This window comes from Uloborus diversus, chromosome 3 (genome assembly GCF_026930045.1).
Source record: "Uloborus diversus isolate 005 chromosome 3, Udiv.v.3.1, whole genome shotgun sequence".
In the NCBI taxonomy this organism is placed as follows: Eukaryota; Metazoa; Arthropoda; class Arachnida; order Araneae; family Uloboridae; genus Uloborus; species Uloborus diversus.
Genome location: NC_072733.1, coordinates 151,794,471 through 151,938,649, shown reverse-complemented (window position 1 = coordinate 151,938,649; position 144,179 = coordinate 151,794,471). Strand labels below are relative to the sequence as shown.

The 144,179-nt window shown below is 33.0% G+C and overlaps 1 protein-coding gene across 1 annotated transcript; it reads left to right on the top strand.

Annotated features, from left to right (window-relative positions):
* Positions 1–43,445: 43,445 nt before the first annotated feature.
* Positions 43,446–125,990, top strand: LOC129218997 (uncharacterized). The gene is made up of 10 exons (XM_054853315.1): positions 43,446–43,692; positions 71,543–71,653; positions 73,045–73,172; positions 78,290–78,419; positions 83,767–83,975; positions 91,989–92,072; positions 107,982–108,750; positions 117,120–117,398; positions 118,217–119,228; positions 124,634–125,990. Exons 1-10 carry the CDS (start codon positions 43,446–43,448, stop codon positions 125,988–125,990), a joined length of 4,326 nt encoding a protein of 1,441 aa, XP_054709290.1.
* Positions 125,991–144,179: the final 18,189 nt, after the last annotated feature.

Genomic DNA, 144,179 nt, shown 5'->3' with positions numbered 1-144,179 from the left:
GCACGAACGTATTTTACGTGCTCCAGTCACCCTCTACGAACATGGAGGATCTTCGACCAATAGTCATCGAACCCCAAATCCTTTAATTACGAGTTCGATGCCTTACCGATCAGGTGCACACGGCCTCTAATTCTAATTATTTTTTACGCATATGAGATTTTTAGAATGCTTTGATTTTTAAAAATGATATCTTACTTATGAAATTTGATGAAGTAGCGTGGAAGTTATGGCCAACCCCCCAAAAACACCCTTAAAAGTAATATATTTGATACTGTGATTTGGGTACATAATCCTACCCCCAATAAATTAAGATTATATATTCATGGAAATTTAGATCAGAAGTTAGCTGAGGAAAATTACTCATTCAAAATTTCTATTTCTGGCCCATGGGAACATAAAATCTATGATCTTTCCGTTATTAAACTGACGCTTTACCAAGTGAGATAATAAGCCTCGAGCTTGGGATGCTATACAATAGAGCAATGCGTACTAAAGTTGCAAAATAAACTGAAATCGATGCATCTATTTTGTGAAAATGTATTTAAAAAGTAATAATGTGATTTATGGTGCTAAAATTAATGTCTTATTTCCTAAATTTAACAACAGAGGTATAGCTCGGAATCCTTCTATGAATTTAGATCCTATGTTCATAGACATTTGAATCAGAATTCTGCAGAAGAAAATAAGTCTTTAAAAATATATTTTTTGACCACTCGGGATTAAAACTAAGAACCTTCGCATAATTAACATGTCGTTTTAGCTAACTGAGCCATTGGGTCTCTACTTTAGGATGTATAGAATGAAGCAATGCGTAATAAAACGAATAAATTAGTTTTTTTCGAAAAAACAACCAAAAATTATGAACCGTCTGTTTGTTTTCGCCGAACACTGATAAAAATATTGAAAAGGATGTCTAACCTATGAAGTTTGATAAAGTATTTAATAATTCATGGAGTTCTCACAAAAAAAAGAAAGATTTGAAAAATAATAATAAGGTAAACATACCAGTAGTGGCCAGTGTTTCAGTAGTGACCACTTCTGCTTAAATTTTCTGTACAATGAAGTCAGACAAACTGATTATTTGGCGTTATAAAATTGCTCATTTTCCTAATTCTCAAGCTTGAAAAAATAGTAAATGCCGTTTTCTTTTGCAATTTTTATGCACCTCTGCGGATGAAATTATTAGTAATTTTTAAGTTTAGTTGGAGTCAAGTTTGGTTGGTATTTTGCCAGTGCTTTTAGACATGACCTTTACAAAAAATTTCTTTCATTTTTAAATGATTTAAAAAAAAAAACGGATCGATGATATATTGTAATTTTATGACCTACTGAGCTGTTCATTATATTAGAGACATCCACTGAACACATACAATCAATTCCATTTTTTTGTCATAATTACAAACTCGTAAATTGATTTTATGAAGTACGGAATAGTAGTAAGAGTACCTTTCTTAATTGAAACGAAAAACATTGCTTAATTGTTACTGATGCATTAAATAAAGCATTAGTTTCGGTTTTCATTTCCATAGTAATAAACATAAAATACGTTCTGAATATACAAAAAAGAATTTACATTCTGAATTCAAAGAGGACAGGATATAGTAAAAACTTAATTAAAATGTACACAGGAGAGAAACAAGTACGCGAGGCAGCAAGTTAAGAAATTGCCAAGTATAGCTTTTTATCTCCTTCACTAATCTGATGCAGATTTGCTATTTTTTTTTATCAAAAAAAGCAAAAAGCAAGAAATAAAAATATAAACATCGTTCTTGATTCAAAAACCATCATGAAAACCATTGAAATTCATACATCTAACTCTGATACTCTGTTCCAATTTTTAAAATAACTTTAAAACATCTCCGCGATTCAATCAATGCGTCTCGTTTTCTGTTTCTACATTCAGCACAATTTGCACAATCGACTGCATAAGATTGAAAATTTAACGTTGAGGTTTTTCCTTTTTTGTCAAGAAAAGTAGAAGTTCAAATATACAATAATTTTTGGAAAGAGAAAAAGCTTTTGTAGAAAAAAATATACGTTTAGTTAATCGAAACCGGTATCCATTTCGTAAAATATATATTATACTATTAAGTCTTCAGTGGAGTATACTTATGGCAATAGCTCGAGGGCAGTAGTGATACGCTTCAAAAGCGAATCTAGTTGCACACTTAAATCCTTTCAGACCCATCATTTGACTTCCGCATTTAGCCCTTGTCAGAATAACTAGGAGAAATGAAGGCAAATGAAAGCGAATGTTTCTTTAAAATTGAAAGTAGATGACGTATATGATGTAAATAATATTATTATACAGTTTTCGAAAAGTCCACGTATGATATTAATATTACATAGTTTCACAATTATTCTGAAATAAAGTATCATTAACCAGTTTCACTTTTATGAGCAATGTGTCTCAAGTAAATTCTTTCTCTATTCCAGAGACACTACTAATTTTAACTCAACTAATTTGCAAGCTACTTAGTTTGTGAGTATTGACCGGTTGATATCAAATTCATGTTTGGTTTACTATTCATGTTTTTTTTTTCTCCAACAACTAAATGAACAATCTTTCCTAAAACCACACCAAATTCTATATATTTACCTCGCGTCTTCATGCCAAGAAAATGAATGGAAAAAACCTAAACTTTAAGATGCTTTTCTTTTATTTTGTTTATTCAACTATACAAGGTGTACCGTTTTAACCTGCAAGACCTTTATTTTCGCAACCGTTATTCCTAGATGTATTCTTCCAATTGCAAAAATGTTCAAAATCAAATACAGGGTTAAGATATTGAAAGTTTGAAGTGAAAATAAAAATATGTCAAAAAATACAAAATTTAACTTTTTATACAGACCTCAGGTCCCCTAACTTATGTTTAGGGAAATTATCTCCATTGAAAATTATTACTGATACAAATAACTTGAGATTTGTGCGATCAAAACTCAGGGATATATTCCATTTCAAAGTTTTAAGGAACCCCACAGAAGATGAAATTGGAACCTTCGCCCTTTCAGAAGAATGACAGGTCGTCAAAGTAAGAAAGACAAGGTATTTATATTTTTCATTGCTATTCAAAAATAAATGCAAATGTTACGCCGTGATACGCAAAAATATGCTACGAAACCTCGAACAATTTGAGAAACCACACTCTATGCAACATATCATTTTAAACACTTGTTAACCGCTATATTTTCCCCCAAAAAGTATTAAAAGGGGGAGAAGGGACAAACTGCAGTGGGTTAAAAAAAAAAAAGAAGAAAATTTGAATTCTGAAATTTTGAATTCAAATTATGTTTTTCGCAATCACGAACTGAGACAAGACTCTACTCATTGGAGTTATTGTTTCTAGAAACGGCTCCTGCCCCCCCCCCCCCCCAAGCCTGCCTCTCCTCCTGGGCGGTTACGTGTGCATAGTTGTGTGTGTGCGTAGACCTGTGTGAAGTCGTGTGTGTGTATGTGTGTGAATGTGCGTGTGTGCAGGACATGGACGCCTCCGATCAGGAGAAGAGGATAGCTCAAAACCGGAGCAGCCGCGCCGCGCCGCCAGCAGAGGACGGTGGGCGGTGGTGCTGCAGAAGCGTCTGGTCCAAGTTGAAAAAGGCACGGACGCCAAAAACGGTCAAATGAGAACAATAAGCAATCGTGATTGCTCAAAAAAACTACTTTTTTGATATACCAGCAAAAACCTAAACTTGTATTAATACATATGTGTTTTGAGCGCCTTTGCTGGGCCAATAGTTAAAAATGGATGAATCTTCTTTTTTTGGGTAAAATAAATATTTAAAGTGATGGAAACTCTCTTAAACCAAATTGACTGTTTTAAAGCCAGGTAACTTTGATAATAACATTCACTGCATCAATTGTCTACTTTCCTTGATTTGCAGACATTTTGGTGCAATGCATCGTAATGCAGGGATTTAAATATGTTAAAATTGCGATCTATGCTCAGTTTTGATGCAATATTAACATGTTTTTACAATTTACGGATCACTTTTTGAAAAATTTAAGGATGAGCATAAAGGAGAGGGGAATAGTTATTAGATAAGTCATTTTATTGTCATGTTTATAATTAACCTTGTATGACAATATAACCTTGTATTATACAAGGTTAATTATAAACATGACAATAAAATGTGCTTTGTATCAACTTTGAATCAACTTTGTATATAGCAGTAAGTTACCACCCTTAAGCCAGGGCTAAGACAGAGATAAATTCACTTCATCTACCAGAAGATTTTTGAAACCGTATTAATGCTAAGCGAGACCATAATCGGTCAAACCAATATATTATAATTTATTTCCAAATATGTATATAAATCATAGATGAAAATTACTGAAATTTTTACAGCTAAGAAGTGCAATTTCTGAGTTCTAACGCCCTTAGAATCATCTTTTGCCATAAACTAGAGCTACAATGTTGGTATTCACATTTTAAAAAAAATCCTTTAAGCATGACGATAGTCTGTTCCCCTATATGTTGCCTTTTATAATTTACTGTGTATAGTTTTGCGAACTTGTTTTCAAAAATAAAGAGTAGAAACGTATTTAACAAATTCGCCAGCAAACTGTAGCACTGAGCCTTCGGATATCTTTTTTTAAATTTGAACATAGTAAAACATTTGAAGTGACGCAAAATTAACCGGACCATAAGTTTTATAGTGTAGCATGAAACAGCTTGCAACGTAGCCATTATTTAATCCTACGAACAATTCTCCCGTTTTCAAATCTTACAGCAAAATAATGTATTATTTAACTGTATGTTGTAATTATTTTGAGGAGAGGCAGTGACGAAGCGGAGGGGGGCAAGAGGGGGGGGGGGGTAAAAACACCCCCACTGGTATTGGTTTTAACATAAATGCGTATTCTAATACAATAGTTTAAACATATAAAAAGACTGTTTTGTCAAAAAAACCCTTCCAGAAGGTTTTTCTGGCTGCGCTAGTGAGGAGAGGAGTTGCACAAGTTAAATATTTATGTAGTCTGTGCAATATCTTCTCAAAAGTCATTTTTCGAGATATTTTATAGATTATTATTTTTTTCCATAATTCGACACTTCATGCTACAATTCAACTTCTAGCTGAGCTTAGCAATTTTTAGCACCATTCAACCTCTAAGGTCTTTCCACTGGTCCTGTATTTAGTAAAAGCTAAGAAGTGAGCATGAGTAATTCATCCTTCTTCCTCGTTGCAGTGAAGTTCAAGTGCATATCAACGAAGGATTGGAAAACTGAAAAGGTCAATGAGAACCTATTTTGCACTTCCATAAATCGAGACAGGAAGTGAATTTTCAGTTTCCTGCTCGAAAAATTCAGTAAATGGAGCAATATTTATGACTTAGTTTTGATGAGCCTTCAAGTTGAAAAGAAACATATTTAAATGTATTGAACAAACTAGCTTCCTTTACGAAGCGTATTCAACAAAGATTATCATTCGTTCCTCTGAATAGAGAAGGATATAATTATAACTTGTTTCTCCTTTCAAGATTTTCCGCGTCTGTTAAAACATTATTTTTTTAATTTAAATCAGCAGATAATAATAATAATAACTTTTCCCCCGAATTTGAGAATGAAAAAAAAAATGTTCCTATTCATCAAATTTTTAAATTCCAAAAATTTTAAACGTTGAAACATTATTTTTTTTCTTCACTTTCATGGAGTACTTTCTTATACATCATAATTTATTATGTATTTTTTGTTTTTATTAATTTATTTTTCAATGTTATTTTCCTCAAAGTTTCAATATGCACGGGAAGTACGCAGCGGCCCTGTTAAGTAAATTCGTCACAGATTTTTTATTTTTCTTAACATAAAGCTACAGAAACCGTTAATTGATGCTTTGAGTAAGATTTTTCAACCATATGCCCAATAACTATTTTATTATTTTTTTTTACCTATCCTTTATGTTTCAAAATTTTTATTGCTTATCTATGTACTTTTTGCTCTAATTTTTTCTACATTTATTCTTCCAAAATGCTAAGTTTTCCACTTTTGATCCAATGATTGATCTGAAGTTTTTCCATCAATTGTTCACATTTTAATATTAATTACCAACAAACCAACTAATAATTGAGATTAGGGTTCCAGTTTTCACAGGGAGGGGAAATAGCCATTAAAACTATAAATAACTGTCAAAACTTTTGTTTTTGACGAAACATCTTAAAGCATTAAATCTATACCAAAAGTAAATATAAAATCAAAGACGTTTTTTATAATTTAAGACTTATTTGTGAGTTATCAGTGATGGAGTACCTTAACTCGCTATGAGTTAGATTTCTTATTTCCGTACCCCAATAGCTTCTAAACTTTCTTGAGCTTATTGACCAGTACCTAGATATCACAGAAGAGCCATATAAAAAAACTTACTAAGGCAATTTTTAAATTGTTAGCTATACTTTGGTACATTTCATTCGAGGCTGAAAGAGTAAAACTCCCGTTTTTCTTTAACCGCAACCATTAGAGGTGCTCGGGTAAATTAACTTATTAACTAGGACCTTATCTTTACTAATTTGGAAATTTAATATAATCTAATTTAATATAATTTAATTTTAATATAATCTAATAACTAATTTTTTCATTCTAATTTAAGCTCTGAGTATTTTAGTAGCTGTTCTTTATTCTAAAATACTCAGAAATTAACATGCCGCTTCGTAAGGGAGTGAATTCTAGTAAACATTGCTGCTTTTATAAAACCATCCTTACTGCTAGATTTGATTTCGACTTTTTCTTTTTTTGCTTTTCTGTTCAATGCCTCTTCTTTGACTATGTGATTATATTTTTCTTATAATTTTCTTCTGTCTTTTGTAACACATATTTCAAGGAAAGCTTTTCAGGCGAAGCAAGATTTAATCTCTTATACTTCATTTTGATTACTACCTTGTGTTCCTTTTACAAAGAGAGTTAGGCAGTGCTCTGGTTAAACTCTCTAGAAAATAATCGCAAACAAAATTTTACCTGAAACGATTATTTTAAGTGCTTGAACTCTTTTTAAAAGCATGAAATCAGTACCAAAAATAAGTAGGAAATCAAAGATGATGTTTTAATTTAAGTCTTGTTTGTGGAGTTACCAGTGATGGAATATCTTAACTTGCTATGAGTTATATTTCTTATTTCCGTCATATATTCTTGCCGCAAATATTTTAAACTGAGAACCTTTGCGCTGAGTTTGTTTCTCTGGTATATGAATTTATTTATATTTCCACATTATTTATTTTTTGCCTAGACTTTTTATTTAAAATTTCTATTTCTTTTTACTTGTTCAGGAATCACTACAGTTTCAATTATTATTTTTGCCTATTTTCATGATTACTAGAGTTATCACTTAAAAAAACATTTTTGAGCCTGTAGTAGAAATTAGTGAACTTTTTTATGAATAATTAGAAAGCGACAGTTATTTTGTTTATTCCAAAAACAAGTTTCCTCGGCGGTGACATTGAAAATTCTTAAAATTTAATATTTCCAGCAGAGTCAAAATATACTATTTGTAACAAACTTCAGATTCAAATTTTTGTTTTAATTTCTGGTACCAATTCTGTCGTTAATTTCACCCCCTACGCGCAAATACTCGTCCTTAATTAATCGACCCGTGTTGGACAATGCAAGTTAAAAGTAGTTCATGGATACCAAGCATTTTTATGACAGAATTTCATCTATCTAAACCATGCCCCTGTCATGTATTTGAAATGAAAACAGTACTTACAGATATACTTTTGTTATACTGTTGCAAAATAATTTTTATGCACCAATTTTTTGAAGGAAATCGAATGCTGTGCATGACTCGTACAGAAATACAAAATCACCTCCCCAGTAACATCTCTCATAACATTCATAATAATATTAGAATATATGAACAACCATTGTTTATATATTCAGTAAGTTACCGCCCTATAGCCAGGGCTAAGGCAGAATATACCTGCCTTGCCTTCAATAATCGAGTTGAAGCGAACCATTGCTTCGGTCACTCGTCTGGTCAATGCCAATTCTGTATTGGCTACCAGTTTGTTTGGCACTCTTGGCTATCTTAAGAGGTTTTCCACCTTTGGCTCAGTCACTCCGATGCCGCGCTGATGAGTGCTAATAAGCACAAAACTGGCAGTTCTCGGCTGGAATTGATTTTTGAAAAAATCTTTATATATTCCTGAATATCAGTAAGACTCACTGAAATCTATAAAATTATTGTACGTAGCAAGCAAACTTATTAATTATCTAACACTATGCTGAAATTTACAGCTTATGCCCAGCTATTTACGATGAAGGACAGTCAAAAAACATTTTTGGTTTCTTAAATCTGTTGCAGTCCCCCTAAATACATGGTTGACTTAATTTTTATTGAAATATGTGAGGGCAAGTATACCTTTTATGAGACAGAATTTACAGAACAATTATTCTTATTTCTTGAGAAATTATCTAAATTGAATTTCTTTTGTCAGGTTTTGTATTTCAGTATATTATATATATATATATATATATATATATATATATATATATATATATATATATATATATATATATATATATATATATATATAATATATAAACAATTTTTACATTTAATTTCAATTAAAAGGGATGGGATCACTGGATGCTATTGTGTAGAATGAAAAGTTTTTATTACAACGCAATACAAGGAAGTATAAGAGGAAATGGATCATAATAATGTAAAGTTTGAACGCATGTATGTTGAAATTGCCCTAAGCAGGCAGTAAATCTTCCAGCTCATCAGTGGTTCTTATGTTGTCGCTACAAAGAGCTGTTGAAAGCTTGAAAAGATTGGCCCCACTAAGACTTCGTTTATAGAAAAAGAAAAACAATCGGAGCTTTGATTTTATTCCTTTATTCACCTAAAATTTCTTTAAAATCCTATTTACGACTGAAGTTCAGAAATGTACGTCTTCCTAATGTTAAAAACAAGAAAATCGCCGGACAAGATATGACAGGTGAAAATTGCTTCTACATTTGAACGAAGCAATTGCCTGTTTGGTGATATTTTGAGAGTGCCTAATCAGGAAAGATGACAATGCCACTTTGATATGACAAGAAAACTAAATATACTGAGAAAATTATTCATATTAGTATCTCATACAAGAACTTGTAAAATGGACCATAAAAAGAGTACGGTTTTGTTTTCGTTTAAAGTGCTCAGAAATTAAAAAAAAAAGGAACTTTTAATATTTTGAGAACAAGTTTTTTATAACTGTATGCTAAGCCGTATCCAGAAACTAATTTGTTTCGAAATAAATTATTTTGTTCAAAAATTTTTTCCTAAATATTGCTTACGGAATTTTCCATGCTTCAAGGTTGCTAATATTTTGGAAACAATTTGAGGAGCATCTGTGGTGATTTCGAGGAGCGTTTCGAACTTTTGTGGAGCAACTCGGTATTTTGCATAAAATTCAATACGAAAAAAAAACTAAATCCACCTATCTAAAATTGTTTTTAAAGTTTAATAATCATTTTAAGCATTTGCACAAAAAAAACCAGCTTTAAACACTATGTCATGTTTGTAATCGCTCGCTCAGCCGGGAAATACGGAGCAAAATAATTTTTTTGCGGAGCTGCGGAGTTTCGCTATTTTTGCGGAGCAACTCTGCAAGATGCGGAGCAGTTGGAAACCTTGTAATATTAGTAGTCTACTGATATCAGAATTACATTTGTTATTCTTTAAACAAAATTAGTCCTTAATGAGTGTTGAGTGCTAACAGTGCTCAGTGCGGAAAGTTCTAGATAATTTTAAACTAACTCTTGCATACCAAAATGTCTCATGATAAAGGAACTGAATGAAAAATACCTCAAAATTTCCCACCAACTACTTTAGTTGCACCTTCGTGACAAATGATGACGAATGACCCAATGCGTAAATATTGCATATTTGAGCTTCATTACAGAGCATATTACTTATCTGCATTATGAAAAGTTGAAGAAACTGCAACACGAAAAATATTGCTTCTACATTCGAACGAAGCAATTGTCTGTTTGGTGATATTTTGAAAGTTGAAATTTTGACCCTAACTCCAGTGGAATAACCCTAAACTACAGAAAAATAGCGTTCATTGTTGACCACTTTTTCATTTCTTCATTCCCCTGAAATGACACAGTCTTACCAGTAAAACAGTTAAGTTACCGGATCCAGTTCAGCCTTGTCACAATCAAGCCTTTCTCTGCATGTTAAACATTACTAAAACATTTTATCAAATTATCATGTCGTGGCGAGAGTTTTATTGTTGATAACATCCGGAGCGTTACTCGATCATTGGCTGTTATATTCATGAGGATAGTCCAAACATTTACTTAAAATGCCTTATAGCAGAGTTCCATGAACACGCCACTGAAAAATTCGCAGTTCTTTTTTCACATATTTATTACCGGTTGAGTGCAATTGAAAAACATAAAACTTTCTTTGAAATTAGCTTGTTCATAGTATTTACATGAAAACTTATTTTTCCTAAAACATTCGAGCATGTCAACTTAAACTTCACCCATAGTAATAATACAATTATATCTAAATCGCTCTCAGCTTGGTTTAGCTGTAAAAGCATCAGATGTTCTATGAAAGTAAAACTCAATACAATGACTGCAAAAATATATGTTCATATGCTGGCTTCAAAAGATGATTCATAGTTTCAATATTCTTAGCGCTAAATACGCCATAAAAGCTGCTGATATCGCACTCCAAATGGTTGAGCAACTGTTGACACCATGGCTAATATTTTTGACTTTGTGCTCCAATTTATTGCGGGAGCAGTACGAATTTGGAGCTCATATCATCTAAAGATCGGTGCAATTGCACCATTGCACAGTGTTTCGATTAGTACAAACTAGGTGAACAAAAGTCATGTTCCAAATTTTTAACTTTGGTATTGGGATAATGTAAACAATAAACCAAAACCTGATACTTCATTATTTGTTAATGTCTAACTCCCTTCCAGGCATCATTTCATCATGCAAAATTAAAGTGTTCCTAATTTCATACGATTTTATTGTTCAAGATGGATATTATTTATACTAGTAAGCGTTTTTTTCCTAATTTAATTAATCGATCTGATAGTTAAACAATTTAATTTTTTTTTTAACTTGAACGAAGGATTTTTTTTACCCGTTTCAAAACTTTCAAGTGATGAGAATGACTTGTACGCATTTGTACCCGGGCTAAATTTTTTGTATATAGTAGCTGCAGCTTTCCCAGGATTACTAAGACGTATTACAGTTAGTTATTCGAGTAAAACTTTTTTTTTTTAACCCAAAGCTTTGGGTGCTTCATTCCTTCTTCAAAGAAATCCGTACTCGAAAGAAAGTATTCCAGAGAAGAAAAAAAAGGACTCGAGTATGCTGACTATAATACGCCTTATTAATAATGAAAAAAGTGCAGCTATTATATACAGAAAATTTAGCCCCGGGTACAAAAGGTAATAATCATTACCATTACTTGAAAGGTTTTAAACAAGAAAAACTCCTTCGTTCATATCTAAGTTTTTTTTTTAATATTGTTTAATTATCAGATAGAGTAATTAAACTTAGGAAAAAAAGCACTTATTAGTATAAGTAATATCCATCTTGAACAATTAAATCACGTGAATTTAGGAATTCTTTAATTTTGTTTGATGAAATGATGAATTTTAAACTTGTCACATGTCCACCAACTTGTATTAATCGAAACACTGTGCATTGGGGTAAAATTGCGGTGAAAGCATACGCTTAACCATAGGGATTATTTTACATGGGAGCTCACAGGAGGAAAAATGAGGTGAAAAAGGAAGTCTTCGAGTTAATTTCGATAAAATTGTATATGTGCAAAATATACTTTCAAAATGATTTTGCAGCCTCTCGATTAACAAAAATTTCCAAAGAGAAAATTCAAAAGACAATTAATTTGAAACAAAAAATGTTAAGGAAAAAGATGCGTTTTCACCAGTTGTAGGTAAGAGTGATCACATTTATAAAACACAAATATGAAGAAAAAAGTGCATGAGCGATTTCTGGGACCGATTTCTCTTCATTCACGGCACAGGAAAGAATTTTTCTTTTGTGAACGCTGTACTTATTAACACTCAAAAAGAACATGTATGCAACTTTCTGCTCAAACATGATCCTTACATACACTGCAAATAATCGGTACACATTTGAAACACTTTAAGTGTTCCAGTTGCCTGAATATGTGCTAAAATGTATTTCGAATGCGTTATGTGCAAAGAAATGAAGCTGAAATGTTTTACTAATTCCGTTCCGTTATAAAGAAAACGTTCCAAAAGTGCACCAAGTGTGTTTTGCTGGGAATCTCTATTCAGCCGAAGTTTGGGAATACACTTGAGAACGCATCGCGCGCAGATTTAAGAGTGCTTGTGAAATCACTGCTTTCTTTGCTACGCCATGTTTGTAAACAATCTGGATCGGCCGCAATCATTTTCGTGATATTTTTGAATGATCAAAAGGTACGCCACGTTCCTTTTTTATGTTCTTTACAGATAATTTTTGTATTTGTACATTTACTGAGTTTCATACTTTTGTTTTAAATAAAACTAATAATTTACCATACCGCTTAAGTTTCGAAATAAAATGAAATCCTGTGTTTTAAAACTGTGTGGTTACGTTAAGACTAACGTGTTACGATTCTAATTTTGAAACTTGACGATTGATTTAGGGTTCCTGTCCTTATCTTTAGATTTAGAATTTTTTAAGAACATCGGAATTAGAGGTTTAACCAAGGGCTCCTAAACTACAGGTTATGACCCAAAAACATTTCAAATGAAGGTCAAAGGGCATTTCTTACGCTGTTCAATTTCAATCTTAAAAAAAAAAGCATCTCTTTCATCTAAATGTTTTTTATAAGTTCTGTCATCTACTTTTTGTTTTTACAAATAGTTCAGGTGATTTTATTTTTCTGGTTAGCAATTTTTTGATACGTTAGTATTTTTGCTTGTAAACATCCCATAAGATCGATCATCTTGTGCACAACTTTTTGGTTTAACAAACCGAAAAAGAATGAATCGCTGGAGGTTCTGCGGCTTAAATTAGGTTAAACTTGAATATGATCAAAATCTACCGCAATAGTATGAATGAGATTCGAACTTAGGTCCAGAGATAAAGATTCTTCTAAGTAATGATGTTTGAGAAAATATATTGTCTAATTTTTCATATCAATCAATTTTATCTTGAATTTTGAGGATAAAATATTGCGTACCATTTAGCATCTTATTTATGGATAATTAATTTTATTATCTGTTGCAGTTAAAAAAATCATGAAATTTGAATTTCATGATCAATGTTTTGCAGAAATGCCTAGAAAGGTATTGTTCGAATGAATAATCTGAGTTTAAAACATTAGCTAAAAATCTTATTAAGTATCTTAGTCAAATTTTTGAAATCATTAAAGCAATTGAAGCAAACAGGGTGTCTTATATAAATGTGTGTTTTGAGTACGTGCAATACATGTATCGGGTCTCGTGTTCTTAAAAATGGGGTCATGACACAAAAATAGTAAAAACCGCTAGTTCAGAAAGAAATGCTTAATAGTTTTTTCTTTAATCCCACTTTTTAATTTGCCGTGTGATAAAAAACATGTGAATAAAAAATTTCACCCTTTATTTTTTTGAAAACAGGTACAACCTGATAACGTAAACACAAAAACTTTTTTTTTTTTTTTTTGAACCATGAAAAGTTCCATGAAAGACTTAGTAAAAATTGTTGGATAACTAAACGTGATGTCTGTTGCAGTGTAAAAACTATTTCAATTGTAATTTAGTTGTTATATGTTCTATCACATTGAGAGATAGATTAAGGGTGACCCCAGACTGAGGACACAGGAAATATCAGACCTTTTTCTGAGAAAAATGCCGAATTCAATATTTTTAACGCAAGTTTAAGCCATTTTTACAGTTCTGGAAAGGGCGTAGGGAAATCTCCCACGGAGATTTATATAGTCTTAAATATGTTTAAGCTGTCTTTGATTATGTAAAGATGGGGAAAAGTATGGAGAGGGGGGAAGCATACCTCTAGGAAAAAATGTAAGAATGCAGTTTTAAAACTGTACATTTAGGGCATTTTTAAGGAACTTTGGGTTTTATGTTCCGGGGTTTATTTCAGCTGAAAATATTTTGAAGCTAAAGTGTTAAAAACATTTTTGTAAGGTAACTTGAGGAATAAGTGTATTATTAACCACAATATTTTGAAAATGTTTTTTTTTTTTTTAAGTATAGGTCAAAGTTATCTTTGGTGATGTTAGAAGAAGGAAACTCTGGTTGGAGGGGGGGGGGGTTATTCTCCGGAAAATTGTAAAAACTGATGAGTCTAAAACATTTTAGCTATCTTTGATGATGTAAAGAGAAAAGGAGGAAGACAGGTATATAAGGGCTTTTTTCGGAAAAAATATTATTATAGAAAAAATAGTAGGGGAATGTGGGGTAAAGTGAAATTGCTAAGCTGGCTAAGTTTTTTTTTTTTTTTTTAAATGAACAAATTGAAAATTTCTTTTGAAAATTACACTTTACAAAGGAAGAACATTGTAAAAAAAAAAAGTGGAAATTTTTCCTTTTATTTTTTTATACAAAGAGCGAAAAATAAAATATTTTTCTGAATGAAAAATGTTCTATTCACTCATAAAAAATGTATTTGTTCAAATGAATGAGTAAAAGAAGGGTAAAATGAATAATAAAAAGATAATGAAACAATGAACGAATACTTAAATAAATAAAATACTTAATACATAAAGAAAAATAAATGACCGTATAAAATAGTGAATGAATAAGAAAATGGGTGAAGGCATGAATAAATAAGTGAATTAATGAATAACGGAATGTAAATAAATTAATAAATGAATCCGTAAGTGATTCTGTAAATAACACTGAGCGGCAAAAAAAAAAAAAAAAACCCTTCAAAATGCTTCTGACATTTCATCGGCTGATTCTTATGTAGAATGACCCCCTGAATCTGAATATGACCTCCGTTTTTCTCCTATACGTACCAATTTTTTTTTAAAGGACCCCCAAGTTTTTTCAATTTTCTTCAGTTTTAGAGCAATTATTATTATTATTTTTTTTTTTTTTTTGGAGGTGAAAGGAGCTTTATATTAACTGCTAACATTGTTTTGGTGGGAAACGAGAGGTTCAAAGTTCAAGATCATGAACTCTGATCGCAAAAAGTGGAACTTGGGGGGGGGGGGAGTATAACCTATCAAAATAAAAGAAAAATCACGAAAAAAACAATCTATTTATTCTGTTTTTTTTTAAAAAGATGTTTGTAAAAAAAATTTTCGGAGCAGAATGAGAGTATAAGATTTGCTTATATGACTCCTATGTCCAAAATAATTTTCGCGACGTAAAAAAAAAAAATGTGAATGTCGCACGTTGCATACGAGTTGAATCGCAGGGCTTCATTCAAAAAGGCATTCCTCTGGCTGATTTCTATGTAAAATGACCCCTATGACCCCTTGTTTCCAAATACGACCATCTTTCTCCCTATCACGCCCCCTTTTTAGAACCTCCCCCCCCCCTCCTCTCCCCCGCCATTTTTTTATTTGAAGGGGGAAAAGAGCATTACAATAACCGTAAACATAATTCTGAATGATTAGAGATGTGCAAATCTCAAAATCTTATGCATATATAGCAAAAAAGAGAAACAGGGGAGGGGGCATCCCTCCAAACACACTGTGCAGCAAAAATTACTCTCAAATGCTTCTGAGGCCATTCCGCCTGATTCTTCTGCAAATTCACCCCCTGAATCCAAATATGATCTCCTTTTTCCTCCTACATGTACCAATTTTTGTACAACTCCCCCCTCCCTTTTTATTCGAGAGAGGCAAGTTTTTTTTTTTTTTTTTTTGCTAAATATGCACAAGATTCAGAACTTTGCATATCTCTAGTCATTCAGAATAATGTTTACGGTTATTGTAATGCTCATTTTCCCCTACAAATTTAAAACAATAAATGGCTCTGAATCAGGGGAGGGGGGAGGTTCTAAAAAGGGAGCCTGATGAGGGGAAAAGTGGTCGTATTTGGAAACAAGGAGTCATTTTATATACTAATCAGCCAGAAGAATATCTATTTGAATGAAGACCTGCGATTCAACTCGTATGCAACGTGCGACATTCACATGATATTTTTTTTTTTTTTACGTCGCGAAAATTTTTTTGCACATAGGAGTCTTAGAATGGAGTCTTATACTCTCATTCTACACCGAAATGTTTTTTACAAACATCTTTTTTTTTTAAAAAAAAGCAGAATAAAAAGATCGTTTTTCGTGATTTTTCTAATATTGGGAGGGGGGGTATACCCCCCAAATCCCCCTTTTTTGCAATGGGTGTCCATGATCTTGGACTTTGAACCTGTCTTGCTCACCAAAACTATGTTAGCAGTTAATATAAAGCTCCTTTCACCTCCAAAAAAAAAAAGAAAAAACCTCTAAAACTAAGGAAAATTGAAAAAAAACTTGGGGGCCTTTAAAAAAAATGGTACGTATAGGGAGAAAACGGAGGTCTTATTCGGATTCAGGGGGTCATTTAACATAAGAATCAGCAGATGAAATGTCAGAAAATTTTGAAGGTTTTTTTTTTTTTTTTTTGCCGAACAGTGTAATTGAGTGAGTAAATGGAATAAACTTTATGACTTGATAGCTCATAAAAAACGCAGAATTTCAACAAAAGTTTTAAGTTTCTTTTTTTTTTTTTTTTTTTTTGCAGCTCTTGCCTTACAAGAAATACAAGAAGTCAGATTAGTACAAGAATATTTACTAAATTCCGAAAAACACCATATACATTACAATCTACAATAAACCAATACACTTTTGAGCTAACCCACTTTCGAAAAGGCTACCAGCAATGATCAACTTTTATCCATGACTGGAGAATTTTAAAAGTGCCGTTAAAAAGTACTTCAATTAGGCTGACTTGTTAACAGGGTTGCCGTTAGAATTTTTTGTAAAATCCAAGATTGAGCTCATAAAATTTCCAAGATCGAGTCAAGAAAATCCAAGATCATGTCACTAATGCGTTATATTCACGTTTTCGCAATTGCTACTATTGTAATTGGTGAATTATCAATCTCAAAAATGATAACTTGAAAATATGGAATAATAAATACTAAAGTTATTCTCTCAATAATTATTTCTTTGGAACAATTTCTTTTAAAACGGTGTATAAAAAATTTTAAAAAAAAATGTCTGCTGCTGCAAAAAAAGAAGAAAAAGTGGTTAATGTCCTGTCTTGTTATAAATATATAAATAAAACAATAAAGGCGGGATATATTTAGAACGTGAAGAAAAAAATAACATCCAGGGCTGGAGCGGAGTTTTTTTTTTTTTTTTTTTTGTTTTTGTTTCTTCCTGAAGGAATTTTTTTTATATCGTATGTACGTTCTAGATTGCTTTTCCCAAAAATTATATTTCAGTTAAAATATTATTTTCTGTCGATAAAATATTGAATAAATGTTCAAGATATCTTTTGAAAACCCAAGATCTGGGGGGGGGGGGGGGGGAAAGCTCCAGCATTCTAACTTGTTGATAGACCTTCTGTATAAAGACACCAGGGAAAACCCTTTTTAATTACCCTTACCCCCTTTCTCCTCTTCGTGTGATAATTGCTTAGAGAGTACAAAAACATCAAGTTTAAAGGCAGTCCATCGCTTTTTTTATTCGAAGTAATTTCGCTATACCCGAAACGCATCTCTACAAAATCAAGGATAACCTTAAGCATTATGTAAGGTCCTAAGCAATAAAAGAAAAAAAAAGAGTACTATATATTCTTATATTTTTATGGTTTCAGGTATGCGTAACCAACACATTTTTCCGATTAAATTTCCATATAATTTAAGTCTGTAGAACTAATTCATTAAAAAATAATAATAACAAAACTAAAAAAAAAAGGAAGGAAAATTTTTTATTGGAAAACTTTTAATCAGCAGCCATTATAAATTTAAAAAAAACATGTTTTGTGCATTGAAGCAATAGAAATACCGTCAAATTTGTGTTGTGAAAGACTGACTGATCGGCACCACCATTGCTCTTGCAAAGCGTCTTCAAATTTTGCGACATGAAGGACTGATCGGCACCACTATTGCTCTTGCAAAGCGTCCTCAAATTTTGCGACATGAAAGACTGATCGGACGACCATTGCTCTTCCAATGCGTCCTCAAGTTTACCAAAAGATTTAAACGTTATCATTTGAAAACCACACTACTCAATTAAAATAAATAGTCGCATTTAAATTTCGATGGTAACTCTTTTTATCATAAATATTCTTCATTTATTACCATCTTCCACATAAACTGATCAGAAACCTTACTTGATCGCATGTGATTCATACATTCAAATTCCGCACCAGTAGAGCACTTGAATCTCATGAATCGATTTGTGTGCACCATGTTGCGGAAAAAATTTACTTATCAAGATTCACATGTTACAGTAACTTTCCCGAGGGTAAGTATTCATCAGACTACTCCACAGGCATTTAATCCGTTCTTGTAATGCTTGAGTTCTTTAAATATTTCTATTTCCCGTCGTTCTGTGTTTCTAGAAATCAAAATCACGTGAGGAGTTGTCGACAATAAACGCTTTTTCTTTTATACCTTAAGGGGAAACGAAAATTTTCTGGATTCGCGGATTACACACAAACGCCCGAGTAAATTGAATAAAAATTAAGCACATGAGCAGCACCGGCTGATAAATGTTTTCTAAAAGGTCATTTTTATTGCTAAGCATTTTTCAATCAGATGGTACAAGCATTACAAAGATGATTTATATTCTTCTCCTGATCGTCATCTTTCCTTCAGTGAAATACGTGTTTTGAATATAATCGACAAGTAATGAAAAAGCTAACGTTTAAGTAGGGTTGGTTGGAATAAGTAGGACCCCTTTTGAGAACAATTCGTTTTCAAAACTTTGTATAAATGTTTTGAAGCAAAAAAAATCACTTAAGTGGTAAGTGGGCCATCCACCTTTTCTTTAAATTGAAATCAAGCATATTTAAGAAAGGGGTAAGGCGGTTTTACTTGATAAAGTATGTAACTTTTTTGTATGAATTATTTTTTTGTAAACACATCTACTTACGAAATATTTATTATCTTTTATTTACGAGATATTCATCTGTATGACTGAACATTTTTAAACAAAAAACAAAACAATTATATCTGTGAAATCTATTGAAAGCCTATAGGTACATATTTTACTTTTACCATATAAAGGTGTGTTGAACAAACGTAATACAGTTAATTAAGGTCAATTTCGGTAAATTAGCCAAAACTATAAGCTGAAAAAGAAATTGGAAACACTAAATGACTGTGACTGTTTAAATTATGCTAAGGGAGAAATATCATCATACTAGACTTCATCCTCAAAGAATAAGTCCAACATCCTCTGCACCAGGCCAATAAAAACTCACCATTTCTATTCGTTCTTGCAAATTCAACAGTATTGCTTTTAATGTATAATATCCACTTCCAACATTAGACCTGCGTGATACTTTATGGTTTATTTTGATGTAAGTTTCCCAAATACATTATCATTAGCTTTAGAAGTTTTTGTAGCTGAACTATCAATTCCTACTAGGTCGTCATACTTATGTTGTATTTCACTAATACAAATATTTAATCCGAGTTGCCTTTGATTTTAAAATCATCATTATTACAGGGGGACCCACTTATCCCATAGTGACGGGACCCACTGACCCCTTAAAGGGAAAATTTACGGGGTAAGTGGGACCCCTCCTCTTAAACACTTATTAATAATAATTCACAACAAAATTCTTGTAGCAGTATGAACTTTAAGTTAAACTATACATGAAAAATAAATGATCATAAAAAAAATAATGGAAACTAACCTGGAAACACTTTTTTGAAAAGTGTTGCTTGAACTCGCAAAAAAATACTTTTCAGAATTTCTTTTTGACTAAGTGCTGTGACCTAAAACAAAATTACGCTAAACCCCAAATATATGCAAAACCAATCACTGTAATGAAATTTAACACCATGAGTGTGCAAAAAATGGTAAACCTTAGCTATATTTTAGTTTTAAGGGGGGGGGGGACCCACTTCCCCCAACCAACCCTATTTCAGAATTTACAAGCTTCAGCAAAATTAAATGTGTATGTGTCGAACTTTAGCATACTGTACAAATATGTAATCATGAGAGAAAGTTATGGATAGTGTTCGAAAAGTCCTTGACACATTTTAAAAATTCATAGAAAAGCAACAAACTGTCGTATGAACATGCGATTTGCGCCATAATATTTCATTGGTTCAAGATTTTTTTTTTTTTTTTTTTTTTTTTTTTTTGACATGGTAAAGAAATGAAACGGAAAAAAAGAACAAAAAAAACTGTAATTATGAGTAATCGTTGTACCGTCAAATTTCAAAAAACAAACGTCACTTGAGGTATATGATCATCTTATTAAAACAGAAAGCAATCCTTTCCTTACCAGGATTCAATGTGTGCATTGTATGTTGCTCGAACCACATCTAATAGGCACTCAAGTTCTTTCCATGCCCACAAACGATAAACATTGATCTCTAGTATTGAAAGGTATTGCTCTCTGTTAATAAATGATTAAAGACGTCACATGACTTCTTTTTCTAAATGACAATACTGCGATTTCGTATAATTACGCCTTTTTCTTTCTTTCTTTCTTTTTCTTTATTTTTTTTATTTTTTTTTTTATTATGTAATTTTTAAAAAAATCTTGAACCTCTGAAGCATTATGGCCCAAAAAACATATTCATACGACAATTTGTTGCTTTTCTACGAATTTTTAAAATGTGTCACGGACTCTTCAGACACCCTGTATGTTTCTAAAACTTTTCAAGTAAGAGTTAGAGATTGATTGCATATATCATTTGAAAAAAAGTTATTTCAAAAAAGGGTATGAAAGGGTGTGCTAGTGAAAAGTTTGGAATTTTTTTAAAGTAATATCATTGAGATATAGTTAAAGGCAGACTTGAATGCAATTTTCAAAAAATAGAATGCTTTTGGAGGGTTGAAATATTTTTACTCAAAAGCGTAATCTTAGTAAAGATTTCTCCATTATCAAATGGTGACATTACTGCAAACCTTGGTGGCAAAAATGCCACTAATGAATTCATTTCGAAAGTTTAATTCTCTTGTTTTTAAAAGACTAATGCTTCAAACAGTTTAAGGAAAATGAAATCTATATTCTATTCAGAGAATTCAAAAAATTGAATTATGTACAAAATATCAAAACGATTTTTTGTTATTATTTCAGAAGTATTTGGTTACAATTCCATAAAAAAGTTTTTTCCAAATTTCGCAAAATTTCAAATTTTAAAATCATTGAACTGTTATGTGCTCAAATAAAGTAGTGTTTTTTTTTTTCAGACTTTTCCCCCCAGCTCTGTATATGCACTTACATTAAAACACTCTTTGAGACACTCATATTCCAGTGCGCTATAAGAACTATATGATACACTAAATCCGTTTTGAGACATCCTTCCGGCTCTTTATATGAATTATCGACACTTCTTCCAACACACTAAGGAATTTAATGCACTTAAAACACGGTTTGAGACGATTTTCCAGCTATATATGTGAACTAGATCAAGTAAGGTGGGGCATGTGAGTACCCGAATATTCAAAGATCACATTCATAAATATTGCGCTCTGTCAAAAAATCTTTTACAGTTACCAAATTCTAAAGTTTCATTTTCATATCTATAGTACTAATAATATAAAGCTGAAGAATTTTTTGTTTGAACGCGCTAATCGCAGGAGCTACAGGTTCAAATTGAAAAATTATTTTTCTGCTGAATAGTCCATTTATTGAAGAAGGCTGTATAACATCACACTAAATGACTAACAGGTGTGGAGCAGCAATAAATTGAAACTAAATCAATAATAATAATAATGATACTTTTTTGTTGTATCAATAACTCGATGTGTTGTTGCCCGAATGGCTCAGTTAGTAAAGCGATGGGCCAGCAACAGCAGTACCTCGGGTTAGAACCCGGCTGCGGGCGGGATGATTGTCAGCATTTATTACCCGGCTCATTCATTTATTAATTAATTTATAAATCAAGGGTTTTCTATTATTTTTTATTGATTTTTTTTTTTCGATTTTCTTATTAAACGGAACAATTGATGTGGATGAGGGTATGCATTTTTTTTACTATATTATGTATCATATATATAGGGGAAGGTTGCCGTCAATGAAGCACATAACACTTTTAAACTTTTTAAAGAAGTAGTTCAGATTCAAACTTTAGATTGACGATAGGAATAATTACTCAGTATATTTCTCCTTTAATAAAAATATTCGCTTTTATGTAAACTGTATTCAATAAAGAATAAAAATTAAAAAGAAATATTTTAGCGTGTGATCCACTCATGGGAAACAGTTGCTATGGATGGACCATTGAGTTTCCATCGTTGGGCCACATTCTCAAATAAGAAAATCAAACTGTAAAATATAAATAGTTATAACAGGAGATAAACAAAAACTACAAATAATAGTAAGTTATTCAAAAAGAGAAAATTTTTTTTGGTTATTTTTTTACACAGGAGAAATATAAAACCCCTCAGGACTCACACAACACAGCTGTTTTCAACAGTCCTCACTCACCGCTTGATATTTTCTAAGATGTGACTTACTCTTCTTAGCTAAAATTTCAAAGGGCCTCTTTTGAAGGGCGTCTTTAGGAGTCCTGGTTCATCTAAGTTCAAAAATTTTGATCCACAAAGATTTTACTTGACGACAAGGATTTCGCTATAGCACGTTGCATGCCCTCAGTTACCCACTGGCTTTATTTCACTTATTTTGGTATTATCTTGAACAACAAACGGACTTGAAAATATATAAATTTACTTTAACAAATACTGAATCGTTAACATACAAGTCTTTCAGTTTAAAATATAAAAACTGAGGGGAGTTTCCAAAACTTATTTTTAAAATATTTATTTATCATTATCACACTTATTTATAAGGAATAATTATTTAAGATAATTGAGCATAATTTTTAATGATATTTGTAAGATTCCGTGAATGAACCACTTTGTTAGCAGGTTCATTCATAGAAACACCTAGCGGTTCAATGATAGCAACTGCGTCATTTTGAATGTTCTTATAGTTGTCACTGATGTGACGATTCATGATGAAACTTTAAATTTGGGACATTGTAGTTGAAAATGCACTCTTTCAAGTCAATGTTCCCATTTAGTTGTTCAGTAATATTCAAAGCATGGAAAAAAGGAAATGTAAATGTCAATCATTAGTAAGTGAACAGTAGAAATCTTATTTGGACGTTTAAAAATAAAGATGTATTGATTCAAGCTCCTTGACGATTCTGCATTGGACTGTTTTGAAACAGAAGACACTAAAACTGATTTCGTGCCTGAGAAAACTCTGGTGGGGAAAATATCCTCGCGGTATAGTCATGGAACCGGTGTATTGGCAGCAACCTTCCCCTGTCATAGCGTGATGTACTTAAAATTGTTTTTTAATACATTGTTGTGTTATTAACGCGGGTGAAACCGCGGGGCACAGATAAAACAAATAAAGGAAAGTATAAATTGCTTCTCAATATTATTACTGACCCAGGCAATGCTGGCTATGTTTTCAAAAAAATAATGTATCGTTTGAACCAAAAGCAAAATTTTTGGTCTTATAAAATCCAATTGGTATAGTTTTCGTTTAAAAATTGTGATCCTACACTGCAAATAATCGGTACACATTTTAAACTCTTTAAGTGTTCCAGTTGCCTGAATATGTGCTAAAATGTATTTCAAACAGTGGTTGGAAGTAGCGCGCTACAAGTAGCGACGCTACTGTAGTAACTACATTTTTCAGTAGTTTGTAGTGTAGCGCACTACTTTTAAAAAAAAGTAGTGTAGCGAGTAGTTCGATACAAAAAAAAAGTAGTTTGTAGCGATTTCTGGAAACTACTTTTAAATAAAGTTGGTAAAAAAAAAAAGAAACAAGATTCAAACGAATCTGTCTGGTGCAAAGTGCAAATCTACCGCGACTGCATCAGCGGGCGCAATGAAAAATAAGACTCAAAAAAATAAAAATAAAATTAAAATCGAGCTGACATCAGACATATCATTTTGGCACCACATGTTCTACCTCCTTGACGCCAGTGGTTTCTTTGGCATCTTAATTTTCATAATTCGCCAATATTCGTGTTGAATGGAGCGTGGATTAGAAAGAAAAGTACATATGAATTAAGCGATAACTGCCAATTTAGTACCCCGTTTCTGTCTTCTGGCAGCCGAGAGTGTCCCGTAGACGAGCATTTTAGATTCCAATGGCATAATTGTTCATCTTTTCACCAAATATGGAAGCGACTGTTCATGTAATAGAAGATGACGAAGATGTAGTACTGCCCTGGCCGGCTTACAACAATTATTATAATGTAATAGAAAAATATGAAAACGGAAATTTTTCAGTTGAGTGCAAACTTTGCCCGCTAAACAAAAAGCTTTCGGTGTCTAAGTCATCTGCATACAATTTAAAATTGCATATTGAAGTAAGTTAAGCATTCTTAGTTTTCTTTTACATTTCGGATTGCTTATTTATTAATATTTAATTATGAATACTAGTACCATTTGAGACGTTTTCCATGTCTGTTGTTTTTTTTTAGTCATTGAGTGTTGATATATTAACATAGTAAAAGTCCTTCTAAGTTTTTGAAATTATTTGGTACGATGGAAAAAACATTATTTTATTTTATTAATGGCGTAGAAAAGAGGGTGGTACCTAGGTCTGGACCTCTCTCTTAAGGTTCAAAATTACTTTCCTTTAATGAAAATTAAAGTTTCTCTTTTCTGTTTAAAAAATGTTTTTCATCTTCAAATCTATTTTATAAATATATGTATGTTTACGAAAAATTAAATTCAAATTATAACTGTTTCTATTTTTATTTCCAAGTAACCCAGGTTGACTATTTTAAAGATAGACACCATCTTGAAGATTTTTTTTTCCGCCTCTGCATGTAATCGATTGATTGCAAAGTCTAATATATTGTTACTGTCTTATTTTCATTCATATTTCTTGTTTTAAATTTTCTTTACGGCTGGCACAAGATCACCGAGAGCTAATTGGGACCCATGTCAGTGTTATTGTTGCTCCCCATCTCACAACCTTACCCTCTATAGTCAACGCAATTCGTATTTCGAGATCCTCACCCCCCTCTACAAGGCCTCGACCCTGTCCCCAAGGCCGCTCGTAATATATATATATATATATATATGACGTTTTTAGACAGTCTTTTCTGGTTTTAATCTTGCTGTACAAATCTTCACAAGCTAATACGGTATTGATTTTACAAATCAATGTTACAAATGATAAAGTAATTACCCTAAATAATCCTTCACAGTTTAATATTTTTAGACCTTTTTGGTCAATTGTAATCAAATTTGTCTTTTCCGGGACGTGAAGTAAGCCGGCCGGGACACAGGGATTTTGTCTGAAAAATGGGATTGTCCCGGTCAAACCGGGAAGCCTGGCAAGCCTATCCAATCAGGATCGCTCCGAAATGAATTTTTTAGGAAAAAAAAGGGGGGGGGGATCCTTAATTTGCCGAATGGATCTCTCACGCTTTAAGGAGAGGGGCGACTCGAAATTGTGCCTATTTGTAATCAGGGGGACGGAACAAGAAGTGTGACACCATGTATTTTTTTACAGGAGCATGTTTATTAAAAATAGGGTGACATGTGACAAAGGGGAGGGAGGTTTAAGATGAAGTGTGACGCTTGTGTAAAACGAGAGGAGGGAGGTCAAAAACGTTGAAAAAAATATGATTTAATTTATATGAACAGCCCCTAGTGAAGAGGATATCCGGGTGTTTTAAAATGACAATATTGTGATTATGACTCCAAATTTGGCCGAACCGTCAGACAAAATTGGCCGAGTAAGAACATTTTTGGAAGTCACAGTAGGGGGGGGGGACACTTGCTGGCGCGGGCCGGATCCCGAAGGAAGCCCGAGATTTTTAAAATGTGGGGTGAAATATATGTAGGGACGTAGTGATAAACAATATTGAGGGGGAGGGCGTAAAAGTAATTTGTGACGGGCCTTAAAATTTCTGTGCACACCCCTGGTCACAGTACCCTCCTGCGAGCTGCGATCACGGTGCTCCTGATAGCAATTATCAAGTTAATTGTTGATGAAGTTAATAAATTTATTTCAAGGCTGAATTAGGACTTAATTTTTAGTAAAGAAAGTAAAGGAGCCTCATAACCCTTAGATATTATATTTGCACGTAAAATGGGCGGATTTTCGTCTAATATGTTAAATTACATAACATTTAAAAAAAGGTCAGGAGCTCAGCTCCTGTGAGCTCCCATGCAAATTATGTCCTGCGCTTAACTTAGGTAAGAGTACAATTATGGCTAACCGACGTTTGAAATTAAAACTTCGAAAATGACACAGGTTTTCGTCTTTCTTCTATTCGCGTGATTAATTTAAAACAGCTTTGAAGGCTTATTTTCATTGGACACTTTTTTTAAAATAATTTTGTGCCGAGTTCGCCATTATGTGCCATGCCTATTTCACGCATCAAATTGAGTTTGGTTCCTCAAAAGTAGCACGATAAATTGAAATACCCCTCTTAGTTTACAAACTAATACCCTTTTGCTTTTAAACAAGAAATAGGATTTATCATATTCGAAAATCAGCCGTAGCGGGTGACTTTGTCGTTCCCATTTCATTGCAACTTCGAATTATTCTCAGGTTGAATTTAATGCATAGCAAGCATTTTTAATGAAGTTACACTATTTTAATATTTTTATCATTGCGTTGCATTCCTGTGAAGTGACACTGATTTTGTAGTAATCAGTTCCGTCTACGTACTTCAATGAAAGCGTTTCATTTCAACTCGCCTGCAATTCAATTTCGATTTTTATTTTTATTTATTTATTATTATTATTATTATTTTTTATTTATTTATTTATTTTTTTTTTTTGGCTCTTTCTTTCTGTTACGTGAAATATAACTCAATAATGAAATGTTACCTATGATTTTAAAAACATCTCCCATTTTGTTTTTACTCAAAACCACAGCGTTGTATGTCTGTAGAGTTCCAATAAGGAAAATAATAATAATAAGTTGTTTAAATGTTTGAATTAATAATTTGTTTTACAAAATGTTATCTCTTGTTAAGATAGTTTCTAAAAATTTTATTACTTTTCTGCGTGGAACATATTTTTTCCGTATATTACATGTTTTCAAGATTACGACCTTGTGATATAACTTTTGTTGTTGCAGTCAAACTGTACAAACAGAAGAGATTTTTTTTTAAAGAGCGTTTTACTTCATGGACTTTTTTTACGAAAAAGTTGCATTTGAAGGATTCGCATTTTCCAAAAATAAGTTCTCCATTTCAAACATACATATAATTACTCTTCGATAACAATGTCTAATTTTACAATCATTTTCTTTTCCAAATTCCTTTGTTAGTTTCACTTAGTGACAGCAAAACAGTTCTGTTTTACAGCAGTTCTCTGACATTTAAAAAACAAAGTTTACTGTAAAAAAAATCAAAATTAAAAGATTTGAAGCTCCGCCGAATAAAAGTTTTTAAATAAAACAGTGCTGAGAAGCAAGTTTTTCATTCACTAAAAATTAAAAAATGTAACCGCTACGCAACTACAAGAAATATGCTGTTCTTTTTTTCAAACTGTATTTAGTATTAACTAACATTTTTTTTTTTTCAAATTTCATACTATACGCTCTCAATTTACCAGCAACAACATTCTTCTACTTATGACGCCATTCGCCCTTCATGCAATTCGGCGACGAAAATTAATTGAGAAGAATATTAATGTAAAACCACTTATTTTCTTGAGCCTTAATTTTCGCAAAAATGAGGATATGCGTGATTTCGCGAGCAGAAAATTTCGTGAATTTTACATGTTCAGTATAAAAATTGGTAAAAATAAATTTGAAATATTTCGCTATTATTGAACTTTTACGATTACGACGGACTTGTGAAAATCGCGAAAACAAAAGCGCTTTTGCAGTATTAATTCAGATTTCCTTACAGCCGTATCATTGATCTTGCGAAAGGTTTTTATGGACTGTACATTTTGATTAATTGGATCTTTCTGGAGAATCCATAAACACACTCAAATTTACTCTGGCCAGACCAATGCGTGAAATAAAGTTTGTTTTCGATTGATCAATTTATTTATTATTCTTTTAATGTTTGTTTTCAGAGAAAGCACCGACATAAGCTATCAGAACTGGAGGGACATATTAAATCATTAAAAAGTAATAAAAGCCTAAAAACACAGGATTCATTGAAGCAGGTTACCTTGTTTGATAGAATCCCGCCAAAAGTATCAGCCCGGTGCTCCCAACAAGAAATTGACGATGCTCTGTTAAATTGGATCGTTGATGGTGCCCATGCTTTTTCTGAAGTGGAGAGGGACTCCTTTAAAGTTTTATGGGATAAGCTAAGCGCAAGTAAACTTATGTGCTCAAAAACTTTAGTGCAGCGCATGAGCTCGAAATATGAGCAGATGAAAAGTCAACTAATCTCTGAATTAGTTGATGTTCAGTATGTGTGTGCCACAGCAGATTGTTGGTCTTCCAACAACAAGGCTTTTTTAGGAGTCACTTGTCTTTACTTAGATAGATCGTTAGAAAGAAAATCAGCTACTTTAGCCTGTAGGAGGATTATTGGTAGACACACATATGATGTCTTAGCGAAAGAAATTTTTTCGATCCTTACTTCTTACATGATCCAGAACAAGACCCTGCTTATAATAACGGACAATGCAAGAAATTTCGTCAAAGCTTTTCGCCTGTTTTCAGAAGAATCAAGCGATGCAGATGATTTCCTGTTGACAAGCGTTCCGATATCACATATTTTCGACGAACAGAATGACAATTCTGAAAATGACGTGGTGTTGTTGCCGCCACATCACCACTGCTCTGCACACACACTCAATCTAGTGGCTGCGAAAGACAGCGAAGAGGCCCTCGAAGACATTGCCTTCAAAAAAGTTAGCAGAAGTGCATTTTCTAAGTGCCAAGCTCTGTGGAAAAAATCCAAAATGTCTGTTGTTTTGGCAGATAAGATTGCTTCCGAGTTAAGTGCCCGTCTTGTCGTGCCAAGCAAAACGCGATGGAACTCGATGCATTCTGCAGTTGCACGCATATGCAGATTCTTAAAAGAGAGTGAAGAAAAACTGCAGAAAATATTTGATGCTGCGGGCTTAGGGCGGCTATTGCCTCACGAAATTGAATTTTTGCATGAATATTGTACCGTAATGGATCCTCTTTCACGGGCATTAAATATTCTGCAAGGAGAAGCGAGTGTTTCCATGGGATACCTTGCTCCTACCATTCATCAACTATTGAGGACTCTTAAGTCCTGCACTGACCTGAGGTTTTGCTCTCCTTTGGTTCTAGCTGTGGTGTCTGGGATTGAAAAAAGATTTGGCCATTTGGTGTGGGACAGAGAAATTGTACTTTCAGCTTGTTTTCACCCCCGATTTAAACTGTTCTGGATTGAGGAGAAGGACAAACAATGTGAGGCTAAAAAATGGATGGAAGATTATCTACAGAACATGTTTCCTGGATCATCCGATACTTCTAGTGAAGTTGAAAGTTTGGACGACTTTTCAGGATTCTTTAATTTTTCGTCCAGTAACTCAGGAAATACTTACCAGGAAGAACTTAGGAGCTTCTTAGCTGAACCGATAAAATCAACCGCAACACTTATATCGTCTACCTATTTAAAACAAGCATTTATTAAAACAAATACTGGTGTGCCATCTAGCGCATCTGTGGAAAGATTGTTTTCTTTTGCTTCTGATATATTTTGTCCCAAGAGAGCATGTTTATCCGATAATAACTTTGAGATGCAACTTTTGTTAAAAATGAACAAACATGTTTAAAGTGATTATTTTTTACTTTTGTATCTTACTGCCATATTTCAGTTTTTATTTAACTGTAGTGAATATTGCTTCCCTTTGTTTTCGACACATTTTGTCCTAGGAGGCCTCATGCTTTATTTGATAACAATATTTATGATGCGACTTTTATCGTAAATAAGCGAACGTATTTTCTTATGAATGTTCTTTACTTATGTATTTTATAGTTTTTTTTCAAAGAAATATTTTGTTCCTTTACTTCCGATACATTTTTTCCTAATTGAGCTCATGTTTTACATATCACATGACAACTTTCAGATGCAACTTTATGAAAAATGAACAAGCGTGTTTTCAAATAAATGTTTTTACTTTCGGTTTTACTACCGTATTTTATAATTTTCCATTCTTTAGAGAAGATTCTTTTAATTTGTTGCCGATATATTTTGCCTTAAGAGATCATGCTTTATCTATTATCTGTCAATTTCATAGCTGCCAACTCTCCCGATTCGTATGAGACATATCAAATTTCAATGCCTTCTCCCTAAGGAAGTAAATACCTCCCGAATTTTCATTAAAACAATGAAATTTCCCAAAGAAGGGATTTTTTTTTCGTGATTAAAATCTCGGAAAATTCCCAATAGTAAAACAATTCTGATCGCAAAAAATTACGCCTTTTCATACACGAGTATGAAAATTGTATACATCCTATTAAAATACGTTTATTTCATTTTCCTTCTTTTTTAGAACCTTTTATTTCCCCCAAACATACAGTAAAACGTTACCTATTTCCCCCCGAACTTAATCCTTAATTTTGAAGCTTGTTGACCACAGAGAGACGGCGGATGAACTTGAAATATAAACAGAATACATCATTTTGTAATAAGTATGATCAGCGAGTTCGCGCCGTACAGTACAAACTTAACAGCTTGCGCATTCTGGCTGATCATACCAATTACCAAATAAAGTGTTCTGTTTTCGCTTCTAGTTCTTCGGTACCAATTACCAAATAAGGTGTTCTGTTTTCGCTTCTAATTCTTCGGTCATCTCACCGCCGTGATACAGCTATACCTGCTGCAAGCAATGTTTATTATCACTTATAAGAGAAAACAAATATATGTCTTTTTGGAGTACTTTTTTTTAAAATTCTAAATGTTATAGGTTTTTTGGAATTATTTTTTAAACTTATAAATTCCAATTATGAATAGTTAACTTTAAAAAAGTAATAAATGTAATCCTAATATCCGAAATGTGGGCCCTGCCAGGTTTTGCAAATGCCAAATTTCGGTTCTTTACTGGCTCAATGGAAGCGATCCCCATCTATATTTTAAAAATTTCTTTTACATTCCAATTTTTGTAATTAAAGTTAAAAGTCTCCCAAATTTTTATATTACAATGTTGGCAGCTAAATGCAACTTTGTTTATAACAAGCGAGTGTATTTTCAAATGAATATTGCTTATATTTGTGTTTTACGATCTTATGTTAAAGTTCATCTTTCCCGGAGAAAGATTATTTTTCTTTATTTCCGATACATCTTTCCCAAAAGAAATCATATTTTATCTGTTTACAATTTTACAATGAATCTTTTGCTGAAAATAAACGAAGCATATTTTCAGACGATATTTTTTGTTTTTCATTTTTTACTCTTGTCTCGTTTCATAGTTTTTAGAATGATCGCTAAACAATTTTACATTATGATGATTTCACCTGAAACTAATCAGAATGTAAACTGACCAATGTTCAGACTAGTAATTATGAATAATAGTTAATTAAAAAAAACCCTTTTTTCAGTCAAACCATGCTCCAATGCGAATGTAAGCTCAAGGTCCAAATCAATAAAATATGTGCATGTAATTGCAATTCATAGAAATGCATTTAGGTTTGTAACTGTCTATGTAGACTTCTTAGAGGAAATTAAAGAGCTTTAAATACTTAAGAAAATAATAAATATTTGATAAAGTTCTTGCATTTGAACCTGAAGTGAATATTCGTTGGCAAGAAAGGATTAAAATTTGAAGGTTGAATTCTTTCAACTTTTTAATCCTTCCTAGCAGGCGGTAAGGTCTACATTGAGAAATTGGCATTAAAAAAAAGAAATCAGCAGATAATTTTTAATAATTTTCCAGGTCCAAATGAACTAATTTATTAATCTAAACACTTTTCGATTTTTTTCGTTCAACCCTCAAATGGTGTGTGTGCTTCTGCTTTTTTAAATTAATTTTTCAAAAAGTAGCGAAGTAGCGACTACATTTTAAAAGTAGTTTGTAGCCGCTACATTTGAAAAAAAGTAGTTGTAGTTGTAGTTAACTACATTTGTAATAAAGTAGTTGTAGTTGTAGTTCGCTACAAAAAAAATGTAGTTTTTCCAACCACTGATTTCAAATGTGTTGTGTACGAAGAAATGAAGCTGAAATGTTTTACTAATCCGTTCCGTTTTAAAGAAAACGTTCCAAAAAGTGCACCGAATGTGTTTTGCTGGGAATCTCTATTTAGCCGAAGTTTGGGAATACACTTGAGAACACATAGCGCGCAGATTTTTTAGCGCGCTTGTGAAATCACTGCTTTCTTAGCTACGCCATGTTTGTAAACAATCTGGATCGGCCGCAATTATTTTCGGGATATTTTTGAATGCTCAAAAGGTACGCCACTTTCCTTTTTTATGTTCTTTACAGATAATTTTTGTATTTGTACATTTACTGAGCTTCATACTTTTCTTTTAAATAAACTAATAGTTTACCATACCGCTTAAGTTTTGAAATAAAATGAAATCCTGTGTTTTAAAACTGTGTGGTTACGTTAAGACTAACGTATTACGATTCTAATTTTGAAACTTGACGATTGATTTAGGCCTCCTGTCCTTATCTTTCGATTTAGAATTTTTTAAGAGCATCGGAATCAGAGGTTTAAACAAGGGCTCCTAAACTTCGGGTCAAGGTTTAAACAAGGGCTCCTAAACTACGGGTTATGACCCAAAAACATTTCTAATGAAGGTCGAAGAGCATTTCTTACGCTGTTCAATTTCAATCTTAAAAAAAGCATTTCTTTCATCTAAATTCTTTTTATAAGTTCTGTCACCTACTTTTTGTTTTTACAAATAGTTCAGGTGATTTTATTTTTCTGGTTAGCAATTTTTTGATACGTTGTATTTTTGCTTGTAAATATCCCATAAGATCGATCATCTTGTGCACAACTTTTTGGTTTAACAAACTGAAAAAGAATGAATCTCCGGAGGTTCTGCGGCTTAGATTAGGTTAAACTCGAATATGATCAAAATCTACCACAATAGTATGAATGAGATTCGAACCTAGGTCCAGAGATCAAGATTCTTCTAAGTAATGATGTTTGACAAAATATATTGTCTAATGTTTCATATCAATCAATTTTATCTTGAATTTTGAGGATAAAATATTGCGTACCATTTAGCATCTTATTTATGGATAATTAATATTATTATCTGTTGCAGTTTAAAAAATCATGAGTTTCATGATCGATGTTTTGCAGAAATGCCAAGCAAAGTATTGTTCGAATGAATAATCTGAGTTCAAAACATTAGCTAAAAATCTTATTAAGTATCTTAGTCAAATTTTTGAAATCATTAAAGCAATTAGAGCAAACAGGCAGCCTTATATAAATGTGTGTTTTAAGTACGTACAATACATGTATCGGGTCTCGTGTTCTTAAAAATGGGGTCATGACACAAAAATAGTTAAAACCGCTAGTTCAGAAAAAAATGCTTAATAGTTTTTTTCTTTAATCCCACTTTTTAATCTGCCGTGCGATAAAAAACATGTGAATAAAAAATTTCACCCTTTATTTCTTTGAAAAAAAAACTTTAGTTCTTTGTAAACAGGTACAACCTGATAACGTAAACACAAAAACATTTTTTTTTTTTTTTGAACCATGAAAAGTTCCATGAAAGACTTAGTAAAAATTGTTGGATAACTAAACGTGATATCTGTTGCAGTGTAAAAACTATTTCAATTGTAATTTAGTAGTTATATGTTCCATCACATTGAGAGATAGATTAAGGGTGACCACAGACTAAGGAAACAGGAACTATCAGACCTTTTTCTGAGAAAAATACCGAATTCAATATTAGTAACGCAAGTTTAAGCCATTTTTACAGTTCTGGAAATTGCGTAGGGAGATCTCCCTCGGAGATTTATCTAGTATAAAATATGTTTAAGCTGTCTTTGATTATGTAAAGATGGGGAAAAGTATGGAGAGGGGGGAAGGATACCTCTAGAAAAAATGTAAGAATGCAGTTTTAAAACTGTACATTTAGGGCATTTTTAAGGAACTTTGGGTTTTATGTTCCGGGGTTCATTTCAGCGGAAAATATTTTGAAGCTAAAGTGTTAAAAACATTTTTGTAAGGCAACTTGAGGAATAAGGGTATTATTAACTACAATATTTTGAATTTTTTTTTTTTTAAGTATAGTTCAAAACTATCTTTGGTGATGTTAGAGGAAGAAAACTCTGGTTGGAAAGGGGGGGGGGTGGTATCCGGAAAATTGTAAAACTGACGCGTAAAAAACTTTTTAGCTATCTTTGATGATGTAAAGAGAAAAGAAGGAAGACAGGTATATAGGGGCTTTTTTCGGAAAAATTATTATTATAGAAAAAATAGTAGGGGAACGTGGGGTAAAGTGAAATTGCTAAGCTGGCTAGATTTTTTTTACATGAACAAATTGGATTTTTTTTTTTTAAATTACACTTTACAAAGAAAGAACATTAAAAAAAATAGTGGAAATTTTTCCCTTTATTTTTTTCACAGAAAGAGTGAAAAATCAAATATTTTTCTGAAAAAAAAAATGTTCTATTCACTCATAAAAAAATGTATTTGTTCAAATGAATGATTAAAAGAAGGGTAGAATGAATAATAAAAAGATAATGAAACAATGAACGAATACTTAAATAAATAAAATACTTAATACATGAAGAAAAATAAATGACCGTATAAAATAGTGAATGAATAAGAAAATGGTTGAAGGCATGAATAAATAAGTGAATTAATGAATGAAGAAATGTAAATAAATTAATAAATGAATCCCTAAGTGATTTTGTAAATAACACTGCGCGACAAAAAAAAAAAAAAAAACCTTCAAAATGCTTCTGACATTTTGTCGGCTGATTTTTATGTAGAATGGCCCCTTGAATCCGAATATGACCTCCGTTTCCCCCCCCCTATACGTTCCAATTTTTTTTTAAGGACCCCCAAGTTTTTTTCAATTTTCTTTAGTTTTAGAGCAATTAATTTTTTTTGGAGGTGAAAGGAGCTTTATATTAACTGCTAACATTGTTTTGGTGGGCAAGAGAGGTTCAAATTTCAAGATCATGAACACCGATCGCAAAAAGGGGAACTTGGTGGGGGGGAGTATAACCTCTCAAAATAAAAGAAAAATCACGAAAAACGATCTTTTTATTCTGATTTTTTTAAAAAAGATGTTTGTAAAAAACATTTCCGAGCAGAATGAGAGTATAAGACTAAGCTTCTATGACTCCTATGTGCAAAAAAATTTTCGCGACGTAAAAAAAAAATATCATGTGAATGTCGCACGTTGCATACGAGTTGAATCGCAGGTCTTCATTCAAAAAGGCATTCCTCTGGCTGATTTCTATGTAAAATGACCCCTATGACCACTTGTTTCCAAATACGACCATCTTTCTCCCTATCACGTCCCCTTTTTAGAACCTCCCCCCCTCTTCTCCCCCGCCATTTTTTTATTTGAAGGGGGGAAAGAGCATTACAATAACCGTAAACATAATTCTGAATGATTAGATATGTGCAAAGCTCAAAATCGTATGCATATGTAGCAAAAAGGAAAGCGGGGGGAGGGCACCCCTCCAAACACACTGTGCAGCAAAAATTACTCTCAAATGCTTCTGAGGCTAATCCGCCTGATTCTTCTTCAAATTTACCCCCTGAATCCAAAAATGATCTCCGTTATCCTCCTACATGTACCGATTTCTGTACAACTCCCCCCTCCCTTTTTATTCGAGAGAGGCAAGTTTTTTTTTTTTGCTATATATGCACAAGATTTAGAACTTTGCACATCTCTAGTCATTCAGAATAATGTTTACGGTTACTGCAATGCTTATTTTCTCCTCAAAATTTAAAACAATAAATGGCTCTGAATCAGTGGAGGGGGGAGGTTCTAAAAAGTTGGCGTGATGGGGGAAAGATGGTCGTATTTGGAAACAAGGAGTCATTTTATATAAGAATCAGCCAGAAGAATATCTATTTGAATGAAGACCTGCGATTCAACTCGTATGCAACGTGCAACATTCATGAGACAGTTTTTTTTTTTTAATTTTTTTTACATCGCAAAATTTTTTTTGGACATAGGAGTCATAGAAGAGAGTCTTATACTCTCATTCTACGCCGAAATGTTTTTACAAACATCTTTTTTAAAAAAGTAGAATAAAAAGATTGTTTTTCGTGATTTTTCTAATATTGGGGGGGGGGGTATACACCCCAAGTCCCCCCTTTTTTGCGATGGGTGTCCATGATCTTAAACTTTGAACCTCTCTTGCCCACCAAAACTATGTTAGCAGATAATATAAAGCTCCTTTCACCTCCAAAAAAAAAAAAAAAACTCTAAAACTAAGGAAAATTGAAAAAAACTTGGGGGGGGGGGGCTTTAAAAAAAATTGGTACGTATAGGGAGAAAACGGAGGTCTTATTCGGATTCAGGGGGTCATTTAACATAAGAATCAGCCGACGAAATGTCAGAAACATTTTGAAGGTTTTTTTTTTTTCCGAACAGTGTAATTGAGTGAGTAAACGAAATAAACTATTTCACTTTGTTCCATTCACCTTGCCAATATTAGAAATACAAGTAAGCTTAAAATTAACTGCAAAAAGTAAAAAATACCGCATTAAATATTAGAAGGTCTCAATTAATATTTAAAATGTTAGTAACAATAATTTTATCATTTTATTCTTAAAAAAATAATTTTTGATTTACAACAAAATATTACAATATGAATGTCCTTTTTTGAAAATTGCCATTATTATCCTTAATTTTAAGCTTCAGATGTATTTTTTTCCTGACTGGAATAGAGTACATGTGCTACTATATAGTTAAAATATTACGAGATTGTTGGCAGTAAAAGTAATTATTTCACCATTTCACTTTGCCCCACATTCCCCTACAGCCTACAAATAAATGTATAACGTATTGCTTGTGTTCTCGTAATTAAGCGTATGTTTGTAGAAAAAAAAGGCTTTTTCTTATTTTTTTTTTTTTTAGGTAATGGTTTACCCGGTTGTAGAAAAATGATAGTTTCAAGCATTGTTATGTAATTTTTTTAATGTGTATCTATCTATAAAGTTAAATAAATTCATTTTAAACATATTGTGTTTAATGACTAGATAAGTTTGATAAACTCAGTTCAGTGTTATGTGCGTAAGTTTGAAACATAAATCCCATGCGTATTTTAAATTTAGCTGCATTAGTTAATGAACTTGATATTAACTGTCTGATTGAGTTAGACCTGAATGTATGGCATTTAGTTGCCATCTGGAGATTAAATGTCATACGATGGAAGCTAAAAAGAGCACTCAACCAGTCACGTCTTAAGAACCGAAACGGCCACACAATTTTTGCACCAATGAATTTTCATACACAAATCATTTCTATTTTGAAGCAATTAGTTTGCAATGTAACAACAATCCCAACCTTAGTATTACATGTTGCCTTTCAAATCAATAATAAAAGCCATTATTAATTTCAGGATCCAAACCGCACCCCTTTAAAACAAGCACAAACCTGGAAGCTTTTACAAAAGGTTTGTACTCACCTTTGGCGGGAGGGGGGGAGGGGATAGAAAAAAGGCAAATGAATGGAATTTCAGTTAGATCTCATACGGTAATACCTTTTCCGCAGCTCAAGTTTTAATGTAGTACATTTTTTCCTCATTCAAGAAATAAATAAATGTTTTGAATAAAGTGGCTACTAATGGTAGAAAAAGGGATACTAAACTGACAGTGTATGCCAGTCACTGACGACTAAGTAATTTTTTATTTATTTTGTTTTTCGCGAACACTTTTCTTCCTTATGAAAGGAGCTAAAACAAAAAATAATTAATTGATAATTGTCAGTGCCGGATATACGATTTTTCCGAGCTAGGGCAAATCTTGAAACTGATGCTCCTACTCATTATCCTTCAAGTTTAATATTGAGTTTCAACGAACCCCCCCCCCCCCCCCCCCACGGAAATAGAACAAATTTGTTGTCCCCCAAAAATTGTCTCACGGCGGCAAGGATCTCAACTCCCCCCATCGCCCCCAGATCCAGCACTCATCGTTTTAGTTAATATTCAAGGAAATAATTAGTCATTAAAGAATTCCATTGCACCTACATTTTTAAAAGAACACAACTAATATTTAAGGTCATTGATCACATACCAAGCAATAGATCACTGAATAGCAAAGTAGCACGAATTCAAACAATGAAGGCAAATTTATTTTGATCTTGAGAAATTAAAATTTTTGAAAATGAAATTTATGAAGCAATAAACTGAAGTTATGTGAGCTTTTGTTTGTACAACTTTTGATTAATTTTTACAGTATGGATTAGCTTTGAAAACTAAAATATGGAAATTAATATTCTAAATATATGCAGTTCCTGTACTAAGTAATATTGTGCACTACATTTTTCTGCAACCTTTTTATTGGTAAACATTGTTCGTGTGCAACTCTTCTGTAAGATAGTAAATTATCTTGGAAATATCATTGTGTTTTAAATTTTCATAGTAGCTATGCTGACTAATAATTAGATTCATCCAAAGCCTAAACCATCATCAATCTGCAGTCTCAAAATGAACACGAATTTAGTGCATATTTATAATTTCTAAAAGCTACTTTTATATTTGTGCGGTAGGTATCCTCGGATGATATTAGTGCGAAGAAATTGTTCTAAAACGCATTCTAGAAACTGCACCTGTATGTGTGCCACAAAATGTTCAATGAAGTGTTCAAAAACGTGTCTTTAACGCGATCCTATATGTGCTTCAAAAGTGCGCTAAAAAGAATGCTGAACTAAATTTATGTTCCGAACTGTGTTCCTAGAAGTGTTTTGGAAAATGACCCCCAAAAAGTGTTCTAAAAAAGGGGACAAGTGTACGTGTTTAAAAAATGTTTTAAAAAGTGATCTTACAACGGTTCTAATAAATGTTCCGAAATAAGTGTTCTAAAAAAGGAGACAAGTGTCCGTGTGAAAAAAGTGTTCAAAAAGTGTTTGATTATTTGCAGGGTACACTATTTAAATTAAACGAGAATAACAAATAAAATAAGGAGATGAACGAAAACACTAATGTAAGAAAAAAACTTTATTAAGTAAAATAGAAATGAAGAAGTAATAACATTGAAAAAGGTTTCGAAAAAATGAAAAAAATATACGAAGTAAAACCATGTCACTATGCAAAATTTTGAACGTAAAAAAATCGGATTCACTCTAACCCCGTGGACGTGCTTACCGCGCCTTAGCTAATACTTATATTGAAGTACGTTTTAAGACATTCTTCTAGTTCTCTATATAAATTATATAAACTGATATTGATGCATGTTTTGAGACATTCATCTATGAGCTATCTGTGTCTTATCCATGATAGACGGGGGAAAAAAACAATATACGAAAGAGATTATCTTTAAACTAGTGATGCTACAATGAACCATTCAGCTGTAATTTGGAACTTGTATTTACTCTTAATATAATTTTGCTCTGTTTTTTTACATATTTCCATTGGTTATTAAAATACGAGGAAAGCAAACAAGTATCTTTCTTAGCAATAGAGAATAGGTTGCTTCTCTTTTCCCAATCTAATTACGGAGAAATTTACGGTGTATATAAAAAGCAATAGAACTATGCCCATAAAAAACTTGCCCATTGACTAAATTGTCAGCTACCTATGAATTTAATGGTTATATCGGTCATAAAAGTGCGATTAATATTTTATTTCTAATTGCTTTTACATATTCAAAATGGAATATTAAAGACATTAAGGCCTGGAATATTACTATTTCCTAAATCATGATTAACTGACTTGTATTGTCATGCATCAAAAATGTAATTAAAGGAAGTGTATCTGTACTCATGTTTTGTGTTGCATATTTATGAGTGATAATTGCTAAAAGAAATGATAATGATCATTTATGTATCTTTTTAAATTGACTAAGTATTTTCATTGTATTATATAACTCATGTATTTATGTACTCGTAATTAGACCCAAACATATATTTTAGGTGTACAATAAATGAAAGTTTTTTTTATTCACTCAATATATATTAAAAAACACAATGGAAAGGGGATAAATGTAAACTATGTAACGTAAAGGTAAACACAGTAACGTACATTTATGAACAATTAATAATTCTGACAAAAGTTCCTTTGAACTTTTTTTTAATATCAAAAGTAATACATGTTTTACTTTTTATATTAAAAAAATAAAATTTTACGAAAAATTACATAAAATTTTTCAGCATAGCTTTTTTATTCAGATTAAAACAACTCGGAAAAACAACACGGAATGAAGAATTTCTTTTTTCAGTTTCTTGCGTAATTTACTGAATTTTAAGAAATTTTTAAAAACTTTTTCTCGAAAACTAAAGAAATAAAAACTTATTTCTGCATTCGAGGTTCTAACTGTTATGCACTTGAAAAAGTGTAAGGTAAAAATTTAAACATGCTTTCATCATAATAAAATAGAAATAAAAATGAATTTTCACCATTCCAACTATTTTCTTTTCGTAACGAACCCAAGGCAGGCTTGATTAGTAATTCATCAAAATTTCCACTATCGTCGTTTTTTTTTCTGTTCTTATTACATTTCTGCATTTAGTAGTAGATAACTGCAAAATTAAGGAAGGTATTCATTATTTTTTGCAATTTTAACCTTCTTTTTAATGACATTGATTAGTGGGACTACATTTTTTTCTCGTAGCTTAATTTTAATTTATGTTATTTTGATTTTAAAGTTATTAATAGACTTAGAGAAATTTATATTTCTTATGGCTAATGTCTTTTGATCATCTTTATCATATTCTTTTGCTTGAATTTTTTTATTATCATACAAAAGAATAATCATATCAATTTTTGTTGTCCTTAATATAACAATTAAATTAAGTTGCCACACAAAGAGAAACGTATAAAACAGAAATCTGCTTAAACTATCAATATCCTTTTCTAAACATTTTTCTTGTGTTAAAAATGCTTCTTGATTGAAACAAAACTGCGGAAAAAAGTTTTCTTACAATTATCGAGAGAGGCAATGTCCTTTTGGAAGAGCTTCAGACGAAGGGACAGGATTAGATATAGAACCCAAACCACACCTCAACTTCATAACCAGAATACAATACAACATTACCATACAACGGGACGATTTTCTGCCAAGAACTACTGAAAGAACATCGCTTTTAATTTTGCATTGCCACTAGCGGTACTTTAACAAGTTAAATGCCCCAATCTTCTGATTGCCTAAGATGATTATCGGGCAGGGACAGGACTTGATAGATAGCTTCGTGAAGATCGTTCGCCAATCTTGTTACTGTGACTTTCAACACTGATAAGGTAATCTGCATGCATTTCGAGAGCGTACGATTTCAAGCTATTTATTTTAAGAAAGCCTACACGTGTGCCCGCTGGAGAGTATCAATTACCATCCAGTAAATCTTGAAGCACTTCTTAAGCTCCGTTTTGTAAATTAATTTCTTAAACTACGTCCATTTATGTTTAACGACGCTCTATTTAACGACTTTCTCTATTTAAAGACGACTTTTCATGGTACCGGATGCACCCTTGTAGTTTTAGAAGCATTCTATTTAAGGACGCATTCCACTTAAGGAAGATTTTTTGTGGTCCCTTGAAAGTCGTTGGAGAGTCAATTGTATATGTTTCTTTTTATTTATATAATGAGCAACTCCGCGCTTACATATTCGTTTAGAAATTGATTGCAAAGGCTTTCTCAAATGGGAAACTTGATGAAATGCAACACTACTGAAAGACGCTCAGCCGATACAAAATAGGATTTAATTTGTGAAACAGGCTGCTTATACTCTTGAAATTAACGCATCAGCTGCGCAGTTTTAAGGAAATCCCGACCAGGGCCAAGCGCGCAGTGCGAAAGTATTGAAGGACAACCGTTTTATTGTATAAACTGTTTCAACAAAGGCCATACAATATTTTGATAAGTGATATTTAAGAACATTTGTGATAATATCCTAAAATTTCCAACCATGTTTGTTTTAGTTTCGAATTGTATTTTATGCCGTCAGTCACCAAGGTCTGAACATAAAGTTTAGTGTCAGTCACTGATGAGTGACGTGGTTTGAACGGAAAGTTCAGTCAATGACTGACGTGGCAGTAAACAAGTTAATATTAATAATAACTATCATAACATCACGAAAAATATAAAATTTTGATGTCTATGCTTTTACTGAGCCTCTTTTTGACATGTGAAACAAGCAATCATTTGCATGGAAAAAAAGCATTTCCTTCATTTTCAACAAATGTGTATTTAAACCAGCAAAATACTGAAATGTTGAAACTGAAAGGCAAGAGTTTCAAAATCATATATTCAGAGTCAAAGGGAACTCATCCCTCAGTAAACGCAAATGAAATAATGGACCAAATTAGCCATAATTATGGATTTTTCAGGCATTGCTCAATTTCCTCGTACTGAAGATGGACATGCTTCATATCTTAATTTTACATAACAAATTTGCCAAGAGCGCTGGATTTGTTTTGTGTGGATTCAACTACATTGGAAAATTGAACGTCAACTGAAATTTTTCAAAACCTCTACCCTTCTTTAATTTCAAAATCATGCGTTATTTAATAATTGATTTCATTTTGGAATTTTTAATAATTTTCAGTTAATTTTAAACAGTTTCTTTACTTTACTTTTTGATGATTTTGTAATTTAAGTTCAAATTCTCTTATTATATTTATTTTTGAATCACTGATAAATACTGCTAATATATCAAGAACAACTGATACATCTTGACTTTTTCTGACATTTTTTCTGAATTTTATTATTTTATTACTTTGAGGTAATTTTTGGTAAGTAGAGAAAAAAAAATCATGTACAGTATGAAATTCATTTAAAGCAGAACGTAGCGGGTTGTCTTTGTACAGGTTATAAGTTTAGGCTTCCTATTTAAAACATACAAGTCTTTGTAATTAAATTGTAAAATTTATGTACATTGCTTAATAAATAATTCAAAAATGCTTTTTTTTTTCTTTTTTTCTATAGAATCTGAGGGATACCGGCAGTGGATGTGTGTATGAATATATCGATGACCTAGACGTCACCTTAAAATGCAGGTTACGATTGTATAATGTTATTGCAAACCTCAACAACTTCGAACAAATTAACAACATGTTTTTCTTCCTTCCGGTTGCAGCTAATGTTCAAGGAAACGACTTACTGTCGTTTTCGTAGCTGCTGAATGACATTGTTGATTAACACCAAAAATGCTCCAAAATATGATAATAGTCTCCAAAACAATGGGAAACTTAAGTGATTCTAAGATGAATACATATTTTTTATTTCAACATTGAAGTCTAGTCACACGAAATGCAGCGTCTATATCCATCATCAACATACTTCTACATAAAGATTTAGTCTTAAATCACCAGTTTGACATGCATTTAACATATTTGATCGCTTGGACACTGTCAAACACTGCTTTGGTATTTGGGGAAGCTATTGGCCATGTGACTCGAGACTACTTTGGAGACATTTTCAGCTTAGAAGACTGTCAACCTGGAAGCTGTGATGACAATGGGAGGCGAGCAGCTCAAATTCCAGGAGAAAAATGCAGGTGTCAGTGTGCTCCGTCACATTATACATTCCGAGAAGACTTAAAGCAATGCATCAAAGATGTTGGAGGTAGTGTACATTTTATTTTTACTTTCTCAGTGAAATAATACATACCTTTTAAAAGTCATCAGACTAATTTCAAATATATTTTCGGCAAATTAAAGCTAATTCTCTGACGAAGATTAACTAAACGTAAAATGTGTGATGAGTATGTACGAAAAAATAAAAGCAGGAATTTCGTAATTTAAGAATTATAAGACATTGTAGATTTGATATCATGGGGAATGAAAAGGAAGTTTAAGAATAAGGTGAGAAGATAACAGATTGCTTTTTTACCTAAGGTCCCTGAACTTTACCTCTTGTAAATAGATTAGATTAATTTACGGACTACGGACAAACACAGTTTGTGTAAAAATGTATGAAGGGAAAATATTTATTAGTAGAGGAGACCGGATCCAGGTAATACAGGGTTAAGTTGATACAACGGTTTATATTTTCGTGTACAAGGGCTTTAGTTTTCCCTACGTTGCGTATTGTTGATAAATTTCGAAAAAAAATTTAAGATTTTATAATGTGAAAAAAGTGATGCTAACAAAGGTGGTAAAATCATTATTTGAAAGGAAAATCGTAAAGGTAATACTTGAAATTTTATTTTATAACCTAACATTAATGACAAAATTTTAAAAAGCAAATTGTTAAAATGCATATCAATCATACCCGGTCTCCTCTAATATTTGTATTTTTTTAAAAACTTTAAATAGTTTTGATTATAAATCCACGTAGTTACAGAAATAAATGCATAAATAAATGTGCAAAATACTTGAACATAAAATCGTATTATTAGTCTATTATGTTATAATGTACACATGAAATAGTGCATTAATTTATATCTTACACGAAATAAAACGAGCAACATAAATAAACTGTGTGTGTGATATTTTTGGAACTATAAAATAATCGGTTCAAGACAATAACAAGATTTTTGGGGATATTTTTAGGAAATTTAATACTTCAGTGTCAGTTGAAGTCAAGGAAATTTTTTTTCAAATGTTTCAACTTTAGATCCTTCCCTTTCTGTTGGATGCATTAAGACATAAAATGTTGTGCATTGTGTCTAAAACATCACTCTCTGAGCGTAACTGAGTATGAAAAACTTGACTTTTATGGCTGAAGCGAATGAAATCATGTTTCCTTTAAACCCAGTGTATTTCCTTTTACCCCAGGGACAAAGGAATACATGGAAAGTTTAATTTCACATGAAGTTTATGCAAGTAGATAATCGCACTATACACCATTTGTTTAGAAGCTTAATCTTCTCCTACATGAGGTTTATGCAAGTAGATATTCGCAATAATCTGTTTAGCAGCCTTACCTTCTCCTACATGAGGATTATTTAAGTAGAAAATCGTAATTATACAAAATCTGTTTAGAAGCTTAACCTTCTCCTACAATAATAAATCGGTAGCCCGTAGGTTGCATGCGGCTCGCTAAATATTCCAACTGTGATCTAAAATGATTTAAAAAAAAATATCACACAAAAAATTGAATTATGCGAGTTTATTATGCGAACATTCAAAAAAAAAATGAGAAGAATGAGAAACATAGTTGCTTCCATTAGCGGATTTTAGGGGGGGGGGCGGTCACCCCTCAAAAGGAAAAAAATAATTTAACTATTTTTTTTTTTTTTAAATTGACTTCTCTATAACGTGAAGAAATGTTTTACAGTTTTTTAAAAGAAGACAAAAGACACAACTCTTATAAAAGCATATTTGTTTGCTAAAAAAGTTATACTGGAGTCGGGGACCAGAGCGGCAAAAGACAATTAACTGATGAAAACTTGATTAACTTGATTAACAATTAGGCGTCCTATCGCACTTATTGGGGGTTGGCAGCCCTAGAATTATCAACTATTCATTAAGATCTGCAACAGAGAAAAGCCTAAGGAAATCTTGAAAAATAAACATTCCAATAATATATTCTAACAATAGCTAAAGCTGGGGCGTCCATTTGAAGGGAGGCATGAGGCTGACTATACCGCTGAAATAATAAAATCTGAAATTAAATGAATATTCAACTAAAAGTAACTTCGCTGAAGTCAGAGAAGTTATTTTTTAAAGGATTTTAGACTCTTTAATAAGAGAGACCGTTTTTTTTTTTGGGGGGGGGGGGATCGAACTCAAAGGAACGTAATACCGTGATTTTACCGTCTATTAATCCTTCTTTGATGGAATCAGTAATTGACTTTTTTTTATGTGTGGAGACGTGCCGAGAAATATCATTTCAATCCAGGAAGCTGTTAGTGAAAAAATAGATTTTTTAAAAAAAATTTCAGCTTATGAAAAATGAAAAATGAAATAAGTCACATGATAGTTTCTTGCCAAAATCATAGTATTAATGGAAACGGCATTTAGTGTTAAAATTTTTAAGAACAAATGAGCAAAACTGCTGCAAAGATGTAGCTTCTCCATTCTTCAATAAAACCTATAAATATAAAGCTATAATTTTCTTATTTGCATAATACTTCTTAGAAAAAAAATCATTTAAATAACTAAAATGAGGTATGGGTTCCTTGTCCTCTTGTCACAATCATTATGAAAATGTTCCTAATTAAAACCGCTCCTTTTACAGCATGTCGGTGAAATTATATTACGTTTAGTGTTTGATTGGCTTGAAATGTTTAAGATATTTTACATATACATTAAAAGTTGAAAAGTGCATAGTATTGATGTACTTGATGTTGATTAATTGACCTTAAGGGAGCCTGGGGAAAAAATGCTTGAAAATAAAGTCTTGAAAACTTAAAAATTGAAAATATTATTGAACTATTATATCTTGCCCCAAGACAGAGGCGAGGTTTACCTACTATTTGAACTGATTCTCTCCAAATTTTTTATTTCGGCACTTAAATCCCTTTGCTTATCACTGCCTCATTTGATAAACTCAAAACATTTTCGAAAAGTACATATTTACTTCAATGGAAAGGAGAAAGGTCAATCGTCACATTTGGGGCACTCACTGATAGGCAGTTCTTTCAGGTTTTTGAGTCACTCCTGCGCACAGTTGGAGCGCATTGATCACATATGCACATATGTAGCATTGTGCAGCACAGGATCATATCCTCCACCCGATCGCTCGGTGTCTGAACCCTGAAGTTTTAATAATGCCAATCATTGTTTTATTGAGCTATAGTCTACTTTTCTTGGGACATCAAATCACAGGAAAAAAATTACGGTACGCAACCGTAATTTTCTTTTGAATTCATCAATCACGTAAAATAGAAATTCTAGAACAGTTAATGATTTTTTTTTTTTTTGTAAACTACGATGAGCCATGAAGAAATAAAATTTACTATCAAACAAGATCAGGCATTTTTTGACACGATTTTTTGTAATACCTGTTACTACAGAATGAGTAAAAACTTTAAGGCCGATAAAAAAATTTGAGAAAAAAGGAAAACGGAATGAAAGAGATTTTTTTATTATTGTATTTTTAATTATTGATGTATATTGGTAAGAACAAAAGCAACAGACAGGATTTGTAAAGTATGCAATTACCTGAAAATCAGTGGTACATTCGAAGTTAGTATTTCAGCTTGAGTAAAAACTTTAAGGTCACCAGTATTTCATAAAAACTAAATGTACTTATACTGAAACAAATGTTACCACAGTTAACAAGATAGAGGAAACCCTTCAACTTATAGCTTTGTCATTAATTTCTTCGAAGTTTTGGTGCTCTTTGTAAAGATGTAGAAAGGTAAGAATTTAACTGATCATAAAAGTGGGCGGAATAAAGCTTTTTCTTAAACGAGGATGAGAAGGCGTACTATTGCAAACAAAATATGAAGATCAAAGACTGTAGTCAACAATTTTATAAAATTGAAAGGCAATTATGGTAAAAAAAGCGCCAGAGGGAGCCCTAAAGCTTTTTCCTCGCGTTATTAGAGATGAGATTGAAACTTGCATCAACTGAAAAATATTCAACCAGAAAATTTATCCAGACGACAGATTAAAATGATTGTCAAAAAGTGATTTGTAACACAACTTAAAGTTGTGGAAGTTTTATTTATGCTTAAAATTCAGCTAAGCCTCAGTTACTGAATAGGCCCAAAATAGAGCATTTGAACTGTATCCAAAAAGTCTTGACCTGAGATAAACAATGGGTACAAAAAAATTCTGATGAATAGAAGTGGTATTTGGAAGGACCAGACGCATGGAAGCACTATTGGTATGATTTACGAAAAGAAAAAGAAATATTCTTTAAGCGCCAATGAGGTGGACGCTCTGTCATGGCTTGGGAGTGCTGTGTTTACAATAGTATGGGCTCAGTTGTGTTCGTTTCAGGTAAAATGAATTCACAAGTATATCAAATATCTTATCAAGTCATCTTTTCTCTCTTTCTGAATTTATTTCTGGACAAAATTGAAAATATCATTAAGACATTGTACCTAACCATTCGAGTAACAGTGCAAAGGTTCCAAGTCAACAATGTCGAAACTATGAAATGGCCAGCTAAGTCTCCAGATCTCAACCCAATCGATAACTTATGGGATGGTTTAACAAGAAGAGTGTATGCAAATGGGAGTCATTTTCCTTCATTAATTGAGCGGAAATCTGCTTTCGAAGATTAATGGCATAAAACAGATCCCGAACTTTGTCAAAAGCTAGTTTCATCCATGAAAACAAGAATATTTAAAGAAATCCAAAGAAATAACTCCTTCACAAACTTCTAAATGTTTGTTTTCTTTGTTTCCTGTGTTTTTTCTATGTTGGTCTTAAAGATTTTACTCAGGATCAAATATTTATCTGTAATATTTTCTCATAATGAAATACTTACAAATGATTTTTTTTTTTTTTTTGTCTTTTTTAGTTGTATTTACGGTTAATAATTATTACTCAAATGAGTTTTTGATTCTCAGCTTAATGTATGTCGAATTTATCAAAAACGTTAACTGGCCTTAAAGTTTTTACTCACATTGTACACTTTCGCTTGTTGATAACAAACTGCTTATTGAAAAAAAAACATCATCAGTTAGGTTTTATGATGTCGACAAAATCGCAATCTAGCGAATTTTCGCTATCCTACATAGAAAAATGAGGGGATTAATGTTATTGGTCGACATGGTCTCATTTGCCCCACTCACCTAACAATTTTAGCTGTTTATTATGTTATCTATTCCATGCCATATTTCTACACATTACGGGGAGTGTGGGGTTGTGGGGTCTATATTTCTACAGTCAGAAAAGCCTTACGAGTCAAAAGCAATAACTCGGATTTGTACTCGTGTTTTTTTTTTTTTTTTTGCCAAATGCGTTGATACGTTGATTTTGCATTCTTTATTAATGAATTATTTTATGTTTAAATACTTTTTGAAAATTGTGGATATACCTAGGAAAAGATTCAATTATAAACTAAATCTTGCTTTGCGTTGAAATTTGTATGAATTTCATCAGCAAAAAAGAATATAAGCAAAACAATTCATCCAGTTAAATTTTATTTTTGAAATGCAGTAATTTTAACCTTGCCGAAACAAATGATTCACCATAGTATAATTGAAAATGAAAACAAATAGTTGCATTATTCCTACAAAAGGGGTGCGGGGGATAGAGAACGATTTGTCTACAAAACAAATGGATACATCACCCGAGCTTAACTTGAAAAAAAGTCAGATCATTTCTTTTAAACCAAACTTCAAGCATGTTTAGATTTGCTATTCTTTAACTAAACATCTTTTACTATTAAGCGCTATCTGCAACCTTTAAATAATAAATTAACCATCTGAAACACAGTATATAGTGTCAACAGAGGTAAGTTTTCCAAACAACTTCACAGAAAAAAATGTGTATATTCCAGAAGTCATTTGCAATTTTAGTATTAACAGAAGCGTAGCTTTCTCAGGTCAAGCAAATAAATGAACACCAAAGGTCACATCGCCCCATGAGGAAAAATTGCATTGGGATAGAGCTGCTACTGTAAGCAAGCTCACCGGAAATCAGCACCCGGAGGAAATTGGCTTTCATTTGGTTAAATTATTTCTGTTTATGATTTTTCTCTTCAATTGTCAAGTGTGCTCAGGCCTGAAACAATGATTAATTAATCATTTATGCGTTGTAAAATGTGAAGAAAGCGCTTTATAGGATGGACGAACCGTGACGATAACGTATTTATGGTTCTCATAATGAATAGTTGGAAATTAACAAAAATAGGGTTTACTGTTTTTGGGAGCATTCAATTCTTTTATTCTTAATAATGAGATAAAGTTGCATCCTTCAAAAACTCATACTTTTTGCAGTTTTGTAAATAATGAAAATGTATAATAAGTGTCTTAACATGCTAGATTAATTGTGTGTAGCCCAGTGACTTTTTACCTTTTCAATCTGCACTTAATCCAAGTCAACTTTCATTTGAAACTTTATTGATTCACAAGAAAATGTATGCGGCAAACTACACTATATAACCAAAAGTATATGAACACCTTCAAAAGCTAACATTTCTTCGAATTGTTTGAGAAATTCTAGACTTATTGTTCTATACCTTTTATCACAAAAAGAGTATACATCAGTTCACACTTTCCCGCTGAAAATTCAATCCCGCATAAATTTAGGGGACAAAAAATTGAGGAAACAAAAAAGTTTTTGGATCGTAGTGCATCGTAAATATCTGGAAATAAGCGGTTAATTTCAAATTAGTTTACTTACTATGTACAAATATTCTGTGGATTTTCATAAAAATGTCACTTATATTCTCGAGGTTATAAGCATTTTTTTTTAAATACCGAATTCCTTAGAAAGTTTCAGACTCAAAACAAGCGGAATATTTCGTTAAACATTATGAAACATTAACAAAACGTGACAGATATTAAGAGAATTATTACAGTAAAATTTAAAATAAAATTATTGAAAACTTGATCAAATATGGAGATTTAAAGCAGTTAATTCTTCACTACATAAGTGTGAATATTAAAAATTTATAATTTACAGAATTTTGCAACTAGGTGTAAGTGGCAGCTTGTAGTAAATTACAGTTGAGTACCTTAAAAATTTAGAGAGATATCAGCTATCTAATGAGTTGTATTTTAATGATTTTCGATTAAACAGTAGGGAGTGTTCACAAACATGTATTTTTATCACAAATAGACCAGGGCAAAAGCGCTCAAAAACAGCAAAAAGTGAAATAAATTAAATACAGGATTCTGACACCGTGAAAGGGTATTAAATCTTGTATAAATAAAGGGAAAAATTCGTGCTTAAGCGAATTCGTTGGGTAAGGGTGAAGGGGATGGATTTTAGGGGTTGAAAAAATTTTTTTCATTTACGGCAAAACTATTGGTTTTATCAAAAAAAGATAAGTGTAAAAACTGTAGATAATAAAAAAACCTAAAACTTTTACTGCTAAATTTATTTAAAAAAAATACGAACTTCACGGAGAAAAATTTTAAAAAAACGATTTTTCGGTTTTTGATTTTTTTTTCTATTACAAAAATAGTTCGAATAGCATGAAATTTGGTGGAAAGTTTGCTTTTAGGGTATTGAATAAACAGGAATATTTTTGAAAATAATATTAATTTTTTGATTTTATTTTAATTTTTAATCGAAAAACAGACGTAATATTCAATCAAATTTTTCTACGTTAAAACCTTAGTTAATTCAACTTTAGGAGTAGTCTTTTCATTTGTTGAAAGGTCAACTTTCATATGGTGAAAAAAAAATGTGTCTGTGGAAAAATTATTCTGAAAATGGAAAAAACCAAAATATGTCCTTTTTCGATTTTTATTTTTCCATTATTTTTTATATTTCCTTTTGCAAATCATACAGTATGTCAATATACAACACACAATCTATTTATAAACATTCTGCAAAGTATTAAGGATTAGTAAACTATATATTTTGATGTGTAATTTTCAGTAAAAATTTGTTTATTAAAAAAATAAATTATTCATAATAATTGATAAATATACAAAAATTGAATATTGTAAATGAGTTTAAAAAAATTAAGCATAAAACATTAAAAATTAATAAACATCGTCCAAATATTACCGTTCCATACATTACAAAATTGATACTACTGTTGCTAAATTAAAAAACATTATGAATTAATATTTGTCCTTCTTTTTGATGGATTTTTTTTCATAAGTTTCATCTTCACCTTCAATATTATTTTCAGTTTCTTTGAGATCACCAACCTCTTCATTTGCTTCCTCTTCATTTACTTCCTCTTCCTGCACTTCCTCTTGCTGTATATTGCTCACTGCTATATCTTCTATTAATTCTGATTCGAAATCCTCAAAAGACTTTTTCTAGATTATTGCAGTGCTCGTGACCATGACAATTTAAGCACAGATTTGTACATTTCAATCCGTGTTTCTTGCAGCCGCAATTACCTTTGTCGCAAAGGCCGTTGCAACTGCAAGAAATTGATTGCAATAGTTTCTCTGGAATTAACTCAACATCAGACAATTTTGGAATTCTGCCATTCTGATGGTTTTTCCAGCCCCAGTCAGTCGCTGTTAGTTTGTTACCGAGCCAAATTTGCAATTCATAGTAAGAAAGGTAGCAATGCTGCTTTCCTGCGTCTTCCGTCGGTGGCAATTTTTCCAATGAAAAAGATTTTTGTATGATAACCTCTTCATATTTAAAAAATCTTAATTCATTGAACGAATTATGTGTTTTTTTTTTTTTGGATTTGTATAAACTTCCTATTAACTCTAAGCCATTTTTTACCAATAATTAGCCGATCTCCACCCATTTTTGCTCGTAACGAACAAATCCTGTAATAATACAACAACAAAAAATTTCAACTTTTTACTCTAATTTCACGCGTTTTTTTTTTTTTAATTGAAAACATTAATTTCATTTAAATAATTTTTTTTACAAAGAATGAAAAATAAATTTAAAATGAATAGAACTGTAGAAAATTTGATTTCAATTACTTTGCAATATTTTTATTACTCTACTAATATAATTGTTAAAAAAATAATAATAAATAAATAAACAAAGCAATTGATGATTAAATCGCCAGTATTAACTTTCATTTTAATAACTCGTTTCAATTTGTTTTGGTTAGTTCGTTTAATACGACGATAGTTTAAAGTAAGTTATATTTCATTGCATAGATAAAATTTAATTGTTCAATGTTACCTTAATATAATTAAACGAAAAACAATCCGCACTTGCACAAACTTTATTCAGTAACCTTCAACACAATATTTTAAACGCCACGTGGTTTCCAAAATAAAATGATGCTACTCACAAGACTGTTCTTTTGAGACTGTTTAACGGTTTCGGCAGCTGCTCCGAAAAGAGTCGACTCCGCCCCTGACCGCCCCCCCCTCAGTCCTTTGTAGAAGTCTGCTTTGAGAAATGTGTACCTATTATACCTTTCAAAAAAACAGATTCTCGAGATTTTTGAAAATTTCCATTGAGAAGAAAAATTTTAAGTTAATAATCTTCAACTAAAAAAATAATGAAAAAATGAAAATCGAAAAAGGACATTATTTAGTTTTTTCCATTTTCTGAATAATTTTTCCACAGAAACATTTTTTTTCACCATAGGGAAAGTTCTTTCAACGAATAAAAAGACCACTACTAAAGTTGAATTAACTTAGGTTTTAACGTAGAAAATTTGATTGAATATTAGGTCTGTTTTTCGATTGAAAATTAAAATAAAATAAAAAAAATTAATATTTTTTTCAAAAAAATTTCGGTTTATTTAAGACACTAAAAGCAAACTTTTCACCAAATTTCATGCAATTCGAACAATTTTTGTAATAGAAAAAATCAAAATCCGAAAAATCTTTTTTTTTTCTGTGAAGTTCGTATTTTTCTAAATAAATTTAAATGTAAAAGTTTTAGGTTTTTTTATTATCTACAACTTTTACATTCAACTTTTTTTTTGATAAAACCAATAGTTTTGCCGTAAATGAAAAAAAAAACGACCCCTAAAATCCACCCCTTCACCCTTACCCAACGAATTCGCTTAAGCACGAATTTTTCCCTTTTTTATACAAGATTTAATACCCTTCACGGTGTCAGAATTCTGTATTTAATTTTTCTGTGATTTTAAATTATCTGCCCTGGTCTAAAATTACAGCGTGGCAACACTAAAGGTTGGAAGCTAGTGTTGCCAATTTTCAAATCGATAACTACTGAAATACAACTCATTAGACCGCCGATATCCTTTTAAGTACTTATAATATTCAACTGAATATACTTATTCATTTATTTATTTATTAGTTGCCATTTGTACTTGGCTGCGAAATTTTGAAAGTTATAAATTGCTATGTTTCGCGCATTACGCAGTGCAAATTTAATGTTTTCAATATTCATATTTTATCCAATTTTCAATATTGTTATTTTAAATTTCAATGTAACTTTTCTCTTGTACGCTATCATGTTTTCTGAAAGTTAGGTAAAGTTTGACAGAAAACTCGTGATGAGCGAGGGAAATTTATTTTTGAAAGAAATGCTTATATCTTCATGAATCTAACACTTTTACGAAAATTCATAGAAAAACAGTAGGGTAGATCGGGGCACGTTTACGCATTGGGTACGTTTACGCAGAGCCCTTTTTCAAAAACAAGTTATAACTGGAGAGCCAACAGTCATAGCAGATTGATGCTGCTGCCTAGCAAATATTCTCACAAGTTTTTGAGCATCAGTCGAGCTTTGGTTTAGCATGCGGACAGGAAAATTTGTTTTCTACCAAGCCGAGTAAATTTTATGATGAACGTTTTGAAGCGTACTGTGAATGAATAATACTTTGCTAAAAACAAATAAACACATAAAAATTGCAGAAATTTACACTATTTTGAGAATTGTATTTGTATGGACAGAAAAGTTATTAAATTTTTTTGCACAGAAAAAGAAAAATCCAAACTTGCCGACGGGACGCGTTTACGCATGTTCTTACTGTGTCTTACTATTGTCTTACTTCTAAACGGGCCTCGGAAGCTTTTTTCGCTCTGTACTGTTTCAAACCTTTAGTATTTTCAGGTTATTTAATTTTAAAAATAACCATTCATTTTTAATTAAGAAAAAGATTCGTATCTTACAGCTTGCAATCATAGAGTGATGTCTTCATACTTGTTCAGCTATAACTTTATACACTATTCAAATTCTGATACATTTTCTTTATTTTAAAGATGGTAAGACATTACGTTCAAATAGAACCACGTTAGATGTCAAAACGATGAAAAGGCTTATCAATAATCCAAGTACTTTTTTCAGTAAGCCTTCCACATCATTGCATATGGACTACCCCAACTGAGACCATTTGAAAAAGTAGGATCAACGCTTAGGACCAGGAAAAGAAAAAAAAGAGGATGCTCACATTCCTAACTGATACTCCGATTAAAGAAGTCCTCAAATACGAGCAGTTAGAAGCTACAAAGAAAAGTAACAAAATGGGCAGAACAAAACAAAAAGGAGAAATTACTTTAAAATTTACAAGTTTCTATTGAAGCAGAAATAGAATATATCAAAGAAAAGAGTATGAAACTGAAACCTGCGACAGGGAAACGTTGGTACACTCTGTAAAAAGGAAATTAATGAACGAGTCTGTTTACAAAATAGAGAATTGCGCTTGCATCTATTATTTGAAAGAACACAAACAATCGAAAAAAGGACAAGACATGGTTCAACGTCTTAGATTTCAAAACGCAGTCCCATGACAAGTATGCGAAAAGAAATACTTTATTTGTTTTAGTAAAATCTAACAGTGATGAAGAAGATGACTAAATAGTTTTTGTTTTTAATTAGCAATAAGTCCTATGATTTTAGTTTAGCCTATAAAATGATCCTTAATTAATTATTTGTGATTTTTCTTATTTTTAAAGTGTTTTATGATAAATAAAATATTTAAATTTGGTTAAATATCTATTTCACTTACTATTTGGTGTTATTTTTAATATGCGTGAACGTATCCTACTCGATGCACCGACTTGGACTCAAAAAAAAATTTTTTTAACGGTTAAAAACACAAGCTGGGCAATAACTAAATATACAAATTTTGACTTTATTAAATGCTTCATAAAACCACAATGTTTAAACTTTCCTAGGTTCAAACATAAAAATTAGAAAATTCATTGAAAAAAAATCCCTGTAAATGTGCCCCGGTCTACCCTGCATGGTAAATAAACTAATTTCTGAATTTTACAGTTTATTCCAGGCTATTTCCAGCCATTTACCAGGAAGATGGGTCAAAAACTTTTTCTAATTCTTCAATTTGTTTTTGGTTCCCTAAATCTCTGCGTGTCGGAGGCAAAGGTGGTTTCGGACACGTAATCCAGGGGGGAAATAGCGTTTAAAAATTATGTTTATTGAGTTGTTTGCAAAAATTAAACTAAAATGGGATTAAAAAATGAGTATCAAATAATTACTTTAATTAATTAATTAGTTCTTTAATGTTTGATAATTAATTTATATTACACCAGAATTATTCATCAGGGAAAAATGATATTTTTATATAAGATGTCTATCACTATCACATGACTATCCGACTCAACAAAATAAGAGGACTGCTTTCAATAATACGGTCTATAATATATCATACAGTGTTTATTACATGTTTACAATTACAAATGCATGCGATGGGGGTTTTTAGAATAATTTTCGGGGATAGAAGAAAAGAATCACAATTAATCTACAATAGCCACCTCAAAAAATAAATTGATATTCTTAAAGGCTACAAATGCATTAACTAGTTGGTAAAATATTTTGCACCAAAATATACAAAAACTTTATGCATTAATTTATGAAAAATCTACAAAAATCAAGCGTTTAATCAAAAGTATATTCGATTAAAAATGATAGTTTTAATCACGTAAATCAGTTACGTCTCTTATTTAAGTTTTAAAAATGTCTCTCTCTCTCTCTCTCTCCATTTTTTTGAAAATGTTATTCGTAATGAGGATCATCAACATTCCGCAATGGACCAAGATGTAAAAAAATTAGGACTTCTTTGGAAAAAAAATAAAAATTGATTTTAAAAAATTTTAATCAGATATCAGACATCCTTTATTTAGGTCGGATGTTTTTGATTTTTTAAAGAAGACTTAAAATAGCTGCTTTGATCCCCCACCCTTTTGATGTACCAGCCGTCTATGCAGGCGGTTTAAAAAATTTAAATTTTCAAGCTGATTAAGAGTATTTGATTGGATAAAAATGGTCAAGTGAGGATAAAAACGTATGGACAGAATAAAACGAATAGGATAAAAAAAGTATGGAAAATAAACTTTAGGAAGGAAGGTTTTACTGACTAATTAAATGGCAACATTATTGTGATTCGGAATCTAAAAAGTATGTGTCCAAACATTTTGCGAGAGGATTTGTCCCGACGGTTTCCACCCTGTCTACAGCCTTGCGTCTGCAGTTATCCTCGTATACTATATAATAGCGAATTATAGAGTGACACTCCTGACGTCATCAACAATGAAACTCGCTCCATGGCGTGATAATTTGATAATATTTTTTTTATAAAGTTTGGCATGCAGGGAAATGCTTTATTTTGACGGGGCTGAACTGGCTCCGGTATTATAACTTTTTACTGGTAAAACTGTCATTTTAGGAGAATGAAAAAGTGGTCAACAATGAATGCTGGCTATTACTGGAATTAAGGGTTGATACACTGGAGTTGAGGTTTAAATTTCAACTATCAAAATATCACCAAACCGGCAATTGCTTCCTTTAAATGTAGAAGCAATTTTCACCCGTCATACCTTGACGGGTGATTTTCTAGTTCATTAACAATACCTAAAGCCAAGGAGCATAATTTTATACGCGGCTAGTACATCGTGCTTAAAAAGTAAGTTCATTAACGTTTTTTAAGGGATCTGCCTGCCTTAAAATGACCATTTTTATCAAGAAATATTTTTTAAATATTTCTAGAGAATATATTTTTGGGACTGCAAAAATGTTTAAATTTTGTTTTTAAGATGATTAGAAACGAAGTTAGAGCTAATTAAGTACACCGTATAAGTAATATCGTAAGAACCGGAAATCGATCTTAAAAACCCCAAAGAATCAAAAACCAGGAAAAAAGAAAAGCTTTAAGAAAAGTATACATGTTGACAAATATAGTCAAAGAACTCATAAGCATACATTGAAAATTTTAGCCTCAAAAATTGTAAAAAACATTCGTATTTAAAATAAGAGAAATCTTTAAATGCGTTTTCTGTAAACTATTTTTTTCGATAATTTCATTTACGACAAATCTCATAACTTGAAGAGTTTTAATATGATTTTTTGAAATAATGTTTCTCAGATTGCTAGCTATGTTTTGAACTATAATCTAAGCTATATGTCAGTATTTTAAAATTTTACGGGCATTTAACCGTGAAATATTGTGGGGTTTTCGGAAGAAAATATGCAAATTTCAATAAAATTGCTATATTTTTCTTATTTTTGGGGCTGGTATGAACTTTTCAGTTCAGAACAAAGTTAAGTAATATAGCAACTTACATTAGAAAGGATCTTTAAATATATGGAGCTGAAATGAATTTAGAGTGGTTTGCATGAACTGCAAAAGTACCTTCATTTTCGCTCAAATTTTACATCTTTGAAAAAAAATTATGAAAAAATAATTTGTGTTTTTTTTTTTTTTTTTCCAACTTTGAATCAATTTTCCAATCTTCAGGTTTTATTCGGGTATATCTGGAGCCATTTTGAAGTCTTCTTTCGCAGTATCAAATTCTATAAAAGATTTTTATAAGTTATTTACTTTTGATCTTTCTGAAGTATTGTTTTCGGTTAGACTTATGTAGGGGAATGTGCGGCAAAGTGAAATAGTGAAATATTTAATCTGCTTATAGTTCCATCAATCTGGTAATATTTTAGTTATGTAGTGGCACATGTAGTCTATTCCAGTCAGGAAAAAAATTAAAGCGTATGACAACATAGGCTTCTTTCAAAAATTGAGACTCATATTGTAACATTTTGTTGTAAGTCAAAAATTATTTTGATGTTCTTCAATGATAAAGTTATTGTTATTAACATTTAAAATATTAATTGGGACCTTTTAACATTCAGTACAGTATCTAATTAGTTAACATTAAGCTGATTTGTATTTTGAATATTTTGTACAAATTTCATGCGAGGCAAAGTGAAATAGATTATTTCGTTTACTCACGCAATCATTTACTAAATCTCGCATATATTCATTCATTACGTAATTAATTTAGATTTCTTCATTTAGTAATTCACTAATGTATTCATTTGTTCTCTTATTTTCTATTTTTTCTTCATATATTAATTAATTAATTAAATTATTCATTTATTGATTCATTATCGCTTCATTTATTGATTTAACCGTTTATTTAATGATTTATTTGATCAAAAATGTTTTTTTTGTTATTTTTTATATTTTTATAGATATTTTATTTATCAATTAATTGAATAGAAATATAAAATATTTAATTTTTCACTTTGCCCCATAAAAAAAGTGAAAAGTTTCCTTTTTTTTTTTTTTTTTTTTTTTTAAGGCGCAAACATTAATTATTTTTGTAGACATTTGGACAAAAGGATTTTGCCATTTTTGTTAAATAATTTCTCACGTAAAAACTTGTAGCTTCGAAAAACGCATATACAACTATTATTCCTCATTTCGCGTTCACAACATTTACTATCTTCTCTCTAACACAACCATACTCAAAGCTTAGGCAAAATTAAAACTTTTGAAAAGCCACAAAGTGTTCAGCCTCATTTTAAATTATTTCTGAAAACAGAGAAATGATGAATGAAATGTAAATAATTGCATTTTCGCGGCCTATGCAAGCAAATGTACAGCTATTGCTAAAATTTGTGTCAAACGACAATGAATTCGTCAATGTGCAGCAAATGAGTGGTCTTAGACAATCCCGGCTCAGTGGCGCCACCAGAGGGGGGTCCAGATGTCCCCCCCCCCCAGAATGCTGAGTGGCACGTTTAGTGCTTTTCAAAGCCATTCCTTACTGTTAAAGAGAAAAAAAAGAACACGTCCTGGTAAAACAAATTTATTTTAAAAGGAAAAAATTATAATGTTGGAGGAAAACCTTAATTTCTTTTAAAAAGATGATCGCGTCCTATAAATTTCCCTAATTCCTGTAATCGCGTCTTTAAGGCTTCAATATTTAGAAATTTTTCCTTTCCTAGTACCTTTCCGCACAATACCTTCCGCTGTACCTCTTTTCCCCCAAAAATCAGCCAAGAAAGTCTAAAATTACGTTTTTAAAACTGCAAGTTTCAACAAATTTCCTCTCCCCCTGACCGCCCCCCCCCCTTCCTTCCTTGTCAGATCAAATTTTTTCTTTTTTTATGTGCCCCCTCCCCTCCCCTGCTTAGAACTTTTTTTCTGGTTGCGCCACATGGCTGGCTCTTGTAGTTTTGTCGGCCTAGGTAAAGTTGACCACTGTCGCCCCTTTTTAAATCATTGAGCAATCTAACAAGAAAATAAATCTAAGGAACAAATTTGAGTTTTATTTTTTATTTTTTTCTTTCTTTTGCCGCTTTAAATTTTGCCACCATGAAATTTGTCGTCTCTAAAATCTGCCGCCCTAGGTTGTTTGCACAGGTTGCCTATCACAGGAGCAGGAAAAGGGCTAGAAAATCAATCCTGCGTTTTTGTTATTTTCAAAGGAGTTCAAATTTTGCCTCGCTAAAAATAAAAGAACCTTGCATCAACCTTTCACTAGCCAAAAGTGATCAACGCCATCTGCATTCAGCTTTCGCAGTTAAAACGACACTTCATCGTCGTAATTATTCGCTTTCAGCTCGTAATTATTTTCGGATGAATATCTAAGCTCGAGTCCCTTTAACATAAGGTATAGGATTTTTTTTTCTTTTTCAAGTCTAATGTAATTATTTTATCCGAGATTCCAAACATTTTAAACTGTTATCCTTTAGCCACTCATTGCTCATCGATATCTTATATTCTCTAAAGAACTTGAATTGCTGAAAATTTGAAGCGTTAATGTTTTAAGTCGATAGTGAAATAAACTCTGTTCTTGAATAGGGTGATACACATTAATCAATTATAAATTTAAGAATAAAGCAAACAAAACTTCAAGGTTTATTGTTTTTTTTGCCTCCATCCTAAAAAATTATTTATCTTCGTTTTCTCATATTTTACCAAAATCTAACAACAACATAATTTGTCTACGAAAGCAGAAAACATTTAATCTCAGCACAAAAAATAAGTCAATGTTGCGATTTTTGTTTATGTTTTTTGGCTAAATATGAAAACAATTGAGTCTGTTGAAACACAGAAAAATCTTCAGTTCTTTGTAAAGCATTAGCCAGAAATATTTCTGGGTGCTACTTGTATCGAAAAATTATAAACTGAAGTAAGATTTTTTTTAATTTAAAATTAGTTTATTTTTATTTATTAATTTTGTTTTAAATTTTAAGTATTTTTATTTTGCATGCCCATGTTTATAGCACACAGACTAATAGTGAACATTCTAAAGAAGATAAAATCTCAGTTTAGAAAAATATGCTAATCGTCCGTTTAATCCAAAACAGCACTCATTGTAAAATTATTTTTAAAAAAATGAAAGTATGTAACTTCAAAAAAGTCACATTAGCTATAAAACTAGTGAATGAAAGTTTATTTTTATTATTGATACATGATTTGAATCTCATCTCCAACTCTATGATATTAAATAGCATTTTTTTAAAGTCAATATGTTATCCTAACTGCAGTATTTTTTTAGATTGAGCTGTCTAACATTTGGTATCCAAATGAATACTAAAAAGAATCAGTGAATAAAAGACATACCGAAATGCTCTTTTCAGAGGGAAGTTTAGAATCATGTCCTCCTTCAGCATAAAGTTCAACTTATTAGTTGATGACGATTGACGAATAAATACCTTTGTGCATCGTAACGTTGGTCATTCATTCATTCAACTATCAATAGATGATTCGAGTATCTAAAACTTAAAAATCATGTATCAGTGAATTTACACCGTGTAAAAAGTGAAGCGTAATTTGTATATTAAGTTTACATTTGCAGGAAGTCCTTTTATGAAAATATAGGAACAAATTATCAATTAACACTTTTTAATGCGCTTTTAAAAAATAATAATAAGCCATACAAAACGCTAGCAAAACTTCGATAAGCTTTGAATATTTCATAAACTCACTATAAATGTCGTTGCAAAAGTTTTTGTAGCGAAAATTAACAATCTTCGACAGAATTCAATCAACTCCGACTGCTGAATTGTTTAACATCTTGAAAAATTCCTGAAGATGCCCTTAAAGTGCTGTAATGATTAAACGAAAATACCAACAAAAAGCAAAACTTTTTTTCCCCGAGTTCAGAATTGCAGAAAAAAAAAATTAGGAAACATTTGATACATTTTTTATTAAAGACTAGCCGCCTGCGGCGACCAGCTGGTTCGCCTTCTTACGCCATTCGCCTTTTATGCAAGCAGCCACATACGGCGGGCTGTTTGGCTAACTTTACCTTTTTACTTAGCGTTTTGCCGCCTTCGGCGGCTGTGTAAATAAATTTGGCAGCAGTATTAATCAATCCATCTCTATCTTTTTTTGTGCAATTCACATTTTTATGCCAAGATTGCCGCCTTCGGCGGCTATCTACCTTGACGATCCACCTCTATTTATTTTAACCTGCCCGCCCATTTCATAATAAAAACAAAGATCACTCAAAAAAACCGCTTTTTTTTATTTAAGTTGAGCAAAAAAAAAAGTTTTCTCCAAAATTCCCCGTAGTGTGTAAAAAGTAGCGTTTGACAAAGAAAAAGAAAATCTCGCTATTTTTATTGAATTAAATGTGCACAACTATGAAATGTTTCTTTTTATAGATACAGCAAAAACGTCCAGCTTGGGGGTGGGGGGGATGGAAAAAGAAATAAATGCAATCCCTAAATAAAACAAAAAAAGGAAACAAAAAAAAAATCAAGCGCTGCCGGAAAAACACGTGGTCATCACGTCATAAAATGTAGAAGTAAGCTATATAGTAAAAAAAAAAAAAATAATAACTGTTTGCGATTAAGATTCTGTCGTAAATATCGAATCGAAATCCAAGTAGTGACGTCACAGGCATAATGGAATGAAGAACCTTTTTTCGACCGATGCGTGAAAAGACATGATGTGTTCAGCTTAAAAAAATTGTACAAAAAAAAACTATTGCTTATTCTTAAAAACTTTTTTCTTCTGAAGAGGGCGAACTGTTTTTTACTATAACCAACTTAAATTTTAGAAATGAGGCTTTGATACTTTTTGCAGGATGATATTAGAAAAAAAATAAAACCCGGGAAAAACTGCAAATTAAAGATTTTTTCAAAAATTCGTAAAAAATACAAAAATTGCTCTGTCTTCAAATTTTTTTCATTCATCATATTTAAAATTAAACTTCTTACATTACAGTACAAAAAATATTTGTGTGGTGCGATTGGTTTCGGGGTCTGTGAGGTAAAAAGTACTAAAAAGTGCAAAAAAACACATAAAACATTAAATAACTTTTTTTCTAATTAAAATATCAAAAATCGAAGCCCGAGGTGCACATCTTCGGCAAAAAACAACACCTGTATACCAAATTTCATCTTTCTAGGCCTTGCCGTTTTCCCGGGAAGCGCGCCACACACACACACACACACACACACATCTTTTTTTATTATATGTATAGATTGATATAAAAGTAACAAAAAACTTCCAAAGAAAACGTAAAATATTGTGCTACCTGATACATTAAATAATTTTCTCTCAAATTTTTCTAACATCAGAACTTTTAAGATTATAAGACAGCAGAATGGTATTTAATTGATTTTTTTGATATTTTTAACTGTGAAACAATGTCTCTTGTCGGAAAGAGAAAATTTATAACTGGAGAATCTTCTTTAGACACCTACAGTTGTGATTGGAAAAAAAGATTTGGAGAAAATTGGCTCACTTGTTGACAATTCTTATTCAATTTCAAAACTCACCGCATCTCTTGTTAAGATAAGACAGTTTTCTTTGTGTTTAGAAACTATTGTTCTTCTTCAAAGCCATGTTTGATTTTGTGACTTGTGCTCTTTTGATTACATGAGAGTGCTTTTCTAAAGAGTTTCAATAAGAAATGCAAAATCGTTAAAAGACTTTCACATTTCATGGAAAAATGATCAAAAAAAAAAAAGAGGTCCAAATGTTCGTCAAAAAAATCCGAACCCTTGAAAAAAATACCATAAACAAAGTTTTTAAAACTACCTAAAAAACATTCCAGAAATGCAAGTGCCATTAAAATCTCTTCCCTTTATATTACTCAAACACTTGATTCTAAAAAAAAAAAATAAATAAATAAATACACGCGTTTTAGTGGGAAAATTTGTTTTAACGGAAATGCGAAACCCTTTATTCTGCTATGTAAGTCGTATCAGCACTTTATATCAGTATTTCATCTTACGTGTATCCTTACCCTTAAGACAAAAAACTATTGTGACAAATACGTAGAAGTCACTTCAATGGTTTTATTTAGTAAGTGAATGAATAATTGAAGGGCAAGACCTAGAAGTGCAAAAATTGATAAATTGTTTGTATTCGTTACATATTTCCTGATATTGTTGTGTTTCACAAAGGATTTTCCCATTAAAAAAAGGGGGGGGGGGGACTTTTACATGATAATCAGGCTTCGTGGAATGAACGCCTTTCCGTTTAACCTTGGCCTTAAACGTTAATAATGTTAGACAAGAAAAACAACACCTTGGTCGAATTTGGAATTTATCTATGTGAAAAATAAACTTATGAACTGAACGTTTTTACACGTTTTGTTTTTCACTAAAACAATTTTTAACACCTAAGTTAACACCTAAGATCAAAAGAAAAGATAACGCAACTTGAAGCATTTTTTATTTACCACGTGACAAGGAAGCATGTTTGATTTTTTTTTTCTTTCATGATAATATAAAACAAAAGAGAACAAACACCACAGAAAAAAAAACTTTCCATTTGTAACCACATCGTTTCTTTTTCATGATTTAAGTGTCAGTAAGGGCTGTGAAAAATGCTATTGAGTAACTCAAAAGTTTTTAAGCTGAAACAATGGCTTGATGGAACTAGCAAAAATATCTACTTTCCGCTAAAGTCGCCGGAACCTGTTGTAAGGTGGTCGCGAAAGGGGGGGAAAATGTGTTGCGCTGATCGTTTATCATAACGACAATTTACTAGGACACTGTGTATTGCATTATTGATCTTATCAATCGGTTCAATGAACTGCAATTATGAACCACAAATCTCTAAGATTCTTTAAATACTCGGTATGCCATTAATTTAGGAAATAAATTAACTGGATTTCTCTGTGTTTTTCATGTACAGTCAATAAGTGATTCTTTGAGGGGGAAAAAAAGCATCAGCTTCAATGAAAGAAGAGGAAAATTAACGATTAGAACTGGTTTAATTAAATAATGCCTTGGAGTAAATATTAAAATGTCACTGCTTACTGGATGATAACGGGTAATATTGGAAAGTTTTAGCCAATCAATAATATGAAAATAAAGCAAAAATGACTGTTTTTCATTGTAAACGAACAAGTAATAATTATGAACTAACTTTCTCCAGCGTTTTCAATACTTTATCTGATCAATAAGTTCAGAAACTCATCGCATAATTACTTTAATGTAAGTCAATACTTTTATACGTCAGAACTCGACTATTTTAGCTAGAACAAGTTATTAGCCTAATTATACGAACTAAATTTAGCTAAAACCTTTAAAAAAAACAGTTTGATAATAATTCAGTGTTGCGTTAAAATAAATTAAATCAAAATGCTTTCGTTATTTCTACGGAAATACCGATAATATAAAGTATAATCAGTAAGAACAAAACCGAAGTTAAGTGCATGCAAAAGATCTTTCATGGATTTTTAAGTTTAGTTATAGTTCCGCTATAATTCAATAAAAGTAGAAAAGTAAAACAACAAAGACAAAATTTTATTACTTGTAAGGAAGCATACGCAGCAGTATTGCGGACGGTATAAAAAACGGGAAAAAAACTTTTAATCTTAGCTTAAAAAACAATGTGGCACATGTTGTAAAATAATAAATCAAGTGTAAAATGAAAAACGTTAAAATATGAATAAAAGTAAAGAGCAATATTTTTTTTTTTACTAACGTTGGCAAAAAAGAGCAAAGAAGCCTTAACCGTAACAATAACACAAAACGATATTTTTTATCTGCGAAAATAAATTATATTTCAGGGAATTAAAATATTGCAGAACTCATTTTTTTTACTCTTTTGATGCATTAAACACTGATTTCTTTGGCCTTCAATTTTATTCATAAAAAAACTAACGATATTAAATTATCCTTAAATGATTTGGCGAATTATTTTCTTCACTTCTTGTTTTACAGATTTCAACTTAGCAAAAAACAATCCAAGGATAATAAATTATTTAATTTTTAAGTGTGGAAATGAATACATAAAATCCAACACGAAAGAAAGCAATTTTTAGAATGAATCAGAAGTTTTAACTAAACTAAAAAAGGACTAAATTGATTAATTTAATCACCAAACTTAAACAGTCGATTTTCATGAAGCATAATTGTGCGTAAATATCTAGTGAAAACTCGAGAAACATTATCAACGAAAGTGCATTTTGTCAAAATCAATATGACTAGGTACGGTTAGTTGGGGTAAAGAGATGTAACGGATGCGCGGAGCTCAAAATGGTAATTTTTTAAAACAAATGTTTTCCTGAGTGAAGTCTAGGTAACATATAGAAGACATTTTTGAGCTCTGCGCGTTTTCAAACAATTGTGTATACGTCATCATCGTTTGAAGATAACACTAAAAAAAAGTTTTTTTTTTCAGGTTTTAGTAATTCTACTTTTTACTCCCTAGTAGGTCTACAAATGTGAAGTAACAGGCTTCAACTAATTCAACTTGTTATGTGGAAGATTACTGAAAAAAACATTTATTAATGAATTTCATCTACCCTATAAATATTGTACTCTGTCTCGTAACTTAATTTTTGTGTGATTTTTCTTTTTCCAATGATTTCAGATTACATTTAGAGATTCAGTGGGTCGCATGCGGCCTTGATGCCGCCGATTGACTTTTGTTGGTGTAGAACATCTTAAGCTTCTAAATTAATTCTGCCGTGCTAATCACAGATGTGGTGTCTGCACATTTTATCAAAATTTAGTTATTGTCACCGGGTAGTCATTCGTAATTTCGTTTACCCAAATCTCAAGTTTTTTGGCGATTTGTAAACGCGAAATATTAATGCTTTAGGGGAAAAAAGTGGTATCTGCACATTTTGCTTAGTTTTGCTACGGCATTTTGAACCCGTAAGTGACAAATACTAAGCCTTTAAAGTGGTATCTGCGCAGTTACCCGTTTTTTTCCTTGGTAATTATGTAGATACAACTTTTATACCTTAGTAAAGCAGCATATTTAATAACGTAGCAGTTTATTGTAACAGACCTACTTAAGTATAATTTACCTATTAACTGAGTATAGTTGATAAGGTCAATAATAAAAAACTAATACATACAACTTTCTACAGATGTCCAAGTAAATATTCAGCTTTTTCTATTTAAATTTTTATTCAAAATGCAAATTTTTAAAAATGAAATGCATGCAAAATATTCATATCTAATTTTTTTCTGCAAAAAGAAAAGCATTTTATTCTACGGCCAATTATATTTTTTGTTTAAGTATAGTCTGATGTCAAAATTATGTTCATGCTCGATAAAAATGAATCTAGAAAATAACACATTATAAATGATAGTATAAAAAATTCAACACATTCTTTGAATATAGAGAACAGAAATTTTGAAAATGGTTCTTTTTAGAAGGCAAATTCTGATAGATTTGTTTTAACAAAATAAAGCGACAGCTAAGTTCAAGTAAAGCAGATGTTTTTCAGTATCGTTTAATAATACATTGAGCACGTTTTTACTAAGCTATTTTGGTCGTATCTGTGCTGATACCCTTAAACATGACTAGTAATAGTCACTTACGGTGAAATTAACGTAGTAGATAAAAGCGTTATTGAAGAGAAAAATTGACTTAACTACATTCATTTTTTTTAAATAAAGACTTTTACGAAAAACACGCTCAAGTTTTTTCGAAACGACTACCACGAGTTGAATGTTTAATAAAGTGACCAATCAAAGAAACGAGTTGTAAAATATTAATCATCAATTTCTCTTTTTGAGCTCGACTGTAGATACCACATTTGTGCTTAGCACTGCAGAATTGTGTATTATGTACCTGCTTCAACCCTCAATCACTCTCATCTACAATCCCTCATGATGGGGGATTATTTAGAGCTTTTCCACTTACCGTCTAGTCTCTGGTAAAAGGAAACACTATTCCATTCCCTTACAAACAGTCATGCACTAAAAACAACAATTTCTAAAATGACGAAAAAGTACTGAAATTTAAACATATCGCAGAGTAAAAAATCGCTCCGACTATGTGGTATTCAAACTTGAAACATTCAAATACTCATTAAACACTCAAATCAGCATAAACTCATTTTTGAGTTATTTGTTCTCATTCTTGAATATGTAATAATTTCAAAATTGAGTATTGACCGAGATATGTACTCATTTTTGAGTAAGAAACAATTCAGAAACACTATTTGAAAACATGGGAAGTCATATTTAACGCAAAAGGTTTCAAGAAAACTTGAACGCATGAATATACTCATTTTTGAAAACTTCATTTTTCTTAAAAGCATAAAGTCAAGTTTTCCGTGACGTTACTCTGAGAGAGAAAGTAGTCTTTGACACAATGCAAAATATTGTACGTCTCAATTCAGCCAAAAGAAAGGGAAATGATTTGAAGTTGGAAACATTGAAATTCTGCTTTATTTTACTCCAACGACCCTAGCTCTCAGTAAACAACCAAGTTTTCATAAAAAATACTTTTGTAGTTCATACTACGTGGTACTTTCATGCAGTTTTACAACCCACTTTAATGGTTTAATGTGAAACGATCATTTTTGTATGCACGGTTTTCAATAATTAATCTCATTATGTAAGAAAAAATTAATGTATTTTATCCGTTTTAGCTTGCGTCATTTTTTGGCCTCATGTGGTACCAAAACAGGATTTTTGAGAACTACTGTCATTTCATATCAATATGCTGTCAACTTGAGCTAACTGCCTTTCTTTGTCTCTTTCGATTTCATTGCTTCTGTGTTACCGTCGAATTGAATGAGTTTGTGACAGCAGGGGTTTTTGTTTTGCCAAATAGATTGTGTTACAGCCATGTAACTACACTCCTGTTTGTGAAAATTGCAACACATGAAGGAAGCATCATATTTGAATGAAATTTAATACACAGTTGAGTGGTAATAGTACAAATAAATGATTACATTTTTCAAACTAAACAAACAATAAAAAAAATAGAAATTAGTATTTTGTGTTGCCACCACGCGCCGCAATAAGGGCTGCTACACGACTCGGCATGGACTGAAACAAAGTTTGAATATCTGCCTGCGGAAGAGTATTCCATATTGTTTGTATGCGCAACCAAAGTTCGTCTGTCGAAGCAACAGGGCGAGGATCACGAGCGAGACGCCGCCCAACGAAATCCCACACATTGTGATCGTCCATGATATGCTATGGCACCCCAGACCATAACTCCGGGTGTTCGTTCACTGTGGCGTTCGATAATGCACTCCGGAATGTGCCGTTCACCGGCATAGCACCTGTCACGAATTCGGCCATCATGATGCCACAAATTGAAGCGGGATTCGTCAGAAAAGACGACCTGCTGCCAATCAGCACGCCAGCTCCTATGCACATTGGCCCATTGTAGCGGCAGGCGGTGATGGTTTTGCATGAGAGGAATCCTGTATAAAGAAATCCTTGCGCTCAGCCCACGCTGCAGCAGACGTCTCCGAAGTGATGAAGCACACAATGACACACCTGTAGCTGTTGACCACTGTGCTTCCAATTGCCTAGCAGAAGCTGTGCGGTCCGTCAGTGCCATACGCACCAGGTGGTCTGTCATCGCGAGTTGACGTCACATTTCGGGGGTCCACTCCCAGATTTCCGAGCTATCCGACCCTCGTCCGTCCACTGCTTCCAAACACACATGATTGTGCTGCTGTTACGCTGCACACGAGCGACTATAGCACGATAAGATAATCCAGCTTTACGAATGCCGACGATTCTGCCCCGTTCAAACTCCGAAATTTGCTCAAATTTCGCTTTCTTTCGTCGAAGAGGCATAGTAAAGATTTCAGTTAACGTTTACTCTAGCATATAACCACCGATAATCATACACGCCTCGCTACAGCCGTCTATTTATATTCGGTTCGATCCGCCGTTCAGAGGGCGCTGCTCAGCATACGCATGCGCTACCAGTCTGCAATTCTAATCATTTGCATATCATGCTTTACTCTACATTTCCTGCAATTTTCAGCTCACTCGCGTAAGACCTTCGTGGTATTGCAATTTTCACAAACAGGAGTGTATAAGAGATGGGATGATGTTTTTATAACAAATAGTATGTTTGAATTGAGATCATTCGTGTAACTTAATTTAACCTGTAGTGGGCTCGGATCATTTGAGCTGTGACCTTGACAATGTTTACCTCTTTTTGGAGCAATAGGGAGTGTAATTGGCGCTGAGTTGGGATGGATTACTTTGTAGTAATTCTACAAGCGCATTCCAACTCAAATCCGCAACAATAACACGTCCCTTTTAAACTAAACTCCCCCAAAAAGGTAAATATTTTCGAGGTCATAGTTCAACTTACCAGAGCCGCACTATATTTGTATCGACATTGGCACAAATGATGTGACATAATCTCATCCCGGCTGTCACAAACTCACTCCATTCAACGGAATAAACTTCGTGTAATTTTTCTACGCCCACATAAGCTTTCAGGCATAAAGTAACAAAGCTTTGAAACTTCAGCTAGAACTTCTGCTTTAAATCGAATTTATTATGTGTAAAAATACAAACTAATTTCGAAAACACAATATTGATGAGTAAAACTAACTAGCTTTCAAAATTTCCGGAGAGCACATTTTAAACGCATTAAACTTGAGCTATGAAAAATGGATACCAGTAGCTTACTTAAGAGTGAACTAAATAAATACTTCCTTGAAGCTGTACGTATTTGTACGTTAATTGTAGGTTTAACTCTGAAAGAACAATAAACTTTGAGATTGAGTATGAGAATTTTCATACATAAAACTATTAAGTGGTGACGTAAAGTCAAATGTCCGTCAAGTTTTGTGAAAAGCGGTTCAGTAGTTTTTGTGTAAATGGATGAAGCATACGTACCTATATGGTTCATTTTAGATGCAAAACAGCGATAATTTTCCAAAATTTGGTTCATTTATTATTCAGCTAATTAATAATATAACTTATGTTTAATCTTCAATTTTAAAAAACTCTTGAATAAAAGTAACAGCATGACAGTATTATTGCGGTTTCTTCAGCCAATGTATTTCTTTTGTTTTAAAATAAATTACAATGTAATTTTAAGCAAATTTTTTCTTTTCTTATACTATTCAGATTGTGAATATCAATAATGTAAAAGTATTATAACTTCTAAATTATCTATACTCGATGGCCTATGAAATAAATTTTAACTTAGGCACACATATGTCTATCCTATCATTCCTATGGTCCATAAGGAGTAAAATACGCTTATGTTCATGCAATGTGTACTTGAAGGGGAAAATGACGTGAGAAGAAAAAGGGCAACAACTGCAAATTTTTCATTTTTTCGCATTTTTTGTCATCTATTGTACGTTAGCTTTATCATAAAAGTTTGCTTGTTTGACTTCTTCTGAAAATAAAGCATGAAAAAACGTCAATTTTCAACAGTTCCCAATTGTTAGTAGGGGTTTGCCTCCCCACGGCAGAATAAGTATTCATTCTTCATACGTATATTGCTCAAAGTTATACTTTATATACAGATAAATTTATAGACTGGATATATACCTACTAATGAATTTTAAATTTATTTTATATCGTTACAGAATGCCCCATAGCGATGTTTGTCAGGCCTTTTGCTGTAGAACGAATCCCTCTTGTTTTCCTGCCAATGACTGGACAACTGGTTTACCCTGGAGCCCATTTAACCGTATCTGGTAAATGCTTGATGTCTATCATTGTCATAAAAGTAGCTAGCAAGATTTGAACATAGAGTGCAAATTATTGAAATCATAGAAGAGTATTAAAAAATTAATGGCTGCTTCAGAAATCATATAACAAATATGAAAAGATCACTATCCTTCAGCGTGATTTGTGCTTCAGAGTTGTCCTGATTCGATTGCGACAGCCACTTTCTTGATTGCAACATTCTTATCTTTGCTCAATTTATACCAATAAAACGTTGAATGCTACAATAAGAAAGAAAAACCTGCCACGCTTGAGAACTTCTATGTTGATAGGTTTAAAGCTAACAGTGACGTTTACTGATATTTATTATTCTAGAACCTTTCCGAGCTATAAATTTCAGTTACTACCTAAATTCTTACTCTCTCGTTCAAAAAGTAAGAAACTTTTCCAAGAGAAAAAAAAAATGCATAAATATATATTCGATTTATCTTGGATTTTCTGAAAGTTTTTGTTATAACTGCATTCGCAAGGTCATTTAAATACTTTTCTGACAGTTCGAAATGAACTTTTAGTTCCTTATAACGTTCCAAAATGGTTGATTTAAATCAAAATCTGTTAAAATGTTCACGATATAGGGTATGCGAGAAGCTTTAAGCATAGTTCAATCGTAATATATTAATGACTACTACCCATTACATTAAACGGTAAAAAGTATTTAAATTATCGTTCCTTTAATTTTTCACCCAAAAGATACTCTTTTTTTTCATTTACCATTATTATTCAAATGTAAATTCTTAGTTTAAACTAGCTAACTTACATAATTCAGAGTTTAATCCTTTTGCATACTAGTCAATATCATTTTTATTTAGTCGTGTAATGCGGTCTAAGCTAATGTTGATGTACGTGAAACTCATAATATAAAACATTATTCTTCGCTATAAATGTAATATTACACAATTATTGCAAATGAGTGTTAGTGTTCGGACGTAAAACACATATAGTTATACTCATGGAAGTTATTTTTCACGTTATGAAATGTGTATCTACGTTCGGTAAGTTAACATTTTTTTCTTCTAATTTCAAATATTAGAAAAGATGAACGTGATAAACAAAGACCATACCAAGTGAGTGATTTTATCTTTCAACTAATATTATTTACAGTTCAATCAATTTAAATAATAAGCATAAGTAAGTATTTTACGACTTTATTGACTTCATGAATTTAAGAAGTACAGATAAAACATTCTGATTTTGTAATGATTTAATATTTTATATTATTGTTTTATTTGACTAAATACATTTAGTTAATTTATATTAACTATAGAAGCATTTATTGACATAGTATAAACTATTCAAATGAGTAATAATTTTGAACTCTAAATTACTAAGACTGAGTATTTTCCAGGAATCGCCAAAACAGCTCCCTCGAAGCATCTTACCTGCAACGTGAAAACATCTTTACTAATGACGACTCGCGGATGGCAGCCAATAAGAACTCCTTCTCACATATTTGGAGTTTATTACGATGGAAACAAAACTTTTCTCCAAGTGGGTCTCAAATTTCTCAAAGGAATTCAATGCAATAATATGAAATAACAGTTACAATTCAGGGTCTTAATTCTGCTTTTAACATCCTGAATAGTGCAGAACTTAAAAGTGGATTCACACCAATTGCGACAGCGACGAAAAGTTAATCGTAGATTGTCTGCATTGATTTATGCATTCAATGTTTTTTTTTTTTTTTTGAAATTTTATAGTAAAAAGTACTGTCATCGTTGTTGTCAGAACTTTTTACTGTAAACTGTTACTGTTAACTTTTACAGTAAGAAATGATAAATGGCTATCCTGCGCTGAATAAAGAGAGCGATATGCAAGAAGTGGGGTTCGAATGAATATTCTCTAGGGCCGTTTTCACAGACACTTTGGACTCCGGAAAAAACCTGCTTTTCAACGCATTCCGGTTATTTGCGGGGTATACGTGGAATATTTCTCCTCCTGCTTCCTTCTGGAGTAAAAGCGGAGTTTTACCCAGAATGCATTACGCGAAACAAGTTCGTCTACTAACCGCTAAGGATGCTGGGTAAAAACCGCTTTCTCTAGTACAATGGGAAACCTCTTTTTACATGGAAGCGGGGAATTTTTCAGTCGCTTTTTTGCGGAGCCGGAGCAGGGATTTACAGGGTCGAAAAAGGTGTTGCGAACGCGGCTTTTGTTCGGGCATAGGCGCCACTGTACTAGGCGCGTTTCCATGGACAGTTTCGACCCCGCAAATAACCTGCTTTTCACCGCTTTCCGGTTATTTGCCAGGGAAATGCGGATTTTTTTTCCCCTCCTGCTCCCTTCTGGAGTAATGCGGAGTTTTTATCCAGTATTCATTACCCGAAGCAAGTTTGTCTACTTGTTGAGTATAGCTAAGGATGCTGGGTAAAAACCGATTTCTCTAATAAAATAGATAACTTCTTTTAATATGTAAACGGGGAATTTTTCAACCGGTTTTTTTTTTCGGAGCCGGAGCGGTTATTTGCGAGGTACAAAAGTGTGTTGTGAACGCGGCTAATTAAGATTCGAGAGAAGAGAGGGGAAGGCGGAATAAAAGCTGCGCACGGTCAATCGCGTAGTATACCAAATGGCGCAGCAATACTATTTTTTCCTAGATTTCCGGTACAATTTACTGTATAATTTTCTGTGTTCTATGAATACCGCCTTTTACAATAAAATTACAATTAAAAAAATCCTGAAATTTTAACAATGTTGCATCTTAGTAGTTTAATTCGAATGCGTTCGTGTTGCCAATCGCTGACTTACTGGCGTATTTTACACCACAATTAAAATTTACTTTCACTTAGATGGCTGTGATTCATTGAGTGCGCTGTAAAGTCATTTAGGGCTGATTAAGCAAAAATGTTATTTTGAGATCCGAAGCAAAATTCGTTTACAGGAGAATTATTTCGTTGCTGTTGCAATAAGTGTAAATCCACTCTTATTTTATGAAATTGACTAAGACCATAATGTCGATCAGGGATAGAGATTTTTTAGAAAATGTACCCAGCACAAATAAATCACGCAATTCCCCACTCTTGAGGGTGATTAATCGTTAATTATTACCAAGTTATTTAAAGGGTATTCGAAACTAATGACAGTAGTGTTTCAAAACTCATTCAAAGCAATGAGTGTCATAGGCGTAAACTGGGTAAGGGGCACAAGGGAGATTTGTCTCATCCCTCTATTTTTAAAAACGCTGTATAATTTTAATAAAATTTAGATATGTTTTCCCCCTCCTTTTTACGACCAAAATATCATTTTTGTTGAATGCAATAGACAACTCAATGAATAAAATATTAGATTTTATTACATGATAACAGCGTATTAAAACTGAATGGCAAGTGATTATCTCTTCGTCAATGGATACGCTACTAAATGTAGCAAAATTTTGCAAAATTGACTCAAAGGTCAAGTGATATTAAAAATACATACATGTGTTTCATAGGTATTAGGAAATCTTTCTTCACAGCCTGTAGTATGTATGTGATCTTGCAGTGAAGAAAGGATACAGTTAACTTCAAAACATGTGTACGAAATTTAAAATGACGTACAGTTGGTGCTCGATTTTATGAACTATTTTTATGAAACTTAGATAAATTGTACTGTTATTGTTACTGTTATCAATGTGTTTGCGTTTTTCTAATTCGTAAAACGAATAGATGTGTCATAAGTGTTAAGTGGCTTTTTCTTGCTTTAAAGAAGAACATTTACCAACTTTTAAAAAGTTTACTTTTCATTTTTTTAAATTTATTTATTTATTTATTTATTTTTTACATTTTGAAAAAAAAAAAGTTTAAAAGTGGTGGTGCGAGTGTGGGGAGGGGGGGAGGGGTACCAATCTACAAATTCATGTCAGCTCATTTCAAGCATCATGACATGATCAATTACTACTTATTAGACCATCCCTAGTAAGAGAACCTTATATTTAACTAGTTAGAATCTGAAAAATGTCATTATTTCATAAGTAAAATTTTTTTAAAAAAATCATAAAAATATGATCTCATTGAGATCCCAACTTGAAACTTTGCAAAAATGAAGATAAAATACACATTTTTGAGAGTTTTTTTTTTTTTTTTTTTTTTTAATCATTATACGTTTTCTGAGAAATTTAGTTTTAAAATAAATTTATTTTTTTAGAAATGAAAATTTTTCAGAAATTATTCATGTTGCATATCCTATTAAACAGCAACTAATTTACTTTAAAATGCTTTTCACCAAATCTTTCTATCTATATTTGATGCTGAGTTATGCAAAAAGGTGAGGGAAAAATCTCCCAAATTTTGGATCACACACACACTTGACATGGAATAACCTAGAACTTATTTGACTTCAGCTTAGCTGCATGAAGCTGGAATGGTTGATACCTGGGTCCTTAAATTGGTTTTAGTTTGAGTTATGCATTATGCAGGCCCAAGCATGTGGGGATAGCATTTTAGGCTACAACATTCCCCAATGGTCTATTCCCAGTCTGATCTTTTAAAAATTTAAATATACTTTAACACAAAGTGCTTCTTTCTTTTCTTTCTTTCTTTTTTTTTATGCATTAGTGATGTCCAAATCTCTTGAACGTTCGAGAAAATTATGTGTCGTAAATCTGTAAACCATTGACTTGGAATGTTAGCTTGAAATTAAAATTGAACAGTGAAAAAAAAAAAAAAAATACTCATTTTTTTGACCAGGGAAACGAAAAGTGTAATACTGAAAAAATTCGAAGTAGGTATCAATCGAAGGAATGTATTGGGACATTATTTGACGCAAAATTTATTTGCCCTCATGCCCCCTTTATCGAGATGTAAAATATTGAAGTAATTTCAGAAAATCACAAAATTTAAAGACTTGGTGAGAAATTAAAGCTACCACGCAAATCCATTTTATACTTGTAGCAGGACGATTGCGAAGGAAGAACAAGTGAAGAGAGTAAAGCCTTGAAGCAAGGATCCCAAGTCGCGTAATATATTTGAAAGTAAAGTATTGGAAGAAATCCGGTTTCTTCCACTCGTTTCACGTAAAACGTGTCTCCCATTCGTCAAAGTTGAACCATGTGACTTGAGATCTTTGCCTCAGCATTTCCTAAGCCAATGATTGGACTTGCTCCCACCAGTTACTAATTCCTGCTGTAAGAGCAAGGCATCCATCTGCAGAGTGCGTGAAAGAAGTATTTCATTACTGACTGAAGCTCGCAAAATTTCAAGACTTTTCTTGAAATTTCGGCAGACTATAAGACCTTATATTTCGATGACAGGGACACGAGAGCAAATAATTTATGCATCAAGAACAGGTTTTACTATGCTCTTTTAATTTCTCTTAATTAAAAAAAAATCATGATTCTCACTATAGTACGGTTTCCTGGTGAGAAGTGATTCCCCAGTACAGAACTGGGATATTAATAGTAGTGGTTGCTACATCCCTGCAAGACCTCTTACTTGTTTTTAAATTATATTTACGACTCAGATCAGTCTTACAGTAGAGGGTTTAATTAGTACTTACAGATACAGAGGAAAATCAATAAGTTAATAATGTAAGAAAAATGTACCTCATGAAATACTTATGTACTTCAAATATTTTATGATATTAATACAAGTATATTTAGACAAGTAATAGGAGTGAAATCGTATCTATTCACTTTTGCGAAGGTTTAAAAACACAACAAATAAAGCCGAATGATGGAAACAAATATTAAGTTATGCAATAATTTTAATAACGTCTATGGATCTGATTAAATGTATCTGGGTTTTGGAGGGGGGGGGGCGAAGAGGATTTGATTCTCCGTTTTGTGCGAAAGAACACATTTTCTTATCATATGCATTTTACTTTACCCTTTGTTCATACAAGGTCTCTTACTATGAGAAAAAAATGCAAAGCATTTGAAATAATGTAAGCACTCATTTTTGGTGTTAGTTTTAACCAATTGCATTCTATTTATTTTGCAACACAAAAACTTGCAAGTCAAAAAATTATTTATCTTGCATTCCAGTTCCGCTTAGAATAAAATGTTGAATACTAATGTAGGGTAATGGCACCAGTGGATTTAAATAATAAGAATTTTAGGCGGGTAAAACTGACGTTGCTGCGATCCATGAATACGGTGCAACCATCTTTATTATCAGAAGTGAATTTTATGAGCCAGTTTGTATTTACAAACCAGTGGTATAAGGTTATGAACAGCCACCACGAGGTCTGCCGGTGTTTCATGTTCATTTGAATTTAATAAGGATTTAGATCTAAAAATAAAGAACTTTTGCACATTTTGAAGAGAAAAGGAGAATTCTGTCCATTACTCATCCTTTCCACATCCTATCGGTTACGGGTATCATCAGAGTTTTCGGTGTCGGTTACTGGGGGTCGGATCTTTTATCGAAATTGAACAAATAAAAATAGATTTAACTAATTTAGAGAACTACAAGCAGCCAAATGTTAGATGAGATGTAGCTGCATGAGAGAAAAATAGTTTTAAAAGTCTAAATACATTAAAAGGCTCAGAAAATTGAGCATTTCTGTTACTGGTGCCGTTACTCTAATCTCTTTTAAACATTTATTTGGAATAACTTGTAAAGAATATCTAATTCAGCTGCAACTTATCGATTCTAATCGAAATGATCAATCAAATATCTGGACATTTTCAGTGGCTAGGCGATGACGAAGATCGAAGGCGACTTCAACATCATTTGGTTTTAATTCGATTGATCTGTGAAGGAGAGTCTACTAATGGAACGTTTGAACCATGTGCTGCTCTACGAGTTGGATGGGCACCAGGTAAAATACTTGACACAATTATAGTAACTTTAAGGTAGGCGTTTCAAGATCAGCATCTAACCTCCTTTTTCGTAACACCCAATTAAATTTAACGAGCATTCAGGGGCGGATACAGAAATTGTTTTCGGAGGGACCGCGGGAAAGTAAAAAGTGCTTCCTCCAGTGGCGTCACTACAGGGGGGGGGGCAGTCCGTCTGCGGTGAAACCCAAAAAGGAGTTGCAAGTTTTTGAAAAATATGAAGCTAAAATACATTTTTAAGATTACAATTTTTCTAAAAATTTCGGGAGAGGGAGGGGACTCCACAAATTACCGCCCCAGGTATCACTATGCTAGGTACGCTACTGCTTCCTCTCATACAAATATTCATAAACAGAGTTCCAATGAGGTTCTTTATAAATGTTTTTTTTAGGATCCCCCTTAAAGCCAATTAAATAATAATCCCTATATAATGTGTCCCAAATGCTATAATAACGAGCAATATTCATTGTAAACAATTCCATGTTGATTATAATACGAGGTCATATTATTAAGCAGACCCATAATCTAAGGTAAAGCTTTAAAAATGTATCTACATTTCCCCCATGTTAGCGAGTGTTATAATATCTCTTCCCCTACTCGGTTGGACAAGGCATTGAATTTATTGAACAATGAAGTGTTACGCACTTAACTGATTTACAGCTTCAAAGTATACAGGGTGTATCAGTACAGCGTTTCCAGACTTTCAGGGCAGATAGAGTACACCTAGACGATGGGAAATCACATAGCAATGCATGGTCGGAAACGCTTTCCTGATGCGATAGTGACGTCACAAAGCACAAGAAAAACAAAACACGAATAAGAGGAGAAAACATGTTATTTATTTTTAATACAGCAAAAATACTGGTTTTGTCTGGTGTACACGATAGATGTTGTTACGTAAACCGAAGCATCAGATGACGGTGCATGCGCACACGCGGTTTTTGTTACACCAGGAACTCCGGTATTTACGTTAACGTTCGATATTCAATGCGCCGGAGATGTGAGGCACGCATCACGACCCGGGTTGGTTGTAATTTCAAACACATACTTTGATGACGATCGTTGGCTCCTTAATGATCTTTTTTTTAGTTTTTTGCTGTAATAAGGATAATAAACATGTTTTCTTCTCTTATTCGTGTCTTGTCTTTTTGGTGATTTGTGTTGACACTACCGCGGGGGGAGAGCCTTTCCGTTTCATCGCTATGTGATTTCTCATCGTTTAGGTGTAATCTATCTGCCCTGAAAGTTTGTAAACGCTGTACTGATACCCTGTATAGGTTTTGTTAAAGTGTTTAAAAATACGTTTTTGCGAATTTCGAAGAGGCAGTTGCTGTTTTGCTTGTAAAGCCATAATGCAGTTAATACTACATTTTAGAACTACATACCGTTACAATAAATATGATGGTTTTGCCAATTACGTACTACCAATGTGGCTTTTTAAAGACCATACTTTCACAAATAGATTCCTTGTTTCTAGGTACATTTACACACATTTTAAAAGTTAATTACGGATAGTATCAAAGAAGAATTAAAGAACGATTCGAGCTATTATATACGATTGAATTCAAACCCAGTGAATTAAGTGAGTTAAATTTATTCTTTTGTACTGATCTCCTACTCCAATATGACTCCTGTAACAAACAAGAGGGATTTATTCAAATATGCTTTGTGTGTGTGTGCTTTTTTTAAAAAAAAATCAATGGTCTAAACCAGCGGTTCCCAACCTTTTTCTCTTTGCGGACCCCTTGGAACAGGCAAAAAAGTTCGCGAACCCCCTGATGTTGAAATTAGTAACATGTAAGAAACAATAAAAAAACAGCATGTTTGCTTTCCATTTTTTGCAGCATTTGATTGCAATAAACAAAAATATAATTGTAAAATATCATTAAGTGCAAACATTAATAAAAAGTTAAAACTACATCTACAAGAAAAATTATAAACAAGAAGTTTTATAAACCAACTATTTTTTTAAGTATATTTTAAATTGGGGAAAAAATCCTTAATGCGATATTTGTGGCTGTTTGACGGAACAAAGAAACTGAAAGTTTGGTTCAATGTCTGACAGTTTGAGTCTTAAATCAGGGTCTGCATTCAATCTGCTTCGGTATTTATCTTTGAGATAAGTATAGGAGGAAAATCCTTTCTCGCACAGATATGTTGTACAAAATGGTAATAAAATTCGAATTGCTTTTTTGGACAAAACGGTATTGTCATTTCTTACACTGAGCCAGAAGTCAATTAATGAGAGCTCTTTAAAGGTAGTTTTCAATGAATTATCACAGGATAACTCGATGAGCATTTCCTTTTCAGGTAATGTCAGGGAAGCATGGATTTCCTTCAAAAGGATTGCGTATCCAGTTGTTTGAGAGAGTAACGTTACGCCTATTAGGAAAATACTCGTCAAAAGTTAGTTCAAGATGTTGCAGATGTTCACATACATTTCTTTTAACGCTTTCATCAAGTTTCATTGAGTTTTCTGATAAAAAACTACTAAGAGAAGTGAAACAAGAAAACTCACCCATTTCCAGGCATTGGATCCAGAAATTCAATTTTTTTACCATAGCTTCAATTTTATCATATACAACGAAAATATTAACAACTGCACCTTGCAAGGATAGATTTAATTCATTTAATTTTGAAAAGATGTCAGCTAAATATGCAAGCCTTTGCATCCAAAGAGGATCGAATATGCAAGTGGACAAGTGAAATGGATGATCAACAAAAAATGCTTGGACTTCTGACTTCAATTCAAATAAGCGTGTCAAAATTTTGCCACGGGAAAGCCATCTAACTTCTGGGTGAAGAAGTAAAGTAACATGAAGGCTTCTCAATTCCTCACAAAGCGCGTGAAATAGACGGCAGTTTGTGGCACGTGATTGTATAAAATTTACAATTTTTACCACATCATTCAAAGTAGCGGATAATTCTGCAGGAATACGCTTACATGCTAATGCTTGTCTATGAATGCAGCAATGAGTCCATTCAATTTTCTCGTTGATCTTCTTCACTCGCACCACAAAGCCAACGAATTTTCCTGTCATTGATTTTGCACCATCCGTGCCCACACCCACACACAAAGACCAATCTATTCAATTTTCTTCAAAGTAACTGTTGACCAGTTCAAAAATTGATTCTTCAGTTGTGTTGGTTTTCAAAGGTTTTGCAAATAGTACATCTTCTTTAATTGTATCGTTAAAAATATACCTAACATAGACAAGTAATATTGCAGCGTTTGCTACATCAGTCGACTCATCAAGCTGGATCGCAAAATTATTCTCTTTTATACTATTCACAAGTTCTTTCTCCACATTACTTGCCAAATCAGTAATTCTGCGTGATACTGTGTTGTTTGATAGCGGAACCAGGTCAATTTTTTTTGCTGACTTTTCTCTCAGCATACACTTAGCAATATCTTTAGCACACGGTCCAATTAAATTTTCTGCAATTGTATGTGGCTGTCCAGATCTTGCAATTCTATAACTGACTCGATATGAAGCTTCAAGGGCCATTTTACTATCTTCGTTGGATTCTAACAGGAACGTAGAGACGCTACACTTTTTATTATATTCCAATTTTCTTTTAAAATATTCGATAGGTTTGTCCTTGTGTGTCGGATGCTTTGTTTCGAGGTGTCTTCTCAGAAGTGACGGTTTCAAACTGCTGTTCGCTAGAACTTCGTTGCAGAGAAGACAAAGCGGTCTAGGTTCAGACTCTTCTCCAGTAAAATAAAGCCCATTTGTAAATAGTCACTGTCATATTTTCGCTTTTTTCCTTTTTTCTCCCCTAGTTCACTTTTCTGTTTAGTCGGGGGAGGCGGCAGTTCATTACAGCTATCTATTTCAATATCCTGTGTTGATTCGAAAGTTACTGCTGATGTTGAGGGTTGATCGATTGACTGCTTGTCCATTTGTCGCTCAACCAAACTACCAGTTTTCAACCATCGATCCATAACAGCAGAAAGTCATTAAATCATAAAAATTACCAACACGATTATAGCTTCACAAACAGAGTAGCAAGTTCACGTAGCAAAACCAATTGCAAACAAAATCACTTGTTTTCAAGCATCTCTAAAGTATCTCTAAATACGTCTGTTAACAACTATTTCCCCAGAACTATGAGCATGCTGATGTTATATATTTTTGAAAACGAACAGATGGGTAAAATCCAGAAATAAATTTTAAGTTTGGAGCCTTTTGCTGTCATGTCTGCTATTCGATGACTGAATTCGACGGAAATTCCCGAGTTATATTTCAACCAGATTAGAAATAATACCCCTATGATGCATTGTTTGAGAATTCTTTATTTTTTTTCGACATATGTATATTATGTACATTGTTTGATTGACTCCACGCGATGGCGCCTTTTTAAGGTCATCGTGATCCCCGCTACAGCTTAATACAACGTTTCTGCATGGCGCCTCGCAATAAAGAAGGAAGGATATCTCTTTTTGTTGGTCTATCGAAAAAAAAAATGAGAAAATTTCTTTTTAACCAAGATTATAAAACCGCGGAAAATTTTTTTTTTTTTTTTGAGCTTAATACAAGAGTCTGGCGCGTTTTCAAATTAAAAAAAAAAATTAGTAACTATGTGTGCAAATTGAATATTTTATAATTTTTTACCAAACTAGGAAAAATCCGCCATTGCACCGAAATTTTCGCGAACCCCCTTCCTGCACCTCGCGAACCCCTGGGGGTTCGCGAACCACCGGTTGGGAACCTCTGGTCTAAACAAGTGAATTTATGATTACGCTATGGAGAAATGAATTTAAAAATATTTAATGGGAGATTTAAATTAATTTTATTCCTTTGGGAGCGGCGCGCCCCCCTGTGCCTCCCCCTGCAGCCTTCCCTAAAATCTGCTACTTACAGAATTAGGGAAACTATAACATTTTTCCACTAAGTACAGTGTTTCACGCATCGGAATCTTTTTGAAAGTAGAACCTCAACAGAAGCAAAAAAATAATAATAATAAGATTTTACCGTATGTTTTCAAAATTATTATTTGAGATTGGTGGTTTAAAAATTTTCTTGATTCGACATTTCTGCGAAATTGAAATGATGCAAAAAAAAAAAAAAAGTGAAATTTTGTTATAACGAAGTTTAAGGGACAGCAAACTTTGTTCGTTGTAACGGGAATTTCGAAGTAATGGAATTCAAGCAGTTCGGAAATTTAATCGGAATTGAAAATATATTTCGTTAAAACGAATAGTTCGTTATATTGGTATTCACTGATATGGAATTTCACTGTGAGTTAATATTATGACCGGTGCTGATGGAGGAATAATTTAGGACTTGAATATCGATTAATTATTTTCATTAATTTTTCTAGGTCTTGAGCCAGAGTACGTCGAACAGACAACAAATAAGAACAATTTCATAATTATTGGTTTGTGTCTTGGGATCTTAGGCTTGATTTACGTGGGTGCAGTCCTCATATACATGAAAGTTAGAAAAAATAGAAGACAGGCAGCTAGACAAGGTTCAACACAATCTCGTAACACTATTGAATCAATAGAAGAAGATAGTAACTGCACTCAAGTAAGCTTCTTTTCTTTATTTGTATATTGTTTTCAAAAGGCAATGAGGAAACCGCTCATTGTTTCGGTTGAACGCTTTTGACACCCGTTTATTCTTCAGATTCAATTACCATGAAATCACTTTCTTCAAGTGTAGAATGTTCTATGTTTTATTATTGAATATGCTTTAGTGATTTAAGTTACAGTATTACTTATAAACTTTTTATTTGTTTTGAAGAGGAACTGAATAATATTATTTCAAAACTTTTCTTTATTGTTTTAATTTGCACATGCAATTACTTCGGTATACATATCGATCTTAGTTACACTAAAACCTGTTTTAGTGCGGGTTTTTTTTTTTTTTTTTTTTTTTTTTTTTTTTTGCGGTTTATAGAAATTTCAATCAAATTGGGACTCAATCGACTAACTTATCTTTACACGAGTGCTTAACAGGATAATTTTAAGCGATTTTTTTTTTTGATGCGGTTCCTATCCGTACAAAAACAGGTTTGAGTGCATGTCTTTTAAAAGAATGGTCTTTTATTGTTGGAGCTGCCATATTTGGACGGAACAGGACTTCTCCGCCGCAAGTTTTATCGCTCTTTTCCCCGCATGGGACATCTCCGCCGCTACTCTGATCTCCCCTTTGCCTTGCACAGGACAAATCCGCCGTGCCATTTTCAAGGGTGAAAAGGGGTTACTAGTTCAAAATTTTCATTCTTGGCAACACATCAGCCTTTGGCGACAAACAGCGAATCTAAATACACGAAATTAATTCACGGGCTACTTTGCGAAAGATCGCAGTTTTAGACCTAATATAGCGCATTAGAAACCTTGACAGAAGTTATTGTTAATCAGCTTGACAGTCTATTTAAAGTCAAAGTTCAGTATAAAACGTTTTCAAAAATATTTTGTGCACATTTATTTATTGTATACATTTTACTTGCTGTAGCTAGTTAGTTTAAATAGAATAATTGGAATGTTTAGCTGATTTTGTCCCCAAGATAAATATATTTCAACTGAAGAATATATTTAAATCATATAAATGTATCGATTGAATGTTGGTGAACGAAGACTAGTCCGTCTAATTCCGATAAATACTGGGTGCAAAATCTTTGACTAAATAAATAAATATATTTATTTTAATAGTTTTACTATATTTATTTATTTATTTATTTTTTATTTTTATTATTTTATTATTTTTTTTTTCTTTCAGAAATCTATATGATCAATCAAAATTGATTTCATTTCCACATTCTATTTTTTTTCTCTTGTAAAAATAGTTTATTTAAATAGAGATATATTTCTGCTTTCATTGAGCAAATACAGCAAATAATGACGTAAGTATTAAAAAAATATCTATATTTTGTGGACCCATATTACTTCTTTGTACGTCTAGTAAATAATGGATGTCTTTTCACTAACTCATAATAGGTGCATGAACCCATATGTGCTCATTAGGAGTAATACTTTTTAAATGCATATTTTTTTAGAAACTGAAATATTTTCAGTATGAGTATGGTACTTTCAAATTAAAAGAATTCGGATGTTTTTGTAGGTGTATGAGATATGAAATTGAGATAATAATAACAGTAATAATAATAACTATAATAATGACAATAACAACAAATCTAGTCATGCTCAGCAAAAAAAGAAAAAAGAAAGAAAGAAAGAAAAATTGCGATCTATGCTAGATTTAAGAAGTGGCTCCTTTTATTTGAAACAAGAATGAACGAGAATGAAGAATACAAGAGTGCCAAAAATGAACAATCGTGCTTTACTAAGATTTAGACTTTTTTCTGACTGTTCAGTATTTTAAAAAAACTTATCAAAGTCGCGGGGTTTCTGCAGTTAACGCAAGTATCTAGGACTTGCAGGGCTGTGGAGTCGGAGTCGAAGAGGCGGAGTCGGACTGATTTTGGGGTAAAGGAGTCGGAGTTGTTAGAAAACAGGCCGACTCCGACTCCGGGCTTATATTTTTCTTTCCTTTTCCCTGTCTCTCCTGGCATTTTTTAAAAACTGACTACCAATTGGTTCGATTACATGTATAAAAAGATACTAATGAGAAAATAATTGCCATTATGGCAATCAGCTAGCTTGAGTCTGAGTGCTTACCGAACTTTCTGTAGCCATCTCCTAGTTGGCTTGCTTTTTAACTGAACTAATAGCAACTGTCAGCAAACGGTTTTGTTGCCTAACATTTTCAAGTAATCACTTTCAAATAGAAATGGAAAAATAGTGTTTTGTTCGATCTCAGTTATAAAATAGTAAAAGGAACGTAACAAATTAGTAAGTCGTGGCCCGTAGCTAAGGTTGAAACGCTTAAAAGTGATCGGCAAATTCAAAGAAGTTCTGGCGCGAAAGCACGAATCCAAAAGATCCGATGAAATAATCTAAATGATTTTTTCTTTATTAAGACTATTTCTATAAGCTTGGTTCTCACTAAAAAGTTTGGAACAAAATAAGTGTAAAGCTTTCTTGATTACAACACTCAATAATCGCAGTTATCTTAAAATCTTCGTATTGAGGTTACTTCTAAAGCAGCCAATAAAATTTAAATTAAAAATCTAGCGAAGAAAAAATATAGGTATGGTAAGATCTATTCGTACAAATTTGTATACCACCGCATTTTGTGTAAAATTAGTTCCTGACTTATATGTGCCCTACTTTCGTTGAAATTTTATTGATAAAATATAATTTAAAATATAATCGCAAAATTTTTCAGAATTAAAATATTGATATTTTTTGTAAACTCTGAAATTAACTTTGAGTGTCATCTACCAGATGGGTGTCACCCGGGGCAAACCACCCCCTCTCAAGAACTTGGATTTAGAAAAAAAGCTTTTTTTCTCTCAAGTTACAGGTTTCAAAAATTGAAAGCTCACGATTGGATCAATATCTATTTGTTAAACATTAAAAGGGGGCAAATTACACATAATCCTTTTCAAATTTTTTAAAAGAGATTTTTAAGTCATCTCACTTTTTAACTCCTAACTATTAAAAAATTTGATTTTTGAATTGAATTTATAACGTTGTATGCGTTTTGGGTTTACAATAAAAAACAAAATGCGAAATTGTCATAAAAAGGAATTAATGTTTCAATCTCTGTTTAGAGGTTTTCCCCTTCTCCTGAAGGGAGAGAGGGAGTTGAAAAAATACAATTAAAAAAATAATTAAAAAAATATCCAGAGTCGGAGTTAGAGTCGGAGTCAGGTGTTTCAAAAATCTCGGAGTCAGGGTCGGAGTCGGCCATTTTCCTTCCGACTCCGCAGCCTTGGTCATTATGCATTCTATATGTACTATTCAATGCTCCCAACCCCTTTATTCTCTGAATAAACGTCCCTTCGCTACCGATTCCAGGAAATAGCTTAGGGACAAGAAGGTCAAATGTAGGAGAAAGTCAAAGGAGCATTCGCGATTGATTACACGTGATCACTATACGTGATAACTATTTTCAGTAAAATTGTATTTTGTAAGAGAATATCAAACACGAATAATCTTCTTTACTATAATAATAAAGTTGAAAGTCTGTGTCTCTTGATGTCTGTATTATGTGCATTTTGCTCCTTATACCGTTCGACCGAGTTTCGTGAAATTTGGTACAGAATTAGTTTGTGGCAATGGGGTGAGTACCTCGAAGCGATTTTTCGAAAGTTCGATTTTTTTCTTTTTCTAGTCCAATTTTAAGAACATTTTACCGAGCAAATTTTCATAAAGTGAAACCATAACATGGGCGAGCAAATTAACATAGGAAATCGGCGAGAAATTCATTATCCATTATTCATAAATATACAGGCGAACCAAATGACCAATTAATTTCCTACTACGGGCAAAACCGTGCGATTACCGCTAATATCTAATAAAGCAATGTTTTATATTGAGAAGTTATTGAATGTTAACATTAAAGTATACACATTTAATAATATATAAAATTTATTTATACACCTGATTCTAATGTAGTAACGTAGAAGTTGCAAATCTTGATTAAAAATTTTAACCAGCTTATATGACTTATTCTATTTTATTTATTATCAGTTTTTTAAAAGGATTTTTTAAATAATAGTAACTAAATTTTCCTACATATATAATATAATCGTGTGGGCAAATTAGTGTTCATAATATAGTGCCAGGCCCGTCGCCAAAAGAGGGGGGCTACACTCCCCCCCCCCCTCTTTTTAAGAAATGGGAGCCGCCAATTTCGTTTCAGTGATTATTTTACATCTTATTTAAAAGTAGTTCCAGAAATCGCTATAAACTACTTTTTTTTTTGCATCGAACCATTCACTGCACTACTTTTTTCAAAAAGTAGTGAGTTAGACTACAAACTACTAAAAAATACGCTACTACGCTACTACAGTAGTGTAGCTACTTAGTAGCGCGCTACTTTCAATATCACTGTCAAAACTCAATAACTTTCATTTTCAGACAGTAAAGTTACATTGCAAGGAAGGGAACTCATTTTATCTGTCAATAGTTACTATTATTTCAAGTTTCAAAGGCAGTTTAAAATGAAAAATGTAATTGTTATGATTTGACACCTTACCCAATATTATTGGTTGAACGTCGATTTGACTTATTTCTAGTATTAGACCAAGAAACCTCTCAATTATAAAACGAAAAAGGCTGTTTTTTTTTTAAACTAAACTTAACTTTTATGTGTATTTCTGTCAAGCAGAAAAAGATGAACTTTTTTTTGTATGTATGGAACCTAACCCCTATTTTAACACTACAAATAAGTCTTAATTTACGCGGTATTTCCGTGGGACGTAACCCCCGCGTAAAACGAGGGTCTACTGTATTGTAATGTATAGTCACACTAGAAGTTCTAAGTGTTGCAAGTTATAAAGCGAATATAAAACAAAGCTTTATAAAAAGTTTTACGATTCAGAATCCACAATATTTACAATAAAAATGCGGAAGAAAAGGACTTAAGGTATAACGGAAAATAAAAATCAAACCTAACTTTTTATTATGAAAAAAATAAAAGTCCTCAAATGGTTTTAGAAATGAATAATTGGGGGAGGCTTTTACACAATTTTTAGCAATATTTTAATTGAATAAAAGAAGATTGTTGGAATATTTTTGGATAAGTGATTCTTTTTTATGCATCATTGCTGGGAAAGTGACATAGTTGATTTGTCCTCACAAATTACAAATGCATAAATGATTCCTTATTCTAAAAAAAAAAAAAAAAACTCTGGAAGGTTTTTTTTTTTTTTTGCATGCAATGCATTATGAACATGGGAAATCCTTGACTTAAACATGGACTTCAAATTCTTTTAGAACGTATAAAAACGAAGTTAGAAAAACATAGGATGGAGCATAAATCAATTTAAAATTCGCCAATTTTTCTTCGCCAAATATTGCACCCAACCTGCTCAATCGGCGGAGTTGTCTTGTCCTAGGAAAACGGCGGGAAAATACGTGGCGGAGATGTCTCATGGAGGTAATGGTAGAGATAAACTTTGCAGCGGAGATGTCCTCCGCTGCGGCGGAGATGTCCCGTGCCCTATTCGGATACTCGCCAAATTTAACAATGCGAAAAATCTTCCGGTAGTCTTCTGTGTTTTTGATTTACTTTTCAATGCATGAAATAACAGTGAATATTAAACAGAAAAGAAATAAGCATTCTGAAAATTTCTAAAAAATCCTTGATATAAGGCAAACACACCAACAGTGGCCAGTGCTTCAGAAATGGTATCCACTTCAATGTTTACATTTGAAAAAATAGAATTCCAGGTCTCCTAATGGATTCAAAAGTGCAGGAGGTTCTACTTCCTGCACTTTTAAATCCGAAGGGAAAATTGGAATCTTTGTTTTTTTTTTTCCCCCAAGTATAAACCTTGAAGTGGCCACTATTGAAGCACTATTAATCACTGGCCACTACTGGTGCGTTTACTTAGTTGTTGAAAACATTTTGAAATTAGTTAGGCTAAAGGCTTAGGATATTGGCGCGCTTTTAAAAGAAAACATGAAGATTTGCACAAGTTTTTTTTTTTTTTTTTGATGAAGTTTTACTCCAAAGCAAGAGGAACAGTTTGCAATCAACTAACTTATGTGATTATAGAGCTTTTCTTTTTTCAACCATTTACTTATTTACGCCGTGGATTGAGTGGTAATGCCCGACAGGGGGGTAAAAATTGGGGTTGTAGCATTTAAGTGTGATAAAAGTCACAGGTGTAATTGTGTAGAATGTTCACATCAGTCCCCAAGGACCTCTCAGTACCTGTCAGTATTAGACTCATCCTTAATGAGGTAAGTGTGACCTGGGAACTTCACTGCATAAGGCTTTACCACTTTATACATATTGCGTAAGGATATGCGTTATGCCCAGATAATGTTTCGTTATCCATCCTAAACTTTTCATAAAAGCAGCAAATTTCTGTCACCACTTTCTACTCAATTAGAAGCATATCATCTAGGACATCATGATTACCATCACGCAGTTACGATTTATCAATATCTTCCTCTGAGTCGGTGTCATATCATTGTTAATTATATCTTGTTTTAAGGGATCTCTTTTTGACACAAGCTCAAGTGAGCGACATCACCCTTCGTTGCCACGTTGAATTTTAATGTTCTTATAGTTGGAGTAACAAGCACTTCAGAAATAAATAAATACTTGATCGTACAGCTACATGTACGTATACGGTTGGAAAACGTAACGAGTAAATTAACATTTGAAAATAAGAGTGTGAACTTAACCCAAGTTACGTGTTATAGCATTTTATAATAACACAAGTAAACTTATAACATGAGGACGCAAAAACACTTTCCTTCCGACAATGAATATATCCGTACTGGAGTTATATAGAGATATTCCCCAGACAGCAGCACCGATCACGCGTTTTCTATTGGATATAATTTATTCTATACAAGATATCGAGATATTTGAGTGAGAAGAACTGCCCTCTCAGCGTCGTTACCCAACTTTCTCCAAGAGCTTCTACTCTACTACTACACAATATTAAAACTCGAGACCTTGTTCTCTTTTTTTTTTTTTTTAGAAATTTCTAAAAATAGTGTTTGTTATTCACTTTATATTAGCGATTCAAGACTCGCTTCCTTTCAGAAATCAAGTATTTCTATTATTTATGCACAAATGCTGTTAATTCATTTCAAGTCTAAAGTTCTAATTAATGGTGAGTTACGAGCATCTTGCCTTATTATTTGCCCTGCATCTATTTCAAAGTATATTTTTAAAATTTTAAACGTACCGGGAAACCATCAGGGCCTGATTACCGCACAAGCCAACAGGGCCTGGGCCTGGGGCCCCATCTTCCTAGGGGGCCACAAATTATTTGAAGAATTATGCATAGCATTACAACTATACGAAAAGTACGTTTTAAAAAAAATAATAATAATGACTTAATGGGAAAAAAACACTTCCTTAATGGCGAACTTTTATGCATTCTGCCAGTAGTGAATTTACCATGCCAAAATTATGAGGGGCCCCGGGATTCATAAATGCACATAATAAATGATTTACATAGTTCTGTGATAGACAAAGAGGCCCCCCAAAGTTACATTCAGACGAGCCTCAAACTTGTAAATCAGTCACTGCATTACGCTTTAAAGTCCTCAGGGGCCTCCAAATTATTGTGGGCTTAGGGCCACAATTTTAGTTAGTCGGGCCGTGGAAACCATACAAAAGTGTTATAGTGAAAACAATCCGAACAAAAACCAATGAAAGAAGTATAGTAAAACATGTTTCTGGACGGATAAATTATTTGCCCTCGTGTCACCGTTATGAAGATATCAGCACGTGGTCATATTTTTTATTGCGTCAAAAATATCTCAATGTGATCTTTTAATCCTTTTTTTTTAATTGTTATAACACTTTTCGTGTGATTCCATGGTTAGTTTAAGTGAGCAAGCATATTCGAATAAGGTTTTGAAATTCTCTGGCACGAATCGCTGATATTTTCTGCTATAAATCTATGAGAAAATGTAAAATTAAATAACTTGGTTTTCTTTAGCTATTTGCATGACTTTTTTTCTTAGTAAGAATGTTTTGTTTCTTTTGTTTTTTCAGTTACGAAATGCATACATTAATAATTTAGTACAAGAAGCAGAATTCACATCGAAAAGTTCATCAAAGTCAAGGGAAATGAAAGAGGTATGACTTATATTTATTTTCCTACGCGCGTGTACTTGAACTACAAACGCAACGAGAACTGCCATGGGCTGGTAAAGGGCAGTAACTGCAAATTTTTCATTTTTCTATTTTTTGCATGTTTTCCATCTATTGCACATTATCCTTATTGTACAAGCTTGCTTATTTTGTTTCCGCTGAAAAAAAGCGTGAAAAAACGTCTAATTCCATTTCCCTATCGGTAGTATTGAATCCAAAATGCGTTTCATCAAATATCTCGAAAAAAAAACCTCATTTCTGCAGATACTGCCGTTTACCTGCTCACGGCAAAGAACTTCTGCTGGTGCTCATTCTTATTTGGTCATAAGCGTCTTAATATCCATACAAGTTGACATGCTAGGGTTGGTGATAGGCTTAAAACCAAAAATTCTTGGAGGTTTATTAGATTCAAGGTGATTTAAAACTGTAAGTCAAAAACATAAAGGCAGGTAGGGTTAACAATGCATAAATTTGGGCCTAAATAAGCATATTTCATAAGGGAATCTGTGAATAAGTGCTGTGTTGTACAGATATAAAGCGATTTAAATTCTGGGTTGTTTTCCGTTGGCTTTGAGCCAAAAGAAGCTGAAAGCTGTATGTACCAATAGTATTTATTGATTTATTTGTTTATTTATTTATTTATTTAGAAGCTAAACAGCTTCACATACATAGAGGACTGCGTGCCAAGTGCCTTGTCTCCGGACACACACAGGAAAAATTTACAACACAAGAGAAGGAAATAACAATCAGGGCGCAGGCGGAAATCGAACCCACGACCTCCGTACCAATAGTATTTTTCACATTTTAAAATTTAATAACTATAAATAGCTAATTTTTTACTCAAACAAAAAAAGAGAAAAAATCGATAAAAGACATTTTTTGAAAAACAGGAAATTGATAAAACATCTATGCATTTGAGGCAAATGAAGGAATTATACCATGCACTTGAATTTTTTATGGGAATTCAGTGATATTGTTGTCACCGTTTCCACTCTATTCACCATCAAGAATCGGGGGGGGGGGGGAGGAATCTTTGCAAATTTGGTAACAAGCACCAAGGAACAGGTGTCCGAAATTTCTAACCAGCTGCGGTAAGTCAAGACATTTTCTCACAAACTTAAATTTTTTACGCATCGAGTCTTTTTTTCCCTACCCACCATCGAAAATCGAAACAAAAAAAATGTTGACTGCTCTAAGTACAGTAATTTTTTAATAGTAGTTAATCAGTCGGATTATCGAACATCCGAGCTGCTGTTGGCCGCTTTTTTGAGCTGCTAATTAAAATCGATTCAAATTTCATCCTTGTTTTATTTCGAAGATTACGAAAATCACTAAAAACCATGGAAGATGATTGCGCAATGCTGTGGACGCCAAGCCTGATCGGCGCCGAGGTGCAAATGTCTTTTGAGCGCCTTTATGCAGTGGCGTCTGACGAAAATATAGTTAACACCTGGAATGAGGTTTTGTAGGCGAATATGACGTGGAAAAAATACGTTTGGCATTTAATTTATTCAAAAACAATGTGTATTTAATTTTGGTTTACTGTGTATGTTTTTACTTCATATCTCGAAGTAATTTCGAGTTCAGTAACTTCTCTGATATGCTAATGCGCTTTGGAAAAAGAAAATATTTCAAATATCAAAGTTAACGCCGCTCTAAAGATCTCTCAAATCTCTATTTGATGAATGATTAAACACTTTTATGCCTGTTAAAAATATGACATTACTAGCTGCACCCGATGCGCGTTGCTACGCCAACAAAAAAATACATCATTATACTGATTTTCATGATAATCGGTTGAACGGGGCAGAAGTTGCTACTCTGCAGTGCCACCTGGTGGCGAGTGTCTTCAATGAGCATATTATGCACCTTCTCCGTGGAAAAATACATATATATAGCAATTTTCATAATAATCGGTCCAGGTATCAAGTGAAGCCGTGACTATACTCAAATTTTGTACTCACGCAGTTTGCAAGATCAATCAATCGCTAAAAATATCAAATAGAAAAAGTTTTAAATCCCCCCGTTGCATGAAAAGCTATAAAACAATAAAGAAAGAATTTATTTGTTCAAACTCAAGAAAAATGGCAACAGCTAGCTTCTTATCAATGAGATCTTTCACGCGAATTAATTTCTGCAGCCGATAATTTTATTCGTATTTATCCAATGGATTGTGACTTAAATCGGAATAAAGAAGGAACTATCGATCGGATATTTTTCGAACTGGTCTATAAACATTCCCAGTACCAAAAATAACAAACGGTGAACGTTTCAGCCAAATCTGCCGGGTAGTTTTTGAGTTCATGGATGACATACAGACAAACATTCATTCTTATATATATATAGATGTTTCTAAAATAGAGGATATTCCACTTTAAAATCTGAAACTGAAATCCTTTCCGATAAAACCAATAATTCTAAAATACGGAATCATTAAAAAGGCATTGATTATGATATCTAAACTAATACATTGTCCATAGCTCTTTTGATATACAAACTATTAAAGTAAAAGGGCAAAAGGGGGGAGAGAATCGAGTAATTATGGTCTAGTCGTTACTTTTTGGAATTAAAATGTTACCCAAAATTGATGTCTACAATATACAAATATTACGCACAAGCAAAATATAATGCTAATGGGCTTACAGTATTTTTTTACGCATGATAACATGACATAGTCGAACTACCACGAGCAATAGTTAGCAATGAAAGAAGAACATTACAAGTTAAAATACAACATTATCACCTCAAGAACCAAAATGGGAAATAGAAAATTTCTTGCGCCTCATATGCTCAGCCTTGTGGACTATAAATATACCGAAATAGCATTCTCGGCTCCACATTAGGAGTAAAATTGCTAATGTAAGTAATAATTGGAATCATGTGTTTTCAGTGTAAAAAATTTGCGCTTTTGAATAGCATATTTAGGCACAACAAGCCACACACAATACTTTTTCTTTTTAGATAGGTAGTGAGAGGACTGCTTGTTTCAATAAGCAGTGTAATTTCACAGCCACTATTGGATATAATCAGGGCCTAATGAACGCACGGTCCGGTAGGTCCATTGATCTGGGCACCACAATTTTCGGGATTCCAAAATAGGGTAAATTTCTTCCTTTCTTTTGGAAACTTCCACATGAAAAATATGCAGGTTTTCTTGTGAGAGGGGCACCAAATTTTGCCAGGGCCTGGGCATCTCTTTGGCTTGATTGGACCCTGTATTTAATAAAAAGTTCAGTTATATTTTTTTATAAGTAAAAATTCTCCCTATTTGGATCATTTTTGATTGGTAGAGCTCGGCGCCTTTTTGACTATTGCGCCGTCGAGCGCCACACGACCTCGCATATAGGGATGTCGCAGCACTGGCTATAAATAAGTTTTCTGAATTGTTATGCAAAGATAATTATGTATCTCTCAAATAAAAACTTCTTTTTTAACGTTAAATTCTTTTATTTTACCAAAAACAAATCGGTAAACTAGCAACTAAACCTCCTACATTGTTTACAATAACAAAAGTTAATGAACAAACTTACAAAAACACTGTTGGAATAATTTGAAGTTCAAAACGCTATGATTTCTTATGCGGTGAATCCTTTTGTTCTTAAAATAAATAGATTTTATTGCAAAGAAAATTTAACCTTTAATCTTTGAAATTATACTAATTAACATGACTGAACTTTCTGAAGGTAAATCATCTTGAAATAGATAAAACAAAATTAAAATAATGAACAAATAAACGTGACAGCATATATTTGTTCACCTTACTTAGTTAGAAACTAATTCCTAATTTACTTGCAGTAGCTTACGTGAACATTGGCAACCTTCATTCAAAAACCTACTTTTGACTGCTAAATATAAATATGGAAGAGCGGGGCACAGTGGGACAGTTTTATTTTGATTTGTTGTAATTTCCTATATTCTTGTTTTAAATAAATTTCAATTTTCAGGACATGATTGCAGAGCTCTTCAGTTATCACTGTGATTTTTTCATAAGTTATCCTCATTCGTTTCTATTTGAAAAAATGATATTTCAAAAGGCTGTCAAAGTGTCCCACTGTACCCATGTGGGGGCACAATGGGACAAGGTTTGGGGTACAGTGGGACATCTAGAAATGTCCAATTAGAATCAGCTATTTTCTGAAAATATTTATTATTACTAAATTCACATTGAGATTACAGTACACAGAAAATATTACAGCAGATTTTAAGCGACAGGATTTTTAAACAAGTTATAATTATAAACCACATTTAAAATTTGAAATAATTTCCAAAATAATTTTTGAGGCAGTGAAAATACCGAAGGAACATTAAAAAAAAATATTAAAGGAAAACAAAATTGGAATGGTAGCATAACTCTTTACATAATTTCAAAATTATCTTATTATTCAATTAAAAATAACAATTTTATTACATGTTCGAACACGAAAAAAAATTTAAAAAATGAATAAAGATTGAAATTTATGTGAAACACTTAACAATATCAATATAACAGTAGCAGAAAATTATAGGCTGTTAGAAACAATTTTCAAAAGGATGTTTGAATGTCATTAAAGTTATTGTTTTTATGATAGCTCATTAAAACTAATGACCATTATTTATTTAATGTCAAATCTAGATGTTGAAAAATGTATTGACTCTGCATTTTCTGAAAACATGTTTACTTTACGGTGAATCATGTTGACGAGGCAGCAGTGGAACGCTGTCCCAGTGTACCTCCCCCATCGATGTGTTCCACTGTATTCCCAAAGCAGCATTTTTAAAATAACACTCAAAAACTAAACAAATTTTATTTCTAGAAAAAAAAACATAATTTATTTGATAAACTTGCAGCTATAAGTGAACGCAATGATATTCAACATTGAACAATAATTTACAACTGAAATTCAAAAATTAAAACAAATCTGATTCACATTAGTAGAAGTAAAAATAACAGCAACTTCCTCAAAAAATGAAATGTCCAAGTTGCCAGTTTCTACAGTGTTGTCATACAAGTTAACTAAATTGCGGAATATTTTCAGATTTGTAAGAATTTGCATAGTAAGAAAATATAATTTTTTCCACTGTGCCCCGTGTCCCACTGTAACCCGGTCTCCCCTATGTTATTATACCGGAAAGACATTTCTTAAAGGGGTTTTGCCTTACCTATTTCTATCTACTAGTTTAATTCCTAATTGCTACCCCCACGATAAACAGGCTTTATTCAGGCCCGAAGTTTGGGGAATCAGGTGTCAATTGCTCTCCCCTCCCCCTCCACCTCCTGGATTCAGAAACAGCTTGAAATCATGCATTTCTATAAGCATTGTTTTTTTTTTCTTCCTTTAACAAGAAAGGAGGTACTGTATTCGTGAAAAATTTTTCACTCAAAAATCGACCTTAATTTCCATTTTACCCACCCCCGAATGAATATTGTTTTTTTTTTTTTTTTTTTTTTTTTTTTCGCCTCGACCACACGTGGATAAGTGCCTAAGAACGTATAGACATGCGGAATATCCATAATGATGATTCCCGAGTTAATTACAACGGATTTTCTCGTGAAGTCTGTATGTAAGTACGTATGTGCGTATATACATATGTCGCATAACTCAAGAACGGTAAGTCCTAGAAAGTTGAAATTTGGTACGCAGACTCCTGGTGGGGTCTAGTTGTGCACCTATCCCTCCGGAAAACTATGAAATGACAGCCCTGGCTTTGTTATACTTGAGAAATAATGGACTTTCTGAAATATATGTAAACTCAATAAGGTAAAATTTTGCCCGTCGGTTAGCATTACCGCCTTTTTTCCGCTCGTTGAACACTTACCAACACTTTGAAGGGAAGAAAACACAAAACTGATTTATAATATTGTTTAAACATGGAACACATGGTCCTTGGTTTAGACCCTTCTTGGTTCCCAAAGTTTGGCAAAAGAATAACACATCAACCCTTTAACGCAATGGTATCCTGACTAAATAGCACTTATCAATTGTAGCACAGAAACTAACTTAAAACTAGATTTCTTTTCCTTTTCTGTGAATTTGATGCTTAAAGGAAGAAATTGAAAAAAAAAATAATTTGGAGCCGACGGAAAAAATATTGAATCCCAACACATTACTGATGCAAAAACATGGATTAAGTAGATTATATCTACCCTTATTTCAAATGATAATTAATAAATACAGTGATTTTTCTCACTGTTGTAAAATAGATTGTTTAGATCTTTCATTAAAACAAGAAAAAATATTCTTTTTTTTTTTTTTTTTTCCTTTCTCAAAATAAATTTCGCATTTTATTAGGATGCTATTGCACACGTTTCATACTTGAAAACTCCGAGCAAATATTTATGCGCAAGCATAGCTTTCAATTAACGGATCTTTTTATAACATTTGAATTTTGACTAGCTTAAATTTTCTAATGTGCTTCAATGGAATGATTAATTTCAGAAATCATTCAAACACCAAATTTTCTAATTTAAGGAAATAAAATTGTTAGTATCTCATATTGCTCGTAAAATTGTTCAAAAGAGATTACAACATTTCTTACTAAATTAAACATACCTAAATGTGTATCCTCTTCAGTTTAAGATTATCATCCATATTGAAAATTAATAATATGAAGGTAAAATGCTTTTACAGCATTTTAGATTTGTTGCTTGACAAATTTCTGAAGTAAATGGTTGAACTACAAACGTTATTTTCAAAATTTAAGGAAAATTCAAATCTGAATGTTTACTTTAATAATGACACAGCACTTTAAACAAATGGTTTAAAAGTCAAACTTTTATTTTCGAAGCCATTGCAAGAGTATCACTGTTAACCCAATCGAAAGAAAAGGGAGAATTGGTCAAAATTATGGCATAAATACGATACATATTCTACCAAAATTACTCTAATAAATTTTGAAGGAAAATTGTAGGTGCATTATGGTCAGCCTGTTTCTTAAGGCCAGCCACAGTGATCTAAGTTTCCATTGAGAATCGTATACTATCTAGTACAAAATCTAACATGACATATTTTCAAATTCACTATTACCTTTTAAGCGGACGCCAGTAAATTGAATCAGTGGTTATTTGAATCAACCGCTTTAATGAATCAAATTGTCAAAAAAAGAATAAAATCCGGCTTTATTGAATCAGTCGCTTTATTGAATCAGCCGCTTATGGAATCAAAACTGTTTAGAACAAATGCGATTCACATAAGCAGTGGCTACTGTATAGATTATATCGTAGGTATTTTATGTCATTGCGGAGGATTTCAGGATGCTGGCTGGCCACAGATGCATTTATCCTGTATGTAATGTTTATAATTTCATTGATCAGGTATATATTTATACATAAAAGTGCCAATACAACTGATTCTATTGTTTCAAAAGCACGTTTTAAGACTTTTTTTCATTGCTTGGCTACTAGTATTAGTATTTTTATTTTTAATCTCTTACCACACCATTACAAAATAATTAGTCAGACAATAAATCCTTTATTTAAAAAGAAACACTTTCATAAACAACGATAAACAGATTTAGTGTGCTTGTTGTAATTCTAAAATACCTTGGTTCAAATGAAATCACCTATAAAACGAATGCTTCCAGTAATCTTATAAATTATTAACAAGTCATAGTTAAACTGAGAATGCCCTTAGATGTAAAAAAAACGTCGAATTGAGAAATGATTGTACCATTGTGGTTCTAAGCAACATAGTTTTTAAATTATAAAATTACTTACTTTTAATTGCTGGAAGTTATTTTCTGGAATAAATTCATTTCCTTTTGTTGATTCTTCCCTTGACTTTCTAAGTCAAATATTAGGGTTTTAGACGTATTTCCACAAATGATTGTATGCACGAAAGACTTTCACTTGAAGTTTTGCCGTTGTTAGTGCCGATACTACCTGCTCTAGAACATCTGTTATTTTAGAGTACGTTTGTAAACATTCACCGGTGCCACCACATTCTTTCGGAAACGCAATCAGCTGATTTTTGGTGCCACCGACCAGCGCTCGGAAATGCTTGCGGTTACTCTGTAACGGTCGTACCGGTTGCAACCGCTATTACGGTATCGGGGCAGTTAGCAAGATCACATGACAGTTTTTGGTAAATCCACGAAGACTTCAACTACACGTGATATTTTGATTGTGAGAGCGTCTTCTACTAAACAAAAAATAACCGCGCGACAACCAGAAGCTTTCGGAAACTCGGTGTTTTACCGGACTCACTGAAAAAATTCCAGTGACGTCGTAACCGCGACCTGACAACTGCGCGGGGCAAACGCTGAGGTGTTTCCGAACAGAGCCTTATTTTATTTATACAAAAGCTAAACAGCTTGGGCCGTGGTAGCCCGATCGATAGAGTGTCGGATTCGGGGCCGGAGGATCCTGGGTTCGAACCTCGATGGTCGAAGATCCACCGTCGTCATTAAAGGGGACTGGGCGCAGAGCCGCCTTAGCAGATGCGGGGCCCGATTAAAGAAATCTGGCGGGGCCCTTTACAGAATGGTTGTACAAATTGGGAAAAGTGCCAACTGATTTTTCAGATTCAGCCAAGGATTCGAAACTGTCGCAATTATCGGTCTTCCTTAAAATTTCTTCTTTTGATTTTTACTTCTTTTTTTCTTCAGAAATGAATGAATGAATGACCCCAAAAGTAAGTGTAAAATTTAAGAACGTAAGAAAAGCAGCTCTGTGAATCTTTATGCCCAATCACATGCGGTTGGTGCACGAGAAAATTGTGGGGTCAAAAGAAGTGTGGGGTTAGGGAACGGCGCACCTGATGCTGATTTTTTCTTCCTTTTTTTTTTTTTTTTTTTTTTTTTGTAAAACTGGACGATATTATGGGATTTTAACATGACTGATTACCTCCAGAAAATGTAGAATATGGCCTCCAAAACCTGTCCAAATGACCACTGTAGACTTCCCTCTACCAATTTAAAGTTCAATTGACGTGAAATAACTTGAGAAAAGTCCATTTAGTTGGAATTTTTAGTTTTTATTTTCGTGGAATAAATCAACCCACCCAGAAAAAAAATCATTTTTTTATCGATCATTATTGTACAACTTTGAGAAGAGAGGGGCACGCCCCTTCACCGTTGTAAGTGAGTGAACGGTTGCCCCCCCCCCTCCCCCACCCATCTCGTACGAGCCACCTATGTGCGCAATTTATAGCTTAGACGGAAAAGGAAAATGCACCAACATTTATCAGTTCTAAAAAAGCAATTTTAGTCTACATGCAAAAAACCAGACGTATTTGGGATGTAAGAAGCTTAACGGAGTTGCAGGGAACGGAAGAGCTCTTCTTGAAAAATTTTTGAAATTGAAGTTTAAAAACGCAGTTTCGGTACGGAAATGAGGTTTTTTTTTCTTTTTGGGGAGGGGAGGATGTTATAGGTCAGATAAATCACCCAAGGTCCCCGGAAGAATCTTCAAAGCAGACGTCTAAAATCGTAAATTTGGACAATTTTGTGTAAAATGAAGGGAAATGGGAACAGTTGGAGTTTCCCTGCCTACTGAATTATTTTTAAAACTTAAGATAAGTTTAGATTAATTTTGGTAACGATAGGGAATTAGGGGCTCCTGTCAGAAATTTTGGTCTCAATTAGGTGATGTTTGATGAAAATGGAGAAGAAAAGAATTTGGTGATCTTCTGCGGAAAACTTTCAAACTCGAAGGCTTTAAGGCGCAATTTCAGATTATTAGTGTGACGTTACGGGATTCAGTGACTCTTCGAAAATTTTTAAAATTTGAAGTGTTAAAAACTCAATTTTCGGCTCTATTTGGTAACAATAGAGAAAAAGGGAGGAGATTCCTCCCGGAATTTTTTCGAAACTGAAATCAATTTTATGCTATCCATGGGAAGGAAGGGTTTGAGGGTTTTCTCGTGGCAGTATTTTCTAAAAGAGAAATTTTAAGCTATTGTGCTGATGCTACAGAAAGGGGTCATTAGTTAGAAAAAAGGTTTCAGAGGCCTTCCTCATGAAATATTCCAAAATTTAAATCTTAAAAACACTGTTTTAGGCTACCTTTGGAGACTTTAGATGAGAAGAAGGGGAGGAGGGTCGTGAAATTTATGAATCTTCCTCCCTTGGAAATTCTTTAAAATTGAAAACTGAATGATATAATTTTGATCAGTTTTTTGTGATAAAGTTGAGGTAAGAGTGGACGTTTGAGTAGCCTTCTCCTGACTTTTTTGAAATTGAAGTCTTCAAAACGCATCTTCAGTCACTTTAAGAGATATTTCAGGGTTTGATGGCTACCCCGAGAAATTTTTTGGCCTTGAAGATATAAAAACCAAATTCCAGGCTATGTGTATTTAAACGTTAGACGAAGAATGGCAATTTGCTTTCTTTAAAATTGTTATGGAGATGCTTTCGCTTATTAAACAATCAGTATTTGAAGTTTATCATTTATTTATTTATTTTTCAAAATTGTACCTACGTTAGTGTTAATTTTGTTTTAAAAAAATTGTCCTTGCTGCTGAGTTTCAAGATTTTTTATCTACAGAAATAAAGAAAGCAAGTCAATTATAAAAGTCAATATTTAAATGAAATAAATTAAAAAGATGGCTTTGGAAATTCCTGAAATTTCGGAGTTTCGGGTAAATCTCCGCATTTCCCATGTGATAGTAAGATCCTGGGATAGGGAGACTTTACCTTTACGTTATTGCGGACCGTATTAATTGCTGATAATCATTAAAAATTTATACTTTTGTTCCCTACTACTTAGTTGCATTCTCTTGACCAGAAGTTATAGGGTACTGCAGGTACGGCCTTAGATATGGATTTAAAAATGTTCAACTGGCTATATGTTTTTTTTTTTTTTTCTTCTGGAAATTTATTTGAAGTAGTTTTGGACATACATTTGTTAACTTTAATAGGGATGCTAAAAGCCTCAGGAAACTTCCCCTATTCCCTTAATCGCACTGAAAGTAGCTCCATACCAACAAATTAAATTTCAGTTAAGCATATGATAATTAATTTAAGTTCATTTTTCAACTTTTTATTTACTTTATTTTCCTATTTATTTTTAAGAAATTTTTTTTAGAGCGGGGCCCCATTTTTCTCTTTTGCTCTAATCGGCTTAAGGCCGGCTCTGACTGGGCGACGTTAAATATGCTCGTGGTCTCAATGTCCTCCAAGTGAAAGGATACCTCTGGGGGTGCTAGCACCAGGTAGCTATTAGCTCCTGGACTAGTTCTAAATTCTCATTAACTGTTCGATCCGGTGATGGTGCTGCCATCTATCGGTATATAAAATAATGGAGGCAAGGCACTTAGTATGCAGTCCTCGACATAAATACAGTTGTAGTCAGTTGTGACTCTGAATAGGAATAGGAATAGGAAGCTAAACAGCTTCAAATACATAGGTTGCGTTCAGAAACAATCCAATGGTTACACCGCGTAGTTAGTTCGAGTGCGGTAATGACGTCACTGGTATTTTTCTGGTGAGCCCAGTAGAACAACTGTGTTTCCGAACGCTCGTGGTTACAGCGCAGTAGTTCTAGTTCAGCAGCAAATGACGTTTCAACCAAAACGTGATTTTCAAGATGGGATAGTCACGTGGGTGGTATCACCGGTTCCAAGCAAGCGTTTTCAAACGCTTACAGTGTCACCGGTACGCCCGTTCCTTATTTCCCAACGTACCCTTAGAAAACTGTATACAAAGAGCCTTGCCTCCGGGGACACAGTTAAATCTTTACAATAAAAGAGAAGGAAAAACCACCAGTGGGAATCGAACCCACGACCTCCGGCTTCGAAGACGAAACTTCTATCACAGATTCACGGAAGCCCCTCAAGTTCATTTTTGATGAGGGCTACAATTTCACTACTTCACTTCCTTTGCATATGATAAACTTTATTCCATATCCTTTGGTTCCAGAACGCATGTAACCAATACAGGAAAGAATTTACGATACAAAAAAAGAAATCACATTCTCATCACGGGCAGAAGTGGAACTTGCCACCACAAGTGTATCAAGCTAATCGCTTATAGTCCGCTCGGCCACTGAGACCCTCGCTGCCGTTGTTTGACGATACTTTTCATTTGTTCGATGAGCTTGTACTCTTTTTTTTTTTTTGATAAACCACGAACTATGCATTTCGCTTCCCTTGTGTCTAGCAATATTATTTTATAGACGTAAACATATAGATGGTACATGACAAAATGGACGAACGTACAACATTCAGAAGTTGTTTGCAAGGCAGAAGTAGAGCCTGCCCCCTGATTGTGGCGCTCAGGCAGCTGCTAGAGCAAGGTGTAATGCCTTTAAACTGAGGAGACCCTTCGACGAAATTTTAAAGAAGAAAAAAAATCGTCATTTATTTCACTAGGGCGCCACACAAGTTGTGTAATAATGGGAAAATAAACACGTAACAATTGAAAGGGCATAATGAAACTTTTTTTTTTTTTTTTGAAAGCAAAAATTGTTAACTTTCGTCTCCCCGTTATCGAGGTATAAGGTCTTAAAGTCTGGAAACATTTTGAGAAAAGTCGTTAAATTTGGCAAGACTTGACGAGAAATTGAAAGCGAATTCGTCATCTGTTGGAGTCAGGACACCCATCAGCAAAGCGTGTGAAAAATATCTTCGATTCCTCATTGACACTCGCAAAATTTGGCGACTTCTTCCAACTTTAAGATCTCATATTTCGGTAACGGGGAGTCAAGGTCAAGTAATTTATGCATCTAAAAACATGTCTTTCTACGCTCTTTTAATTGCTACTTTTTAAGATATTTTTTAGATTAGTGTAGATTTATTACTACATTATCGTATGACTTCCTGATCAGTACTTCAAAAAGCAAAACCACTCATGCTGTTTTAAAAAAACATTTTAAAACTTTCTTTCGTGGGAAAAATAGCGTAAGAAATTTTATTAAACTTTTAAAATTAATGAAGACCTAATGCAATTTTTTTTAATTTAATTGTATCCATTGTTGCTACATTCTTACCAAAAATAACCATAGTATTTTCAAAATAAGAGTTTTTATAATTTCAGCGAATGTACGAGTAGTTCCTTAATATATCAGATACTAGAAAATCGCCAGTTATGGTGTGGCGGGTGAATATTGCTTCACATTTGAACGAAGCAATTGCCTGTTTGGTGATATTTTGATGATTGAAATGTTAAACCTGACTCCAGAGGATTAAACCCAAACTCCAGTGGATAGCGTTAATATTGTGGACCACTTTTTCGTTTCTTCGTTCTCCTAAAATGAGTCTTACCAGTAAAACAGATAAGTTACCGGAACCAGTTCAGCTTTGTCAAAATAAAGCATTTCCCAGCATGTCAAACATTACCAAAATATATTATCAAATTATCATGCTATGGCGTCAATTTCATTGTTGATGACGTCAGAGAGTTACTCGATCAGTAAATTCGCTACTATGTATGTATATGAGGATTATTATAACTAGCAATGCGAAGCTCTCAGTCACCATTGCTTTTTTTTAAGAGAAATTTAATAAACTATTTTGCCTAAACGGCAGTACACTGTTATAACGAGAGGTGCCAGCTGGGTGCGATTTTCCGTCGTAGGGTGCAAAGACGGAGCCACAGGGTGCCATACAGACTAGGAAATATTGTTCCGATATCTTTTAGCACCTCAGTGGATGAAAGAAGGTAATGAAGGGCCATCAGCCCACGCAGTAGCCAATAGCGTCTCTTTTCCTCCGCAAAGGTGCCTCGCTCGCACATGCGCTGAGCACTCCAGCATATAAGTTCAATTCAGCCACTTTAAGTGCGGACGACGAGGCTGCAACGTAGTTGTTGGTACATTAAATTTTCACATTGAATCGATTACGAAACTGGATTAAAATTACACATTTCTGAGACAAACCTTCAAAACCTTACGTAAGTACAGGCATTTAATCATGGTATAACATTTAAGGCTTTCCAACAGGCTTTTAGTGTTTTCAGAGTTGTGTTTCAACAAAGTAAACTGAAGACAGCTTATTGTTTATAGTTAACCGTTTTAACATAGTGATGTATGGCTTTTTTTATCACGTGTTCTAATATGTGGTGTTCATTGCTTGTCACGTCTGCGGTCTCACGGATTTTCCCCAAAATTGTTTATTGTTAGCAATACGAAATAATTAATAAGTAACCGGGATGAAAATTCAATGATGTAACTAACTGCTACAGCAGATAAACTAAATGTCTTTATCTTCTCAATAAAATAACTGCGTAGACGTAGCAAAGAAAAGAAAAAAAAGCTTTGAAAAGAACTCTCTCTGTGTGTTTCATGCCATGACTCATTACGTGAAAATATTTCGTTGGTGTTATTTCAAAAACCGAATGCAGTGTCTAGACGCGTTTATTTTCTCTCTCTCTCTCTAATTTCTGTTTCCAATGCTTTTCATTATGTATGATACTAAAAATTTGTTTTGATTTTTAATGTTAAAAAAGTTTCTATTTAACAAAGAAAAAAAAGTGCTTTTTTAGATTACTTATGTTCAAATAGGATATTCAAATGTCGAACTATATTATACGTATCAATATGTTACTCTTGATTAAAATATTTTGAACGTTTATGAAACGCCTGCATTTTATGAAACGATTTGATTTTTCCGTGATTGTAATATAACGGAATATTTTTGGCTGTGCTTGTAAATTATCCATAAATGCCTACACTCTTATTTTTTAGTATCATGCTATAGTAAATGTCAATATCATTTACTGAGCAATCCAAGGGTTTTTATGAGAGTTAGAACTCAGATAGAGGAATTGAAGTCATGAACGCTTCTATGTTATGTTGGAAAATCTGAAATGTGATCAAATGCCTTAAATGACAAGTTTTAATCCAAAATGAATTCAATGTGAAAAAAGTACCAAGACTTTGTCTATCATAAACCCAAACAATAAATAGAACACAATAATATTCAAAAACGCACACAATCGGGGGGAGGGGGAAGAGGATCTACTGTAGAACTCAGTGAGGGTGCCATTTTTCTCTCCGAAGGTTCTTTCTTTTCCCCCGCGCTGCCTGTCTTGCCCATGTCGGTGCCCATTTTTCGCCCTAGTAAGAGGTGCTATTCCGGCTCCGTATTGGGTGTCGCTGGTGAACGGTGTCGTCCAAATTCTTCCACACTTCTGGTGAACAAGCGTTTCAGCCCTGAAAGGTGCCAAACGCAACCTGTTGTTTTAACAGTGTAAAACTTAATCTATTTTGGATTCATTATCCAATTTGAAACAGATGCACAGGCATTGGAAAACAGAGCCTTGTACAGAGTAAAATTAAAGCACGTACATGATTTTTTGGTCTTGTACTTTGTTTTAAATTTTACTTTCTCAAGTGAAAGAAAAATCAGTTCAAATGTAACGAGCCTTGATCAAGCAAATTGGCTTTTAAATTATAATTTGTAAAGACTTTGATGTGCTTATGAGCACATCAAAAGATAGAAAAAAAAAACAACATGCAAACCTGTGCTCATTTTGCACATGCTCGAAACTATTTTTATTTTGGCCCTTCATGGAGTTAGAACTGTTTTATAATTAATTGCTCTTCGTATCGAGAGCTTAACAAATATACTTATTAAAAATGAGCTTAACACGTATTACGTATTTTCCCTTTCTAAAGATGCATTGTAGCAGCATCAAATATATAATATGCTTTTACAAATTCAATTGCCCAAATTATATCGTAATCAAGTTATTTGCACTGATCTAATTATCAAAGGAACGAAATTCCACTTCAAAATCTTTGACACTTAATCAAACATTGTTCACATAAACTTTTTCAATATTTCGCTCATAATCTTGGGGTTTTACAAAAAAGGGTACTTTTCGAATAGCAAAGTATAAGTAAATTAAAAACCTATAGCTATATTATTAATGAATAAATCGCCATATATATCCAACAAATAACTTTCCAATGCTAATTGTACTCCATTTAAAACATAATTATTATGTTCTTCAACTCTTTTTTTTTTTTTAATTTAGGTTGGATCAAACCATACTTCACCCGATCATAGAAGAAATGCATCTGATTCAAGTTATAGATTGCAAGAATCACAATCTCCGCATGATTCGAATCATATCTCTAGTAATGGAAATGCTATGCATATGGAAAACTGTTCGAGAAGATCTGATCATTCTGAGGATTCACTAGTCTCCCCACCTCAACCCCCACCACAGGAGTTCTTCGTACGTATCCGAGGAATGATTGCAGCAGCCAAAAACAGACTCAACAGCTTCCGCTATAAACCAACCCTGCTTGTGATACCTGAAGACGATTATTTCTATCAGGACTTTAAGGAACGAGATGAGGGTTCAAGCAGTCGCAAATCTTCATTTAAGAAATTCTCACGCAAAAGCAGCAATCCTGTCACAACGAAGATGGAATCGATTCATGGTTCAAACCTAGGAGCAGCCATGTTGGAAGCCAAATTAGCTCCTCCTCTTCCTCCTCCTAGAAATGGTTTAAAACCAAAGAACAAAAAACGAGCCCCTTCGCCTCCAGGTGATAGGATTCCATTGCCTGATTATTCCAGAGAAACTCCTTCCCCAGTGAGCTTAAAAGAATATGGAGGTAGTCTAGACAGAAAAAGTCGAAAATTATCAAAAACAAAGTCAGATAATTATTCCAAATTCGATCTGTTCCGGTTAGATCTATATGAGAAGATCAACCGCATGAGAGAAACCGGTAGCACAGAGAATGAAATAGCTGTTCTAGAGCTGACAGATGGTAAGAGGCCGAAAGGTGAGTTTTGTATATTTGTTAAATATTTTTGCTCTTGAGACGATGCATAAAACGTACACAACAATTTCTTTACCGCTTCTAAAAAAAAACGAGCTTTATACGTCACGTAATTATTGTACAATATAATCTATCAGTACGTTGAAATAAATCATCATCTCTACTGAGATTCCAAAAGAACTGGCAGTGAAATAAAGCCTAAAGGGCATGGAGATTCCCACCCTCCCGCTCCCGTGACTTAATGGGTTCTCAACAGTGACCGGTGAATAGCATTAATCAACCCCTACAATTAGTTTATTAGTTCACACTCTCTTTACAAATAATTGTTTTACTTGACTGTTTAATGACGTCCGCGTCCTTTGATTTTTGCCTCCGGGTCCTCTGCGAGCACCACCGTCTCAAAGTACTGCTCCTCTGGTTCTGAGACTAAACCAGCAGCACTATCCACCGGAATCCGCTCCTCCTGAGGGGTTGCGTCCATGTCCTACACACACGCACACCTACACACTCTCCTGCACACATAACACGCACACCTACACCACATGCCTACTCACACAAACGCACACCTACACCACATACCTACTCACACAAACTCACACACACGCTCAATCGCACCCACGTAGGTCTACACACTCACACGCAGGAGATTTTCTGAACATGCCGGCTTTTAACAATGAAAAGTATGAAAAATTCATCTCATTATTAGTTGACAGTTGTTAATTTTTTGATAAATACAAGACATTTAAGAACACAAATCAATGATCAGCAACGAAAAAAAGTCAAAATTTAAATTTAATGAGTTTTAAATAAAAATACATGGAAAAATGAAAAATTTCAGTAGTGTCTCTTAACTTATACATATCACTAGAAGACCCGACAGACGTTGTTCTGTTCAAACTTTGTAAATTGAAAAGTTAAAAAATTTCAATAAACTATCAAGTGCTTGAAATGTTTTGTGGAAAAAAATAAGTAAAAAGAAAATGTTTTAAGCTGCTTGGTGTCAGAATGGGTATATTTATTAAAACTTGATTTATCTAATGCCCACTGAGCAGTTGTTTTATTAACTATTTTTTCTCCCGTACTTGATGGTTTGTTTCTTCATCCGTACTCAAAGGATAAAAAGCGTCCTCAGATATTAGGTGTAAAAAACTAACTACCCGTCTAGAACAAGCGGGAAATCCCGCTGCAACATCTCCAATATGAATAAGAATAAAACAACCGAAAGGATATCGCTTAAAAAAAATATACAGGTAAAAACAGTTCTTTGAATAAGCGAAAATCACTCATCCACTCCCCCTTCCCCCTCCCTCCCGATGTAAAATAAACACATTCTTCAACTAAAATGACTAAACACTCCTTGAAAACGAAAAACAATTCTTTGCAATTTGAAATATTTCGCCAAATAAACAAAAAATACAATAAATTACATTAACAGCAGCTTTAAAATGTAAATATGTGATCACGCAACTCTATTGTTTATAGCCAAAGTCGCTAAGCCACCACATTACTGTAATCCAGCCGATCAGTGAGCGAAACTAACTCCGACCGATTAGCGGTCCAATCTTTTGAACGAAAACTTTTAAAGCTTCATATAGTGTCTTATTTGTTATTTCCACCAAAGATAAAGATCTTCCGCCGCACTGATCTTTTGTGTACAGAACTACCCTGTTGTAATTTATCTAGACGAAAATAAAATTTGTTTCGTCTTTAAATTCCATCATCTTTTCCTTTAATAATGTAAAGTTTGATAATATTAAAAGTATTCTTGACATTGGTGTCAAAACTCAGATGGATTTGTACCAAGAAACAAATGTTGCTAGGTACGGTACTTTCTGATCATTTGGTTAGGAAACCTAAAGCTCCGATCTGGTCACATAGTTCAATTACGACGGCAGAATACACGTTTTTGGGTGAACCTTCCAGTACTTTACTTTAAAATATATCATGGGACTTAAAATCGTTGCTTTCAAGAGAGAGAGAGAAAAATGATGGCTTCTCTCTCTCTCTCTACATTTTATCTATTCTCAATTAACATATCACAGTAGGCAATTTCATTTCAAAAAGCAGAGTTGACTTTCTTATTGCCCTTTGGCAACGGGTTAAATATTTATTTCAGTTCCCGCTCAACAATAGGTTAAAATAAATATTAATCATTTGGGATATATATCCATCCAATGTTCAAATTAATTAATTGACAAAAACGTTTCCAATTCGATCCATCGCGACCACGTTTGGATCAACTTAATTACACACAAAAAATTTGATCAAAATCGGTCCAGCCGTTTAAAAGCCTTATGACTACAAACGTCCGCACAGAAGAAATATAACAGGGTGTTCCATTTTAACCTGCAAGACCTTTATTTTCGCAGCAGTTAGCCCTAGATGTATACTTCCAATTGCAAAAATGTTCAAAATCAGATGCAGAGCTAAGATATTGAAAGTTTGAAGTAAACGTAAAAATAAGTCAAAAAATACAAAATTTAACTTTAGATATAGGCCTCAGGTCCCCTAACTAATATTTAGAGAAATAATCTCCATTGAAAACTATTACTGACACAAAAAACTTGACATTTGTGCGATTAAAACTCAAGGAGATATTCCATTTCAAAGATTTAAGAGACCATACAAAAGATGAGATTGGAACTTATCGCCCTTTCAGAAGAATGACAGGTCGTCAAAGTAATAAAATATAAAGTATATATATTTTTCATTACTATTCAAAAATAAATGCAAATGTTATGCCGTGATACGCAAAAACACACTACAAAACCTCGAACAATTTGAGAAACCACGCTCTATGCACACATATAACTTTAAACACATGTTAATCCTTATATTTTCCCCCAAAAGGTGTTATTGACGGCGAGTGAAAAGTGGTCTAAGTCACAAAACGCTGCGTTTCATATCTCAGTGAATATTGGTCGTACTAATTTCAAACGTTTTTTGTTGGAAATAATTTTCAATGGAGATTAACAGTTAAATTTTGTATTTTTCGACTTATTTTTATTTTCACTTCAAACTTTCAATATCGTAACCCTGCATCTGATTTTGAACATTTTTGCAATTGAAGGCATACATCTAGGACTAACGATTGCGAAAATAAAGGTCTTGCAGGTTATAACGGAACACCCTGTATATTAAGATATAGAAGACTCATGCAGTTTTTTTTTTTTTTAACGTTTATTTAATTAATTAATAATGAAAAAGAAAACAAAATACATCATTTGAAATAGTATTTCATAAAAGTTTTAAGAAATTTATTAAAAAAAAGCTATCCGGAATTTTTAATTTTTTACACATCAAACATTTAGGGGAGAAGGTCGGATAGTATTGGACACCTAAGCTATTTCAATCATAACACTTTTTGTTTTATTTGTAAAGAATTAGTTTTTACACTAAATTATGCTGTACTAAGTTGCCTAACATAAATTGTAAACTTTAGTTTAAAAAACATGGAGTCGTATTTTAAACAAGTTTTTGTCAAACTCTATTTTTGACCAATTTTAAATTTTGGAGTGTTGTATCGCACAAAACATTAAAATATTGAAATTAAAAAAAAATAGTTCAGAAATAACATTTTAATTGGCATAAAAATGAAACAAACTAAGTAGTTGGTTACTTAGGTTGGTTTACTTTTAAGTCTAAAAATGAAAATAAGTAATATTTTTTAAATAAAAGTTGAAAATATAGCCTATGGTTGGTTTAGGTGCCCCTAACTGAAACAAATTCATTTTAAACTTTGGAACACAAATCACATGTGTAGTAAAGACTGTCTAGTTGTAGCTTTTCATGTGCCCAACCCTTACACGTTTGGCATTGGATCCAATCTTCTTCAAATGTATCATTACAAATTATGCAGTGAGTCAGCTCTTCGTTGTCCTGCGACTCATCATCATACTTTAACTTTCTTTTAGTGTTTTCTTTGTTTTTCCTTTTTGGTTTAACTATTTTTTTGTTTATTTGGTTTGGGTTTACCCCCTTTCTCTCTCTCTCTTTTTTTTTTTTTTGGCGCATCTCTTCTCTCAATCTTTTTTTCCCCTCTGCTAAATTTTAAAACTTTTTCCAACAAGTCCAACTTTTTCAATGGATTCTTTTATATTTGTTTCTCTCATCCGATTTATGTCGTGATTTTTCCATTTCAACCTGTTGGACAGAGAAAAACACCGTCTGTATTTTATTTTGGTGCCAGTAACTTTGTCCGATACAACCCGAAATTGGTTTGTCCGATACAACCCGACTGTAAAGCTACAGTTGTTTAACCATCACTAGGTTATTACTTAAGCTAGACACTTTTATATCTCATAATACTTAGATTAATATACTATCAGTCTAAAGGTATAGCAATGAAACAATATAACTTACTCTATGTGTAAATATATGCCTCAGAAGTTAAGTTCGTGCACTGCAATTCTCTCAACAAACAAACAACTAGCTTTGCACACCAGAACTAAAGCCCTGGATCCTTCTCCTAAGTAGCGACACGGGGAGTTGTCGGCCATGTTGGGGCCAAACACCGGCTGTCTTCCTATGCCTGCTATGATGAAATAGTGGTTTCTTAGTAACTCCTTGTTAATAAATCTTCCTAGATTCTTCGAGATAACAAAAATTTGAATGCACATTAACTTTTTTTAAATTTTTACTTGGTAAGGAAACTAATTTTGATATTAAGGCATTTTAATGTGAAAAGATGTTTCACAATAATTCTCGACCATTTTGCGAAATATTTTTTTACGCTCGTCCCCGAAAGCATGGCAGTAGGATATTTATGTTGAAAGAATAGATATTATGATTGTATTGATTATCAGAATAGCATAAATAATTAATCATCCATTGATTAATCGCAGCAGATATACTTTATTAACCAAAAAGTAGATTTTTTTTATCGTACAGACACAAAATTAAGCTGTATGTTACAAGGGTTTCTTTGAATTTTGCAACTGATTCTTTGAATTTTAAAGTAACATAACCAATATATAAATATAATACTTGCAGTTCCAGTTTGTATAGAATATAAGATTTTATTATTAAACTGAAATGAAATTTCGAATTTAAAACAATGTAGCATTTGAAAATAAAGTGGCTTTCTTTTCATCCATAAAACTCATGGATTAAAACAAACTTTCGCTATTTATTTCAAGGATTGAATTCTTCTTTGAAAACTTATAATTATATTTAATCATTTACTTAAGATATAAACAATCGTCTTCAGCATTAAAGTTTCACTACACAAATTGGATTTAAATAAAACTTAGAATGAGTAACGTAATGAAATGCAAAGTAAGATTTTCTGCCTTTTAATAAAATAAAATAAATGTTGTCAAAGTAGCATGTTCATTAAAAATAACAGCAAGATACAGTGAGTGTTTCAAGTTTTATATTGCAAAATTGTTAAAATGTAAGATATTGCATTAGTATAAATGTTTTTATACAACATCAACTCTCTCAACAACATAATGTCCGTGAATAATCGATTGTTTTCTTTTTTAAATGTCAATGATAATGAATAAAAGGAGACATTTGTCATATTAACTCACAGAATCATAGCATAAAAGTAATAAATTAGCTTAAGATTTTAAACAAAAGTTTTAAAATACATATAAAGAGATGAATTAATTACTCGCGTTATTGATTTTGTACTGCACATTAATGCATGCTTACAATTTTGTTAAACATAAAAGTAATAGTTGCTTGTTTCAAAATGTTGCTTTCGTTTCACTGGCATTTTCCCCGAATTCACTAAACAAGCATTCAGATTACAGATCTGACAAAAATCATTGAGTTATACAGGGATACACACTGGGGAGGGGGGGGGGGGTAGATAAAAGAAGTTAAGTCATCTCTGCCGATTCAATGCACCCAGATTTTACGTTTTTCTTTATTTCGTTTCCCTCTAGGTAAACGATATATTTTGGTGACCGATCCTGCCTAATTAACGCACTTAACGGCACAGTAAGTAGATGCTCAAATGAACGAAGAAATAAATATCCAGATAAATAAATATGAGCAAGAATAGCGAGAACGCAATGTTATAAGACCGGTAAGCACTCAGATTTTGGCCCCAAGATGTCAAATGATGACCCACGTGATCGGTCACATCCAATAAGAATTGAAAGCGGCACCAGACAATGGGGGAAAACGATGTCGTTACTTCTTCTCCGTTCGAGGGCTTTAACCGGAACGAACGGTTGATTTGAACCAATATGGCATCTGTGGCTTTCTTCCCCAATACGGCACACTATGTTGACCCAGTACATGCTGCCCCTGGCGGAGGAATTAAGAACAGCCCTTGTCCGATACTACCCGCTGTCCGATACTAAACGACCTTCCCCTATGCATCACTTATGTTTTTAAATTACCTCAACTAGGGTCACGTTTTAAACTAAACACATAGTACTTTTACTATGGGGAGGGGCGGGGTGTTTTACTAAGTTCCTTGTATTTTACTTAGAAGTTACCATTTTGTAGACGCTTAAACCACACGAATCTTGCGACAGAGCATGTTCATCACTTCTGGAAGTGATCGATATAAATCATCAGCAGTTTTCTTCAAATAAAAACAAAGAACATAACAATACAATTCTATGAACACACTTTTCCAATTTATCATTCGTGCGGGTTTGACACTTGCTGATGACACAACAAAATGTCTCAGTATCAAATCTTTATAGAACGAACTGCGTAGGTAAGGCAGTTTTTGTTTGCTAGAAAACATCCGCTTTCATTCTGCTAGAAAACATACGATAGTATAAAAATGAAAATTATCTAAATAAGTAAAAATAAAAAGAGTACAGTAAAACGTGTTTTCTTTTCTTTTTTTCTTTTTTTTTTTTTTTTTTTTTTGAACGCATAAATTTTGTGCCCTTGCGTCCATTTATCAGTCTGTCGAAATTTTAGGAAAAGTTCCCGAATTTACGACTTTCGGTGCGTAATTCTTTCAGACACTTTGCAGATGGATATCCTGCCAAATGCAGACATTGAAGTACCGTGGTACCTTCACTTTCTCACCTAGTCTTTAACTTTGAGCAGTAATTTATCAAAAGGGAACATATCCACTTTTTAGAAAAATTCATTTTATGACATTTTCTAAATCTTTCGCGTGACCTTGATCAAATTGCTTACTTTCAAGAAGTCTGAACGTGGAAAATCCAATTTTATTTAAGGGTAAAGTGTGGCTTTTTGATCAAAAGGTAACAAATCCGTCTTCTGCACATTTTATTTAAAACAAAAGGGGACACATCCTGAAAGAATCTATAATACGAAGACGTTTAGATCCGAAAGAACACGTGTCCAAAATCCTCAAATTTTAATTCACTACTTTTAGGTTCATGTACTTCGATAAGAGAATATGAGAAGGTGAAATATTAGAGTTTTGATGAAATTGGAATTTTCAACATTCAGGTTTTCGTCCAAAAGGGCACATAACCAAAATTAAGATGGCGATATCTCCTTGTTTTTTTACACAAACTTTTCGTACTCTGGGCCATGATTTGCTGTGCTTTTGTGCTCAATTCTGTACCCAGAGAAGTTGATAAAACTATTTTGCTCTTACCCTAATTCGTTTTGCTCACCTCCTGAACATTTTTGGAAAATGGATATGTTCCTCTTTGATAAATTAGCCCTCTCATTTGGCACTTCTCAAGATCTAGATTCACTTTAAGACCTTATATCTTGCTAAGTGGGGGACGAGGGCAAATAATTTGAGTCAAAAATATATCTCAATATGTTCTTTTGATTGCTACAGTTTTATTTTTTTTCATCATTGCACTATTCGTGTGGTTCCCTGGTTAAAATTGCTACTCATTTTTGCGTAACACTTAAGTGCCAGCGTTGATAATTCATTTAACGAAATATCCTACTAAGCAAGAGTTAAAAAATTAATTCAAATCATTCAAATATAATTTCCACACTTATAAAGACTCCATTTGAAACCATTAAAATTGCAGCAGTGAAAAAATAGCTTAATTGCATGCTTTAATTAGAGTCATTGAGAGTATCTTTGAGCCAGGCTGGATACTTTTGCGCCATCTCATGTTTTTTTGTTCATTTGACTTAGAAAAACTACAAATAACAGTGATGAAATTCTTGCTGCTGAAGTCGGAAAATTAGATTTCTTTTCTATTTGATTTTAAAATGTGCAAAATATAAAAAATATATATGAGGTGGCGCAAAGCTATCCGGACTGGCGCACAGATACCCTCAATGGCTGCACACTTATTTTAGTAGATATAGTAACTTCTTAAATTTGATAAAGGATAGTTTACATTTAATGACCATATGTTATATTCTTTTAACGCTGAACGTTGGTTATATATATACGTGTTTATTATAAATAAATTCAGTTTTGATTAAACTGGAAATAATAACAATTTTACTTTTTCTAGATGATAGTTTCGAATTGGAGGATACAAGTCCCCATATCGAAGAAAGAAACGAAGCAGAAATGTCTGAAATTTATTGCTCTTCTTCTAAACGTGGGCAAAGTCATCCTGACAGCAAAATATCTCGCCGACAGTTGTTGTACAAGCTCCAAGAAACAGAAGCTGTTAGCGTGCTTCATGAGAACACTGTTGAACCCCCAAAACACAAAATGCATTCAAGTCACCCAATAAGCGAGAGATATGAAGATGACATTGATGAAGATTGGGCATCCTCTCAAGCAGGTAAACTATCTAGCAGGTTAAACTGCCTTTTCAATTTAGCAGTAAGTTACTGCCGCTAAGCCAGGGCTAAGGCAGAACTACATGCAATATACCAGACAACTAATGATCTGACACCAGTTTGGTTATTCACTAATCCAGAACGAAACTGCAGTCTCTAGATGTGATAATCGGGCTGTCTGGTATAGTGCATGTCTTTTCAATGTTTGAAAGCTTTATATTTTTAATTATTAAAAACCGCCAGTCAAGGTTTTTCGTTGTGTTCACATGAGGTAACTTAGTTGAATCAACTTTTCCTTTCGAAAGAAAAGGGTACATAAAAAAATAATTTCCTGTCTCACACCACTAGACTAAGCCGAATTCATTCGAGCAGCTGCTCCACAACACTTAAAAAAAAATTGAACTGAGTTGAGAGACATTCAACTAGTTTATTCGTATGCAGAGCCAACCTTGGTAATGTAGTTGATTCAACTCATCGGGATGAGAGTGGTAGCGGCACATGTTGGCTGGACGAGTTCACCTGTCATGTGAAAGATGTCGGGCGATGCTTTCATTTTTCTACCTGGTTATTGCGTCGTGGGAAGAAGGTGTTAAAAACAAGTAGTTTAAATCTTCAGGAGCAAAATCAACACTATGATGCTATTTCTTATTAAAACCTTTAAATCTTTAATTTATGGGGGTTTTCTTTAATAAATAAACTTTGAAGGGTTTTTTTTCCTTTTTTTTTTTTTTTTTGCTAAAAAGGTAACTAATTTACAAAACTACGGTAATTTTAACATTGTTGCATAGTTTAGTCTAAATGCGTTTTTTAATTTTTGCAGGTAGTGTTGTTGAGGAAAAAGGCACAGCAGAAAAAAATCCTATCTATGGTTCAAGACCTGGAACTGCAATGAGTAATTCATCTGCTAGAACTACAAGTAGCCAACCATCTACTATGAAAGAAAATAAAATTTTAGTACGAGATAATAGTCAAAAATATATAGAAGCGGGTGATGTAAGTGACTGCTCGGAAACATCGGAAGACTCTCTGTCGGGTGATTCGTTAAATTCAAGTTTTAGAAGACCAACAAAATCTCCTTTATCACTAAAGTCAAAACAATCTTTACACAGCACGGAAGATTTGTCTGTGATTTCTGGATCAAGTGTCATAACATCTTCAACTGCTATCAAAGAAATTGACGATTATGGAGATGATGACGATATAGATGAAGATCCTACCCAAGACGATGATAGTAGATTAAGTACGGATTTAGATCCTGATATATACAGCTTGGATGATAGCGAACATCCATCTTTGGAAGAATATCTGCAATTGTCATCCCAGGTTGCCAAGAAACTTTCCGAGCGAACAGTTCCCGTTTTCAACAGCGAATCACCCAAAGAAAAGAATGTTATCAGTCAATTTATGAAGGAATTCAAAACAACAATTGGAAGGTTAAAAACCACTGAAGATAATAAGCCGAGGTCATCACGAACCACGTCTCCAGGATCAGACAATTGGACTTTAAAAAGTGAAGAAAAAAGGGCAAAAGTGGCACGAAGAGTTAGCATTTTTAAACGTAATCCATTGAAAGGACGAAAGAACGAAGAACCTTTAGTACCTGAAGAAAATGGAAAAGATAGTTATTATGAAATCAATGTGGCGAGCGAGACAGAGGATGCGGAAAGTAGCATATCTTCTACTGCTTCATCGATTAGTGGGAAGAGAGGAAAACAAAAATATAAAAGCAAGACTCCAGAAATAATTCCAGCGGCTAAAGTTGTAGATACAGGAGAAAAAACAGTTATAGCAATAGTTAATGAGTCAGGGCAAAATGGAATCGTAGAAATAAGGTAAGATTTATGAAATATTTCGCAACAATTACTATAGAAAAAAAATGCAGTGCATGATTTAAACTTTTCTCATATTTGTCCAATTACTCGAATTTCATTCATACTTTTCGACTCGAAATATGCACACCATTCCACACGTGTGCAGTATTCATTGCAGTTAAAATTTGATAAGGATTATCGGCGTATTCTGCATTTGCATATCGGATAGGGGATTTTGTTTTAACCATTATTATTTTTATGTTGATCAAGCCTCTGATCACTGTTCTTCAGCTTTTGATCCTTTGAAGACCATAAGATCTGAAGTAGAATATTAATGTTTGCGTTGCTTTCAAAAAGAAAAACTACACGATACTTTTTTAACCGTAACTTTTTTTTTCCCCACTCTAATATTAAGATTCTGATGTCTTAACAATACGAGAAAATATGTAGTAAAATTTATAAAGTGCTTGTATTCTGTAATTTATAAAGCAAACTTGAACTTAGGGCGCACGTATGTCTCACAAAGGTACATGAATGATTAATTAGGCTCGTTCAGTCTTCTTATATCTGAAACCTAACTCATTAGCAGTGAACTTAAATAAAAGGGACATCCTATTGTAATTAGGATACTGAAATTCCCATCAGGGCCGATCCTAGGGTGTCGGCCGCCCGTGTGCAAAGACCTAATGTGCCGCCCCTCAAGAGCAATTCGCATATTTTGACTAATCTTTAACGTCTATATAAATCTTTCTTTAAATTTCTATGCCAAGTTCGAATTTAAAAAAGGGGGGGGGGACAGAAGAATGATCTTATAAAAAGGAAGAAATTTTTATAGTAAGAAACTCCTTAGGTACAATTTATATCTCTGAAGAAAGCAATAGATACCAAAATTTACTAGTCGTAAAAACGCATTTTATAGTAAGATAAATAAATACCTTTGTGCTGTTGTAAAGAAACGAAAAGTAACAACGTATAAAAAGCACAAATTTGGCAGATTACCATCTGCGAATTTGTGCTTTTTATACGTTGTTACTTTTCGCATTTTATAGTCTTTCTTCGGTGACATCAGAAAAGGGACGGAGGAAGGGGGAAGCGTGGGGGGAGGTGTCAGGGGTTCAGGGGAGGAGGATTGCTCCAAGAAAATTATCGAAATTGGCGTATGAAAAATATTTTTAGTTAATCTTTAGTTGTGTTTGGTTGCAAGGACAAAAGAGTCAAGTATATTCAAGGTGCGTGGAGAAATTTTCGAAATTGACGTCAAATATAGCAATTTTAGGAACTTTTTCGAGACTTTAGGTGAAAGTAATGTTGCAGTTCTTTCCTAAAATTCTTTCAAAATTGAAATCAATTTGAAACTATTTTTTTAAGACCGTAGCTTAGGAAGGATCGGCGTTCTTCCCGAAAAATCTCCGCAACTGAAATTTTAAACCCGCAATTTTGGGTTACCTTTGTTGACGTTGCAAGAGGGAGGGAGATTCAATCGTCTTCCATCGAAAGATTCCGAAATATAAGTTTAAAGCGCAAATTTATGCCGTCTTTGATGACGGTACGGGAGCTGGCGGCTATCCTCCGGTAATTTCTCGGCACTATTTTTTCAAAAACCCGTTTTTGGCAAGAGTTGAAAACAATAGGGGAAACGTAAAAATATTCCGAATCAAAATATTTTTCGAAACTGAAATCCATGATAGGCTATTTTTGGGAAGAAAGGATTTTGGAGCTCTTAAGCGGATATTTCTAAAATCGCAATTTTATATTATCTTTGGTGACGTTAACAAAATTGGGAAGCTTCTACGGATCTTTCGGATGTTTTTCAACATTAATATCTGAAAAATATAACTATAGAGTTTTGTCCACCTCACCTCGACGATTAATAGATATGCCCTAGCGCCGTAAAAAGTTACATAAGCCTGGCAGTTCTCCTCCGGAATTCTTTAGAAATATAAGTCCCAAAATCGTATTTTAAGCATTGTTTGATAACGATGGGACTAAGAGCGGGCGGGGGTTCAGTGTGCCCTCACGGACTGCGTTTTTGAAACTGAAGTCAATTTCAGGCTAGTTTTGGCAGGAAGCTGTGCTCCACGGAACCGTCTAAAAATGAAATTTTCTGGTATAATGATTGTGTTAGAGAAAAGGGGGATCCGGGGTCTTTCCCCAAAAGTTCTTGAAACTGATTTTGAAAAACGCAATTTTAGTTTGTTTTTCAATACGTTAAGTGAGAGGGGGTGGAATTAGGGGCTTCTCTAAAGACGCTAATTGAGACTGTCTTTTGTAGTAATGTTCGTGAATGGATTTCGGGGTCCTCCACTACAAAGATTTCGAAAAATGCCAAAGCAATTTTATATGACGTTTGATGGTAGGAAGGGCTGTCGTCTGGAAACACGTTTTGGATTTTGGAGCCAATCTTTTTAGGCTACATTTGATTAATTTATTGTGGAAGAGGTGAATCAGAGACTTAATTGGGTACTTAAGATCGATGGTTCAACCAGCGAAGTTTTCCGAAAGTAAAGTCCTAGAAACGCAATTTAAAGCCTTCTTTAGTTTCGTCAAGGAGGTCATGGCATCCTTTTGGATCTTCGTTTTGGAGCTACATTTAAATTTGCTTCCCGGGGCAAGGGTCCTGTCCTTCTACCTGATCTGAAACCGGGAAGTTTATTCAAGATTTTAGTCAGAAAAACTGTCGTAAAGGGGGAAAAGTACAACTTTTAGTTCGTCATTCATATATGTTACTCAAGGGAGTCGCAATTTTCCACTTTCTCTCCACGCATCCACGATTGTTAAACAGAGTTTATTACATAGTTTGTTGTTTGAAAGGCTTTTGCGAGAGTATCTAATCAGTATAGCTTTTTTTTAAATAAATAAAATATGTCTTCATTGTTTAGGTCTATAAAAGCTTGGGGGGGGGGGAACATTAGTGGCCACCCTCGGTGCTCCTTTTAGACGCCACCATTTCATGCTTCAGAAGGGGGCCTTTCCCCTCCCCTGTATCCGTGCCTGATTACCGGTTCTGTCACAAACTTTGCAACCAAACGAAGCATGTGTGTTAAGAGTAGATATTAATGGACAATGAACTAACACAATGTTCCCTAACATTCTATTTTTCTTAAACTATGCTATGCTGTCGGGAAATCGACATATATTTTGACAATTGAACATTTAAAAATCAGCATATTTATTCTACTTATTATAAGTTATCTTGTGAGAATATCTTGAGGAATTTTGCTTGATTATAAGAACTATATGATGCGGCCTGCGGCCGCCCCTTGCTTTGGCCGCCCTTGTGCGGCGCACACTCTGCACACCTGCTAGGATCGGCCCTGATTCCCATGTAATATTACATACTTTTTTGCTGCATGAACTATGCATTTGCTTCATATAATTAATAGAAGCAGTTTAGAATGAAGCAGTTCAGCAGTGGAAGGGATTTAATACCTTCGAAGTATTTATGTAAACCTCAGTGTCATAAATCGAAAATTTTGCACCTCAAGGACTATAAAAAAGGCATTTATTGAAACTGTACATCAAAGAACAGAAATTTGTTTTAATGTTCACTGAAAATGATGTTTTTGCGGTGAGAAATCGCAAACCACTAATAAGCAGATGAATTTCCGTGTCAAAGCTTTATTGAGCTCATCAGCAAGGCCTCTGTGAGCTCAACCATATTCTAAAGCTAAGTAGTAATAAACTGCCCCACACATACAAAATTTTCCATTATATGTTGATAAAAATATTTCTCCAAGTCTCTCCCTTTACAATGGCACGAAGTTCCTGTAGAAGAGGAACTCAGGTACATTGTCTCTGCTGCTCCTTTCTTCTTGGCAGCCCTGTTCATCAGGCAAATATTTAAAAGAAAGCTATTAAAAGAGTCTTAAACTGACAACAATTTATTTTCAAAATTTCCTGAAAAAGTAAAAACAGTAGTCAATTTATAATATTGATTTGAAGAGCAACGCATTTCAGCGTGGCGCACAACAAATTTTAATACTTCTTAATAAAAGGATAACTTTCCTTCACTAAATAGTAAGGTAACTAACAATAATAAATCCATGAATATTCATGTTTGTTAGTTTTATATCAATAAAAGCAAGAAAAACTCTGAAATACTGAAATGGCAGAAAGAAATTAGCATTGTGTGTGTGTGTGTGTGCTCATAAATTTCTTTCTAAATATTATATACAATCTTCTTACTCTTGCAGTCTTTTTTTTTTACAAAGATTTTTTTCACTTTTGAAACAAATACAGAAAATTTAATTTAAACCGTTCATGTTGCTACAGTATTTATTAACACTTAAAAAAATATTGAGTGCTTAAAATTTTTATCTTAAAACGTAAGTAACACAAACTTAACATTTTTGATATTAACTTAAATTGCATTTAAGCTTTTACCAGAGAGTACATTAAGCTTTTGCCTAAATTATATTAATCATTTAACTCATGTGAACAAAATAGTAATGACTTTTAGGAAACGATACATTTTCAACCAAATTTCATGAAACGAAAAAAATATTTTCTAAACCTACAAAAATTTCATGCATCCAAATATTTGCTTTTTTCTCCGTTATGCAGAACCTTCCTACACAATACAGAGACAGTAACAATTCTTGCTGACAGTGTCATATTCAGACATTGTGCGTTTGTAACTATTGTAATCTTCCATATTAAAAAAATTAATAAAAATTTCCAGTGAAACAAAATTTAGTAGTACTCAAAGATAAAGTTCGCAAGCATTTGAACAGTTGTGAATATTCTGTTTCCAGACAAGTGCCAGTAGAGCGAAACTACTTTTCCTGTAACTATTTTACCGCAAAGTACCATTTATATTATCCACAATAAATGCCATGCATTTTGTAGATTTTGAAAAAAATCACAAGATTTTTAACTCTGTATATAGTACAGAGGGTGGCCAAATTATTATGCTCAAACAAGCTTTTCTGTATTTCTATTGTTCTTTATTTTTTGTTACATAGTTTTATTATTTAGACATATTTTGAAGTTTATTTAAAAGTTTAAATTTTATCCCGGAAACACTTTACATTTTTTAAATTTTGTTTTAAATGAGACAGACGTCAGTGTCAGTTAAAATTTCAAATTACAAGCTTTTTCTTGTGAGCGTGATTTTTGGAAAAAAAGTAACGATCGTATATGTAATACTGGGTAACTCAAGTAGCCATATCATTCATTGAAAGCATGCCACGCCGCACCCAAGCCGTGATAGCAGCACAAAAGGTTACTAAATATTAACTTTATTTTTTTACCTATTTGTAGCATCGATCAGAGGGTACTTCAAGTTTAATATGTTTAATTCATACTTTAAATAACTTTAAAATGGGTTCAAATAATAAAATTATGTAACGATAATAAAAAACAATACAAATACAGACAAGTTAATAATTTTGTCACCCTCTGTAAAGTATATTTTCATTTTTTAGGGAAGACAGAAGGTATACTCCGTCTCCTGTGTCTAAAATGTCTGGGCCTAGAATTGGAAAGGCAGTAACTCCACCTCTACCTCCTCCAAAGCCTCAACTTGATCAAATCAAGCTGAAAGCAATGGCTACTCTGCGAAAATCTCACCAGGAAAAAACCGACAAAAGTCAGCCTGTGCAGCAAACTGCATGTCTTTCAAATGGAACAGCAGATGAAAGTAGTAAAACGACAACAGCTTTAAAAAATAAGATCAATAAGAATCATAAACCTCCTCGTTACATTAGAACACCATCTATTGAATCTGATTCCATATCCGTTGCAAATTCTGATATGACAGAAGATTCTTTAAATACTCCAATACCTGAGGAAGATAGCGAAGGTGAAAATCAGGAAGATTTAAGCGAAGAAGAAAACGGTCCTATCGATAGATGCTTAGCTCAGTTAGCTGATTCAGTAATACAACCTTCGGATGACTGCTCCTTAAATCGTTATCTAAGTCAACTTGGAACAGTATTAGCAGCAAGAGACGACAACCAATTGGATCAATGTTTAAATAAGTTGGCTGCTAACATGAATGCCAATCGTGCAACCAAAGGGTTTAATTTATCTCAACATTTACCTCTATGTACTTGGGAGCACGTTTGTGTAGATCGTGGAAGTGATCGCAGTACGCCTACATCTGACCGTTCCTCCACAACTTCCAGGGGATCGCGAGGATCTCAAGAAAATTTAAGGAAGAAAACCTTAACAAAAGCAAAACATCATCATCACCATCATCATCCTATAGAATGTAAACATACTAATGGAGATATTCAGGTATCAAACGCTTCCGAAAAAATAAATCATTTAGCAAATGGGTGTCTTCACGCCAATGGCCATGATTCTTTTGCAACTCGCATTCTTGTTGAAAGGGTGGCTCATAAAGGCACTTTTAGGGGGAAAAGTCGGATAGGAAGTACTTCTGAAGAAGACGATGGTGGAAGAGCGAGTTCTCTTGGCTCGACCAGAGAGTTAGAGATACCTGTTTCAGAAACAACATCAGATCCTGGATCAGCGGACCTAGAGCGTCCTCGCAAGAAACGGCCACTGTTAAGGAGAAGCAAAAAAGGTCTAAATGGAACTTGTCGGCAACATATTCAAAACAGTAAGTTCAATAAAAAAGAAAATGGCTCTGTAAGAAAAGAAGTGTTTAAACCCAGGAACTTAAGTACTCCGAGATCGAGTAGCAGTGATGTTACAGTAATTCAGCTTGAAGGAGGTGGTAGTGAACATGTAACAAATGTAGAAAGTTCTAACACGTTTGTGACTTTAATTAATGTTGATAGCTCAGACTGTTCTAATAGTGCTGATGAAAAGTAAGACCTTGTTTACTTTTCGCCAAACATTATAAAATTAAAATTGTGTGTTTTAAATATAACATGAACAATATGAAGACTTTTTACATAATGATGGCAGCTAACATAAAAAACAATTTATAAAGAATGTGATAAAGCATATATGTATTACCCATAACGTTCAAGATTAATTTTATGTCAATTTTCTTAGCGTTGGTGGAGAAAATGACAGCTCATTTTTCTCTTCACTGCTTTGAGAAAATGGAGGTCATTAACAGTCATGATATTTTCATATATTTTTAATGATCATAAGAGCTGTTTGCTGCAATTTTGCAAATCAGCTAAACAACGTAGAATCACACAAAAATTGTACTGAGAACTGCTCAATTTCAATGCCCCAGCAAGAAGTATGTAAAAATGCTCTGTATTTTACATTTTTAAAAAAAATTCAGATGCATATACATATATATAGGTGTGTTTATATTTAATAAATTACAAAAGAAATATATCAAGCTTGGTCAAGCATATAAAAAATCACTTGTAAATCAGCTTTGAACAAGGTGATTAAGCAGTTCCACTGTAAAACTGTATACGTATTGAAATAAAGAAAATATAGTTTGTTGAGCTTTGCTTCTATTTTTGACATTTTTGCTATAGGAAAGTTTTTTGAATTTATATATATACATACATATGGGGGGGGGGTAATTATCAGGGCTTTTGGATGTTGATGACAGATCGTTTTTGCATTTTCTACCTCTGTATTCCTTTAAAAAGCATTATTCATGATTTTGTAGGCCATTTTCCAACTGGTTTTGGATTTTTTGAATAGTTTTGCCTTTTTTTTTCCTCATTTTATAGAGGTTTTTTTCTTTCTGTTCTAGATTTTAAGAGAACTTTTTTTTTCTTTTTTATTTTGCTTGTAAAAGCAACTTGTTGACTTTCACATTTTCAAGAAAAAGCCGGGCATTTTAACTTAACACAAAACAAAATTTAAAATAGAAAAAGAAATTTTCGAAAAGGAATCTTGTTCATTTAAATGTGCTCAAATAACAAATGTTGATGTTCAGGATTAACAACTTAACGCATTTGCCTGTGTCTGACGCGGGCGAGAATTACTGGCAAACTTGAATGCCCTTGCCTCAGACGAGAGTTCTTAAACCTCGTTTTATTTTATTTCTTATGCCCTTTCTGATTTCCGTTCTGGTAAAAATTCATAGGCTAGATTTTTTTTTCAATTTATTTAACATAGACGGCATAACTAGGCAGCATTTTTCTTGTGTAAACTACGTTTTTTTTTTTTTTTTTTTTTTTTTTTTGTGATAAGTAGTTTTTTCGTATGGAAAAGGTTTTTTGCCCATTTTTCATTGCTAAACTGAATGTTTGGCATTTTTGTGCTTGTACACTAGGGTGGAGTGCAAAAAATAAATTTCAATACGCCTGGGGTCTCAAAAGTTTACTTTTAGCATCAATAGGGTACCCTTAAAATATTAGCCTCCTACAGTGTATTTTAAAATTCCCTCAGAAAACGGAAAATGTACTGGCAGCAGAGTTGCCGACAATTTTCCGTTTTTTTACAGAAGTGGTGTTTTCCGTTTTTATCACGGATGGTTTCCGTTTTTTCATACTGACACTTTCAGTTTTTATCACGGACACTTTCCGTTTTAAAACTGCTATTTTCTGATGTTTTCAGTTTTTAACGTAGATATTTTCCGTTTCATGAACTGATGTTTTCAGTTTATAATATAAATATTTTCCGTTTTATGCACGTATATTTTCAGTTTAAAAAACTATTATTTTGAAAATATAGCTGGGCAATTAAAGCATAATGAATTAACATTTGGAGATTTTAAAAGCCCATATATTTTTTTATTTTTTTGAAAAACAGCAAAAAAAAGAAGAAGAAAGAAAAAGAAAAGCAGTTTTATTAGAGCATTTGCACAAATTTCTTCCTTAAACTTTCAAAAATTGTGAAACTTCCTAAAAGTGAAGAAACACATTTTTATTATGCAGAAACTATGCATCTTTCTCTTTTGAAAGTACAGAGGGAAGATATAACAGCCATCTGGGAATGTATTTGCTTTGCATTTTATTGTATTAAAATCTTATATCAACAAACAATTGCAAAACATATGAAATAAACGCAAATCATACCAACTGTTTTTTTTTTTTTTCTTTTTTAAATCAGTCTTCACAAAAATACCCTCCTCTCCCCCTCCCCCCGACAAAAAAAAGTTCCTGTAATTAACTGTGCGATGTTTTATTTAACAATAACTGCCACAAAATTTAAATTTATCTAAATTATTGAAACTTATCAATTGCGCATAGTTAACATTGTTTTCAATAAAACAAAACATTTATTACAAGTACAAAATCATTTATTGCAGATCTTGTGCTACACAATTTTTAAAATTTTTTGCTTATGCCAATGTCGAATTAATAGTTTGCTTTGCTGTCATCATCAGTACCATTTTTATTTCTGCACTCATATATAGAGATTAAATAAGATTGATAGGTACAACTGGGCCATCTTTGGACGATTCCAATTTTTCACAATTAATGTCACAAACCTAAATTACAAGAATAAAAGTATTAATGCATGATATCAAAAATTTTTAACACATGAACATTTTATTGAATAAATTACCAAGTGTCATGTCATAAACATGCAGATGAAAACATCAATTACCTACGGTAAGATATTTGACATTATTTTTCTTGACAATGAGGTAATACGCTGACAGCAAGCAAAAAAAGTAGTCAACAGCACTGTCGAAATTTGGAGAGAAATTAGGCATCTTACTTCAGAAACAGTTAATTTGTAAACACCCATGCATTTTTTTTGCAACAATTTTTAAATTAATACTTTCAATTTTAAAAGTGGCAGTATGGAGTAGTTTATATGTTAGAATTGAACGTGCCAGCCAATAGCTCGAAAACAATTCTCGATCTCTTCTAATTCTCGCCTAGCTATAGTTGGGGCGAACCTAACCCTGCTGCCAAGTAATACTGAGCTTCGGATATGCTTAGCTTTCACAATGCTTCCAGGTTAGGTTTGCCCTAACTATAGTAAGTGTAACATTTTATTTGCTAACTCAATTTTTGTTCCGAACATCATTACTTGACTCTCAAGAAAGAAAACAAAACTTATATATGAAAAAATAATATTTTAGCAGGTTATAAGAATTGTTTCGAGAATATTATTCAAAAACTTCAAAAGAACTGTTAGGAAAGGAATCATGAATTTGTGAATCACAATAAATATCACGGAGTTATACCTGGATGTTTTTCTACTATATTCTCTCCCCCCCCCACAAAAAAATCATTATTTTTTTATGCTTATGATTTGTCCTTGTACTGTGCTTTCAATCTCCTTTTGCATTTATTTGGAAGGATGCAATAATGCACAATTCCACAAAATCGTATAAAATTGCAGCTGGTGCAGAATTAATTTTTTCAGTGTATATGTTATAGTTCAACTCAGGTCAACGAGAGCCAAGGTTACGCCTTCTTAGTTTGGTCTCCTTAACCCCTCCCCACATAAAACTGTAAAAATTATATTAATCCTATTCTGACTGATTATTATACACCTAAAAAACTTTTCATGGAAACTTTTTTTTTCATAAAAAATTTATTTTTAAAACAGTAAAATATTGTTAGGCTTTATTTCTCAGGGCCAATCGGGTTTTTAAACTTAAAAGTATATCCTTCCGCAAGCGGAAAGACTTCTGTTTAACATCAGTTACTCTTTAAATTATCATTGAATTTGGTTTACAGACATTCTGCATTTTAGAACAAATTGTGAAGTGTGTTGGGTTAGGATAGGCTGTCTGCTTTACTAGTTTTATTTGCTAAAGCAGCTATGTCGTTAAAACTAGATTACACTGCAATAATTAAAAATTACTTTTGTTAGACTTAAAGCAGAAAATTTTCATGTGTGTAAATTTTGTCGTCATAATTCATAGTAATCTAGTAACTGATAAACAGCCAACCATTTGTGCTGAGTAGGGCAATGTGGGGCAAAGTGAAATAGTTAAGATGACTGAGCTTTTTCAGAATGAAAAAATTAGAAATTTATTTTGAAAATTATAGTACGTAAAGAAAGAACATTCTATTTAAAATAAAACTAACATTAAAACTGTATTTTTTAATTTTGGCAGTAAATTTGCTGTTTCAAAAAAAAAAAAAAAAGTGGAAATTTTCAACTTTTTTTTATGGAGCAAAGTGGAAAATGAAATATTTTATTCAATTAATAGTGGTATTCGCACGGCTTTCCCCATTATAAAAAAATTAAAAAGGTCTTTTGGTTCGCCTGTTATATTTACAAATAATGTATAACGAATTTTCAACAACAACAGTCAACATGCAAGTCTAAGTTCCCTTCAAGCACTTTTAATAAATCAATGAATAAAAACACTGAAATATGATGTCGAAGAATATGATTGGCTTTGTATTGATATCCCGAGCGGTAAATGTGATATTTGGTTTTATTTGCTTCAAATGTAATTTTTAGTTACAATCAGAGGCCTCGCAAAATTCAGTTACCCACACCACTTGATGTAGCTATGCCACTGCTCCTCAGTATTGAAAATCTCAAAGTAACAGGTCAGGCACCAGATCTACAAATATACTGGATCCAACAGGTCACCGAGGTGACTAAAAAAAAGAAGAAAAAAATGTCGACAAGTTGTTTTAGAGCAAGACTCTTTCAGAAGCTAAGATTTTCCTAATTAACTCGGATATGTAATTTGTCGGTAACCTACAATTTCTTTTTACCTCTCAAGAGTTCACATTTTTTGTCGAACTCCTGCATATGCATACTATATTCATTATACTTGCATATTTATGTTTCCAAATAGGGCAGGGCATTGTAGGGATTTCTACATTGTGATGCATCGCCAACCTTACATCACGATGTTATGATGCATCAAAATGTACATTTTTTTTTCTTCATTTCACTTATAATTGATTGTTTAAATTTTAAAAAATACATATATTTTAAATGAAAAAATATAAATGCTACAAACACGTTCTAGCACCAGCAAAAAATTGTCAAAAATAAAAAAACTGTACAAGGTAGCAATAAATATTAGTCATCTGTTTTGAAACTACAATGAACCTATTTTTTCAATACAAACAGATGCAAGCTTGTGGAAGCACTATCATCTTGCATTTGGAAAGAGGTAACTCAAAGCAATAAAATTCGTGCATACAACCTTTGCTCCTACTTTGAGATTTCATTTTGCTTTGTTTTGTAGAGTTATTATCTGATCAACTTTGTTCATCAATATATTTTTTGCAAAAAGGTTTTTAAAAGCAATTGCATTTACTGCAAGTTTTGGGAAAAGTGAAAGTTGTTCGTTCACTTATGATACTTCTTTACAGATAACCCCGCTTTTAAATGTTCGGGAAGGGATGATTTTTTAATTTGCCGAGCGATACACTGAATTTTACCGAATGATAAAATACGAGCATGAACACAAACGTGCATCTAATGAGAAGAGACATTAAACATCACTATTTAAAAATTTCAAACAGTTTTGCAGTGAAGTGTCAAATTTACAGAATCATCAGAAAAAATTGTCGACGTAGAACACTTTTGGTAGTTCACAGTGACCTCCTATCAGGGTGCCGCTTCCAGTGGCGTTTTGAAACAATAAAGATATTACAACGGCAATAATAGTAAATCGGTGTCCGTACATTGGCGCTTCGATTCGTAGTCAGTGTGGAACCAATGCATTGGTTAAGAGAAAAATTAGAAACCGATTTAACAATGCAGGGTTTGCACTGGTTTTTGGCGATGTATCAATCCAACGCCCAGCCCTAATGCATATGTAAAACAACATGTTTTATACCTACAATTTACATATTCGCGGCAAACTTCCCTTTTCTGTTCAAGGAGTTCTGTTCGCTCAGTTGCACAGTTGAATCCGCATTCCATCAATAAATTCTCCGGCTCACTTTGGAAGGTTCCAGTGCTGAGAGGGTTCAAAGTGGACAGCATCTGGAATGTTAAAGTGCTTAGAATAATATAATTCAAAGTTCTCAAAATAATGCTTTTTTTAATGATTGATGCATTTTTTTTTATATTCATTTCCTTAAAAAATTATGTATTATATTCATTAATGTAGATAACAAGCATTTAAAAGTTTGAAAGAGAGGGGGTTGGGGAGAGAATTGAAAACCCAAGTAGTTAACTAAGACTAGATGCTTCAACTTGTTAATTGAAATCTAATCAATTGCAAGAAGCAAGTTTATACAGACATAGTTGTTATTCATAGAAATTAAAATAAATTAATAAAAAAAATTAAAAAAATAGTAGTATTTTAAGTAATAAGCAATATCTTTACATTAACCTTACATATAGGCAGAAAATATTCTTCATTAACAATAAAACAATCAAGACTCAATGGTGTCCCATCTAACAATTACCTAGTTATTCGAGACAATTTTGTAAAATATCCCCTTAGTAAACAAAAGTTTTTAATATTATTAGAAGTTTTTTAATTTTAAAAACTTGTCACGATGTTTTAATGTTTAAACAAAGATCTACGGGAAATTAAATGTTCAAACTAGATAAAAACTTAATTTTAAGCAGCAATCATCGTTAGAGAATTCAAAAAGTATTTATTTGTAGTAAAAATGGAAACACTTACCAGCAATCAATCCCGGATGAGAAGATACAAAAACTTCGTCTTCGGCGATAGCGATTTCTGACCGCTACGGCATCCGCCATTGCTGCAAGATAAACAAACTAACCATAGCCTACGAACAAACGCTCTAAGCGTTTCAGTTAATGCAGTAATCACTGCTGTTGTTCAAAACAATTTGATGTTGATGGAGAAGAGGAAAAAGTTCGAAAAATGTTCAGTATCAGCTATCTCCATGCACGAAATAAACAACGTGCTTCACCGCCATTACTCATTTGTTACTATCACTCAATACTTAAAAAATCTTCTACGCTGGAGATATTCCATTTTTTCACGGATAAAGGCTCCCTCTAACGATCGCATACAGACATGTTCTGTTAGTGCGCTAAAGTAAAAGAAAATTTCCAGTAATTCCATGAAAAGTTCCGTTATCAATCCAGAACGGAACTTTTCTATTTATAAGGGGAAATTGTACAGTAAATTTACGGAAAAGCATTAGTAAATTTAATGAAGCAATTTTACAGTGTAGGATACTATCTTTAGGTTCTAAAATCGCCACAAAAAAGTGCAAAATTGCAAAAAATCGATCTTTTTTGAACTTTTTTTGCGAAATTTAAAATATATAGTTTCGAAAATGCTTAGAGGTGCAAATTTTAATTCTGTGTAAGGTTAATATCTCCTAAAAGTTTTAGGTTGATAGAGTAATTTCTTCTTATTTTCAAAAAACTACAAAATAAACCAAAAATCGACTTTTTTCTCCCATTTTCACACGACCTAGTAAAACAAAATTTAGACAAGTGCACACAATATAAGTATTTTTAAAATAGAATCTGAACTTATTTATGAGTAAAAAAATTTATTTTATTATTCAGATAATTTATTACATTTCATTTAAGAGCTTTTGCTACGCATCATTTTTGTAGTTTTTGCACACAATGATTGTACAATCCAATTAACAAGCACCCAACAAGAACAATTATTTTTTTTACCAATTAAAATTTTTCGATTATAAAAATCTTTGTAACCGAATTTTCCATTACGCGAGTTCGTATTAATCTACTTTACTTGCGAACAGAGCCGCCTTCTTTTTAGAGTAGACTGAAAAAAAATAAATGAATTTTCGAATTTCGAAACGTACAAAAGGGATTCTCTTCGCAACTTTGGTTAAATCGGTAACTTTGTTATCCACTTGTATGGGTAGTAAGCCAATTGGAAGCTGTCGGAGGTGGTCAAAAGAATCAAAGAGTAAGGAGGACGTAACATAGCCTGCTATTATCAAGGCATATAATATGCGTATGGGAGGCATCGATTTGTGTGAGCGCTACTTAGCATATTACCGGTGCGTAATCCGAACAAAAAAACGGCCCACGCGGGTATTTACCCATTTTATAGATTTAGCTGCAGTTAATTGCTGGATATGTTACAAAATGTTGCAAAAGCGAAAAGCTGAACTTTCTGGATTGAAGCTGAAGAATGTGATGTCCTTATTGCAATTGCGGATGCATATTAGTCGGGCACTATTAAAGTATGAAGGTACTCTCTTGATAAACAGAAAAGGACGACCAAGGATGATGAATAAACACTCCTCTGTGGGTGAAGCCAATTCAAAGCAAGAACACTCATCAAATGTTGGTTACACATCTAAAAGAAAAATAGAAAATTCATCGCCACCATCAGGCGAAAATACTCCAAAGCGATCAAGACAAGTTGTGCCTACTCCTTTGAAAGAAGTAAGACTCGATATGTCAAACCATCTGCCAAAATATATATGGATGATAAATTTGCATCAAAATGTAGGTATCCGGGACGCAAATCTAGAAGTAGAGTCAAGTGCACAAAGTGTGACATCTACTTATGTATATTGAAAAATAATTGTTTCTTGAAATATTATTCAAAATGATGCTTAATATTTCTTTATTTATCAATTTTGTACTTATTTGTTTAAAAAAGCTTCATATTAAAGAAATATTGCACTTAGTAACAAAAAATGAAAGTTATTTTTTTTTCTTAGTTTTGGATACATTTACTTTCTTAAGTCCTGAGGTACTTGTATAATATAATGTAATATTTTTTCCAGGTATTATTCATACTTAAGCAAACTTAAAAAGCTTAAAATCCAAATTTTTATTCACTTTAAAAAAAAAGTCAGGACTGAAGAGGGCCCAAACATTACTAAATTATGTTAGAATGAATAATGAATAAAATCACTAAAATATGTTATCATTCTTAAAAATTAAGACAGTTGGATTGTTTGATATCACTTAAAGGGCTAAAAATAAAATAGTTCTGTTTTCAGGAGTATTAAATTAAATACATTGCAACCATTTTAAAGTTAAACTGAATGTCAGTCAGTTACCGTATCAAGTGTGTCAATCAGTTACCGAGGAATTTTCGGTGTTCCGGATGTAAACTTCCAATTCTACTTATTCAGCATTTAAATACTCCTGATATAGGCAGAGAATATGAATTTTGGAAAATTTCCACCTACTATTTTCATGCTGAGGGATAAAAGTTGCTTTTTTATGGTAACTGACTGACATTTTCAGAAACTGATTTTAAGATTGTTTCTGAACGAAACACTATAGAGATATTTTTTTATATAAGCTTCCAGTATACAACTGTATTATGAGTAAGACAAAATACACTTACTTGTTTTTCTTTTAGCTAGAATTTGTTTTAGGAAAACATTTGATTGCTACATGCCAAATTTTCCCAAAAAAATCCAGAAAGGACATAGGCTTATTTTCAATACGAAAAATTATAATTTAAAATTTAACTTAGTACACTTTTAAAATATATATTTCAAGCTTTTAAATGATGTACAATATTTATAGTTTTGTTAATACTGAAATTTTGATGCTCAGGTTGACATTTTCGTAGAATTGCCCAACTATCTCCGCTAATTAAAGTCGTACAATCATAAAACCTAGCTAAACATGTAGCCAGGAAAATTACGAATATATCGATACCTCGTTCGATGCTCAGTTTTCTGTCGTTCACCAGGAGTAGCGATGACATAGATAGATACATACAGTAGAATACCTTTATAATGCCGACTTATATAACGCAATTCTCTATAAACCGCACAACTTTTCAGACGTAAACAATAAGTTTTGAAATTAAAAAAAGGCTTTATTCTACCTTGCACAAACATAAAAATTCCAAGAAAAATTAAATTTTGAAATACTTTTTCATCATTCCAGCTTAATTCAAAGCTTTTAAGAGAAAACTAGTATTCACAGGGGGGGGGGGGAGTCAGAGTGCTCTAGAAAATACAACTGTTATGCAAGCCATGAAGCTAGCAGGAGTGCAGGGTAATTCATTTTTTTTTAATTGTGAAACCTATTTTTATATTGCATAATTAGTGCTTTAGTACTCATTGCAGTTACAACTTATTCTAAAAAGCAAATATATAGACATATTCTGAATATCAGTTTTAAAATTTGGAAATTGATCTGTATAATGCAAAAACCTGTGTAACGCAAAAGCTCGGGTCTTAAAGTGTGCATTATAATGGTTGTCTACTGTAGTCACAAACAACAACATATATCAATTTTCGATACAAATACAAATACAAATACAAAAGTGACGACCAGCAACAGGCTCTGGGCCCAGCTAGACTGGTCCTAGTCAATTTACAATCCCCAGTGAAGATCAATGGCTCTCTTAAAACTATCTACTCCCTTGCTCATTACCACCTCTTCCGGTAAGCTATTCCAAGGTTCCACTACCCTGCAAAAATAATAATTTTTCCTAATATCCATGTTAGCCTGAGATTTAAATAGCTTAAAACAATGACCCCTTGTCCTGTTTTCAGTGCTAAACTTCAGCCCCGTAACATCTTTCATTTTAATACATTTAAACAACTGAATCATGTCCCCTCGGTCTCTTCTTTGATCAAGACTGTACATTTTTAGCCTTCTGAGTCTGGAATCATAGTCTAAATGAGAAAGTCCATTTATTAGCCTTGTAACCTGCCTTTGAACCCTTTCCAATACATTAATATCTTTCTTAAGATAAGGAGACCAAAACTGAACAGCATACTCCAAATGAGGTCTTACCAAACTTCTATATAAGGGCAGAAGAACTTCTTTAGATTTGTTTGAAATAGATCTATTGATAAACCCAAGCATCTTATTGGCTTTGTTACTAGCTATGCTGCACTGTTGGGTTGGCTAAACTTTAAATCCTGACTTATTAAGACGCCCAGATCAGTAACTTTTTCTGCCTGACTGATGACGGAACCTTGTAAATAATAACTTGTACCCTTATTTCCATGCCCTAAATGTATTGTACATTACCATGCCCTGTATGCATTGACATTTCCCAACATTAACAACCATACCCCATTTATCTGCCCACACCGCAATATGATTTAGATCCTCTTGCAGCTGATTTGCTTGTTCTCCATTTTCTACACTCCCCATAACTTTGACATCATCAGCAAAACAATTCATGTTCCCAGAAATATTTTTATGAATATCGTTCATAAAAACAATGAACAAAACAGGCCCTAACACTGATCCTTGAGGAACCCCGATTAAAACCTCACTCCAATTAGAATAATTTCCCCTTACAACTACCCTTAGTTTCCTTCCGGTCAGCCAGTTTTTTACTCAAATGAAAGTTTCCCTCCTATTCCTATATCAGCTAATTTGCTGAGTAGAACAACATGCGGTACCTTGTCGAAAGCTTTTTGAAAATCAATGTAAACAACATCTACAGGCTTCTTATTGTCCAAAGCCATGGTAACTTTGTCATAGAAATGTAATAAATTAGTTGCACAAGATTTACCTTTCCTAAAACCGTACTGAAAACTAGTCAATAGGTTATTAGTCTCTAGAAAATTTACTATCTTAATTTTCATCAATGTTTCAAAAATTTTGCAAACCACCGAAGTTAGACTCACAGGTCTATAATTTCTCGCACTCCCTTTAGACCCTTTCTTGAAGAGCGGTGTAATGTCAGCCAGCTTCCAGTCCTCTGGCACTGTCCCCGAGTTATAAGAAGCATTGAAAATATTTGCAATTACATCTGCTAATCCCTCTGCACATTCAACTAAAATTTTTGGATAAATATTATCTGGTACCGGAGCCTTAGTCTCTTTAATTTTTTCCAAATGAAGTAAAACGTCATCCCTGAAAAATACAAAGTCCTCAAACTGTACTATAGCTTGTGTCTTGTTGGTGTCAACTGTTGAGATACAGTTATCGTTAAAAACACTCGAAAAAAAGTTATTAAGAACATTAGCAATATCACTATCGTCCTGAATTAAAATTCCGTGCTCATCAACCAGTGGCCCAATATGACTATTACGAACTTTCCCTGAATTAGCGTATGCAAAAAACCTCTTGGGAATCCTGTTTATGTTATCTGCCAGTCTTTGCTCCAACTCTCTTATCTGAATCCGTACCAAATACGTAAATTTGCGCCTTGCCTTACAATATTGGAGCCTATCTGCACTGTGACCAGTTTCTTTAAACCTATGAAAAGTGGCTTGTTTGTAATTTAGAGCGTCTTTAGTTTCCCTGGAGAACCACATCCGCCAAATTTTAGTGTTGACACCCTTTTTCCTAAAGGGAACATGATCCCCAACAGTACATTACCTTACCGATGTACATTACCTCTCGTTAATTTCAATACACCCCTTGCTTTTCATTTTTTCCAAATATACATAAGGAAATAAACTCTTCCGTTGATATACCGTATTATCCCGCATTATCTAGCATGCCGCAAAATTCGAGGGTCACCTTCAATAACACTTGCCTAGTCCTTTCCGGCATGCCGGAAAAATCGAGGTTGGGAAAAAAATTAATACTATAAAAAATATATGTTCAGCCTAAAAATGAATAAATATAGGTTCTATAGATCTTATTAGTATTAATAAACAGTTTAATTTTGTAAAAATATTTACTAACAATATCATTAACTATTTTAACAAGAAAAATATTGTTTGATAACGAATAATTTTATAAAAATTAAATTAAAACTAAGTAAGCAAACATTTAAGCAGTGAGTTATCGCCCGTAAACCTGTGCTGAAGAATTTAACATAGCTAATCAATAAATAAAATTGAATTTATCTCTCTAAAAGGAACCTAAAAATAATTTATCTAAAAAAATTATGAACAAATCGCAGTAATGATGATTACTTCTGAATTGATTACTTTATTGGCATTAATTAAATACGTGCATAATAACCTATCATAAATAACAAGCATTATGCAATACACATTTTTTTAAAAGAAGGTTACTTTCGGGATTTATTTACTTTTTTCCTTGAAGTGATTTGCTTTCTGATTGGAACTGAATGAGGAAATTTGCTTTTGTTTTGTTGCAAAATAAATCTCAAATTATCCGGCTGCCGGAAAATTCGAATTTCCCACCATGCTAGTAAACCTCGCATTTTTCCGGCATGCCGTATAATGCGGGGTAATAGGGTAATATTTTGTTCTTTCATTAAAGCAGACAAACAAATATTTACATAATTATGGAGACAAAATAGAATTTTTCTATAATCCCCCCCCCCCCCGTCCTTTCAAAAATGATATTCTAACTGCATTGATTCACTTCCCACAGTTCATTTTGGCCCATAGTACTTATGTATCTAATGTACCTATCCAGATGATCTCAGAGTCGTTAAATATAGTTTTAATTAGGGTTTCCAATCGCGCGCCGAATCCAATCCCTTAGGATTTCGGGAATGTAAGGAGTCGATCCCGCGGAATTGACTTTACTCTTCTAAGAATTACATTTTAATGTCAAATAGAAAGAGTTGTGCTTTTTAGGAATTACTGCTTTTGTTATTTGAATTAGTAGTTTTCTCGAGTTCCATACACCAATTCTAGAGCACTGCAAAGTCAGATCACAACTAGCCATTATCGTTTGGAACGCAAAAGCAGGCCCGGACTGGCCATAGACTTGACCGGGACTTTTCCCGGTGCGCCCTCTCGAAAGGCGCCCTTCTTTTCTTTTCTTATTTTCCAAAACAATGTTTTAGCAATATGGAAATAAATTATGTGGAACTAAGAAGTGTTTTTTCATGTGAATATTTTCACAAGCAAAAGCAAAGTTCTTCTTGTTCATATAAACGATCCTTTTCATTACCCCTATAAAGGGGGCAATTAGTCCCCTCTCGTTTTGTAAACGATCTACTCCCTGGGCATCGTTTGTGGCTTATCTGTTGCTTCAAGGTTCAGTTATGAGGACAAAAGCGGACCCATGGTGTTTGGTGTCTCGGACATTTCGCCTCCGTGAAAACTGGCCTCCGAATTTGATGAGTGGGTACCTCCCCATGGTCTGGGTTGGGTGTCAATCAAACCCACGGGGGGTCAGCTAGGGACTGTTGCGGGATATTTTCCCCTAAATTTTTTCTAACCCGGCTCTTTTTCCCCTACGCAGCAAAACAACCCTAAAAAGGGTTGGCAAAAGAGAAAAGTTGTTTCCGAGTACGAAATCCCCCCCCCCCCCCGCGAATGTAGAATGATCTCAATTTCGTAGGGGTTGACATTACTGTAGCTTTATCAGTATGAGTTTTGTTGGCGAAAAAAAATGAAACGTAAGTAGAATTTATTTTAAGTTCATTATTATTGAATGTCGTCTTAATTTTGAAAAAAGCAAAAAAAAAAAAAGAAAAAAGTCGCTTTTGGAAAAAAAATATTTAATCCTTATATATTATTTCTGTAGCCTGTTTTTGGTCTCTACGCGAGATTTTCTTCAATTCTTGATCGATTTCTTTGATTTACACCTTATTTTAAAGCTTATCGTACAGGCTACTGACGAAAAATAGACCCACGGTCTAAAAATTGTTTTTTCGGGCAAAAAAACCTGTTTTAGAGAACCAGAATGAGGTTTTCGGTTAAATTTATATTTTTAACTTGCACTGTGCCAGACAGAGCTGAATAGCTTGATCGGCAGAGCGTTCGACTGGTAACCAGGAGAATGCGTGTTCGGGCCCACGTCCGGACAATCTACATCAAAAAATTAGAAAAAAAAAACGTGCATTACCTGAATAACAAATATGAGGGATTACAAGAGGTAGAAACGCTCTTAGCTGTTATGGAAACTATATGCAACACGGAGCTAAATTGATACTCAATTGTAAGTTTTTTTTTTTTTTTTTTTTTGGATCCGGGAAGAAAATTAAAGCATAATATAAGTGAAAATATAAGTATCAGGTTTAAGATTTCAGACTACATTGGAATTATTTTTTGATCAGTAAAATAATAATAAATCGTATGTTGAAATATAGATTCTTCTAATGAGTTTTTGACTCTTTGTACAAATAAAAAAATACTACCTCAATTTAAGGGTAATGTATATATTTTTCTTCTTTTTGCAAAAAAACAAACAAATAGTGTATCACATTTTTACTAGATTTTAAAAGCTACGCTTAAAAAAGAACTTAGTTCAAATTATTTTGTATTTTAACCGTGCTGTTAAATGATGAACACGTGCTGCCATCTAAGTTATAACGGTTCAAACAGCCTGTGATAACAAATTGTAAAAATTTTCAAAAATAAAAACACTTCTCGGCAAGAAAAAAAATTTAAAATTACCTGTGGTTTTTTTTTTTTTTTTTTTTTTTTTTTTTTTTTCCTCGGTAGAGCGTTCGGCTACAAACTGTCTGAACTTCGGGCCAGTTCGGACTGTCCGACATAATAGCAAATTTACAGTAATATTACGCATTACATGTACTCATAACGTACAACAGATAACACACGTAATAAAATAAATGCAGTGGGAATGCTATTTATTGTTTCGACTCCTCTATGCAGGCAACAGTTATCATTCAGATAAGTTGACTGCTAATCGAAGGGTGTTCTTCCCTTTTTTTTTTTTAAGCTTTGACTCTGTCCAGACCACTGAGCATAATGAAAGCATAAAAAAAAAAGTATTAGATATACCTCAAGGGAATCCTTTTTGTGCAGAAAAACATTTTCATTGTATGCTGAAATGTAGATTTTTCTAATAGCAGTGTTCGAACGTTTGTACAAATGAAAAAATACTACGCCAAATTAAAACTACGAGTTTCAACCAGTAAATTAATTATTTATTCGAATACGATATAAAACATTAAAATTATTATCAACTTCATTAGTAAGAAATCATTTTCTACTCCTCTGCTTTCGGCTGAAAAAAAAAAAAAAAAAAAAAAAAACATTTTGTCTACGTTCGAAAAATTGCGCTTAAAAAACGGACTCAGTTCAACTGGTTTTGATTTTGAATTTTAAGTGTTCGATTAAAAGAAAAACAAGTGCGGGCTTTTAAGCCGTACAGGTTAAGGAAACCTGCTATGGGAAATTGTTGAATATTCAAAAATAAAAACACTTATTTTTTCAACCGAATTTATTACTTCTCTAGAATGTTTGTTTCAATCGTTACGTGAGATCTTCCTCATTCTTTAATCAAATGCCATGTTTTACGAATAATTTTAAATCGTATCTTGCTGGCTAATGACAAAACATAGACGCATGATCTTATTATATTTTTTTCGGCAAAAAACTTTTTTACTGTGTTTTATTACGCATTCCTTCAATGAATAGCATTCGAAAAGGAAGGCACAGTTGCTACGTTTGTTGGAGCGTCGTACTGTTAATCAGAATGGCTCCACTAAATATCTCTTTAATGTTTCTTTTTTTTTCCGTCAGATGCTCACATGGGTAGTACTGTATTTGCCAACACCTGTTTTTTCACATGCGAAAATTACTGATTTTTCACGTGTCACTCAGCCACACTTTTAATGACATTTATATTTGCATTGAAAATACGTACAACCAAAAGGGGAGCGATGATCAAATTATCACAACGTTGTATTTAACGAGGTTTTGTTACTGATGTCTTCAAATTACATGCCGTCTCTTGTGCGCTTGCTTTTTTCCGTTTACTTTTTCGGTTTTTCTTCATAATATTCTTTCTTTTAAATTTTTAAAGAGCGAAATGCCTTATGAAACGATTCGAAGTACAGTGCGCAGTTCCGCACGGGTCGACTAGTTACCTTTTATTATTGTCATTTTTCCAGTTTCAAAAATCATTGATCAAAATCATCATCATAAAACCGTGGCAAAACTTGTAGGAAAAGCGTTCAAATATCTCCTTTTGACAGAGCTGAGATTAGAATTGCGATTTATAGACCGACTAATAGATCGTTATCACCAGGGGTCTAGCTATCAAGCAGTTTTGCCACCCTCGCCGAAAACGAGAGACGCCGTCCCCTCCCCAAAACAAAATAATGTCCTTTTTTTTGTCCTAACAAGCCTCATTCTACTATTTAAATTATCATATTTCTTGAGAACAGCAAGGACATTGGAAGTGCACTGTATTTCTAGCAGCAAAAATGATAGCCGAGCGATACTAATTGACAAATGTCTTCATTTTAACATTATCAGTCCATCGCATTTTTTTTTTTTTTTTTTTTTTTTGCAGTATCCATTAACCTTAATGAGAAATTTATTGCTTTGGCTGGTACAGAATTCGGAAAGTTGGATTACTATGTCGCAATTTTTCTCTCCCCTCCCTGGTGATTTGATTGTATCATTAATTCAACTTCCCCGATCAGAGGTCTATAAAAATTCAGTCAGTTGGAAAAGAAAGCGGATTCTGAATAGGGATTATGCAAAAAAAACAGTAATGTATTAACAATAATGACAACTGAAGCAATATTCCTACATTCTCAAAAAAAAAAAAAAAAAACCTTTAGAGTTTCAAAATTTTCACATGCTTTGAAAAATCGTCTATTGAAATCTGATTAAAAGAAAGGAAAAAAATCTTCCACCTACAATTTTACTTATCATGATTCTTTCATTTTATTGAATAAATAATTTAAATTTATATCATTTGTTAATGCCTTAGAAATAAATATTAATGTAATGATTTCCATTAAAGTTTCTTGACTGGCAGAGTTTGCTGTAAACTGACCAGACTCATTATATATATAGACTAGCTGCGTTGCCCGGCTGTGCCCGGTCTACCTTGAAAATAAAAATTGTGTCAAGTGACGTATATTCAACAATCAGGCTTAAATAAATAAATAAAAAAAAACACCATGCAAAATTTCCCTCCTAAACAATAACTACAGATATTAAAATACTTTAAAGAAATTAAATCGAGAAAGATGGATTTAAAAAGCGTAACCATGGGAACACAAAATAAGATAATTTTAAAGAATTAAAATGCGAAAGAAAATGGTTAACAATTTGAATGGAAATGAGATTTTTTGAACTTAATTTAAAAAGGCTTGTAACTTTTTTTTCCTTTCGAGATAGAAGCTTAGTTTTCCACCGTAGGTCGAGATGAATCTGGAGTAAAAAATGTCGCTTTTTACAATGGTGTCAAAAAGAAAACTGTGGTACAATTTCTTCACTTTTTATTGATAGATTTAATGAAGAAAGTAGGCCTAAATTTCAGCTAAACCTAAACAAATTTGAGTTAGGAAAACAAATAACCCCCGCCGTAAGTAAGTTAGAGCATTGAAACAAATTGCGTAGAACGCGGGAAGTTCTACTCTTTCCACTGATACATAATATTAATATATGCAAGTAATTTTTCACCCCCATACTCGGGAATTTA

Excerpts from the sequence above, each read along its gene's own strand:
- LOC129218997 (XM_054853315.1), top strand. The coding sequence starts at position 43,446 with ATGCATTTAACATATTTGATCGCTTGGACACTGTCAAACACTGCTTTG. Across the intron at positions 83,976-91,988 it reads AAGATAGTAACTGCACTCAA|TTACGAAATGCATACATTAA; the intron begins GTAAGCTTCTTT and ends TTGTTTTTTCAG. Across the intron at positions 108,751-117,119 it reads GAGGCCGAAAGGTGAGTTTT|ATGATAGTTTCGAATTGGAG; the intron begins GTATATTTGTTA and ends TACTTTTTCTAG.